General features: G+C 32.0%; 2 protein-coding genes across 7 annotated transcripts; both read left to right on the top strand.

The window, feature by feature from the left end:
- Window positions 1-25963: 25963 nt before the first annotated feature.
- LOC129976411 (uncharacterized) lies at window positions 25964-69411 on the top strand. 6 transcript variants are annotated; one of them, XR_008785141.1, is made up of 5 exons: window positions 25964-26117; window positions 27559-27658; window positions 42769-46960; window positions 59128-59557; window positions 60842-60943. XR_008785141.1 is itself a non-coding variant. In XM_056089961.1 (5 exons), exons 2-5 carry the CDS (start codon window positions 27639-27641, stop codon window positions 61861-61863), a joined length of 4374 nt encoding a protein of 1457 aa, XP_055945936.1. In that variant the 5' UTR covers window positions 25964-26117; window positions 27559-27638; the 3' UTR covers window positions 61864-62312. The 6 variants fall into 6 exon arrangements, 5 of the variants coding, with proteins under 5 accessions (XP_055945936.1, XP_055945940.1, XP_055945941.1 ...); XM_056089961.1 differs by lacking the exon at window positions 59128-59557 and adding an exon at window positions 61804-62312; XM_056089964.1 differs by lacking the exons at window positions 25964-26117; window positions 59128-59557 and adding exons at window positions 26133-26439; window positions 61804-62312.
- A 31770-nt stretch (window positions 69412-101181) lies between these two features.
- LOC129974852 (uncharacterized protein CG3556-like) lies at window positions 101182-141678 on the top strand. Its single transcript, XM_056087615.1, has 8 exons — window positions 101182-101341; window positions 127407-127617; window positions 131382-131641; window positions 133545-133705; window positions 134669-134840; window positions 136681-136852; window positions 137761-137915; window positions 141523-141678. The coding sequence occupies exons 1-8, from the start codon at window positions 101272-101274 to the stop codon at window positions 141597-141599; spliced, it is 1278 nt and encodes a 425-aa protein (XP_055943590.1). The 5' UTR covers window positions 101182-101271; the 3' UTR covers window positions 141600-141678.
- Window positions 141679-144179: the final 2501 nt, after the last annotated feature.

Genomic DNA, 144179 nt, shown 5'->3' with positions numbered 1-144179 from the left:
AAATAATAGCACATATTAAATTTCAGTAGCAGTATTATTATTTTTTATTATAATAAAACAGATTTTTTTCAGTGTGAGTTAATAAACTATTTGGACAGCTGAAAAAAATGATTGTTCGACAGCCGCACAATTCTATACTTGGATGTTATTGATCGATGCCGTAAAATATCTCGTCGCAGTTTCTTCAAAATTCGATAATGCTTTTTGATCATTAATTTTTTTTAATTGGAAAATGATATCTTCGCTTCTTAAACGCTTCAAAACAACGAAATTTCTAGTTTAAAATCTAATGAAAACTATGCCATGTTAAATATAATGTTATGCCATGTTAAATATAATTTATTTTCGAATCTTCTGGTTTTCTATTGATTTAAAACATTTGTGAAATTTAACAAAATTGATTGACATATTTTGCGATTTTTTTTCCATCTGCTTTTATCAAAGTAGTCATCCTCAAGAATACTCAGAGCAACTAGAATAAATAAACGACTCTCTTAAGATATAATACAGGAATATTTTATTCCTCAAAAATTTCATTTAGCTAAGTATTATTATTTAAATTTTAGTTTAAATATAAGTTTTTAAAATATACAGTCTTTTTTAAAAAATGAAATGCAAATTAATTAATTTTCTTCCGTTCTGAAAAAATACTACTTATTACTACATTTGTCAGTTTCATCAGAGGAGTTGTTTCAGTGACAGTTTGTCCTACTTTTTTTTAATTGAAAGGATTAACTACGAAAAACATTTTCTATCTTTTATTGACTGTTTAGAATGGAAAAAACAATGAACTGAAATCTTTTTTATAATACATAGTGAAGCTGGAGTCAATGAGCAACTTTTGAGGCTCTTTAAAAAGAACCACACTATTTGCTCATGATCATGTATTTGGCATAGGATGTCGACGCGCAATTTTAATATCAGTAAATATTTTAGGAAACGATAAAATAATGTGGCAATGAATATTTTAGATTTCAAACAAATAAAAAAATAGAATAAAGAGTTTGGAATCTTAGAATTGAGTATGAAACTAATTTTGAAAACTTTAAATGCTTACAAGAAAAGTTTTATTTATTTTCGTAGATTATTTCCTTAGCCATGGAAGAAGATACAAACAAATAGAGCTGGTGATATTTAAATTTCGGTGAAACTGAAATTTTACAAATGCTTGCCAGTCTACTTGAAAACCGGCGTAAGGAATTATTCCATATTTAGAAATATTTATCGACGTAGGCAATTCATTTCACTTACGGAGAAAATAAATCTTCTGCTGTATCCAGAAATACTGACATTCATCTTGAATCAGTTTTAAAATAATAAAAGACAAAGGGCAAAATAAATAAAGGCAAAGGGAATTTTTTTTTTTTACCTGAAATTCATAAAAATCTCTTTTTAATTTTCGTATAGGAGATAAACTCTTCTTATATTGATAAATCCATAACAGGCCATATTCTAAAATGGTTCTCAATTAATATGCTTGAAAGATAAGAAATAATTTTTATATTTCTTGATACTTCTTTTAAATAAATTAATTCTATAAGACTTTTGTACTGAAGTTTGCTTTATATGATTGTTTAAAACACACATTCATTTCAAAATAAATCTAAAGCATACGTTTAGCAAACCAAACTACTTAATAGTAGAAAATATAGCTTAAAAAGTTCATTTATACATACTGGTAAAACAAGAACGAAGCAATATTCTATTATAATTAAATAATAAATTTTCTGCGTGTGTGTTTCATTAGAGAAAAAAAAATAATTCACAGGTTCATAAATTTTTATACTTACTGCGGCCGAGATTCATCGTGGTTTCAACAAAAATTCAGTTTAGTTTTCAGTGATTTTTTTTTTTTTTTCTTATCGAAGCAATGATCGCGTTTAAACGATTACAATTATTAACTTAATTTCATAAATTTATCAGATTGTATACTGATAAAAAATTATTATTTTAGTTTCGAATTTGTAAGCTGATCCATTGATTTATGATGATTTTTCTTTAAATTTAACTATTTCGCACTTTTTGATGGGTCCCCCCCCCCTCCCATTTGCTTCACAATTTATAAACTACATTGAGATGTCTAGATAAAGTGAAATTATTATTCTCAGACCATTCAATAGCAGCTAAAACAAATTAAAGATTATCTTAAGAAATTACAAGTGATTATAAATGGAAACTTTATAAAGGAATATTTCATTCCATATAAATTTCAGCTAGCTTAGAACTTAATCACCGTAAAAAAAAAATTGAAATGAAATACATTTTATTGATTTTGAAATGTACGGATGTTTTGTTACTGTTGTTTAATTTATGCTATGGATTAAGAAAAAAGTTAATAATTTGATTTAAAAATAAATGAATTATAAAATGATGCACGCAGGATTTTGTTATAGTGTAGAGATTTAATATTTAATAATCGTTTATTTTTCTTCGATTCTAACAAAATATAATTTATTGCTACATTTGCAGCATGCTGAATTTGTATATGACAAAAGTTTGTCTTAAAATGACTTCTTTTTCTTGAAATAAATATTTAAAACTTGTTTTGTATACTCACATCTTATTTACCTCGATATTGGGAAAACAGTGCTTAAATAAGATCTTACCGAATAATTCACAGTACTGAACAATATCTAAAAATCATGAGCATTCACAATATACAGGGTGATCAAGAAATAACAGGAGGTGTTCGGAGCCCTGTAATGTGTTATGTACTGGACGAAATATAACAACATTTGGCTACCATACACATTAAAATATGCGGTTTCGATTTATCAAGAAAAATATTTAGTACCAAAGAACGCCGATAGGGGAAATCTTGGCACTGCAAGCGCACAATGGGTGTAAAAAGAATACATAACTGCCAAAGAAACAGTTAATAGCACCACACCAAAGAAAAACGTTTATTATAGCAACTTACAAATTTGGCTCAAGATGACCACCAACTTAATGTTCTAATAACTGCATGCGGTACACGAGGTTTTCGAAGGTGACTCTCAGCATATCGGCATTTATTCTTCTGACATGTAATGTTATTTGATCTTTATAAGTAGGAATGTCAGGAACATGTCATTGATACACAACGCTTTTCAAGTAGCTCCACAACCAGAAATTGCCAAGATTCGGATCAGTGTTATCAGTTAATGGGTGTTATTTTATACGGATAAAATTTCAGGATCTTATGAAACATCTTCTGCGCCGTCGAGAACGGGATATCTGTTTGCCGTGATGTTGAACGTGTACTGCTGGTATCCTGCTTATTAGCTGTGGCCTGACCCATAACGGCGGTTGCAACTTCATCAACTTGTCCCTGCTTGATACCTTTACGTCCTCGGCCTGGTTGCACCCCAATATTTCCTGTTGCTTCAAATCTTTCAACCATTCTTCGTAAATTAGTTATGGTCATTGGTCCTCTACGTAACTGTTTTAACCGTCGGTATTCACGAAGAGCAGCGCTGGCGTTTTTATCCCGCTAATTAAACAGCTTGACTAATAAGGCATGTTCACGTTGTGACAACGCAATTGAAGGGCGGATTCTCGCAGAATGACTTAAATTCCAGCAACCCTTACTTTTATCTTCGATGTCGTATCGCAAAGTACAAGTATAAGCAATTACATAATAAGGTTTTCGATCGCAGCGCCAGGATTTCCCCTATTGGCGGTTTTGGTACTTTTTTTTTTCTTGATAAAGCGAAACCGTATACTTTAATGTGCATGGTGGCCAAATTTTGTTATATTTCGTCCAGTACATAACATGTTACAGGGCACCGAACACCTCCTGTTATATTTCTTGATCACTGTATAATAATATTAAAAAAATTCACACTACATAAAAATCTCAAAAAATTCACACTAAATAATTATTGCAAAAAATTCATAATTTAAAATAAAGCATTAATTCCGGTTTTGTAATTGCACCTGTCGTGACATTTCATTTATTGTCCATGAAGCAACACGCAAAATGCTAATATGACGGTTCATATATATTGACTAACGAATATTATAGATGCTAAAACATCCTATTGTAAGAAAATCCCTCTCTTTCTTTTCACGTATGTACAGAAGTACATATGCAAATAAAGAAGTCATGTAACCAATCACCATAACATTAAGTGGTCGACAGCACTTGTACAAAACAATAGATTCCTGGCAAAGTCGTTAAGAAAATTCTTGCTGCTACAATGGCACCGTATCAAATATCTTTATATCTACTTAATATAATAGATGTAGACAATCAAGTACTTAAGTGGCACTTGTTTCCAAAGAAATAGTACTTAAGTAATTTGCTAAATTTTTGAAATGCAGTTTATGTAATTTTTAATAATATTTTATATTTCAAAACTTTATGGAATTACTCAAAAAGCACTTCTTTCTTAAAAAATGCAAATTTTTACTATACTTTTATAGCAATCGGTTGAAGCACTGAAATTTTCGGTTAATAAAATTTTAAAAAAATTTCAAAACACCTGCTTCTAAAAATAAGCATTTTTTATTTCAAAATAGGATAGTGACCTTATGGAAGTCCTTGTAAATTTGGTATAGCAAATGAAAGAACAAAACAGAAGATGTATAGTGAATTCAAGAAATACATAATGAAGTCAAGTCAAATTCTATTCATACATATTTTTTAATTCATAATTTCCATAGAAGCGAACTTTAGAAGATATCAAATAATCCAATCAGCAAGAGCAAATATTTTTAAAAAAATCAAGTTCGAATCAAACGCCATAATTTCTTTAATTTCTACTTTCATCTTTGAAGGAGCGCAAAGGCTAAGCGAATGAAATTTTCCATGTTGAGAATCAAGATGAAGCATTGATCAGAGGGAAAACTATCACAAGCGATGCTAAACTAAGGGATTATGTATCTCGATTTACAGTGAGGCATCAACCGTTGGAAGGGTAAGTCATCACCCATAAATCGATATTTTTTCAATAAATCGAGTGTTGGAATAGTCCTGGTATGGATTGGAAGGTTGGTTTTTCCATTCACGTACGTATCTTGTCAGTCCAATATTACAGCGCCATTTGATTCGGAAATTCGCTGAATATGAATGGGGAGCAGAGCTTCAGATTCAGGACTATAACGAGGGTTTCCGCTTGGCGGTTGGAGGGATTGCAAATAACAACCCAAAACGGAAGGGTGAAAAAAAAATTGAATGGCCGAAGTGATCGTGAATGACAGACTTTCAGTGAAATCCGGCAATCTGCTGCACCGAGGATGAAATATTTTTATCTGGAATTTCTTGTAGAAGAAAAAATTTGCATTTGTGATGAAGCGATTTGATGACTGAAACAATTATTTAAAATGCATTGCAGGAATAATCTCTTATATTCGCACAAGCGGCTTCGCATTATGTTGTAAATCAATTCATAAATATTTGTAAGATATTTCTTAATACGAAGGATTTTTGAACTCAGAAAAACACCATAAATTCATCGAAGACAAATTTACACTATGTGGATGAATGGCGTTTTGAATGATTGGTCCCGATTATGTCAGTTGTGTAAAACGCAAACTGCGTTAAAGTGACCGACCATACAGACGGTCGAAGCTTTCCTCAACAAAATGTAAGCTCGGCTCGAGCTCATTTCCTCTAAATTGGTTTTAAAAAAACCAGAAGTGGTTTTTCCTAAAACATTTTAGCATACTTTCTAATAAAGGTGTTCTCCCAAAAAACGTTTTAAATGGCAGAGGCGTACAATTATATTCCGGCGATTTCCATATTAAAAGTCAGGAAATATTATCATTTGCACGAATTTAGAATTTCTTCTGAATCTGCCCTGTCATCCTTGGCAAGTGTTTTGGTGATTAATCCCTGGCATACAGTTAACTGTATCCTATAATCGTTTTTTGGAGCTCAACTGTTAAATCAATCGAAGATTTGTGGTTTAGGCGCGTCATTTTTCAACCGATTGGAACAAAGATTTGAAGCAGAATTGCACTCGCAGTCACCGAATCTGATAGATTTAAGTCATTGCGTTCATTTGAGTCATCGCTGTCGCAAGCTCCTAGGCTAGGAAGCCGTCCACCCCGCGTTGGATTTGGCTCCAGATTATTTGATAAGTGTCTATATTACAGGTGTTAAATCTGTGTGTAGAGTTTTATTTATCTAGCTCTCTTTGGTTTGTAGTTTTCTTGTTGACGTATTTTTATATAGCCAGACGGACAGACTTCCTTTGAATAGCTTTTGCACGAAACTCGAGTCATTCGCGTTGAAGAATCGGACAAAATCAATGTGAACTAAAATAAGCGCAGAATAAATCTGTTCATGTGATATTGTAGTTTTAATATGGTCATTGTGGAAAATAGTAAAGCTTAAACGGCATGTAAATAAAGTAACGGTAGAAATTACTTTAAAATAACGGACACAGAAAAGCTTGAAAACATATGGTCTGAATAAGTAAATGTTTATGAGATTCGAGCTGAGATAGGCGCGCAGGCACTAAAACGTGAGAGTGGATTAATTATACAGATAAATGATAGAAATCCGAGAAAAACCAGCTAACTACCCTCAGTGCTGAATCAGGCAAACATTTTCCCTTTCTTTTTGGTGCCTTCTCCCCTCAAAAGTAATACTTTTAAGCAGATTCTTTAGAGGAAGATGATCGCAATGGTTCTCATGACACGGCTTCGGGACGATTTTAATGAATCTTCATTGATCATTAACGTAGCGGTTACTACAAACCCTGGAACCCCAAACGACCTTTCGTTCAAAAGTTTATGTATTATGCATATAACGTATGGAGTTTATGTACTTATGATTTCCATATTAAACGTAGGCTTGTCACTTCTTAAAATTTAGGAGGAATGAATAGAGAGGAATAAATCTGTTTTAGAAAATGGCACTCCATCGTCTTAACCTATAACAAAATATTTATTTTAATCAAAAGCCTGAGCGTGAAAAAATGCAAGCGGAGCTGGAGAAAGTAAAATATTCTGTATTGCAATCGCAGTTAGACTGATGTTTGAGTAGAAATACTAATAATGCAATCAACAATATAAATTTAGTAAAATAAAAATTATACAGGCAAGTAAGCACTTAATGAATTAAAAAGAGTTTTTGAATTTTCTTGTTGCCAATCCTCTGTAAACGCTTTGCCCGTGTCACCTTGTCAACACTTGAGTAATTTGATTGGATTTTAAGCCCCCCCCCCTCCACCTCGGATTATGACGTAAATAATGAAAAAATCTTCATCAATGGACCATCTAGGTGAAAGAAAGTGGTAATGGTTGGGAAGGGATTAAAATTTTGATTTCTCCATAATTTCTTTAAGATTGAAAATACAGAAATAAATGAAATTAGATTAAGTAGCATCTTAAGATGAACGACTTTTGTATTAAAGGTAATCTTAAAAGTGATTTTCAACCCTTAATTTCGGCTATTTTTAGTCTGGTCTGTATTGCTACATTTAAAGAAATAAAATAGTAATAAAAACACTTCTATGCTTAGTTCATTTTCTTAATTTGAAATTATTTAAATGACTAAAATTTAAGAGCTTGAAGACGCTGTGCGTGCTTTAGTTCTTTTGAATGCATTTGATTATAAATATTTATTTATTTAAATGTGGTAATACAGATTATGTTAAATGCGTATTTTGCAACAAATGTTGAATAATGCTGATATATTCAAATGCTAAAGGAATGACAACGTTTTGCATTTCAATTTATTCTAATTTTGTATAGGGAATGCCAATATAACATTCCGCTCAGTAAATACGTTGCTTTCAAGCAGTACATTTTAACAATATTAAATCGGTTCCTGTTTTTTATATCAGAACATTTTATTTGATTTTAACAGTAAAAATTTAACGAGCACGAAGCTCTTTACTGGATATGGGCAGATTTTGTGAAAAATGATGAAACGCCCCCTGACTTGAAAAGATCCAGATACATTGAAGCTACTTGCGTTGCAAGCAGCATAAGCCAGTAAAACTCAACTTCAACATTATAGTTTCAGATTGTACATTATATTAAAAATAAAGAAAAACTTTGAAGTGAAATGAAACTGATGTTATTAATAAGAAAACTTTGTGTTTTAAGATAATATAAAAACCATTTTTGTAAAATAAAATAGTGAGGAAAGATATGGTTATCAAATACCCTGTCAAAATAATGGCGATTACCCATCTGGCAACGATTAAGCCTATTTTCGAGCTGGATTAAACTTTTGTATGATACTTATTTCTTGATTTTTTTTAAATACCTTCAGATTGGACGGAGTTTTTTCTCAGACGGAGAGCTTTCTCCAGAGCATTTCTAAAGATATTTTATAGTTTCATTAATTAACTAAACGAAACGTTGAATTAAATACAGTTGCAAAAATGTTCAATGAAAGAATCTAGATACGCACGATAATTTGGTTATATTTCTGTTGCCATTCAACGATAAGTGATAAATGTCATTTCTGTGTCATGTACGTTATGTACACATGTGCGTTATATATATATATATATATACTAGCCGCCTTTGGCGACCAGCCGGTTCGCCAATCTTAATGTTCGTTTAAATTTTAATAATTAAATAGGTTTAACCGGAGTTTAACCCCCTTCTTCGCCAAGTTGCGATAACGCACCAAAGCTGGCAATCTTTATTATGCACTATAATTGAACATCTGCTTCTTTGCTTTTGAACATTTCGCAAGGCCATTGTTTGCGATTTTTAAAAATTTCGCCAAGCAGGGGATAAAACTCCGGTCGTACCATTAAACATTTTACGCAATTCCAACTTTAATAGATTCTTCAGCAAAATATTTTAAAACTTCAAATTTTGATAGTCATATAATTCACTCATAATATTATAAAGGCCTTCAGTTATAGCGTGATATATATCTCTCTAATTTTCTGTTCCCCTCGTAGAAATTATGCTTTAAATTACAGTGTAAATGATTAATCTGCAATTAATATAATATTTTTTACTGAAACAAAGCATTTTTTTAATAATATGATTACTGATAATAGAGTCACTGAGCGTTTAAACTTTATGGTCACTAAAGAATATCTTTCTTAATTTATGTAATATCTCAAGAATTTGTCAACAAAAATTTCTCAGATTCATCATGAACAGATCGATTCATTAACAATGTTTCATTTTAAATGCATCAAACACTAAGAAAATAAAATGAATCGTTTAAAATAATCGGTCGAAAACAGGTTTAAAAAAATCTACTTAAAAAACGATGTACTTAAAACTATAAGCATATACAAAAAATATATAACTAACATAAATACATTTTACTTACAAAAGCATGCAACTAACCTAAAAATAATTTAAATCGTCCGTTGGTTGTCATGCCAACAATCAGAACAATGCGCATGCGTGGATTTTCTTCGCCAGTTACGTCAACGCAAATGCGTAAATTTTTCTACGCCAGTTGGGGTAACGCTATGCAGATTAGACATTTTTAATTTCCTTTATTCTGTGTTATTTTAATTCAAAAGTACTTCAGAATGAATCTGAAACATGGATTAATTAACAATGTTTAATTTTAAATGCATAAAACATTAAGAAAATAAACAGAATCGTTTGAAATAATCCGTCGAAAAATGTTAACCCTAGCCTAATTACTGTTGGGAGAAAAAAACAACTGATGCCTTACTTATTTGGCGATGGGGAAAATGGAAGATTTTTTTGGCGGAAAAGTTGGCGTTGGGAAAAATGGAAGATTTTTTTGGCGGGAAAGTTAGTTTTTAATTAATAATTGACTACCCCTAACATTTAGGGGGATGAAAAATAGATGTTGGCCGATTCTCATAGATACCGGATATGCACAAAAAATTTCATCAAAATTGGTAAAGCCGTTTCGGAGGAGTATGGCAACGAAAACTGTGACACGAGAATTTTATATATTAGATATAGAGAGAGAGAGAGAGAGATTAGCAGGTAAAAAAATACTTCGTGTGGCGAAAACTTTTTTTTACAAACCACGTTGTCTTCCGTCTATTACGTTGCATTTATTTTGAAATATGTCATGAACTTACAGACAAACCATTGTAATATGGCAAAAAGAGCAGTTGGTCAATACGGTTGATGCAAATCTGATCCATTTAAATTTCAAAATTATTGCCAAATAAATAATTTAAATACAATTTTAAAATTTCAAATAATTTTAAATTTTAAGTTCCAGTTTTAACAGAAGAAAGACCAATAAGTAATAACTAATCAATCAGGTTATCTAAAATTGGTCAAAATATTTTTCTCTCATCGGCAAATGAAATATTAATTTTCAAATATTTCAAATTCTGATGCAAATTCTCATCTCTTCAGATTCGATAATTTTCAAGATGACGATTTTTAATATTTCGGAGTAAGTTTCGCAGTTTTGCCTAAATTTTATAACACTCAAAAAAGCAAAAAATTAGTTTTGATATTGACACTTTTTTCATGTTTTAGAAGGAGAAAAAAAAATATCTCAGCAAGCTGGAAAAAGCAAAGGTATATTCCTTTTCATTTAAGTTATAATTTTCGAATTCTTTTCAATCCTCAGATAAAATAAATAAATAAAAGGGATATTCTTCCCGAAACATTATCGCATACCCTCTCCCCGTATAAAAATTGGGGACCTTGGATAAGACCACGAATACCTTGCATTGCGTTCACCGAGCCCATGAGCCACAAGTTACAGATCTCCCGAGATTTGCCGAATGCAGATCTTTGGCATGAATCTGACATTTTCACTGAATCCACTTAGGCGCCTTTTCTGAAGATCCATTCCCGCCAGAATTTGACGCTGAACTGCAACTGTTGCAGTCAGAAGACATCGGAACGAATTCCACCGATTTAAGCCAATGCCTTTATATATTATCGCGTTTGCATGCGCGAGAGAGCACGGACGCGGAAACGGTCAAACGCAGAAGGATTTGGTTCAGAATGTGATGCGAATCTCTTATTTTTAGATGCTGAGCGTGTGTACCAAATTTTATTTACATAGCTCTTTGCGTTTTGTAATTATTGAGTCCATTTGTGCTCAGACAGCCGGACAGACTGACTTTCTCTGAACATTTGCTCAGCTTTTGGTTGAAATCAACACATTTGGTGAAAAGATTTACGGCAACAATGGTTGTTATCCGAGATGTAGAGGGCGAGAAATTTCATCTACAAACGCAAAAGCGCGCGCACACACATGTGCACAAATTGATGTTTCAGTCAGTTATCAGAAACAGAACAGCTTCGCTGTTGCGACTTGTTGTCCATATTCATATTTCTAAAGTTCACACGAAGAGGTAGAATAAAACGCAGAGTTAACAGTACGTGGAGTGATAATTATGTAAAAGAGACCACAACAGAATGTGATCACTGAAGTGAGTAGATATTGAAATGCTTCATTGCTTGAAAAGAAACTTGAAGATTACTTTTATTTGCAGTTATTTCTCCGAGAACATTTTTGAAGGTGATATTCTCTTGCTTTATTTTTATTTAATTAATTTTATTCATACTTTTAATCTTTACACCACGTGCATTTAAACAATTTCAAACTATGGAAATAAAAGAAAAGTGGAGCTTTATTTCATTATTTTTCAAAACTGGAAATATAAGTTGTTGGTGTTAGAAACAAAATGACGGTTGAAAATCACTTTTTAACCTAACTTCGAAGCAATTGCAGCTATCGAAAAACTTTAAATACAAAAATTGTTCGTCTTAATGAGGTATTGATTTCCCTAATTTTTTTTTCTATCCTCAATAATAAGAAAGTTATAGAAAATGAAAATTTCAGTCTTCCGCCATTTCCACCCCCTTTGAGCTAAATGCCCATCTACCAACTCATCCTAGGTTTTTAAATTTTTTACAGCATATCCCTAACCGGTTAAAATCTAAATAAAATTAGTCTAATCTTGTTCGCAAGATAACATCGGAAATACGCATATATAATTTCACACAATTTCTAGGTACTCTGTAGAATACCAAATGAGAAACCGGTAAAGTATGAAATACGAAATACATCTCCGATTCGGTTCGAATATCACTTGGTAAGGCAGTGTGACTTATAATGCGCACCAAATGCATCTCTGATTGCTGCTTGCAGGCAAAAAGTATCGTCGAAAATTTATATCTTCTGTGGTCATGCTAATAAACATGATGGGATTAATATGCTGTGCGTCCTTTGCTTAAAAATTGAAAACGCTATTGAAGGTAAAACCAATTCTAAAATCAATCTGTAAATACAAGTCCAAGAAACTGGCATCGACGCTCATAAAATGAACTCATTAAATAATGACTAATTTAGCGGACTCTAATTCATTTTTAATACACAATAATTAATTTGAGAGCCGATGATACACACATCTCTTCCCGGCAGTTCGCCGCTCTACACGTTGTTTTAACAACAAACGCTTTTTCTTTTACAGATAGCTCAACGGTATTATGCGCAGATACATACCGCCGAGCTTTGAAATGTTTTAACATTCAACAAAATTGCACTCTTTCACAAATCAACGTTAATATAAATTCACAACAATAAATACAATAAAATTTTTCAAATGACACAATGTGTTTAATAAAATAAAATATGATATATGCACTAGATTAATAAATAATATTTAAGGTTGAATTGGCAATATACAAAATTTAGAAATTGGACATTTGAAAACTCCTTTATTTGTTTTAATACTAACAACAGGAATCCTGCCATTCTTTTCCAGATAACTGCCACAATTCTACCTATTACCCGATTGCACACAGCCACGTTATCTTCCTTTATTACAACCATGTCATTATGTTTTGTTTATCAAAGCACCACTTCGATCTTTGATGCAAGTTGTTAGATAGTCATTGTTTTTACCATATCAATTTCCACAAATTTTGTGGAGTTTTTTTTTCCACAAACCCAGTCTATTTTCTAATATATTTATCAAATTTGGCTCTACAATTGCAGTAAACGGTCTTTCTATCAGGAAATGGCCTCAAATCATCGATATCGGAAGATAATTGAGTAAGTGGTGGAGAATTTAAAATGGATTCAATTTGATTAATTACTGGTAAAAAGCTCTCATAAGTTAATTTCTGACCACCCACTACACTTTTCAGATGGAACTTGAAGAATTTCACTCACTCCTGCTTCCCAGAGTCCTCCAAAGGTAGGGGCTCTAGGCGGCAAAAATTTCCATTCTACATTCTCATTACTCATGTAACCACTTAAACTCTTGTCAGGATTTTCGACCATTTCAAACAGTCGCTGCAGCTCGGTATTACTCTCTACGAAGTTTGTCCGAGTATGAAATACTGCATTTTCCTCTACGCGAAAGAGAGAGAGAGGAAAAAAAAAAACCTTTCAAGAGTAACTATAAATGCTTGAGAACTTAACTTTGTTACAAGCTCCCAATGCACAGCTTTTGTGATGAATCACACAAATATCGCCACATAAAGCTTTTGGTATGCACCTTTCCGCTGGAGCTTATATTTAATTGTGAATGGCTCACAAAAGTCAGCTCCGGAAATGACAGATGGAAAGTTATGACTCACACCTCAAGTAGGTCACCCATTAGCTGGTCGCACGTTACTGGTACAGAGTTAAAACACACCACACACTCGTGGACTTCTTTCTACAATCAGCCCTGCCATTAATCGACCAAAACTTTTGCCTTGTAGTAAACAATGATGTTTGAGGTCCTATATGCAAATGCTTGTTGTGATAACTAGTAATTATCAATCTCGTCGACCAATGATTATCTGGTAACAGTATCGGAAACTATTTTTCAAAATTCAAATCACCGTTGGACAATCGTCCCACCAACTCTTAATATACCTGCTTTGTCAATAAAAGGAGTCAACTTTTTAACTGACTTTGTCTTGAGACTTCACCTGAACACCTTAAATCTTTCATCTCTTTGGCAAACTCACTTTGTTGGACTAAACTTACCAGTGAAAGCTCGACTTCTTTCAGTTCACCAGAGGATTAAAAAAAATCTCTTGATTTGTCATCTTTCTTTCTACAATTTTTGATGAACCTATGTACATAACTCGACTTATGAATAATTTTACTATAACTATTATTAATTTTTAGAAAATTATCAAGAAAATAATTCTTATCACTTATAAAACAATTAAGAATCACTAGATGGTTTGAACTCTTTAGAAAACTCATCTGCAATAACTCTGATCAAGATGTTTCTATTTGGATATTCACTGCTTTGCAAAAATGATGGTATTTCAAACCACAATTTGCAGTAATGAAGTTTATCAGGATCGAGTCCTCTTGAGATGAGGTCAGCAGGATTCTCATTAGAAGGGACATATCTTCAATCGTCAATGCAAGTGAGGTCTTGAATTTGGGTTACCTAACTGGCAACAAATGTCTTAAGAAGAATGGTTCTTTGCGAATCCATGAAAGAACGATTGCTATCGCTCCATAGATAAGTGCGGGATATTGATAATTTGAGCGCACATATCACCTTTTTTCACTAACTTGGCTGGAAGCACTGAAGCGCAAAGCTCCAATCTTGAGATGGTAACTCTTTTTTAATGGAGATACTCTCGACTTAATGGCAATCAATTTAATTGATACGTGACCATTTTTAGTGCACTTACAGAAGATAACTGCACCATAAGTGGCTTCTGATGCATCAGCGAACCCATGGATTTCTATTAGAACGGGATAGCCTGGTTGATAGGGCGTTGGATTCGCATCCCTTGGGTTGTGAGTTCGAACCCGCCAGCCGAAGACTCTCTCTGTGTGTGTGGTGGTGGCTGGCGCACGTATAAATCTGTCGTAGTCACAAAATCCTCCGTGCCGAGAGTAATACCACTAGCGGTACTGGATCAGAGGTGATCGTTCTCTGGCTCAGGTCTAAATTGCGATCTGTGGCTTCATGAATGAAATCCGCCCCGTAAAAAGGGTTGTGACGCGTGAGTAGGTAACGCATCGTGCTCTTGGCCCTACATGGCGCCACCGAAAAACAAGAGACGCAAAATTTTCGGCTTAAATTCGCAAACTTTGTCAGCGGGCTTGTCTATGACAAGTGCCATCAGAAACAACAACAACACGGATTTCTATTATGGCAGCTCCCTCAGTAATTATATATCTTTCAGATTCCATGTCACTAACACTCTGTAATGATTCGACGAAATTTGACCACTCTTTAGTTTGTTTCTCAGGCAGTACCTTATGCCAGTCCAGATTCAAAGACCATAATTGCTGTAAAGATATTTTTGCCTTCGTCCTACAGGCCTAGTAATCCAAGAGGTTCGAAAAGTGTTGCTGGATAAAACGCAGCCTTTTGTGACTCGACAGTCTTTTTTTTGAGATGCCTTGAAGTCGACTTTAAAGTAAAGGCTGTCCTTGTTGGTACGCCAAGAAACTCCTGGAACTTGCGTTTCCTTGGAGTGTGATGTGTAAAATTATAGATTTCTTCGCTACTTGACACTAACTATTCACCATTACTATGCCGTTTATGCAGCTGCATGTCAGAATATTCTAAGATATCAATTAACTGCCTTTAAAGTTCTTTGGTGGTAACTAAATTATCAGAACCGGTTAACACGTCATCAGTAAAAAGTCATCTTCAATGACAGATGCAGCTAGGGGATAATTTTCTCTCTTCAGTCGCTATTTGTTTCAATGTACAAGTTGCTAAAAATGATGCACTCACTGTTCTATACGTCACGGTGTTAAGTGCGTAAGTTTTGACAGGCTTCTTCTCATGTTCTTTCTATAGAGTGTGCTGTGACTTCCTCTGGCTTAGGTGAATCAAGTTCATTCAGTACATTGTGTCCAATATGAAGGCATTGACATATATATTTATGAAACCTAACCATGATGGAAAATAAATCCTCTTTCACTATTCCTCCGTTATATTGTAAGGAATTTAGGGAATTTCCTTTTGAAGTCAGATAACTTGCGTTAAAAATAACTCTCAGAACTGTTGACTGCCTATCAGGTCGGTAAACTCCTAAATGAGGAATAAAATAAGGTGCTTCTTGCCCCTCATCATGAACTTCTGACTTGTGTCCCAACTCGAGATATTCACGTAAAAACTCTCTGTATAGGGACAAATAATTTGGTTCCTTAATTAGACGTTGCCATAACAAGTTTAATTTTTTTAGTGCAAACTCTTTAGAATTACCTAAACACTTAGAATCTTCTTTTAAGGCATTTTTACAAAGTATTGTCCTCCCGAATTTCTCGACAAGTTTTTTGCAAATTATTTTTTTTCTCTACTCTCGATTAATTCAGTTTCAACATTTTCAGTTTCCCAAAAACTTCTGAAAGTCTTTCCTAGATCAACACTTTCTTTAATTAACCAGAAATGTGTTTTATTCTCTTCCGTGTTAGAAATGCTTCCACCCACTAGATAACCAAAAACAGAATTTTGTAGGATTAGATTTGAATTTGGCAGACATATCTGCCTTGGTTTCAGAAGCTCAAAAAAAGGTTTCCGATCCAATCAATAAATCAATTCTTTGCCTAGTATAAAAGTACACATCAGCTAAATTAATATTATCTAACCCTCCTACGCATTTATCTACTCGCTTTAATGGAGTTAAGATCAGTAATTCTCGGAACAACTAATAAATTTAATTCAGTCTCAAAGGTTCAGGCCTTGTTAGTAAAAGTAGTAGATTGTAAATAAATTATCGTTACTTTTCTTGATTACACAATAATTTATTCGATAGTGAAGATTGTGTGCTGGATGAAATGACTTGAAGACACAAGTTGTCTTTTATGTGGTTTATTGGTAACATCAACAACAAAAGGCACATGACGCTATAGTGTAGTAGGCCTAAAGAACTAACTACACATAAAATTTCTCGGGAGAGAGAAATCCGAGATCACATTCCCCCTCGTACAGGAGTCAAGTTCGCTTCCACTGGAAAAAAATATACTAAACAACAGGGAGATCACGTGATACGTGATTGGCAGCTAGCTCCGCCCAGGAACTCTTCTATCCTTATAATAAAGCTCAGTGTGTGTGTGTGTGTGTGTGTGTGTGTGTGTGTGTGTGTGTGTGTGTGTGTGTGTGTGTGTGTGTGTGTGTGTGTTGGCGCTCTACAGGCCAGGTCATTTGACATGCAGCTATCAAATTTGGTACATGTATACCTTAGAGGTCGGGAATTTGCACCTGGGGTCCCTTTTTTTTGAAATTTTAATTAGAATTTTAATTATTAATTAAAAACTAACTTCCCCGCCAAAAAAATCTTCCATTTTCCCCACCGCCAACTTTTCCGCCAAAAAAATCTTTTATTTTTACCACCGCCAAATGAGTAAGTCTTCGGTTGTTTTTTTCTCCCAACAGTAATGAGGCTAGGGTTAATATTTTTCGGCGGATTATTTCAAACGATTCTGTTTATTTTCTTAATGTTTTATGCATTTATAATTAAACATTGTTAATTAATCCATGTTTCAGATTCATTCTGAAGTACTTTTGAATTAAAATAACACAGAATAAAGGAAATTAAAAATGTATAATCTGCATAGCGTTACCCCAACTGGCATAGAAAAATTCACGCATTTGCGTTAACGTAACTGGCGAAGAAAATTCACGCATGCGCATTATGTTCTGACTGTTGGCATGACAACCAACGAATGATTTAAATTATTTTTAGGTTAGTTGCATGCTTTTGTAAGTAAATTGTATTCATGTTAGTTATATATTTTTTGTATATGCTTATAGTTTTAAGTACTTTTTTTAAACCTGTGTTCGACCGATTATTTTAAACGAGTCGTTTTATTTTCTTAGTGTTTGATGCATTTAAAATGAAACACTGTTAATTAATCGGTCTGTTCATGATGGATTTCAGGAAATTTTGTTGACTAAGTCTTGAGATATTACATAAATTAAAAAAGATATTCTTTAGTGCCCATAAAGTTTAAACGCTCAGTGACTCTGTTATCAGTAATCATATTATAAAAAAATGCTTTGTTTCAGTAAAAAATATTATGATATTAATTGCAGATTCATTCCTTCCACTTTAATTTAAAGCATAAATTCTACGGCAGCTAACAGAAAATTAGAGAGATAATATTACGTTATGACTGAAGGCATTTATAATATTATGAGTGAATTATATGACTATCAAAATTAGAAGTTTTTAAATATTTTGATGAAGAATCTATTAAAGTAGCGTAAAATATTTAATTATTAAAATTTAAACGAACATTAAGATTGGCGAACCGGCTGGTCGCCAAAGGCGGCTAGTTTCTAATAAAGTGAGACATTCGGAGCCGGCTTTCACTATGAAGGGCCCGGGGGCAAAAAGCCATTTGGGGCCCTAATTTTTTGTGAAGTAAAAAAAAAAAAAAAATACAAACTCGAACATATATTATTAACGCATGTTTATTTAATGCGTGATTTTGTTTTTGCAAATACATAAATTACTTCAGAAAAATTACAATTTTTCGCAATTTCTTTTTCGATGCTTAATATAGCAAGTGCATTTAAGCTTCTGAACGCATGCTTGACCGAAGACAATTCTTTATTAATTTTAATTTTCTGAAAGAGTGTCCATCACTTGCTATAGTAACTGGCAACGTAAATAAAAGTTTTAACACAGTTAATACATTTAGAAATGACTCATTCTAATTATTATTTAAGATGTATTGCTATATGCTTTGTGCGTTATTTACATCTTTTTCATTCAAAATCAAATACCGTAGCAAACTAATTTTTCTGGATTAAGTTTTCATCTGCATCTTTGTTATAAAACTTTATAAAGCTTTTGGAGCATTTCTCTAATTCATGTTTTTCTAAAGTTTTTATATCAGTGATTCATTTGAAATCAGAAATAATATTTGGTGTACCTTTAAATCTATCTTCTATTTGTAGAATAACAGTATCAATTGCTGTGTTAAAAAGTAACACCCAATTCCTCTAAAGGGTTTTTCATAACTTCGTCTTCTGCTAATTCGGAATATAATCTTTACCTTTTTTTTTAATTCGTTTTGCAGGAAAATGTTCTGAAATGTTCAAATTACGTGTTAGCACTTTTGCTTCGTCGAAAAACGTGTTAAATTTTGTTCTTCAATTTTGGATTTCAGTTTTAATTTTATTGACTAAATTGAAAGCCGAGTCAAGAACAATTGTTCCTACTTGAAATACTTTATTCATAGTGTTAATTTTGAACAATATTGCAAACCATACTATTAAACATAAAATAAATGACATTTCTTGTACTGCATCTAATAAACTTCGGATACCGCTGTATTATCGTTACTTAATACAGCAATAAATTCCTCTAGAGCATTATAAATTTGCTATACATTATAAAACTGTGTATACACTGTTTTAACCGAAACGATTTTGGCGGCACAACGAGTGTCAAAAAAAAGGGCCAATTTTACCCATTGTCATTTTTATCTTTTATTTTTCATATAATTGTTAAATTTTACATTATATTGTCTTCTATATACCTTCAAATACTGTAAAAATAAATATGATTTAAAAAGTAAAAAGTAATATGCTTTTTCAAGAATATTATTTATTGTAACATGCAATTTGAGAAGAAAATATATGTTCCAACGCATTTACTTTTTTCAATGATAATATATTTTAGTAAATTTCTAAAACATATCTATATATCAAGAAAAATATCTGCAAAATATATTGGCAGTTTTTCATACTAATGCATTCATTAGAAATTTTAACATGTCTGAAGGGGATTTCCTCATTCATAAATGAACTGTTCCCCATTTTTATAGGTATCACTGCGATCATTGACTGATAACGGTGTCATATGAATGATACTCAGCCAGTCACGTGGAAACAAACTTGTATACTTTCAGTGACGATAAACGATGTTATTGTTCAGACACTATTTTAATTCTTAATCACGGTGGGGCACCTCTCAGTCGCGGGGCCCCGGTGCTTAGCAGGCGCCCACCCCCACTCCCCAGATGGCCGGCCCTGATCTTAGTAATTCGAGAATCGGAAATTGATAATGAATAAAAATTGTTTCACACTAATAATAATAAAACTGTTTCACTCCGAATGAGCTGCCGCCACATGCCGTCGACGCGCATACAAAAAAAAAAAAAAAATTCTAGATCATTAAATAAAGGCTAATTGAGCGATTGTTATTCACTATTAATACACAATGATTAATTTGATGAGAGCGGATGGCGCACACATCTCTTACCAGCTGCTCGCCGCTCTACACACTGTTTTAACAACAAACTTTTTCCCTACAGATGGCGTGACAGTATTATGCGCAGATACAGAAATGAAAATAAATTCAGAAGGGAAAAAAAAAAAAATCTCGCTGCTTTTTTAGGAACTACCGTGCGAGTTCCTATTTCTGGCGTTGATAAGGGGCGAGGCGATTCATGCAGTATATTGACAGTAGTAATGAATATGACAGAGGATGGTTTCTATCTATTTGGAACTTCGGAAGGAATTTTGAAACAAGTATATGCGAGATCACACTTTACTTTATACTCAAAGAACTTGCTTAGAATTGAAGATATTTCTGCCCACGAAATTTCTCTCCGGTGAGTTGCAATTGCTTAGTCAGTCCAGTGGAAGTTGCCGAAGATTCGTTAAATGTATGTGTAAAACAAAGTGCTAAAATATGAAATGTCTTTGTGTGAAAAATGTAATGAAATGTCATTCAAGTCTACCATGTTGCAAGAAATAGGTTGATTTTAATTAATTATTTTTATATGAAAACTTTGTTCCCCTTAATAAGAATTTTGAGGGGTTTATATAATAGCTTTTTCAAGAGCTTTCTCCATACTTTGCCTAAATAATATTTTATAGAATGTGTTGGGAAGTATATAATAATTCTCATATTTCATAATTTGCCTAAAAACATCCAACATTATATAAATACTTTTGAACGAAGTTTGGTTTGGGATTCTAGGGGCCATGATCGGTGTAACACTTCTCCTTTTCCCTCACATGGTTCACGGCATCCACAGCAGATGTAACCTTTCCCGTTTTCCCACACATAGTTAGGCGCTTACGGACCTCCAGATGTCGATCCTATTCGCTAGGAGAGTCATTGTGTCTGGTCAATTGTTACTATTTCCAGGTGTAGGAAAAAGATGTGTATCCCTTTGTTTCAAGTAGATCCATCATGTCTTCAACGCATAGGAACTTTTTTTTCCTTTATGAAGAGATACTTCAAGTCATCAAGAACCAACCAATTATCAGCAACCATTGTCATTAAGTGTCAAACCCAGGTACACTTCAGCCAGCGTTGGCTGCGTATCGATTGTAATTGACATATGCTGAAGAGGCGGTCGGCCACCAAGATGGTTCCTTAATAGATACTCCCTATGTCGAGTTTTAGACCATTGAGGAAGCGTTACTGAGCAGCTATTGGGTGATAGGGAACTCGATTTCACCAATGGGAAACCGAAAGTGGGTATCTGATGGATATAAATGCGGTTTTTTTTTTTTTTTCCAGAGAAGAGGAAGAGAAAGATTTTAAATTAGAATTCGGAGAGACTTCGGAGTGCGGAACAGTTGTTCCTGATTTTTTTTTTTTTTTTTTTTTTTTTTTTTGAGAAGTTCCGTGTGATTCGGGCTTCCTTGTTAGGGTCCACCCCATAAAGATCGGTGGATTTTTATAGCGGCCCTGGAGTAGCTGCTTAGAGCTAACAGCCTGTTAGCTGTTTTTTGGTAACCAGAGGTTGCGGTAGAAATTTGCCGACGAGGGGGCAAGACAAATCCGACAGGGGGGCAAGCACAATATCTCTAATTTGGCTTCAAAATAACTCATAATAATTAATTTTGCATTTAATTAAAGAAAATCAAGTACTGAATTCTTTTTTATTCAGATGCTGATCCTTTTTTTCATTGTTAAAACGTTATAAAGGTATTTGTAAAAAAACAGATTCCCAGTTTCTTTTACTAACCATCAAAAAATTGTCAATATTTGAGTCTATTTTTTTTATGAAACTTGAGATTTAATTTCTCTGCGATATAATTTTAGAAAAAATATAGTCATATTCCATTCTAGATTGTAGTATATAGATAGAAACACAGATTGTACCAGAATGACGTGTCATGCTAAATGGACAAATGCATACTCTTACTATTTTATATCAGAAGCTATATAAAATGAATGTTGAAAGTTTTATAAAAGTAACTGTTTTAGAAATCCAGAAAAATAAATAAAAAATATTCGATGTTTTCTCCAAAAACCGATTTTTCTGCTTAGTCCCCTACCTGAAATATTTGTTAAGTAAGGATTGCAACAACGAGCAAGAATTAAGATGTGTTTCGAATCCGAGGAAAATAAGTGCGCGTACTCAACAAAATTTTACAATGGTTCGGACGCGAGCAATATAGAATGCAGAAAAGATACAATATGTTTTTTTTTTAAGAAGGCCAGATAAAATATTTTGTAACTATATGTACAAACTTACAAATCTATATAAGATATGAAAAATGAAAAATGGACTGCTTAAACGTTAGATCCCCCTTGTATTTATTTTTCTATATATATTTAGGCTTAAAAAAACTAATGCATTTTATTTGAAAAAAAAATTAGATCTTGAACATGAATTCACTTATTTTCATTTTTATTTATGCACTTTCTGACTATTCTATGTACTATTAAGTACTTTTTTAATTCGAAGTTATTACAAGCTAATATTCCTACCAACAGGTGAGTTTTATCCCCTCAGTTGCATGCATAGGCTTTATTTAACCCCTTCATATATAATGGCGAGTCTAACTCGCATATGGAATTATGTAATTTTTAATTTTAAATCTGCAATTAAGTGAAAGTATTAAGTAATTTAAAACGCTAAAATTACTTGAAAACGCATCATTACCTCAAATGCACTTATATTATTCTAGGGATAAAAATAACAATAATTATCCCAAATAAGATCTGCTATCTAATTAGGAAGTTAAGTAAATTCGTATATGAAGGGGTTAATGTGTTATTTATGAATATTCTAAGAATAGCTATTTTAACCATCTTTTTATCAAAGCATCTTTATTCAAAGTCTATTAAAAATTTAGGAGCATCTGAAATTATATACTTTTTGCTGATAATAGTAATTGAAAGAAAAGTATATATAAATGATACGCTCTCTGATTACATAGTCATACTATTGAATGCAGAGTCTTAATCATTGAGGTAGTAATTTATTTAAAAAAAATTAGTGCATACTTGAATAAACTCTTTTAGTGTAACTAAAATGCTACCATACCAAATATATATATATATATATATTTTTTTTTTGTCGTCAACTACAGTCGCTAATATTTCTTTAGTGTAATAATTGTAGCCTGATAAATTAGATTGCAAAAGAGAACAGATATTTTATTGTTAAATGGATTTAATTTACAATTATACTATTTACTTACTCCAGTGATTTATAATGAATTCACATAATTTGGTTACAGCAAAATAACTCTTCTTAGCATGCATACTCACAAGAGTGTCAAAAAAAAGTTTTTTTTTTTTAAATTTAATTTAGTTTAACCATTAACTAGATTTTAGTCAGGCAGTTCTCATAATGAAATTAATAAAATATTTATCAATTCCTTACCGAGGAAGTAACAATTATATGAATAAGCTGATGATTCATTTTAGAAATTGGATTTGAATTATAGAAAACAACTCTATGGTTCTATTCATGAATAATATAAAAACTTCAATTTCTTTAATAATTTCACTGGCAGGTAATCGAAGTGCCCGATGAAAACAATTTTTTTTTCATAATATATGATAAAATCTTAGCCGATGAATAAAGATTAGTCGGAAAAAATTTGACATCGTATTCATTTGCCAGATTATTGACTATGCTGCTAAACATAGTATAAATTATATGCTGAATGAACATTATGATATTTAAATAAAAAGACTGAGAATTTGGACTAGTCGACATCCCTTCGCATTGAATTTTCAGTCAACCGATCAAAATTTTTTGACAAAATGCGACATGTCTTATGTTTTATACACATGTCGTCTTGTTGGTTATATTGTAAGTAGTGCAAATTAAAGGCTTGATGAACAACATTTGAATCAAATGTCTGAAAATCTGTGGATATATTCTTCGTCATTCATCATATTTAATTCACAGTCGGCCGCCCAAAAGTTATCGGCAGAATAACTTATGTACTTATTATCGGCAGATATCTTATTCATTTGTCGGATATATAACCAAATATAATGCAAATTATAAGCTAAGTGAACGACATTTCAATCAAAAGTCTGAAAATCTGCAGATTTAACGCCTTCGGCACTCACCGCATTGAGTTTAGTCGACCGACCAAAAATTGCTAGCAAAATGAGAATACCACCTTGTCATTATCTTATTCACGTGTTACCTTGTCAGTTATATTGCCAAAAGTAGTAAAAATTATAGCTTAATGAAAGACATTTAAATCAAATGTCTGAAAATCTGCGAACTTAACTTCTTCGACATCCATTGCATTCAGTTCTTAGTTTAGTCTATCAAAAATTGTCCGCAAAATACGGCATATTATTGACCTGATCTACTGCCCTATCGATTATTGACCTACCCCCAATCGATTTTGCCAAATATAGCCAAAATACTTGAACCATTGCTAGGATATTTCGATTGTTTACAATATATTAACTTTAAGGTGGATTTTAAATAATCATATTTGATAATGCTCAACTCTCTACAACCATTATGAAATGGTGAACACTTTTGCCGACGAAACTCTGAATTTCTCGCCGACGGGGGGAGGGGGCAAGAGGCTGCCGACAGGGGAGCAATTGCCCCCCTGCTACCGCCGCCTCTGTTGGTGACTTATTCTCCGATTTGATCGAGGTACTATTTCTTGATTGAGCTGTTATTTGATTTTTGTAAATAATATTAACCTGGATGAGAACAAGTTGTTCTTTGTTAATATATTAGGCTGTAAACAAAAGAATTTTGTTACGCTACTCTCTTATTTGAGCGATCTTGATTAAAATATTATTACATCGATGAAGAACTACAAAAAATTTCCTGAAATCTTGAAAACCATTGCAATAGTCTTTCTATAGGAATTTACTTAAAAATGAAATAGCTAAGTGAATGTCACATATTCTTTAAAAGACAACTATGATTTGGCAATTAATTAACAAATAAATAAGTGAAATAACAGAAGATTTCAATTTTAACATTTACATAAGGAGAACGTGCACAACCATAAAGGAGCAATAAGGAAGCAGTGATGTGCTGAAGGAATTTCCGATTAGATAACATAGAACTTGAAGAAATTCCAATGACCTTATTGACCTTCCAGATTAGTTTGCGCGCGCAATTGCAGGTAAGTTAATGGGCGTGCGCAAGTTGCCTATCGATTTTCAAGAGAAATTATTTGTAACTCCCATACCATACACTCCGAAGGAACGGATCAGAAGAGCAATTATTCCTAAAATACGTGAACATCACCTTTACAATAACTTAAATCCATATTTAAAACACAAAAATTACAGATGTTTAAAAGTAATATTTTATTCATTTTGAAAGAAATCAGGAAACTGAACACATTGTCTAAAATAGCTAGCAAATAACTCAATTTTCGAAGTATTTTAATTAATTTCTTTTAAGTGCATTCAGTACTTAAAAGAGTACAGAGAGGGAGAGTTAAGTACATTTTTACAAAAAGTAGCTTTAGGACTTTGAAAAAATGCTGAAATACTATTTCTTGCATTTCATTTTTCAATCTTGCACACAATAAAAAAAGAATATATAAAAAATGAATTTTTGTACAAGTTGAAAATTTTTTAGATGTATAGAGAAGTGTTTCAAACTAAGCGAGTAAACTCGCAATCTAGGTAGAACTAGAACGATGACTGTTAAGGGGAAAAAGAGAGCTCATATCCTGTTGACGTGAAGGCCACTTCTTAATTTATCACATCTAATAACGCAGTTGGCTCGGAGCCAAAAACCGGTTGTTATCTTGTTATTCCAGACTATTGAGGTCAAATACTAGACGGAAATACTGGCAAAATTTTGTCTCGACCAATAGTAGTTCAGTATCGATCCTTTTCGACTAGTCATGTCTAGTCACACATCCATTTGGAAATTTGTGCAGCTGTAAGTGGAATGACGTCACACATATAAAAACGAACTGGCGCCCGTTTGGAGAAAGAGTTCTTTGTTGGCTGCTGCGGATGATGGTTCTGTGCGGACTAACTTATAGAGAGATATTTAAAAAAAATTGTGAAAAGTGAATAAGAGGTTCATTAACTAAATGTACACCGAGGTATGTACCGACTTCTCATCAAGGGGAATACAATTTACCAATGAAAGTGACCCGTGTCATGCTCAGCAACATCATTGGTGTGAATCGAGGATGCTATTGTGTACATCCGTAACCGTTTCAAGCGCCAATGACCGGTTGAATTCATTGTGAATACCAGTGCTAAGTGCTGGTTTTGCTTTCAGTTTTTGATTGTGTGTGTCATTCCGTTGATCAGTGTCGAATACATGTAATCGTGATCGTAATAAAATATCTATGATATTTCATCGAAGGGAATTTTGGAATTTGCTTGTAGAGGATTCTTAAAGAATTGAATGGAGTATATGTGAGAAATATATCTGTTTAGATTTAGTTCTGCAATCAATTCATTCGAGAAAAGAGACAAATAAAATTCGCGAATACTAGTAAATGGAATAAAGTAATATTTTATTATGAATATTTTAATAAAATGTCTTCTATTTTTATATAAATATTTAACTAAAATGCTAAAAAATGTAGTTGAAAGTCTTGCTGTAATTTCAGTACTAAATTTTATTTTAATAAAACTCGGTGATAATATATTATTAAAATATAATTTTCTGCTAGTTTAGCTACATTTTTTATATGTAAATATAAAATGTCTATATATACAGAAAATAAAACGACATATTTGTAAAATTGTGTTCATTCATTCGTTAATTGTTATAGTATTCGATTGGTTTTTCAAAAGAATAACCTTTCAGTTATATTTTCTCTTCAGATTATTTTTAACTTTAAAAAAAATTAATGTAGTTAATGCTGTTATCTTGTAACTTAATATTATAATCTGATTTTAATTTATGAATTGATACTTATAATAATGTTTCATTTATTTATTAATATTTTATGCCAAGCATTAATTTTTTATTGCAAATTGGTTATTGATATGTTTATTTCATGCTTTGTTTGCTTTTTTTATTTTTGCACTTTGCTTATTTTCAAAGCCATGCATGCAAATCTATGTATATCCAACCATTGTAAAATATCTTTATTGCGATAATTTCCTGTGCAGAATTTAATTAAAAAAATCAAGTGTCACCCATACAGGTTCAAGATTTTTTTTTCCCTTCAAATGCTGATTAACTAAAATAAGTTGTTAGTTTCATAGTAAAACATACCCTGATGTATGTTGTTGCAAATTAATTTGCTACAGATTTTGTGTGTTACTTCTGTAACTTACATTTTTAAAATTGTATATAAAAAATGTATAATTAATCTGAGTTTTCTGTAACTTGGGGCATAATTTTAAGCATAAATTTTATTAGATAAAATCTTAAATCAGTTTAAAATTCCTTTTTTAAAAATCATATATATATGTTCGTCCTTATTTATAAATCCTTTTTATTATATGTTTTTGCATTTTTTGATTTTTATTTCATATGGCCGTTTTTTATACAATCATTATATGTGTATTCTTTTATAACAGAAAAATGTTCATCACATCTCAAGAATTCACTCACAAAATACAATCATTTGGATAAAAACCAAGCAAACAGGACTGTAAAGATGGGGGATTCAGCTGACCTGTAAGTTATTTTAAATTGCTTCAAGATTAGAAATATATTAATCAGGCATGTTAAATTTCTGTTTTTCCCATTCAATTATGTTTTCTTTCTAAAAATTTTTGTTCGTAAGATTTTCATCTTTTGTTTAAAAAATATATTTATAAATTCTCCCTGTTTAATTTTTTAATTTAGTAATATGGAAGATTGAGGTAAAAAACTCATTATTTTCTTTTTTTTTTTTTTTTTTTTTTTTAAATTTTTTTTCTTCAAATTTGTAGTGTTGGCTTCATTAAAATTTATATTCAGGCAGTATTTTCAAATAGTTAGATAAATACAGTTTTTAAATATGAATTTTAGTTTATTAATAATGCATTTCAAAATTGATGCTTTCTTTCTGGTTTGTGAGGGGAGACAAAATAAACATCAATTTTATGTAAAGTCAGCTTTTTGAAAAATGCCAATTTAAAACTTTTTAATGAACAGCAACATGATAATCTATATCGGCTGTCATTTATATTATAAAAGAAAATAATGTTAGATAATTATTTTCATTTCTAATATTCTTAAGTTTTTAAGCTCAATAAGTTCATAAAATTTGAAGGAAGTTTTTAACAAGGGCAGGTTTCTTAAAACTTCTTTTAAACATGGGCATTCAGTAAAAAAGAAATAAATGTCATTAATTAAATGTTTCATTAGATATTAATGATGGTCATCATGAATACTTACTACGTGTTATATAGGAGATAATGTAAGCATGTGAATTTCAAATCCTTTCTATAGTAATTATAATTATAGATCTTAAAATTAGTTAATGGGATCAAATTGAAGGCAAGATAATTTTGTTTTTAAAATTATTAATGAGAACAATTAAATTTCAGATGTTAATTGGTATAACATTTATAAATTATAGAATTATTTAATTTAATCTACTCGTAAAATGTTTGCAAAGATTATATAAAAAGGTAATATCTGTTGTAATTGCTGAGAATAAATGTATCTAGTTTTAAAGTAGTTTTATTTTTGCTTTGTTGTTGCTCCCCTTTCCCATTTTGTTTATTAACATGCCTAATTAATGGTGAAAGGTCAAGAAGTGGCAGTTTCGCCTTAGTATGTAAAACTTGACATATTTTTCTCTTATTCTTCTGCAATGAATGCTGTTGATTCACATTAAGTTTGAGCTGTTTAATTTCTTACTTTAATCAGTATAAATGCATTTAATAATTATGACACTGTACCATGTACATACATTTATTTATTTTTTTAAATCCTTTTTCTTGCTTTTTGCTTCAAATTTTTTTAAAGCAGCTAGTAATTTTTCTTGCATGAAATTGCTAATCTTAATTAAATTCAACTTCTAATTTAACCCTCTAAGGAGCTTAACAGTCTTTTTCTGTTATTTATATTCAATTTCAAAGTCATCTGTATTTGTTTTATTTTGTGAAGTATTTTTCATATTTAAAAAAAATTCATATGCGAATCTAAAGGTGATTATTAATTCGTATAAGTAGTTCAGTCATCAAACCTACTTTATTTCACCATTTCATTTCGATCCTCTGAACAGCAATAGATTGTTTAGAAGGTTGAAATGATAAGAAATGTTTTTGCAAACAAACTGCATGTATTTTATGAATTATACCTAGCGAAAATAAAGTCAGCAAACCTGTATTAGATCAACCAGGTTGTAAGACATACCTGTTGCAATAGAACTTGCCAAACTCGAAGGGTTTTTGAATTTTCTATTAAGATAAGGTTTGAAATATATATGTCATGTTCTTGCTCATTCAGAATCAAGTTTTAAAGAAATGTTTATCGGTTAAATAAGTTCTCATATCTTTGAAAGTTTTATTACACATTTATATTCAATATCCGATATACTATTTCTCAAATTTTTCAATTATTTGGAATCTTATTTGTTAAATTACTTATTTAGCCATACTGGAGAATCGGGTACATAAAAGCAAACGGTATCTCTCTAAATTTTTTAAGGCAATCAGTTGCCAAAGGTATTAATTTTCTTTAAAAAAATTTTTAATACATTAATTAGCTTGGCAAGTTTTAAGAGGTTTAGAATTTTTTGTCTTGCCAAGAAACCTGGTATATTGTTCTCCTATTTTATACTATATATATTTATTATATATGGCAAATTTTTAAATAATAAAAATAATGCTGTTTCTGGCAGAAAAATTGTAATTTTTTTTTTTTTTTTTTTAATACTTTAAATTTATAGACCTAATATCTCTTAAAAGTGGACTACAACGAAACTTCGCATTATTTTGAAAAATCTTTTTGTTTCCAAATGAATGATATGTGGTTTGAATGATATTCTTTGTTTTGACCTGTCGTGCAGTGGTGACTCTATTATGTTACATATCTAATTTAAAGAATTCATTATTATGGAAATGTTTCAATTTTTTTTTTTTTTATTGTGGAAGTTAATCTATGACTTATGAAAATTGTTAGTATTTTCCTGATTACTTATATTTTAGTGAAGAAGATAAAAATAAATAGTTATTTATTATCAATAGTCCAAACTTAAAGTGCACAATTTTTTTAATGTTTAGTTTTTTAAACCGAAATCTGTACGGCATTGAAAACTTTTTGAGAAAGAGTAGCATTACTGTATTATATTGTACAAGAGTGCTGTATTACAATGTAGAGGTCGAACCAGAAACTCAAAATTTCCATTTGTACTTACATTTTCTGTAGTTTGAGATTTCTCTGTAGTAATTTACTAATTTTTATAGTAGTTAAAAGGAATAGTTATATCAAAAGTTTAAAAAGTATTGCAATATGATTTCTTAATTTTCATTTTGTTTTAATTATATATATGCATGGCAATTTTTAGAGAAAAAAAATTAACAAATTATCTGCTTGAAAATCTGTTTTTCTTTTTGAGAAACCAGAAAAAAGAATGCAATTTTTTAAAGTCTTTTGCTATTATGTGAACAACATTTCCTTGAAAAGTTAAATCTTTATTTGATGCTACATGTAACTAATAAGATCATAATGAGAAATGACAGATATTTACTGAATAGTTTGATTAATTTTGTCAGTGAGATTCTCGACAGATTCATAGCTTATCTTCAAGTGTATATGTGTGCCTCAAAATTGTGACTGAATCTTAATTAAAATTTATTCTAATCAACTGACCATTTGTGCTGTCTAGCATAAGTACCATTTTTGGAACAAAATAATCAAAGCAATTTCTTTTGTTTATACTTGATTAGGCAATGTCCTTTGAGGCATATTTTTATGATTTAGATATATTCATCAAATTTATCTCTTACTAATAAATTTATATTTATTTCTATTAGTCAACTAAAAAAAAATTAAATTAAATTCACAAATGTATTTAAAAGCTGATATTTTTCTGTTTTAAATGCATTTCAGTCGGACCATCTGAAATGAAGAAGGGAGAAGAAAAAAAAGTGTCTTTTCCAAATATTTAATTTCTGCAATTTGAGAGGGAGAGTCTATATATAGACTCTCCCTCTCAAATTGCAGTAATTGAATATTATATATAGTTATATTTATTGCCTAGAATTAAGTTATGGATGTTACCTATTTCTTTTACAGAACATGAGGTGTAGAATTGTCTTACTTGATAAGTATGCTATTGTCATAATATTTTTGGGATCACATATATTGATAAAATCAGCTGCAATGATTGGTATAGTAAAAGTATGCAATAAGTAATACAAGTTAGTTAAAATAAAACTGTGAATATCGAAACTTTCTTACACTGAATTTTTCTTGATGCAAAAAGTTTCTTTAGAATGTATTGACTAATGCTTATAAATTCCTAATATCTTTTGGTTTAATAAAAACAAAAGCTGTATTTTTATGAAGTTTTTGTATAAAATTCTTATTTATATTCATGAATTTATTCTCCGATTTATTAAATGTAGCTTGATAATGAAAGTGGCAGCACAAGTACTGAAGTCTCATATTATCTCTGGCGGTAAATTCAGATTAATTATCTCTGAGTATAAATTTAATTTTTTTATTTTTTAGATAGAAAAGCTTTTAATGAGCATCAGAGTTGAATCTATATTATTAACAGTGTTTTTGTCAGTTCTTGGAAATTGCAAATTATTCAAATGTCTTGAAATTTGAATTACTTATTATATTTCCCTTTTTTAACTTCTTTCATGAGCATATAGAATTCAGATTTCCATATTCATGCAGTCTCGTTTTTAATTCCGGAATAGATTCTACCCTTTCCCTACAATAATGGATATTCATCTCATTGTGCTTCATATAAAAACATTCTCTGTATGTGTGTGTATATGAAATTTTAAACTCTAATTTAAATCCAAATTAATTCCCAAGGTTTTATCTTAATTTAGCCCATAGTAACTTCATTCTAAAATATTCTCTTATTTCCTGATTGCATTCCACTTTTTCTATTTAATTAATTCAAGAGAAGCTTTGTAAAATGCTTTATTCAGTGGTTCCCATGCTCTGAGTGAAAGGATAAAAATTGCTGATCTAAACAAATTCTGTTTTAAAAAATCCCTGTGTTTCCCTTACTTGTGATTGACATGTGTCAGAAATCCCTATCAGAACCTTAATAGTATTAGCACTGTGAAAAAATATTTTCTCTGTCAATATCTCATGTTATATAAGAAGAGAGATAATTAATTTCTCACTCTTCCCTCTTTTCTCTTGCCTAATCTGTTGCGGTGAGCAGATGTGCTTTGTCCACGCCTCTTGTAAATAAATTATGCCTTCCCAGGATGGATTAAAGCGAATTTAAAAATGCAAAGTCTCTTCACTGCTTGTCGCACCTGCACTCTGCTTCATATAAAATAATGCTTACATTATATATATAATGTGTGTGTGCACACACAATTTTTTTTTTTTCCCTTGCTGTATTAATTTTGAAAGCTTATTATGTTAATTCTTTTACCTCTCCCACCCACCCTTGGTTATTGATCCTGGAGCTAAGTATGACATATGATCTAAAATTATTTCAAGAATTAGAAATAATATTTTTAAAGAAAATTCAAATGCTTCATTTTATACTACCTAGCAATTCATGAGTTTCAGTTAATTTAATAAGCTATTATTTAAATTAACTCTGGTATTTCTATTTAATTTTTTGAATTTGATAGAAAAGTTTGTTTGGTTATTATATGATGTACTTACGATTATTCCTGTTCTAGTTAAGTTTTAAAAATTCATTCATTCATCAGTCCACATTCATGAATGTATGTGGACTGATAAATTTTATATTTTGAATCCCTTGGGTACCAATTTTTGTTGGATAGTGAATTGCATATGAAATTAATTTATTCAAATACTATGGGACGGGGATAAAAATAGCTATTGTTTCAGTTCAATTGCAATTTCATTTTTAAACTGAAGGAATGTGAAATGTCTGCAATCAGTGTGCTTAAGGGAACAATTATGCTGTGCATGAGTAAGTTAGAAAATATTTACATCATAGCATGCTGTGTCATTGATGTTTCAGTCTTATTTATGAACAGAAGTTCCATCTCATGAAATGTTTTAATTTATAAAACAAATTTATTGTTAAGCATGCATTAGCTGACTTGAGATTGTTTAAAGTTTTTTAAATATATTAAGGTTATGAATATTTTTTAAATGATATATTTTCTGTCCATCAAAATTTCCTACTTTTAACCGCATTAAGTAAGCAAGTTGATGTCTGAGGCTGGTCTTTTTATATCCTTGTGATATTAATTAAAACATTCATTTTTAAATATTGTTTCTCCTTGACGAACTATCATTTTAATCTGAATAACTAAATTGTAACTAGAGAATAAGAAATTTCTATATCAAGCATTTAATCTTGCAGTTGCATGAATATTGATCACTTAGCTGTGATGTGTATATTCACCCAATCAATTGCAAACTTTCATATTTTAGCTTTGGAAAAGTTATGATTAATTCAAATGTCTTCAAATAAGAAATTTAAGTGTTTAGTGCAGTTTTCATATGGCTATGTTTGAAAATTATTAACTGAAACCCGACATCATATTGTCATTCATATTGTAAAAAGAGGGGAGAAAAGAAAATTTCAATGTGATAAAAATTTATTTGAAACTTGCAATATAGTTACTATTATCAGAGTTGCCATTGCACCAGGAAAATGCAGGAAATTTAAAAATCACTTATAAAACAAAAAATTTCAAGTTCCTTAGGTGTTTTTTTTTTTATCTTAAAATTTTCAATTACTTTAATTTATCAGAATTGCAAGAAAAAAGACTGTCACTATTACTCCAAAAACTAAATACCATTCTTGGAATCTCATTCTTTTTCTACTCACTTCCCCTTTTTTCTGCATATGTCAGTTCAATTTTCAAGATTGAAAAAAATAATGATATTGGAATAGGAATTACATCTACTTGAATACCTAGTAGAGCTTTTAAAACAGAGCAAAGACCCTTTTTAGTAGTATTTTTTATATTTGTGATGTACAAAACAAAAAAAAAATAATAATAAATTAATCAGATTGTTTACTGTCATGAAAAGTGTTTAAATTTGAAAATCATTTTTAAACACCTCAAAAATGCTTAAATTTCTCAAAATGCAAAGATTCCCCCCCCCCCCCCCCCCCCGGAGACATTGATTGGAAAGGAAGAAAGAATTCAGTGAAAAAATCCAGGAGTTGTACACATGTTGAAGATAATGCTTAGTGTACTTTTTTCTGTATCTTGAAGTATTGGATTATTTATTCCAAAAGAGTGAATTACAAAATGTGCCATGTTTGCTGCAGGCTCGAAAATCGTTTGAACTACTTTTATTTTTAATGTGCTATAAAGAATTTATTTTAATCATACCTAGTAATTTTTTGTTTAACCCATCAGATTTTTAAAAATCGTGCAGATTGTGTCCAATCTAATGAAAAATAAAATTAAGTATGGTGCATAGAGAAATAGATACATCAGAAATGGGAGGAGTTGTTCTTAAAGTACACATGAAAGATAGTATGGTACTTAGCCACTATGTTAATTTTTATTTTAAAAAAATTGTTATGTCTGATAATGAAAATTTAAAAGAAATAAAAAAAAGTTTAAAGAAACCTATATTATTCAAATCATATTGATTTTTTAAGGCTTTTTTTTCTCTCCTCCTTTTGTAATTCTTTTCTACAATGCTTTTGTAAGGATTCCCCCCTCCCCTAGTTTTTCCAGCGAAATCTTTTTCTCAATATATATATTGATTTGTCTGACTGAGTAATATACAGCCTAAACTACTGAAGTTAGGAATGTGAAATTAAGTAGGAAGTTACTTTTTGAATGTTGGAATCTCACTAAGGACGAATTTTGCAAATTTTGAACTTATTAATTTTGGTTGCCTCGGAAAATCTGCATCAATTGTGATCATAATTAAAAGATTTTTGCCCATTCAACTTTCAACTCTAATGTTCTGCTATAGTATTTTGCTGGATATTCTCTTTGAAAAATACTGATCACTTGAAATCAATCTATAAAATCTTGCCCACTCTCCTGAGTTTTTAGAATGGATGAAACAAATTTGTTGTCTGCACATGTGTTGGTAATTATTCATTTACGATAAAGAAACCAGATGCAAAAATTTGTTAGTGGTTAAAAAGAGGGAAAGGGTTTTTAAAGTAGTTGTAAATTTTCCTCCATAGAAAATTAATATTATGGTCTTTATCTTAAATGTTTTCAGCAACCCATATATATATATGCTATAAAGTATTCCATATGAAATATGAAATAAGTTGCCAAAAGCAACAGGAAATGGTAAACTGAAAAGAATACTCGGACATTCCAAGAAAATGTTCATTTTGTTCTAAAAAGAAGAGAAAGAAATTAACAATTTGGTTTTGCATAAGCTGTGGATTTGCAATGTGTTTGTAAAATATATATAGCAATAATTCCATTCAAAATAAGGTGATGTGATATTTTTTACTAATATGTTACTTTTAAAGAATTATTTTTTTCTTGTGAAGTAATTTTACTTCTTGAATAAAATGTTTTGTACTTTTCTCCTTGAAATTAATTTAAAAAAAAAAAGATTGGAAAAGAAATTTCTGGCATTCGAGGAGAAGTTAAAGAATTATCATAAAAAGTTAATGAAACAAAAAAAATAAAAAAAATAATTCTTTGAGTGCAACAACATTAAAAAAGAAAAATAGAGAAAAATCAACTTTTACGAGATGAAGAATCTGAAATTTTCAGTGAGAAGTAATTTCACCTTTTTAAAAAATGAAATTAACTGTAATAATGGTGTTTTTCGTGTTTCTATGTTTATTATTTCTGTTCATATTAATATTTATATTAGCTCATTTTTTTCATAAAAATAAAAGCAAAAGCTGTATGTGTTAGTTCATTCAATTTAATTTATCAATACAAGATAATATTGTAAGATATTTGTCATTTTAACATTAAAATTCGAGTTGAGTATTTTAAAAATTGAGGGTGGGGGAATAGCAATTACTTTTTATGTGCAGAACTTTTAGTTATACTCATTAGGAAATAAAAATCATTAAGACATAGAAGTGGTCTAGTTACATTTTTTTTATTGAACTTAAGTTTAAAATTATTATGATAAAAGTGTATCAGCATTACATGATATTGATTAAATTGTCTTCTGAACGAATGCTTATTCGGTAACTGATTATACTTATTTTGCATAATTAACACAGATATTAGGAATTGGTAGAAGTCTCCCTCTTCAGTCTTCTCACCAGTGTCATTTCTAAATCTATTTTTGTCCAATTTACCAATTATTTGAATCTTTAATGTTTGCAACATATATTCGATTCAGTTTGCTCTAAACTCAAATTTTCATAATATCATTGTATTAATTATTGCCTAAAGATAATGTTGCCAATCTAAAAGTAAGAGATGAGACTAGAGTCATCCTGTAGAGTAAGTTGCAACCATTTGTTAGAATTCCCATATCGTATTAGAATATTTTTGATTAAAATCTGAAAATTATTTTTTTTTGTCAAAAATAAAATTTTTAAAAAAAATTTAAATTTAAAAAATATTTTAAAAAGTATATACATAAAAACTACAATTTATTATAAGAGAACTTTTGTAAAAATAATTAAGTTTATTTACCCATGTTTGCTTAATTTTTTCCCCCCAAGAGGCTTAAGCATTTTAATGCATGCCCATAAAATTTTATTATTTTAAAGGCTGTATCTTGCTGAAAAGAATGCAATATTATATGAAAAACAATCTGTTGATTTGCTTCTTTATTCCAAAGCACAAATCTTTACTGCATGTTCAAAACGTGCAAAGATCTGAATAATAGTTTTCTGAAAAAAAACTAAAAAATGAATGTAAAGAACAGTTTTGATTCATTTTAATGAAGAATATTTTCATGATTTTCATTCTAATGTTTTGAAGTTTCCGAGTTTTAAGGAGTCATTAAAATAATTATTTTATCACATGACAATGCAACTGTGAAAGTAGATTTAGTATCAATAAGGATATGTTTGTAGAAACTGATTTTTTTTTTTTTTTTTTTTTTTTTTTTTTTTCAATTGGTCTAAAAACTCCTTTTTAGACCAATTCTGCAAAAAATTCTTTAATTGGTCGCCTAAGAGTTTAAGTCAGCATAAACTTTTATGGAGAAATTGTAAATGTTTGAATATTAAAAAATTTGCTACAGCATACACAATTAGCATATATAGGTTATTATGAAGCTTTAGAAGAGCAGAGTTCAGGGAAATAAAAAGAGAAAGAATTCAACAAACACAAAACTAAAATTAAATTGTTGTCCAATTTTTAAAAAAAGAAACTGATGACTGAGAAATATGTAAAAGTTACAAAAATTGATGCTCAGATGTATGAATTGGTATAAAAAAAGTATTCTTAGTTAGTTTTTTTTTAGTAAGCTTTTTGTTAAGTAAACTTTAAAGGTTTTATATCAGAATCGTAAGAATGTTGCTTTGTGTTTCATTTTTGCCCAACCCTTTAATCTTGATTTACTTTAAATTAGAGAGCTTGATCAAGATCTTTTATTCCCTTATCATATGAATTTGTCTTGTACAATTTTAGGCAATAACTAGCATGCCAGTGCAATTAGTGTGTTTCCTGTTGTACTGGATGAGGATTTTTTCCCCCACAGATTTGAATGGTAACCCTGATTATTCAGCCCTCCCTATTTGAAATCTATTTCATTGGGATATATATTTATACAGAGAAAGAGAAGTAATCCCATGTTACTCGCATTACCATTTTACGTTCACATTTCAAAACTAATTACTCTATGTATGAAAAGAAATATATATTTTATCTTAAATTTCTTTATAGGTATTTGGGGTGTATTAAAAAATTAGGGATGTGTATAATTTAAATTTAATTTAAACAGATGTTATCCAGTCCCTTATTGGCCCTGAAATTGACATTACAAAAAAAAGAAAAAAAGAAATTGTTGATTAATGTAATCTTAGAATTTCCTCTCTTTCAGCACAAAAGAATTAAGAATTTTCTATTCAATGAATACTGCCAGGTCATGATATACACACATTTTTTTTACTAATTATCTATGTTAATTAACATTTTGAGTGTAACTCACATGTTTTGTAAATGTTATATATCCCACTTTAGTCTTTGAAATGAAACATTTTATTTTGTAGATTTAGTAAAATATTATTAAATTTAGAGAATAGATATGCTATCTGCTAATAAGTATTTGGACAGCTATACAAATGAGGATACCTGTGGTTCTGATTTACATCACGTCTTTTGTACTTAAATATTGTGTAAGTAACAGCTTTGGCATTTGTTGCAGGCAAGATACCACAAAATTCATACCTGTTTGACTTCAAGAAAGGCATAATTGCCAAATATCATAGAAATGGAAAATTCTTAAGGGACATGTCTGGTGAGTTAAACACTCTAAAATTGATAGTGGCTTTTGTGCTTAAGAAGTGGAAGGTGAGTAATGATTGTTGGAATGTGTTTCAATTTGACAGACCCATGAAACTAAGAGATAAAGGCCGGTGAGTGCTGTATGAAGAAAATCGAAAGAAACGTACCAAACCGATGGCCCACATACTCCAGAAGTTCCAACAAACATCCACGATTGTTGTTTTGATAAATACCATCCTGAAGGAAGCACATTTGCTTGATTTCCGTGGTTACGCTGTCATTCATAAGCCTTTGATTACAAAATCCAACCGTGCTGTTCGTTTGAGATTGTGCAAGGCATGTCAAAAATGGACCACAGATGAATGGAAATAGGTTTTCTGGAGTGGTGAATCAAGGTTCAATCTCTGCCAGTTAAATGGCAGAGCCTGGGTTTGACAATGTGTGGAGAACACCTTTTAGCAGAATGCATTATGCCTGCAGTAAAGTTTGGTGGAGGCGGAATTATGGTCTGGGTATGTTTCATGTGGTATGGGCAGGGATTCTTTAATCTGAATTCATGGTAAACTCAACACTGTCTCCAACTCCACTATTCTAGACAACATTGTGCTTCTTACGCTGTGGCAATTTTACAGGTTGAATCATCATTATTTTCATGATGACAATGCCACTTGTCATTTGGATTGGTCCACCAATGATTGGTATGATAATGGGATGAACCGACTGAACTGGCTTATCCAGAGTCGAGACTTGAATCTTATAGAAAACCTTTGGGATGATTTGTATCGCAGAATTAAGAGGTGCAGCAGCCATTCAAAATTGGTGAAAGAACTTGCATGTCTTCTCCAAGCCAAGTGGAAGAAAATTTCACTGTTCATCATCGAAACATTTGTGGAAAACATGCCCTCGAGGATTAAATCTGTAATCCTTCATGTAAGGTGGCGGCTCTACTATTGAATTTGAATAAACTGTGTTTATCTCTTTTATCATAGGTGTACAATTACTTGTTTTTAGACAGTTTATATACTAATTCTGTATTTTAACAAATTAATTAAATAAAATCAATAAAAAAAACTGGATAAAGCCAATGAGAATTACATTTTACATATATTTTAAAATGCAATGATTTTATGAACCAAATTCTGATACAAAAGTTAAAAAACTTAAGTTAATGAGAATTGGAGATTTTAATATTTGAATGAACATGATTCGAGGATGAAATATATTATTTTCCTTTTAAGGCCTTAACTAATGTTTACCTTTAAGTGCATTACTAGTGTTTAAATTACATCATAGTTATTTCAAATTCTCCATTGATGAATTTGATAATTTTTCCTGAATACAGTTACCATTATATTCAATTTCATGTCAATCATATCATTTAATGCATGCTGATGATTGAAGAGAGATTTTGCTATCAAGCATTATCTATAATTTATTGGATTTAAAAAAAAAAATTAAGTTCAATTCAGTGATTCTCCTTGATGGCTTGTAATAATTGTGCCAAACATGTTGTGTAATATGTGCTAAATTTCTTTCATGAATATTTGCTTCAGTGATTTCCTGGATATATTTTGGCAGCTTGAATAAATTATGCAACATTAACTACTAAATGTTTGTTTTTTCAGTTGATCAAATAATTGCCTGTTCAAACTTCCTATAATCCTATGAACTGAACCTTTTCTATAAAATAGTCTATTATGCTATTTATAGAATATTTTTCCTCCAGAATATTCAGTGTTCCAGTAACAGATCTGTTCTTAAAATTGGGATGACGGATTATTTAATCAGATTTCGAATGGTGTACTTATTTCTTGAGATATTATCTAATAAATGTGAAATATGGCATATTACTGCTTTTTTTTAATAGTTAAGGAAGTCGGACACTAATGCAACAGGATGATTGAATGCAGATAATATATTGCTTCAGTAAAAATATTTACCTTATTTTGTTGCCAATGTGTAACTTTGGATTTCATCTTGAAAGATGTATTGTTTTCAAAGAAATCTACTTGAATCATACTTAACTCTTTGAGGTATGTTTGATAATTGATACTTATTTTTATACAAATTGTTTTGCTGGCATTTAATGTAGCAAAATTGTGGCACTAAGTCTGCTAGATACAAGTGTAACTCGAAATAAAATTCAATTCTTTCACCTTAAATAGCTAATGACTTGGGTCTCTCTTCAGATTTTATCAATTTACATTTGTTTCATCTGTATTTGCCAAGGTATGCGTCTTCTGAAAACTTGCTATTATTGTATGTTTGACGTGAATACGTAGGAATGTTATCATAATATTGATGCAGTGCATTGACAGCATTAATAAAATTCTCATAATATGCATATGAGCAAATGTGAGGCAATTTGCTGCTTAACCCTTAAATATATAATGTTGTAAATAAGCATTGTTTGTGTAAAACTTATATCTCTTTATGTAGCAACCATTGCATGATGGTTTTTTCTTTCTTTTTTTAATTTTATACCTAAACTATTTTATCTTTTCTGAATGCAACTAGAATCTTTGACAGTTTATTTCTTTATCTGCTGACAATTTTCCTTGTTGGCACACCATCCGCGTACAATTTCATTCCAACAAGTGTTATGAATTATGATTATTTCTATTAAAAGTAATAAAAACACAAGGAAGATTGTTTTTAGATAGAAACAAGGTAGATTAGCTTTTTTTTAAAATTCCTATATTGATAAATTTATGCTTGAAGAATGTAGCTTTTTTTGTGATGTAAAAATACATCAGTATACAAAATCAGTTCTACATAAGTTTTCTTACTCTAGAGGGTCGTCTCATCCTTTGCCAATTTTGGATTTATGAAAAGACTTACGGCATTGGTTACGGCCTATATTTTCACAGAGTGAGGTGAAAATTCCACTGTATAAGAATACTTGCACAGTTATGTAACAGATGCAATGTTTCTTCATATTTAAATGCTAAAAATAGTTTTCATGAAAAGTTCTTATGTGTGTTTTTGAATTTTCCTATTAACTATATCCATTTCCTGGATGATTTCAATTTTTATTTGTTGAAAATAAAAATTCATGAATTTAAGGGTTAAGAGTACATATTGGTGAAAGAATGTGTTTATGGTACCAAGACTATTAAAATTTGTGAAATGAAAACCTTTGTTTCTTAAATAATTCTAGCAAAGAATATGAACAAAAGCTGTGAAGTGATTAAAACAGTTATTTAAGAATATTAATGAGAATTATTTATATAAATAGGGAGAGAGAGAAAAGGGGGGGGGCAAAAAACACTGCTTTATTATTATTTTTTTAAGTGCTGATTTCTGAATTATCTTATGATTGCCAGGAAAATGCCAATAAGTTGTTTATTTATGTCATACATACCATTACGCATAATGACAAATGTTTGGGGAAAATTTTGAATAAAATATTTAAGTACTTTTTAGAAACAAAAATTAAATTGTACATATATAAGCATTTTGTTATAATTTTGCAGTTTTTATATAATCAATCTGTGAATTTTAAAAACTAACTACTCTTGTATTCTTCTATAAAAAGGTACTTGGTTTTTCATAAATCTCTGTAATGTGCATATAATGTCAAGTGTCTATCTTATTTACTGATTACTTGTATTTTATAAATGGCAAAATGTTTTTTTTCCCCCTGTCTAAATTAGAATTACTGATATAATTAAAAAAAAATATTTTTACCTTTTTTTTTTTCTTTTCATCTTTATTAAGTTTCTAAATCTCAATAAGAAATCTGTACAAATATTATGAGACTGTATAAATACATTTTTGTAGTAGTTGAAGGGGACTGTTATAGCCTCAAGAGATAAGTGTCTACTTTATTTATAGTTATCTTTTTGCATTGGCACCTATTTTATGATCTGATGCTTCTATGGAATAGTTTTGAAGTAATTCATATTTCAATATTTTTATAAATGTGATTTAGCTACTAATTTGTGGAAAATAAACTTGATAACATTTTGTTAACTTTGTTTTTTAGCTTGAATTAAAAAGCATTAAACTCAGAGATAGCTTAAGAATTGTCAAAAAACTCACATAAGATTTTTAAAAAGTAAGGAAATATACCAACAAAAAAAAAAACATACTATCATACTTTTAATATGCTAAATATTTATAATTTGACTAAATTTTTAAAAGTTGCTAGAGAAATAATTTTCAGAAATTGAATTAGACATCCTAAGAATGTATTATCAAAAATAGAAAAGAAATATATTGTTAATGAATTATGTATTTATAGAATCTTGTTATCTGTATGTGAAAAAATTGTTTCCATTTTTTTTCTCTTCTGTATTTTAGGTCCACAAAATGTGGCAGGTCATGTTTCGTGCAACTCCAGAGACTTACTGAAGAAGAAATTGCAAAGTATACAACTGCAGGTGGTGTTGATACCACTGAAGGTAATCTAAACAGTCTGCAGTGCAGTATTCCGACAAAACACAATTTGCGTGATGTTTCGCGTGTTAAAAGTGAAATGTTTGATAGCTATAAAAAGTCTAGAGAGAAATTTCTCAACAGGAGATCACGTCAATCTTCAACAGAAATGACAGATTTCAGTGCCTTTTCTGGTGACGAATTTAGCGAACCTTCTGAAGAAGAATATAGAAGTTCACGAGTTCATAAGAGAAAGAGGTTAGCTTATGAAGATGATCTGGAATGGAGTCCAAACACAGATGGCAAGTACAATTTAACTGAAAAACGTCCTATAACAAGACCTCGGAAAATAGGCTTGAGAGTAAATACAAGAAGAAAGAGGATTGAAAGCAACTCGAGCAGTTCAAGTGATGATGACTCTTTCTATTATCAACAAGGTGAATATCAGACTAAATCAAGTACTGAAAAGACATTAACTTCTAATGGGGATATCCTTCTGAATAAGACTATTATCACTCCAATTTCATCCTTGAAAAAAAAAGCATCAGATTCATCTAATAGTAAAAAAAGTGCTTCTAAAATCTCCAGAGATTCTTCTCCTTTAATAGATACTGATTTACTTTCAAAAATAATGCATGAAATGTCCGATTACAACATGAAAAATAGCAAGCCAGGCAATAAATCTAATGAAAATGAAGGAATTGAAAAATCCAATATTGATAATTCTAACACAGAAATTAGCCATTACCCTCCAGTGAAAAAGAGGCAGTCTCATTTGTTTAAAATTACTGATGAGGATGTAACTCCTCGTCTCACTTCTGTGCAGCAAATTGTAAGGAAAATGGTTAATCATGTTTGCTCGAGTGAAAGGCGGCGATTACTTGCTGTCTCGGGTGGGAGTAGGAAAAAAATATGTAAATGGTGTGATGTACCGATTTCACCGATTATTATTAGTAATAATAATGTTGACAGTGATCTGTGTACAAAATGTAGAAGTGTGAGCAAAGATAGTAAAATATCAAATAAAAATCCCAATAAAACGAAAATTCTTGGTGGTGAAATCAATCCAAAAACGAAGAGTGGCAATAAAATAAAAAATAAATTGTTAAAAAAATTGCCTAAGTATGATCAACAACGATTGGCATACAGTGGCCAAGCAGATAAATCATCAGTTAGTAAAGGTTACAATCATTGTAAGAGCTTTGTCACTCCTAAAGACTTAGATTCATCTACAGTAGCTGAGAAAACTGCAGTTATTAAAAGTTCTGAAAAGGTAAAATTGAAAAAGAAAAAAGATTCTTTTAAAAAGAACACAAAAGATTCTGTGAATCCACCCCTTAAGTCCAAATTAAATAAAAAGAAGAAGAAACTTCTCACAACATCAGAAAAAAACCCTGATGAATCAAGATTAAAACTAAAAAACTTAGTCTCTTCAGCAATAAACAAAGCTGTTGGTGAAAAAAAGCAAAAGCAAGTATCTGTAACAAATGTTGAAAAGGGTTTATTTTTAATGACTTTCCCTGAACCACATCAGGAGCTTGAGATTCCTCCCAACGAGATTAATGCTCCTTCTGTTAGTGATAAAAATATTGAAAAAAATGCTTCTGGTGTAACCTCTCAGAATCAGGCAGATTTACTACAGAATAAACTGAAGCAGCCTGTGACTAATAATGTGCAGTATGGCAATTACCTCTTGCCTCCAGTTCCTACAGTAGTTGTTGCTAATTATGCTGCTACTGATGCCAAAAGCGGTGATTATTATTTATCTAGTGTGTACTACCAAAATGAAATGACACGATCTAAAAATGCTCCCCTGAAAAGTGAAAGTATCATGACTGTCACAACTGCAGGAAGTCTTCCAAGTATGCCATCACTTGATCAATTGTCTACTGTTTCTCCATCTCCTACATTTCGTTTCCCAGGAGCAAGCCATCTTCATTCTTTACCGGTTACAGATTTTAGCTTACCTCCTAATATAAACACCTCTAATATTTTCCCACCAGCATGCCATCTTAATTCTTTACCTAAAACAGATTTCAGCTTAGCTCCTAGTATAAACACTTCAAGCTGTGTTTTGCTTCAGCCACATGTTATTTCAACTACAACTATTCCTATTTATTCATCTCAAGATAATGTGAATGATTTTAGAATTACTTCTGAAGTTCCATCTACTTCATATCAAACTTCAATAGAATCAGAAATTTCATCGATACTTAACAACCCTGAGATACAAATTCAGAATTTGCAACCTAAAGATTCTGATAGTGATTTTAATTTATTTGACAACCAAGAACTAGACTTGGCTGATCCATATGAAGACAATTCTAACTTGACTACTGAAAATTGCACTGAGGATCTCGGTGCAATAATAAATGATTCTGTTAATGAAAATCTTAATACTGCAAGCTTTGATGATAATTCGCTTAATTCTGAAATGCCAGCTAAGCAGACTGATAGTAATGAGAGCATCGAAACAGATAACAAAGTGCCTGAACAGAATACAGATTTTAGTCAAAGTTCAGCTGTTGATGGAAATAGTTCAGAAGGAAGCTTCTTTTATCAGTCGGAATCTGAAAATCTTTCTTCAGAGGCCTCGTTAGAAGACTGCTTTGCTGAGTTGGATGCCTTATGTATTTTAGGTCTTATAGATATAGAGAAAAATCCAAAATGGACTTTAAAACGAAAAATTGATTTTAATAAAAGTAAATTGGAAAAGGTCAAAAGTGTAGAAACACAAGACAGTGCTACGCAAGCAAAATTGAGATATCTAGAATCACATGGACGTACTTTGCAGATTGCTAATTTACTTTTAAACAAGTTTGGAACATTTACCAAACTTTCAGACACCATACTAAGAAAACAAAAGCTTCTTCAAATAAAGAAAGAAAAAGGTTTAGAGCTTGAGGAAGCAAGGTCTTCTTGTCAATTTGCAAACAGTGCACCACCTCCCCCAATACTTCAAAACGAATCAATTCCGACAACAGAGAAGATGCCTTCGGCTATGGAATTGAAAATAGAAAATGCCCAGTCATGTGATTTTGCATCTCGATTAGCAGAGCCAATTAACCATATTGAGAAGATACAGACTCAGATTCAGTCTATACAAGGAAATTCCTCAGTGACAATTGACCCTGGTCAGTTAGGGCTTGTACATCATTTTCCAGCCCCTGATATGCCTGTTGCTTCCAATGCTACACTTTCTATTGCACCAAGAACTGAAATTATGAGTGAATTCCGAGAAACTCCATCACGTGGCAGTGGACCTAGAACACCTGCCCGACCAGAAAGTGCTATGTCTCAAAATGATGATGGTGTCATGACACCTCAACAGATAAAAAAAGAACAATTTGAAACCAATAGTTCTCCATTATCCCAGTGTGCCTTTTCTCAAAATGCTACTCCTTCACCTCAGATACCTACATCAACACCAAATACATCACAGATTGCTCCGGTTAGTAGTCTGGCTTTAGTTTCTGTAAGTAACCAGTTAGTAAATGCACTTGGGAATCAACGGCATCGTGCTATAGCACCTGCTCTATCTATAAATAACAACTCCCAGATTCAGAAGATGGTGCAGCAGCATACTGTAACATCTGCTGTATCTATTAGCAGTAATAACTTGCAGATTCAGAAGGTGATGCAGATGCACCAAGGACAAGTTGGACCACCTAATGTTACTGTTCCATTTCCTACTGGAAATCAAAATTTTGCTAAAGTTGTGGTGAATAAACCTCCAGCACCCTCCAGTATTATGCCTAACCTAAATACTAATCCTTCTACTGCAAATGTCATTGTAAGAGGTAATTATATGAATGTCCAACCAGTTAATGTACCAGGAACAACTGGTGGACAGCTATTTCAGAGGTTTGTCCAGTCTTCAGTTCCAGCCATAAACAGTAACATGAACTCATATACTTATAAACAAACTATGAATTCTGGTGGTACAATGCTAGTGAACAGTATTGGACAGAATTATGCCTTAGCCAATTCTCAAGTCTTGAATCAACAACAGGTGTCTCGTGTTTATAACACTGGCAATGTTCAGCAGCCTGTACAGGTTTCAAATTCAGTCAATCAAGCATCTCCAAATGCAACATATCTTATGCCAAATAGTAAGGTGAGTAAAATTTTGATTTTGAAAAGAATGGATTTTTAGTGTGTGCATGATAAATTCTGATTATTTAAAATTGCTGTTGAAAGTGCATGTTCAGTTGTTGCTTTGTTATCTTATTTCCCTTTACATGTATATATTTGTCTGTATATATGTGATCAAAAGCTTCAGGGCACTTTTGGATTTCACATTTTTTGAAATATGGTACTGTAAAAATTTGCTTATTTTGCATTTTACAGTGAAAATTTGTCATTAGGCCAATTAGAAAACTGACCAAAAATTAATGAAGTGAAAGAGATTTTGATTATTTCAAAGATAGTAATAATGATATGCTGCTTTTAAATGGTGATATTTGAGTGCAATACTCATTCTTATAAATGCAGCATACCTGTATAAATAAGGAAAACTGCAAAACCCTCTTCCACAATCTTCGTTTGATTCAATGCTGATGGTAGTGAAAGAATTTTTAGCATGATAAGAGAAAACTAACTGAATGGAGTCTCATTCCAGTGTAAATACAAAGACACTGGAGTCATTTCTCATAACAAATTGAATATGGGAGTTTGTTATTATTATGTTGAATTGAGCACTGATAACTTAAAAAACAAAAGTATGTGCTACTCAGTGAAAAGAAATTGCAAATGTCTAACAAATAGTGCTAATATGTTTGATCAAATTATATTGCAATTTTTTAAATAATATTATTTAACTTATATATTTAATCAATATTAAATGGCTATTAAATAATAGTAAATAATATTTAAAAACATATTTTTTATTAAAATTCTTCAGGAAATATCTGAATGAATGATGGAACCTAGTAATCAAAGATATCAATTAAAAGTTATGGAATTTTATCAATTTGGAAAAGTCAGGGATATTCATAAAAAATATCTTAAAAAAAAATCCAAGAGAAATTGCTGTGAGAGCATTTCATACCAAATATCAATATGATCAGCAATTATCTGCATCTGAAATCTAGTGTTGCCAAAACAATCTTAGCTACAGCAATCTAAGCCTGCTTTCTTTCTGCTGATTTTTCAAAGAAGGAAATGGTTAATAAATTTTATCTGACCTGCTCTTGCTACTTTGCAATAGTGCTATATCATTGTTAAAAATGATAAGAATACTCACATGGTAACAGTTATGTTGAGAAAAAATATTCGATCAATAAAGAAAGTCTGTTAGAATATGAAAGAAGAATCCTGTCAGAATATGAAAGAAGAATCCTGTCAGAATATGAAAGAAGAATCATTCATTGTAAAGAGAATAGCAGCATTTAAGCAAATGGTGGAATAAGTAATGATGAAGTGTCAAAACAATTGATTTTGGCTGCAAGGAATTCACAAACAGATATGAAGAATATATAGAAATAAAAGGAAAGAAAGAAATTAAGTAAAAATTTTGAAAGAAAAAGGGAAGTAGAGTATCAGTTCAAAGAATTAAAAGAGGGGGGGGGGAAACTTGGGTTGCTGATTGAATGTCCATTACTCATACATAGTTTGATAAATATAGTCAGGACACAGCTGCTTCCTAAAGTTTTTATTTATTAAAAATTATAATGTTTTAAAGTTATATTTATTAAAAATTTAGTCTAAATGAAGTAAATAATGATTTTTTATATTTGATGCAATAAATGCTCTGTTGAATTATGAATTTTAAATTTTTATACAGATCCTCTGACCTGAGTCATATTAAAATTTTCTTTAGATACTAATATTTTAAATAAATAAAAAAGTTTCATTGTTGTATTTTTAAAATGGATTGAGTTATGCAATTTTTTAATGTCTATTCTGTAAAAACACACAAAATAATTGAAAGTGTTATAAATAAGGATGGCAGTTAATATATATAACGTAAAGCTTTATTTAATGATATTCAAAGCTTTAAAACTTGATCAGATTCGATTGTAGAATCATAATCCTTCTTCGGATTTGATCGAATTGAAATGTTAGATGATGAAGATTACTTTACTGAATATGATTCATAGGATCAAAGGACTGTATAGAATTTAGTCTTCATAATTGTTACCAAAATACATTTTTTGACTGACATAAAATAAAATATTACTTAGAGCTCTTAAATTCTTTTAATGATAAAAATGAATTTTATGAGGAATAGAGAATTTTATATTAAATAAATCTTTGAGATATTTTAAAAATTGTAAAAAAAAAAAGAAAGAAAGAAAAATTGAAGTACACGTAAGACTTTAATGCTGAAAGGATTTTTTTCAAGGAAGATTTTCTGAGGCATATTTTAAAAAAAAAAACAGGATTGGTTTCTATTTTAAAAATATATATTTATTGAAATTTTTAATCACTTCCTCTTCAATTTCAAGTTCAAATTTTATGGGAGTTAATAGAAAATGCAAAGATATTTTGTACAATGAACATTATATTATAAAGCTTTTATAATAGTATGAGTTATATAACTATCCGAATTTTGAGTTTAAAACTATTTTGTTAAAGGTTTTTAAGAGACCCAAGTTACATAAAGTGTTTAATTAAAAATTTTAATGAGTACTAATCCTGGCAAAATAGCTTGTCGTCAAAGGCAGTTAGTGTGTAATATATTTGTAAGAAGTGTGCTACTAATGATTAGATAACCATTGTTGAGAGGTATGCAGACCATATACGCCAATTAATAATTACTAGTATTTCTTAAAGAAAAGAAGTATGTTTAATCGGAAAGGACATAAATAATTTATTCATAGTTTGCACCATAGATTGCTGTACAATTTGTCATTCTGTCCCTCAAATAGTGAATGTCCTCCTAGAAAAATTGTTCACACTTTGAGATAATTTAATGAACTAGCTATTTTCCGACAGTTTTGTAATAGTTGTGTATAGTCTGTAGAGTACAGCAGATGGGATAAAATTATCCAATTAAATAATCTGCCAGTGTTTAAGTAATCTGTCCTTTATATTTGTCTTAGAAGTTAAGAAAGAAAAATATGTTGATTCATGCATGCACTGTTAAATATTTTTTACAATGCTAATATTTCCTCAGAAAGTCAAAGTATTTTCTTCAACTTTTTTATATAGCACTTTACTTGCATATGCATACAATTTGATGGAGTACTCTCCACAATATAAATAAAACATATTGTGTAAAGCCGTAGATTTAAAAAAAGAATTTTTAATATCTTTCTAAATATGTTAATACCAAAATGCATATAAGTTATGTACAGTAAATATGATGAAAGTTGTAAATAATTTTTTCATGTGATTCATATAAGTCTTTATTGTAAAAAAGACGTCTCTAGATGGGCTGTTATTTTGTTAACAATATCTCGGATCTAATTGTCGCAGATTAACCTTATTAACCTAACCTAGATTTTCAATTATATGTAAACATGTAATAGCAAATCTCATATCTATTAGCAAAGTGCTTCAAAGAAGAAATTATATATATTATTTGCAATATTTACATTGAATATACTCTTAAGTGTCCAAATTATGTCTTCTTTACACTTATATGCTACTCGGCTATAACTTCTTGTCATTATTGCTAAAAAGCAAAATAGCTAAAAAAAAGGGGGGATGTAGGAAAAATCAATCGTGAAGAGATGGGCAAAAGAAACGTAATTTAACCGAGTTATTGAACTAGGTGCGCAAAGTGTCGGAAACAGTAACAGCAAAATAGCCGTGAAATATTCAATAGCTGCAGTTATCAATGTCAGGCTTGTGATCGTTATGAATACTCGGCTACTTAATGCTCTGTGTGAAAGAAGGTTTGTCAGAGTTTTTTAGTCCAATAGAACTATATCAAATTACAAAAAATCTTAATCAAGGAGAAATTGCACAAATCTCTGAATGGACTGTTCGATGCTGAATACACCATATAAGCTAAGGAAGCCATCAACTTAAACAAAAGTCTTATCTGCTTTGAAAAGAGCAAATGTCTTCAGTTCGCAAAGGAGAACAAAGAACCTCCGATAATTGGAAAAGGATCATGAATTCCATTCTTAACTATGCCATTCAGATGGCAGTGTACGAATATGGGGAAAACTACATGAAACATAGACCAAATTCCAATGCTACAACTCTTCACGATGATGGAGGCAATATTATGGTTAGGGAGATATTTTCTTAGCATTGTGTGTGGATTATGATGGATAGTGTCCGATTGTCTACAAGTATTTTAGTGTATTGCTAATCCTGTTATTTAGTGTATTCAGAACATCATTGGTAACCATATACCAACTCAAACAAGAAAAACATGTTTGCGTCAATTAATTCGAACAGCATAGTAATACCATCAGATCTAAAAGAATTGGAAAGAGCACTTCATTGGATTTATTCTGATTTATCATACCACTTACCAACATCGCATAGTGTCCATGTCAAGAAGAATCCATGAAGTATTAAGAGCAAAAGGTGGTCTAACTTTGTATTGAAGAATTGTTCATTTGTAATTTGACATAGTAACAGTAGAAACTTTGTTTCCTTACAATGGGATCTTATCTATCTTATATGTTTGTGAATCTCGAATCTGAACTAATCATATTTAATCAAATAGTGATTCACTGATAGAAAAGAATGTAATACCAAGTGTAATATTTTTTTGAAAGTGCTGAAACAAAATATTAACTTTCAGTTTGGTCTGTGAAAGGAGAATATAATGAATAATAAAAAAATTGTAGACTTCAGCTCATTGACTTTTGCTATTTATTCATGTTTAGGGTTATTTATTCATTAATAAATCACACAATTTAAACATTTAGAAAAAGCTTTCAATTCCTAGATTGGAATTTATCCGAATTGATTGTATTTACAAAGGATGATAGAAAATAAAAGAGTGGAATATTTTTATCTGTAACATTACAATTGGCATTGGGTAACGAGAGTTCAAGTGTATTTGATTGAACTGCACGAGAAGTTTGTCCAACTTTTTCTTGGAGAAATTTCTAAAAAATGTGGAAGTCTCAAAGTGTCCAGACAGTTTTAATCTTATAATATGTATATAAAATGGCTCTCAAAACTGAGAATGCACCATTGCCTTCATTGAAAGCATAAAAATGTTAAATTCACATTTAAGCAGAAAAACTGACTGTATAATAATAATAATTAAAAAAAGAACATGTTTAGGAACATTTATAAAAAGCTTATAAACAGGAGCAAATGATAATTAATATTTTTATTAACATTGGTAAGAATTCACAAATTTCTTGATGAAAAAATGTACCTAATCTAACTTGTTAACAAAAGGAAAAGTTATGTGAACTAATAGTTGGTTATATATGCTTTTGTTTTTTTAAAAATGATGTGGCATGGAGTTAATAACAATAAATGTTACCTGAAGGATTACTTATCTATTCTTATATTATCACAGTTTTTATATACTCGGCATTCTTAAACGTTTTGCTTCTGAATAAATTTTCAGTAACATTGAAGTCAGAGATTTGGAGTTGCCACCATTTGCAATTGCATTTTAGAGTTATAGTCAAAAATGTAAAAGTTATTATGTATGTTTGGAATCATTGTTTTGTTGAAAAATAAAACTTGAATTCAGTTTTATGTACTATCTTTCAAATTTTTCTGAATTATAACCAAATATTTCACTTATTCAAAATTCTATTAATAAAAAGTACCTGATATAAGTAAGGTCCAAGCATTCCATATGTTTGATTGTGGGAAATCTAGTTGTGAAAATTAGCTCATTATTAGACATCTACCATTTCTAGCTTGATTTTGATTTCTGAAATGGTTAAATTTATTGTCAAAATAAATTATAGCATTATTCCAAAAATATTCGAGTTCCAAAATATGCTTTTTAGCAAACAAAACTATTTTCATCTCTTTTTATTTTGGAAATAAAAGAGATCCCATCTTTTTTTCCTAGCTACTTTACATTTTAATTATTTTTCTTAAGCATCCTTTGCTACTGAAACATTTCTATTGCTGAAACGTTGTTTAGCAATTTCTACAGCACTCCTTTTAAATTTTTTGTCATTTGTCTAATTATTTTTCTCTTAGCCATTAAACTGAGAATTCCTTTTCTCTTTCTATCATGATAATTAGTCCAGATTTTTTTTTTTTAATGTTTATGGATTATTTTTTGAATGCATCAATGACTATATCAAACATTCTGAATGTCAATTCCTGTTTTAGATATAGAGCTAATTTTGAGAATTAAAAATAATAGTAACTTCCCATCAAATAATGGCACATTGCTTGATCAAATTAATTACAGTAATTTGTTTTGAAAAGATATAAGTGACCAAGTTGAAAATTTGTATGAAATGCATACTCGATTTTGTGATTCTAAGTATAAAAATGTTGTTAATATCTCAGCTTTGTGTAGAAAAGTATAAAATATAGCTAAAAAAAATATAAGAAATTAAATTATTATTGCTTTTTTTTCTCCTTTGTTTCTTTGCCTTATACATTCTTTTATTAATATTTTAACATTTCGATAAGAATTTTTAATGAGTGTTTTATGGTATTCTTTTAGATGATAAACAAACATGAGTGGTATCTCGTTGATTTTGGGAACCATTTATATATGCAACTATGAATATATAAATCTCTTATTTTATTTGTAAAAATTGCATGTTTTTTATTTTATTTTTAAAATGTTTTTTCTTCTCTGTTAAATCATGTGTGTATTTAATTAAAATCAATTTATATTATTTAAAACATTTCATTGTTAACACTTCATTTCTGGGAAAATTTTATTTTGTATTTTATATATCCTTTTTCTAATGACTCAATGTTTTTTTAATCTTGGTCCGATTTTTCCTTATTCTTCTGTAATTATTTCATATTATTATTTTTATACTATTTTATTAACATTACATTAGCTAAAAGTTATGTTATGCACAAAGAGTAATAAGGAAGTGAAAACTTTTTCCCTTTCAAAGCCAAAAATTATTGTATTTGTTACATCTACATGCATTTTGTTTGCTATCACAGAAGAGTGGCATTTTCTGTAAATGCATTTTATGTTGACAATAAAAAAATTTATGTTGATAATATCTAAAATCACTGATAGCTTATAGAAAATTATAGTTTATAATATTTTGAAAACCAAAACTGAGAAATCAGTGTCTGAAAAAATGTTTCTCCTTCTCTCCTTACTTTCAATATAATAATAATAGAAATTGAAATCTTTTAACATTTTTATAAAGCACTTTGAACCAGGATTACTCTAGATCGATTTTACTTCGTACTTTTCCCCCAGAATTTATTTTCCTTTGTTATGAATCTAAGCTTTAATTTTATTATATTTTAAAATAATGAATTGAGATGTATTAATCATTAAATATAATCTCAATCATGAAAAGCATCCTAATGTTTTATTTTTATTGGTCAAATGGTGGAATTTCTGTAGTATCAACTCTCCACTGTTATGGATAATGCACTCCATATTTATTTTTGGTTGATTATATATATATATATATATATATAATATAATTTTCCTTCTTGAAATCTCTTGCATTGAAGATTTATTTACTCAGAAAACTGGAGTTTAGGCTGAACCACTGTTACTTGTCCAATAAACTTAGAGATTTTCTTTATATCCATTTGATATATTAATATATATTCCCTTATTCTTTTATTTGCATGGAGTTTTTGAGTCTTTCCTTTAGATAGAATTCTTCATAAATAGGTAATAAGAAAGCCTGAACATGCTCTTCGTGCCATTTTTAATTATGGCAAACCTTGCATAATATGCTTAGGTATTTATTATAAGGGGTTATATTTGAAAACCATTTTTAAGCACATAAAATCATTTTTAAGCTTAATTTCTCCGAGAAGTGCAAAGATTTTTTTAAAATCATATGTGCAATACTATAATTTGAAAACGTGGTCATAAAAGTTTGTTTACTGGATGTATCAAGTAAGAAAACCATCCAAAGGGAAGAATTCGAGAAATGAATCCAATGTGAAATAGATCCTGAGGCTCCAACACATATTAAAATAATATTTTATTGATATACTGGAATAGTTATCTGAAATCCTTGTACAAAATAAATACTATGCCATGCTTGTTTCAGTTCGAAAAAAAATTTGAAAAATTTTTGGTGTTTTAAATGTTGAAAAATTTATTTAAATTATGCCCTGTGATTTTATGTTTAACATTTTATGTGTTGTTAAAAAATTTGCCGATTAATCGGATCACCAGAAAATAAGAATACGGCAGGATGAATTTGGTATGCCAAAGATATATATCAAACATGGAAGAAGATGTTCTAAAGGCATCTGCAGTGTTGTCTCTGTATAGTACATTACTCACATGATAATCATTATTAATATATTGTTTTGAAGTATTCCCTTGAATTACCTATTAAAGGGATTTTACTGTGTTATATTGATTTGTAATTAATTGTGGGATATAAATTATGTCAGTCATTTAAATCCAGTTTGATAAAATTTTAATTTTAATTTACAAATTTTCAATTGTGATTTCTTTTATGTTTTCTGAATGAAAATTATTGTTGGACCAGTCTCTTCAAGTTTCAGTTTTTACTGAATATATGAAAAAAAATATGCTGTTGAAGAACACAATGTTTTCAAAACTTTTACTTTTTATGTGTCAGATTCTGTCATTTATAATGACTTTTTCATGTATTCTTTTTATAATTCTTATAAAAATATTTTTCCCAGTTAAATTTCTCTTTATGTGCAAAGGTTTGCTCTGATAAAACAGCGATAAAACCCAATGAAATTAAGAGCATGAAATTTGGGGATTTATTTTTTGGTATTAGAGCCGTACTAAGAATGGGTTTCAAAGTTGAATTAGAAAATAAAAATGAGATTTTACACTCACTTCCAAAAGTTAAGCACAGAGTGATAAATGTTAATTTTGGGAATCCACTCTGAATTGGAGCTGCTACTTGCTGTAACTTGTTGCAGATGTAGATGGAAATATGCGGATATGTTAGGTAACAGCCAATCACGGTTTCATGTCAAGAAATATGCAAATCAAGCAATAGTATAAGAAGCTGGCTTTGTGAAGGTTTACAGGTGTTGCCTTTAAGTGTGGATAAAAAGTGTTTAGAACATCCTTTTATTTATTTATTTTTTTAGCTAAACTTGTTAAGATTCTGAGTGCTGCTACACAACTAACTCCAAAAGTTGAAATGAAGCTGGAGTTTCAGTGATTACTTTTAGAATGTAGATAATCAAAATTTGATCCTGACTGTTTTTGCTCTAAAACATTTTTTGTCTTTTGAAAATAATTTTATTGTAATAACATATGGGGGGGGCACCACTATCTTTATGAGACCATTTTTGACCCCATAATAGTTTTCAGAAACATGTTTTGCCATTGGAACATATTGTACTCAGTTTACAAGTATTTTCACTCTCTTAACCTTTTCTTTAATACCAGTCTTTTTTAATACCTTGAGTTAGCTTGAAAGTTGGAAATTCTTAAATTTGTGTCTTATTCAATCACTTTATCATTAATGTTCAAACCAAACACAGGTATAATGTCAGGTTTGTCATTTATATCCATTTCAATACTTTTTCATCAGTCTTGTCAGATTTTAAATTTATTTTCACTCTCCAACACTTTCAAAGCTTTCAATTTTTGAGTCACTAATTATCAAGATGATTGATACTATATTGTAATAATATTTACGATAATAATAATCTTTTATCCTTTTTCCATTTCATTTATTAAACTGAAATTATCCTTAACATTAATTTAGGAATCATACTCATTATAAGAAATCTAAAACTAAATTGAATTCAGAGTAAAAATTTCATTGCAAAATTATAAAGAGACTTATAGAAGAAAAGATAAAAACAGAAATGATTCACCAACTAGTGTAGCCACCACCATTTTTTTTTTTTTTTTTAATGAATTCTAATCTGCAAATTTCTATTGCAATAAGAAAAAGTGGAGCTAGTCTGCATAAGGAAATGAATACTTTTGACTATAATTGATAAGCATAAATTTTTGTAAAATTTTTTTCTTCATTATGTTGATTATTTTTAAAATTAATTGTAGATTTGAAAGGGTGGGGATTTCAATATATAGGGATTCAGGTTTCACTATATAATGCTTTGTTTTTGTTATTTTATGAGAATAATTAATTTTGATTTGATTTTAACCAGCAAGGAATATATTGTAGGTAGTATGAATGTCTCGAAAATTCATTAACTTCCAACAAGATGAAAATCGTGTGAAGTGTGAAATTTTTCATAATTTATGTACTTTTAAAATTTGAAAAATCATTCAAATTATGTGAATTGTTATCTCATCATAATGAATAATTTTTATACTGAAAGTTTAAATGTATCTGCTGCTGCTTAAACATTATTGGCAGAAAACTGATTTTTATTAATTTCATTTGCCTCTTGGCCAATACATATAACTCATTAATTACATTATTTTCTACTCATTTTCATATATATAATTGCAACCTTAATGAAGTTAGGGATGATAAAGAGAGGAAATTTTCTTCATATAATTCTTGAGAAGGGGGGGATCTGTCTTTGCTTTCTGACTTACCAACAGTAATTTATGTAAATAAATTATTGGTAGCATCAAACTATTGCCAACTGTTATAGTTTTTTATCAGCAAAAAAAATAAAAATAATGAATAAAGAAATAAAATAAAATAAATAAATAAATAAATAGTGATTTTCGTAAGAAATCTAAAGGCCACTAACCATACTGTGTTTCAAATGAATTGAATACAGAAATAGATGAAATTGGAATTGTTCTAATAAAACATGTTAATTGTGTGTTTGGTGAAGGATTTGTCCTACTGCTTGTTATTTGTGGAGCTTTAAAATTATTATCACTTCATGTCTGCTGTTGAAAATGATAAGTTATTTATAGAAGTAATTGATCTTTGTAAAAAAATTTAAGTTATGCTTAGTTTTTGCAATGAAGCTCTTTTCTTCCTTTTGCCTAAACTGTGTAAATTATTCTTGCATGATACTTCTTATTTTTCTTGCTTGTATGTCTTCTTAAAATTGCATGCTATTGCTCTTACTTAGGTTAACATGTATAAATGTATTAATGCTATGTGAATGATTGAAAAACTTTTATGTTGTTATTTATATTATATATACATACATATATAATCAGGGGTGCTCATGTTTTTCACATTAAAAATAACAACATAAAAGTTTGTTTTAATAGTCTAAGGCAATTTGAAGATATTTTTAACCTTCGTTTTGCAGAAAATACAAGAATAATTTTAAATTTTATTTTGCAGCTTGATTAGAAATTTATTAAATCTGATAATTCATAATCTTAGCCTTACCTCTTGCAATAAATTGTTAATAATTTAAAAGTAACATTCCTCACTATTTAATTGCTAGCATGGAACTAAAGCAAGAAGTGCTGAAGGGGGAGAAATCAGAATTTTATATGTATTACGGAATTGCTTTGGCATGATTTTAAAATGTTTGAATTTTAATGTACAAAATTGTAATATAGTTTAAGTTACTTAAGCACTTTACAAGTAAGATTTTTTATTTTAAAATATATCTTATAAGAGCATTGATTTTAGTAGCGAGAAGTTCAAAATTAGTCCCTTTTACTATAATTTTTAGTTCAAACATTTAAGGAGGTAATGTGAAAATCTAAGCTAAAAATAATATTTCTGTTTCTGAGTGCAAGTTTTCATTATAATTATCACAGAATTTTTTTTAATTGAAAATAATGTATAATATGAAATACAATTCAAAACAAAAATACAAAACATTTTTTTCATAATAAAGCTATATGGAAAGAAAATTAAAATAAATTTTCATCATGAAATCAGTTTCATAATTTACACCAAACATAATGAAGTTGTTAAATCTACTGTTCAAAATAAAATTCAGTGACAAAGGGAAGATTGTAATGTAAATTATAAATATTGCTCCTGGCTTTGATGTGCACAAAATTAAATGTATTAAGCGACATATATATTAATTAATATGCATGCTCAGTTCTTAGGTGAGGTCAGATAATTTTGAAAATTTTCACTTCTTTCGAATATAAATTCATGATTCAAAATGCTCTTCTTACTTTTAATGGGCACTCCTGATTAAAATTGCCAGTATTATTTCTATACTTCTTTAAACTTTCATGAAATATTGATCTATTTTATATCACATAATATTCAGTTCATGATATTTTTGTGCTCATTTTGCAAGAACTGAAAGCAAATTTTGAAAAATGAGTGACAAATTCTTGTCTTCTCAATTTCCTCTTTTAAGGTTCTCTTCTTTGAAATACAGAGGTCCTGATGAATGCATCATCTGATTGAGATAAGACGAACCTGTCATCAAAGAAACATATTATGTCTTAAAACCTTCCTTCTGGCTGCTGGAACAGTTTAAATGTCTTCAACTGTGATACTACAAATACTTTTTTTTCTTTACTAAGCAGTGCATGTGATTCTTTGTCTAATTGCCCTTCCATTCTGCTTCTTCCCGATTGCAGTGCAGTTCAAATAATATTGATTGAAAACTAATCAGTGTGTATTGAATACTGCTATTTTTTGGAGTGTGCCAAAGTAAGAATGTTGTGTATGTTAATTTGAGAATTCTTGAGAAAGGGAAATGTGAATTCTCTATTTTAATGAATGTCAAAGGAAGGCCAATTTTGACTCTTTGCCCCCCCCCCAAAAAAATCTTGAAAAATATTGTAAGTATCTTTATTTGCTGTATTTATTTGTACATCTGTGAAATATAATTTTTTTTCTTTTTTGAGATGCATCTTCTGTTATCATATCATACCATTCACAATTTTCTGTTAATGAGTAGCATTCAATGTATATATAAGTGTCAAATAACAAAAATATTTAAAATATCTAATCTGTGCCTTTGAGGCAAATATAATATTTATATTAATTTATGGAACTATATAAAATTGTTAAAATGTCCAATTTTATTAGTTGAAATAATACTGATTAGGATATTCTCAAAAATCATTATTAGCATAAAATATTTTAAGAGACATTGCTAAAATATTTTATTTCGTAACATTTTATGAGACATTGCAGATGCGAGATTCACATTTGCTGTATAATGCGATTCACATTGAAGATATGAGATAACATTCATGTATATATTCAAAACATTTTATATTGCTTGTCAAGCATGTTATTTACATCTGAGATAAAGCACTTAAAATTGCTATCTATTAAATTTTTTTATTGGTAAATTGTTTTAGTTTATACTATGTTAGTGATACCTCTTTAATTTTTGTGGAAGTGTATTTCTTTTAAAGTAGAAGAAAAAATTAGCATTAAATTTATGAAATTTAACTCTTGAAGAGCATTTTTAAGATAATTTTTAATCGAAGTTATCATTTTTAAGAATCAATGGTATCATTTTTTCAAGAATGATGACAAACATCCTTAATCAGTTTCTGCATATATATATATATATATATATATATAATATATTTGTGTGTGTGTGTGTGTTTATGTGTAATACAATATTATATTACAATGTTTGATGTGGGTGTATAAACTTTCTAATGATATATTATGGCAGGTATTTTTTGTTTTTAAATAGCAAAAAATTGATTCTTTTTTGGTTGCAACTTGAAATAAACCTCAGTTAATCTTGAAAGATTTTAAAGTATTACATCCATTCTAATTAAAAAAATAAAGAAGCAAAATAAAATGATTTTTTATTTTCCATACTTGACCTTTTTCTTCTTCTTTTTTTTTTTTTTTTTAATTATCTTACTCAAACAGCAGCTATTGAAGCATCTCACCTGAACAGATAATATCACAGCTTTCCATTAGATAATATTGCAGCTTTCCATTATTCAACTGTACATTGCTTTTTGATATATTAGAATGTTTAAAATTAGTTATTTTATACTGTTTGAAGCAATATGTTACATGCGAAAGGCGATGAGTATATTTCATCGAAAATAATTAAATTAATACAAGTTAATTTGCATCATAACTTATAGCGAGAAGAAACTACTCCAATGACTTGTGCAGTCTGTTATAAACCAGCTACACTTCGCTGCAAGCAGTGTGCCAAAGTTGCCTACTGCGGTACAATTTGTGCTGTAAGCAAACTATTTTTTTTTTCTTTTGATTTCTCTGTTTACTGATCAATCAATTTTATAATTTTATTTTAATTTATCAAAGATTATTTAATGGAAAAACATATAAATAACATAACTTGAAAATGCATCAGCTGCAAAACAAGCTTCTGTGGATTTTTTTTATAAAGTATTTTCTGCACAAGCTTGAGTCAGGTTGAGCAAAATCAGAGTAATGCAAACCATAGCAAAGATAATTACTAAGTAAAATTGCTAATAAAACATTGAGTCATAAAAAGTTGAGATCTTTATTAAAAATTTAGATACATTCCTCATTTGCAAATGAAACAATTTTTGGAAGTAAATTTAAATATCTGTTACTGTAGAGATGTCATTTCATTAATTAAAGAAAAAAAAAACTGTAGGGCTTTGAAGTTTTAACATTTATTTAAAAAATAGAAGTTGGAATTTGTATGAAAATTTTAAAGAATGTGTTTTGATTTTATTTAGTAACCTGTATGTCTTTTTCTACATTTTTGTTATGCAAAGCTAACAATAACATTAGAGCATCAAAACAACTTGTACTGAATTTATTATTTCTTAGAATATGAATGCATCCTATTAAAAGATAGTAATTCCATCCTAAATATGACATCAAAATAATCCTAGAAAAGACTTATTTATAATTTGATTATTGAAATTTTTATTAAAAGCTTCAAGAATTCAGATTAAAAGATATAATGTTATTTTAAATTTTCTGGTTTGCAATTTCTATGCGATATCAATTAACTGTGGTTTTACTGTTACTAAATGCGATAATTATATTGTATATATTCTCAGACTACATATTTATTATTTATCAAGTTTTTACATATTTTTTTCAGAAAAATTATTGGCATCAAAAGCATAAAATGGAATGCAAAATGATGTTAGCAAATATGTGAAGAAGGAATTTGATGTAATCTTATAAATAATTGTATTGTTTGTATTATTTCATTTTTTGCAATTCACAATTTCTTTTTTTATCCTTCTTGGTCAATTTTTTTCAAAGCTTTATTATTTATTAATATGATTTCTAAAAACTTTTCTTTGTATCTGTGTCCCATTTATCACTATAGTTTTTTTTATTGTATTTCAGAAAGTTCATTGATTAAGATATTTTGAATAATAAGGGACGAAAAATAATTTTTATATATTATGCTTTAGATAAATAAAAAGTGTACATGAATTTGAAATGTCAAACATATTTCTGTAAAAAGAACTATGAATTATCATTTTTACTTGCCACTCATATAGTATTTTTGTTGCTTCTATCAAAATAAATGCAGTTAATATGATTATATCCTTTCTGGATAATTCTAGAATTTCTCTCTCTATTCCAATAGATAGCTATGTATATCATGTATTTTATTTTCTGATTACATTTATTTATTATTATTATTATTATTATTATTATTATTTTTTATTTATTTATTTTTTTTTTTTTTTTTTGCTTCATTATATAGTTTTTCTGAATTTTTATATCTGCTATAAAGTGGTAGTGGAACATTTTCTAAATTATAAATATATTAATTTCGTTTATGCTTTCTAACTCCTGTGTAGTTACAAGTTTATTTATTTGTGTTATGAAGCAGCAGGAAACTGTTAATAGTGTAAATCAACAGCTTTTGTATGGCATCAGTCTTTTAAAACAAATTGAACAATCAATTTCTGAACATTTGATGAGTACTAGAAAAATTACTGAGAAAAGAATCAGAACATTAGTAGAATATTTTATATTTTAATATGTTTGAATGATTAAATTATTCCATCATTTAAATCGTATTTCCAAATGATTTGTAACTCATTGAATCAAGTGTTTAAAAGTTGATTATATCTATTTAATTGCTCTCTGAATTTTGATGATTTTATGTAAATACAATATTCTTTAATATTCATATTGATTTTAATTTTAAAAATAATAAATATGATGCTATAGTAGTTTTTTTCCTCTATCTATGCATCTTGTTTTTCTTTTACCTCTCTGTAATAAAGTTGTTATTCATTAAAATCTGTTATTACACTACAATATTATTTAGCACTTAATAAAATGTATCTAATAATCTTGAATAGAATCAGTTCATGGCCAGGATGTCCACCTCCCCCATTTTTTATTGCATTTGATTTAACATTTCTGCCCAAGTTCATGAATTGAGAACTCCTGATAAAGGGAAAACATAACATCTTCTGCCAGTTAAAATTGACCTTGCAGAACCTACAGAATATATAGCATTCTTTCCTGTGGGAAAATTCATGCAAAATTAACCTACATTTGTGATTTTATTTTGAAAAACTTCCAGAAATTAGCCCAATTTTCGTGAGCAGTTTGTTGAAAAATATCCGTTGGTGTAGTAGTTTTTGAATAATGTTGGTTAGGAGCTGGGCTACAGGATTGAACCCAAAGTCATTATTCCTTTTGATTCATATTCCTCAGCATTCCCCTTCCTTTTAACCCATTAGATCATTAAGAAAAGCATTGGAATTGTAGTTCTTTCTCATATTATGTGGGTCTTTGCTGTTGTACTTATAGGGGAATCGTATATCAGAAGTTATGGCAAAGCATTAAAAGGTTGATATAGTATTTTGTAGCATTGACTATCAAAGGAATGCAATTGGATGATTTATCCATTGAGGCACTAATGCAAAATTAGACATGAACAGAATTATGATTAGTTTACTAATAGTATCGTGGGTGTTGGTTTCTTTATTCAATTTTAACTGTAACAATTCAGATTCACCTCCACATGATTGCAATGCATGCTGACAGTATTATTTGAGTTCAGTTTCAAAGATGCCGAATATTTCTTAACTATCTTATTTCTTTTTTATGTTATTTCTTAATCTTCTATTCCATTCTGTTTCATAATTTTTCAACTTGCATCCTTAAGATTATTTCTGATCAGTTTGCTGGCCATCTCAATGGCTAGTGTCATGGCTAAAAATTCCATCGACTCTGTTTAACATGTTACTGTTGCTAGTTGCATTTTTTTTTTTTTAAACCTTTAAGCATCATTTATTTCTTGGATTTGTGCCTTCCAGTATCACTTGTGCTTATGCTATCTTGCCCAAAAGTTGTTAGAATATACTGGCATTGAAGATCTTATATTTCATGTTTTGCTCATGAGTTCTGAATTGATTTTGTAACATTTTAATTTTATGAAAATATTCTTTTATAATTAATCATGTTATATTGGCTAAGCAAAAGTATTAATTAAAGGTATTTCTCCATTAAATGTGTCAGTAAAAATGTAAATATTCTTTTTTAGTCTATTAAAAGGTGAAATATACTCCATTTCCTATGTTCCTTTTTCTAGTTATGGATTCAGAATTTTATTTAGTAATTCATAATATTTTAAATAATTCTTAGTATTTCATTTTTATAAAGTCATTTTTTATTTATGCCTTATTTCAGGATATTTTTTCTTTTTCATTGTAAGTCCATATATATATTATATAATGCATATTCTAACAGCGAGTTATTACCACATTAAATTATTTGTAAAATTTTCTGTTGAACTTTATGCGTTCTACTTCTACAGAAATTATCAATGTTTAGAAGATTATTTTAGGTAGTACATAATACATTAATTTCAACTATTTGAAATAAAAAAATCTTCATGAATTTCTGTTTGGCTACTCTGAAATTAACATAATAATTTTATTTGTTATCATTATAGTGTTAATTTTTATTCCTAATAATTATAGAGTGTTTTTTAAAATTTCTAATTAAAATCCAAATTTCCAAAATTTATTTTCTGTAATTAAGATTTTTAAAACTGAAAGTTTGGCCAATTTTTTTGTTATTATTGTAAAATTTATTTAGTAAATGCTTTACGAATTTTTTCATGTTGATGAATAATTGAACTGTTTTGGAAAGGGTGATTCCTTTTTATATTTTATTTCATATAAGACAATGTAAATAAAATTTATAATTGTTCAAATATCAAATAATTTAATTTTGAGTGTATTATCCTATGTTTTTATTGCGTTATTTTGTTCCAAGACAAAGTTAACTGTTTAGTTTTGTAATTAGGGTTATTCGATTTAAGATCAGTTTGATACCTCTTTTGTGAGAATATAAAAAAAATAAGATTAAAAAAGTGTATCGTCTTTTTTTAAAAGTTTAATTCCCAAAATGGGATTAAAAATAATTACTAAAATTATAAATAATAAATGCAGCTCTCTACAACCTATATAAAATAATTTGATTTGGAATTGAAGGATTTGATTAATTAATCAATATTTCAATTATTCAGGGTGAATTGGAACTAATTGGCAAAACTTAAAAAGCTTTTAGAATTCATTTTAATAAACATATTTTATGCAAGAAAATATAGATTACTATTTTGCATTATTGTTTACAAGTGTTTCTGCTCAAGATTACAGTAATTACTGGTACTGAGGACATGTAGTTTTAAACAGATTTCATTCACGATCTTGTAATTCAAATTTTGCTAAAGTTTTTTCAAGAAATGGCATTTGCAAAATGATGCATGATTATTCTGTTGGTGCTAACATACATGTTACTTTTGTTTTCATAATTGATTTTGTCATATCTTGTAAATACAGCTGACATTTGTATATTATTAAAGGACAACATAAAAAATAATGATGCAGTTGCATATTCTTATTGCAAGCCTTTCAAAATTATCTTCTTATCAATAGTATTATAGTATTCATATGGACCATAAGTCAATGCAATCACATCTTTTAATTGGCCTTATTTGAATCCAAAAACATATGTTTTCTGTTCTCTCATATAGGCATTTCTTAAATGTGCAGGATAAAAGTACTTTCTATGCACATTTGCTGTGGCAGTTCTCTGAACTGTCATGAATTATTTTTATATTTATCTTAGTAAAACTGGATGAATGTCATTTTATTTTTATTAGTGGATAAGTAGCATGGTTTTGGAACACTGTTTTGTTTTGTGTTGAATGACTTATCAACATTGTTACTTTTTAATAAAATTTGTAAATATATTTTTTTTCTATTGTCAGTATTTATAATCATTATTAAAAATTACATGTATGCTTTTATTGTTTGCAATGCTGGTTTCTATATTTTGGAAACATTTTCTTTAGTATTTATAACATTTCATGAATAATGATTTCCTGTTTTTATTATTTGTCCCACTGTTTAGAAAACAATTAATTCTTCTTAAACTATTATTCTAAACTGTAATACTCTGGTAAAGAGTTGGAGCAAAATATTAATAATATATATATCATGCTTTCAGTATTTAATCTATTAGCTCTGGAATTAAAATCTAAATACATGAGTTAGATCTGTTGCGTCTTTACTGATAAAAATTTAGAATTAAGTTTTATAATTGCCTTTTTATTATTATTATTTAATCTTTTCACACAAAATGTATGGTTCAGTTAGAAAATTTCAGTAAAGCTACTAAAAGCAACTAGGGTTTGAAAACGCCTCTGTAAATATTTTTCTTTCTATGCTCGGATTTTCATTTCTTTTATGTTAAAAGTTTTAATTTTCTAATCAGTAGATGTATTATGATACCAAATTTATTGATTTATGTATATTTATTGAAAATATTTTAAAACTTTTTAAAAATTTGCCATGTAATCTGTATAATAAGGAGTACATTTGAAACATGGTCTAAGAAATTTTTTCCTGGTCTTCTTAAATTTATTTTTTGTTAGCATTTTTATTTGTAACTTTTTTTTATGTAGCAGAATTTTTCATATGCATATATATTGGAAATAAATGATAAAAGCTTGACTATCGGCATATTTTTTGTGTTAAACGTCTGTAAAATAAAGTATTCCTCATTATTAAACTTCTTGCTCAAATAATTAATTGTTTTATATTTTGGTTTATTTATTATTACTTTAGCACTACTCTACAAACATATGTAGATATACTTGTTTCAAAAAAACAAACAACTTAATGTTTGACAACTTTGTTAAAATAGGAAAAAACAAATAATTATAGAAAGTATGTTAACTTATTTAAGAAGAGGTTGTTTTGCAAACAGACAATTTTTTTGCTTTTTTTTAAATGTGTATGTTTACAATGCATAAATAAAGTAGAGAAAACAGGCATATCTAATGCAATTATTTATAATATGTATTCAAAAAAAATATTTAACAAGATTGAATGTTTACTGTTCCTCCAGTATTTGTATGTAAATGTTATTTAACTATTATGTTATTAACTAACTGCAGCTATTCAATTTTATTTTATATTTTTATTCTGTATGATATGCTTATAAATTAATGTTTTTTTTTTATTATTATTATTAAGAGAAAGAAGTAAAAGGAACCTGTACAATGAAATTCATCCAATAAATAACTATTATATTTGGCTGAATATGTTAGTAGTGAACATGGAACCAAATAAATGTCACATATTTTGTATGTAAGCTTTATTGAGACTGTAAAAAAAATTTTGTATTCTGGTATGCATAATTTATGTTCCATGCACTTGCTCAGCTACATTTTATTGTACTTATCATTAAAAATGCTGAATGTTTGTGCTATATGTGGATAATATGTCTAACAGTTGAATGTATATATTTATATAGTCAGTGTTGAACTTGTGATACTTTTTTTAAAGCTGTAGAATAAAAATTCCTGTGAAGATTTTAGTGCTGTATTATTACACAATGGTTTGTACAGTTACACATACTAGTTTGGTAACCTGAGGTTGCTTGATATGAAAATATTTTCATGCCTAATGATATCAACGTAAAAAAAATAAATGTCAAATGTTTTTTTTTTTTTTTTTTTTCTTTTTTTCCCTACAGCCTATGCAGACTCCTTAAGTTGGCACCCACAAAATAGATATTTTTTACCAGTGCAGTGCAGAAAAAATCTCATTGTTACAGCATATCCATTGTATACACAAAAAAAGTAGAGCGTTAGATTCTGGTATTAATAGATTTAAAGTCAATAAAGCCATCTGAATCTGAAATTACTCATCCAATAATTTGTGTAGCCAAAAAGGTCTCTACGAAAAAGATGTGTATTGATTTTCGAGCATTAAATGTCGTTATGAAGGCGCCTGATTTTAAAGGACATGCAGGTATTGATTTTTATTGAGAGTAAAATGGGCTGAAATAGAAAACTCTTACCCGCATTTATTCCTCGTTATATACTGCACCAATGGAGAATGAAGTTTTAAGACTTGCAGGGGCGTCCAGTATTTTTCAGCGAGTACGCTCCTTTCAAATGAACCATGTACTCAAATCCCATTCTGAACATGCATAAGCTTACATGGATGACTGTAATTCTTTTTCGCCTAAAACCTTTGTAGAATATCTCGTCCATTTAAGGTTAATTTTGACAAACTGAGATTTGAGGCTTGATAAATGTACTTTTCCAACTAAGTAAAAATATTTGGGGCATGTAATAGGTGGGAGAAAACGTGAACCAAATGAAAAAAAGGTCTTGGCGAAATGAAGATAGCCAGACTCAATACAAACAAGGAGGTTAGAACAGTGCTAAATTTAATAGGTTTTTTATAGAACCTGTATACCAAATTATGCCGAGATTTCAGCTCTACTCTCCGATTTAACTAAAAAATGTACCCAATGCTATCTCTTGGGGACAATTGGAGCTAGTGTCTTTTGACAAACTCAACGAACTTTTATTTAAAACAACCGATTTAGCCACTCCTAATTCCAGTTATCTTTTCAAGCGCAGTCTCATGCATCAGATTATGGAGTAGGAAGTTGTAAAGGGAAAATGTTGATTGCTTTTTTTTTTTTTTTTTTTTTTTTAACTCCACTCGGAGCAATGTGTTTAATATTGAAAAAGAAGCATGTATTGTGTTTTTTGGGTTGAGAAATTTGATAAATAGATCAATGGCGAAATTATTTCAGATCATAATCCATTGAAATACTTATATTAAAATACACCAGGAAGTCCGAAATTAATTCGTTGAGTTCTGGCATTGCAATAATAGAATCATTCCATTACACATAAGCCAGAGGTGTCGATGCATTATCAAAATTAAATTAAAGAATTTGAATATTGTCGGAGAGTGTTTTTCTGGTGTGCTTATATGTAGCTGCTATATATGAACATTCAATTTTTTTTTTCTCAATAATGGATCATTGAATTTGCTTTGCCGTTTAATGAGCAATTTTTGAATGCTTTTTCCTTGAGGACAATACATTTCTTTATTCTGTTTTTCACTGTGTGCATAAATATCTCCTGTAATTAAGAAATTAAGCTTTTGTTTTATGTGTTTGATCTTGTTATATTATAATGTGAGGTAATTTATAATATTTTATTCTTAGGTGGAATATGTAAGGCACCGTTTTAATCTGTGATCCTTCTGTAAGTCCCCAAGCAAGCCGGAAAGAGGAGACTTCGGCAGGGAACCCCGAGGCATGGAAAGAAAGATGATCTGATATGTTTATATGTGGCTTTGTGTTGTGTCATATTAGCGAAACGCGCAAGTAAATAATCTTGGGACCAAAATGGTCTTTTCTTGCCTCTGAATTCACACAGTTACTGTTCGTCAACGGATTCCGAGACGACCACGTTTCGATGATTCCATCTCATTATGGAGTGAGACGCGGAACGATAAGCGCATTTCCGGTATTCACCTTTGACCTTGGATTTTCCCATTTAGATACATTTTAGTTCATTTTTTTTTCTCGGGTATATGTGTGTTGTGTTTTTTCTGACAGCATTTTATTTTGACTCAAAATTTCGTATTGATATGTGTAGCCAAAAGTGATAAAAAAGCTTTCAAGAATGGTAAAAAAAATTTTTTTTACATGGTATCATTAAATATTGTGACCAAGAAGCAGAAAACGGGGAATTAAAATATTCCTGAAAAAAATTTAATAACATATGAAAAGGAAACATTTTAATATAAAAAAAGATCATTATTATTTAAAAAAAATAGTTACCAAATTTTAAGAACAAATTTTTTATTTATTCTGCATAATTCAATGTTAATGTTCCTTATATTAAATAAAAATTGCTATGAAATACTTTACTGTGGATTAGTACCTTTTACCTTCTGTATCACTAATTATCTGTAATGTTTACATCTCATAAAACCGCGCGTCTTTATTGTTAAATGTAAACATCGCCGCCTTTCATCTTTCCTCTGACCCCTATTTTGTTGAATTAAACCCATCCTAACGCATGCGCAAAAGCGCGGAGGGTTTTACAATCCGTTGTCAAACAGTACAAGAATGTTATATGTAAAATAAATCTCCTTGCACCATTATAGTGCATATATAACGTAAAAAATCACAGTGCATTGAAGCTGTTTTTCGAATGTACATGTTGACTTGAGTAGAGTGCATGCAATTTTTATCACTAAATCATTTCGTAAAATGCATCACTAACTTGCGAAATGTAACGTTGCAATTATAATGTTTCCAATTTAGATGCATCTTGTTTCCTTGCAAAAACACGACACGTATTCTCTACTTCGGTTTTTAAATCTTGTGATTAATTGCAGAACAAATGCCCTAAAGCAAATCTGTCTTCAGAAATATTGGTGACCGGTATAAAGGCTAACATAACAGTATTCAGGACTCGGTAAATCTCGAAATATCTAGGGTGAAATAAAGAGATTGCCAATGAAAGTAAAAATCAGACAACCTTTGTTTTTTTTCAAAGCCCCCCACCAAAGAAAATATTTTTGCCCCGACGGGAGGATTTTCTAGTAATCAGACTTGATAGCCGCCTAGGGCTGCAAGCAGATTAAAAAATTTCATTTTCCTATTTACCAAATAAATAAATTTGTAAAAATTAAAAATTCTTTGAATGATAAAATGTTACCAAGTATAATTAGTCAAGTTCACTTATTCTTATAAGTGAACTAGAGTATCTGCTTCAGTATTGTGTGCACACATGGAAGTCAGATTGAAATCAAAGATTAATAAAAATAATTGCTTATTCACAAAGCTGGTAAAATAAAAATATTAATCTAAAGTAAATTAATAACATATTAAAAATATGAAAGTAAATTGACCTTCTGATTAAAAGAAGTGCCTCCTAATATGCCCAGGGCTACGAAATACCTAAATTTGTCTCGGAATGAATTCGAAAACCGTTTCGGTTTCGAAGTGTCAGCTACAAGTCGTTTGGCGACAAATTTCTTATGAATTTTTGAAACTAGAAAATCAAGATGGGGCTTGGAATAGCTGTGGAATATGAGATTGTCACGCCACAGGAAATTTAAAAAACGGAAAAATGCAAGGACATTCGAAAATTTTCATAAAAACCGGAAAAATACAGAGAATTTTAAGTTTAGTAGTTATTGTTTTTCCATCTAAAAAGTGCCGATTTCTAAAGAATGAAAGATCGTGGTCATAGCTTTCAGAAACGAAACAATAACCATTCGCGATTGTGTAATGCGGAAACTCGCCTCTTTTTTTACTTTCTCCCCCTTTTCTGTATCAGTCCAGTTTCGATTTGCGAGACAGTTACTCTCGCAAATCGAAACTTATCAATGAGATCCCGAATTGTAGTTAATGCGCGAGATTTTGTACCTGCATGAAAGAATACAATACATTTCTCTGGAGGGAAGGTTCAATCTACAAACCATTCAATAAAGCAAGTATGGTTAGTCTGTTATACTTGAGTGGTTTGTTTATTATTTGTGAAACTGTGAGCTTATTCAAAGCAGACTAGAGAATATTTTTTAAACTATGAGCTGTTCAAAATCCGTATCTAATACGAGCTGGACAGATTAAAAAAAATGGTTTCTGATTTTGCTTTGTTCGAGAAGTTCGGTAAATTCCATTTGTTGCATATTGCCCGCTTTGTAAAAAGATAATAAATCTGATATGGGAAAACAGGCACTAGTCATGGGAAAAGAGAAAAACATACAAGACTGCTTGCCAGTTCAAAAGAGTCATTATTGATATTGGGCTTAGTATCGAAAAGGAATACAGGAAAAGATGAGTTATCAAATCCGAAAACGTCAAGTTTAATGCTCGTCAACGTCAACAAGAAATCGATTTCGAACTTTTTAGTACAGGAACAGTCATTTAAAGCTGATTTTTTATGGGCATTAAAACTTGTTGCGTCACATTCGTCCTTCAATGCATTCAGTGATATATCGGAAATATTTTCACATACGTTCAATGAAAGTGAAAAAGCTAAAAAAAAATGTACGTTAGGCCATACAAATTTTTTTAAGGATTATCTCCATGAAATTGATGGCTGAAAAATGATGTCCGAATACAAGAACGGGCAGAAATGAATAAATAAATAAAAAGAAAGTCATCTTGCTTCGTAACGTTTTTTGTTCAGTAATCATTAAATGATTTGTGTCATGACAACAAAAATGTTTCATTTCATCTGAGTCCTTAATTTTAAGCGACCAACAATTGAAGAGCACGAGGGGTGAATACTTTAATGTAAATTTTGTCTTTCTAAATTTTAGGCAAAAAGCGAATTTTTTTTTTTTTTTTTTGAATATTAATATAAACTTTTTTTTAATATGCTATTATTTCGAATATGTTAAATTGTTGCTTCCTTTCCTTGCTTTTCCCACTCCCTAAAGCCATATTGCATTATGACTAGCACATAGGTGCTATTCACAAGTTTCCTCGTATCAATGAATATACATACAGGCATTTTTTTTTTTTTTTTTTTCTTTCCAGATTTGGTTTCAATCATGATAGAGACCGATATTTTGCCCATGATAACTAGGGGTTGCAATATCGGACCAAAATTTCAATACCGGTATTCGGTATTTTTTAGATTTTAATATCGGTATTAGAAATTTTAGAAAAAGAAAGGAAACAGAGGTGTTTCTTTGTTTTATTTGCCAGTTTTATTAGAGAGTGTAAATATCCCAAAAAATAATTTGTAACCTATAAATTATAACAATATATAAAGAATCGCAATAAAGTAAAGGAACATCTTATTTATTTAAATCACAAAAAAGTGTAAATATCACTATTCAGTCTATGGTACTATTACAAATTTTTGAAATGTGATCTTAAAAAACATAATGCATCCATTGTACTGTCATTAAGCCTGAAAAAGAATTTTGTGCAAAAATGACCAGCTGTTGAAAACACTCTTTCGGCATCTACGCTAGTTAGTGGTACTATTAGCAATGTGCGATATACTTTTTCCATTTACTTCTAAATCCCTCATCTTCAAATAAATCGATTTCTCGTCGGATGGTTTTGGATATAGCTGATTCCTGTATTGTATTTTGGTTTGTTGAAAGTTTTTTTTATTTATTTATCGCTAATTTCTAATTTTTGTTCAAGAGACAATTCCTTTTCACTATCGACATTAGTGTCATCATAATCTCATAACTGTACCTAATTCTTCTGAATGTGGATAGGTTTATGGGTAAAACATTTTACTATAAACTTGATCAGATTTGAATTGGTTAGTCTCCTTTCTTCGTTTTCATTTTCATTTTTAAAATCATTATAATTATGTAAATACCATAAGACATTTTCTATTTCGGTATGCCTTTCTTCTGTGCGATTTTTCGGTGTAATATATAATTTTTCAGATAGTGATGTGTGCTGTTCTTTCAGTGACTGCAACCTGAAATTTATTGTTGCATTAACTGTTAATTAATACTTCAATAGTTAGTTATATTGGAAGTAGAGCTGATATAGTTCTGGATATTAAGTCGAATTCACTATCTGAAAAATGAATTTACAGGTTTAAGTCGATTATTGCTTTTTAGATTGGATTTCTGTTTCAAAAATCGCTCCATCATTAGGAGTAAACTGTTCCAACGTATTTTAGAATCTAATATTACTATATATTCTGTTTTATTTTCAGTTAGTATATATTTTAGTAATATGTTCATTTTTTATAGGGAGACGTTTAAATATCTTAATAATTTTTCGAATTTTATAAATTATAGCACGCAATTCTTGATGGTTTAATATTTCATCCTCATTATCAATATCTTCTTCAATAATTACATTGTCATTATCTTCATTGTTAATATCACTCTCACTCTCTTGAAAGTTGGAATCCGAAGTTTCCATAACTGTTGCTCCATCAATCGTTATGGATAGAATATTTCTTCTTTCAAGGATAATCCATGTTTCGCTAATTTAGATTTAAACAATTAATTTAGCCATTCATTAGCTAATTGATTTCGCCCTTTAGGGAGACATAAAAACGAAAACTTATACTATTTTGCTATGTTGGCGATCCCTGAACGTATAGTGGAGACAATTTTAAAAATTTCTAGTAAATACCGAAAACACGGTATTTAAACTTGTGAATACCGGTATTGCAATTACTTATTACTCCCTAATAACGGAGATTGATTCTAAATGCAGCGATGCTGCTCCGCAGAAAGAAACTCGAAAGTTTAAACTTCCGAAAACAGAATTGAAAATTTTTTCTGATGATGTTAAGGCATTTATCAGGATTTTTGGAGCATTTGGATACAAATTTGCTTGCTGAAGACCAATTTCAGCATTTACTCTTAGCCATGGTTCCAAAATCGAAAACTGCCTGAGTAGCCGAGTGCTTACTGTTGACTGCCTTGTGTTTATCCGATCGCAGAGCAAATATTTTTAGTTCAGATATGGGTAAAAAAAAAAAAAAAAATTCCTCTTAAGACCATAAATAAAAGTTTATTTTATTACACTAATTCCCTCATGAAAAGAAGTAAAATTTAAAAAAATTAGTTCCACACAATTGCTGATATTACTTATTAATATTATACTAAGAAAATAAGAATATTGCGATAGTTCAGAGAAATAAAAAAGATCAGTACTGTAGTTTTACATAGTTAATAGAAGATCTTTCTTCTGCGACTCAGGCTAATATTTAACCCTATGCGCTCTGTCTCCCAATATCGCCCCGTTCGACGGAGGCCTAACTCGGGCGCTTTGGGGCGGTTAAATGAGTTTAAGGGTTGAAAGGGGCTTCTCGACTAGCGCTCATTTAACCGCCCCAAGGCGACTGAGTCAGGCCTCCGTCGAACGGGGCGATATCGAGCAGTCGGGACTCGTAGGACGGCACTTTTGGCCTTTATATCTTCTCTAAAATGCATTGGCACAAGTACACATAGAATGGACAAATTCTTGATCATCTCCTCAATACCATGCTGGATCTGCTTTTACCCTTAGTAATGCGTGGATTTCTCTTGACATGGACTCTATGAGATGTTGGTAAATGGTATGAGGAGAAAAAAAGATTGTATCAACGTACTGGTTTTCCAATTTCTTAAAATTTAATGGCGCAGCTGGTTTGGTATCGGTCGCACAAATTCACAGTTGTATTGGGATCTGTTGATTACGCGGGCGAACTAACAGACAGGCACAGTAAAGGTGTTCAAACAAGTTGTCGGCTTCCTTAGCCTGTTCGGTGTAATGAATGCTTCTTGATTAAGATTACCTGCAATTTTGACTCTTCTGTTGGACTGGCAAGTTTATGACGACCACAAGCCTGATGTTGAGATCCGGTTTTCTGCTTCGTAAACCACTCTCTGTAAGTATTAATAACTGCTGCTCTCGGACACTACAAATGTAGTCATTTGCTGATACAGCTTCCGATCCACTGAGTGCCCACAATTATTCCGCTTCAGATAAATGATTCAGAACTCGGATAAATTACTACATTCGTTTTTTAAAAAAAATTCACACTTGAATAAATTACTGCGTTTTTTTAAATTTTTATTTGTTTATTTATTTTGTCCATTTCATCTCACTTGTCTTGCATTCTCTTTTTTATATCTATAACGCCCTCTAGCGGCAACAGCGTGAAGTTATAGTCTGTGTATAAGCCCGTATCGTACTAATTTGACAACTCAATCTATTGTTCTTTCAGACGAAATATTACTCTAAATATCCTGAATGGCACATTTTAGTTCAACTTCGTTTGAATATCATATTTTTTAAGTTCAGTAATTTCATATTTTTTATCACTAATTTCTTTCCTCAAATCTTCGACAGGTTTTAAATTAGGAGGTCGAAACTTCTGTTTAACATGATGCAGCCAACGTTCTTGACAAATCTTTGAAGTGTTTTAAAATCGTTATTCTGTTGGGAAGTAAATGTACTTCCAACAGAAAAATTATGGCTGAAACGTTTTGCTTTAGAATGTCAAGTTAAATATATTTATATTTCCTTCAACAAAACATAAATTGCCGAGATCAGCAGTGCTCAGACACCTTCGCACACATGGTTTTCGCCGGCTACCATGCGGGACAATTTCATATAAAGTTTTAGTTAGCATCTACTGATTTATTCTTTTCTAAACCGTAATTTCACCATCTGATCCATTGATATTAAATTTAAACTCATCTAACAAAATATATATATATATATATATATATATCAGCTAGGCTTATTGACACGCTTCTTACAAAAGTGCCTTACTTACGTAATGCACTTTTTCAGTCGAAGACGTTTATAAAAGACTTCTTACTGGAAGCATGACTATTGCAAATTACTAATTTAATGGCATTTCTCACCATTTGAGGTATTATTTCTTAGCTGTAACCAGTCCCCAAGTTAACTACGGCTTGAATTGCAATTATTCGTGGATTATATTGAACTGTACTCATAATATTTATTACATGCAAATTACACTGACTTTCAAAAGTTAAAGTACAGCATGTTTTGTACACTTTACAAACAAGTCCAGATTCACACGGGAGAGTGATTTAGATAGTCAGATGACCTGGAATGAACAACGCACTAGATACAACTTTGTTGAAAGTCACAGTTACCCTGGGTGGTGGAAGAATAATTTGAATAAATATCTCTCTCTGTGGTCACACTGACCTGCATATATTCCATGGTGAAACTTTGAACGGTGTGAGATATCGAAACGAGTCGCCTGTCCATATGTCCTCCCTGGAAAATCAGCTGATATAGCAAATACGCCACAAGGGACATCATCTTCATTTAAATTGGTAGGCCTAGACAACATGTCTGCAAGGACATTGGACTTACCAAGCGTATACTCGATTTTGGGATAAAAAGATTGGATCTGTAGAACCCATCTTGCCAAACGACCTGATGGGGACTTGATGCTCATAAGCCATTTCAAAGGTTGGTTTGTCAGATGCTATTATAATTTCTTGAGTTTCGATATAACCTCGAAATTTCTCAAGAGCGCAAACTACTGCTAGTGCTTCTCTTATTGTAGTTGTGTAATTCTGTTCCTTGGGATAAGCAGACGACTGACATATTCAATAACATGCTCCTCTGGACCTTCTCCTTGGGTAAAGACGACTCCAAGAGCATAACTGCTTACATCTGTTCGGATACGAAATTGCATTGATCCATTTGGTTATTTTAACACTGGGGGTGTTATTAATCTTTTCTTCAAGGTTTCAAATGCTTCTTGTTATTCAGGACCCCAAATCCATTGTACATTCTTTATAGTAAGATTACTAAGAGGCCTTGCAATATTCGCTAAGTTTGGAACATATCTTCTAAACCATGAGCAAGTTTGCAAGAAGGACTTAACTTCTTTCACATTAGTTGGCACAGGAATTTTTTGAATAGCGGATACTTTCTCCTGATCAACTTCTATTCCATTTGAGGTTACCCAGTGACCTAAATATTTTACACAGTCACAAGCAAAATGGCATTTTTCTTTGTTAGCATGGAGTTTAAACAAAGAAAGTCTTTCAAAAACAGTTTGTAAATCACTTAGATGTTCATCAAAAGTCTCTGATAAAACAATAATGTCGTCTAAATAAGATAGAGCAAAAACATTCTTTAGGCCTGCTATAAATTTGTCAATCAGGCGTTGAAAATTTGTTGGTGCATTTCGTAGTCCAAACGGCATGCGCAAATATCTGTACGTTCCAGATGGGCAAATGAAAGCTGTTTTATCTTGGTCAGCTTCATGTTCTTTTATCTGAGGATATTCTGATTTGAGATCTATGGTTGACATATAGGCTGTTGACTTAGCTTCTGTGAGCAAATTGTCCATACAAGGTAGAGTATACGTGTCTGCAACAATAGTAACGTTAAGTTTGCGAAAGTCGACGCAAAGTCTCATGCTACCATTAGGTTTAGGCACCAATACAACAGGACTGGCATACGGGGATTCACATTCTTCAATTATGCCACTAGCCAAGAGGGTGTCCAATTCTTTTTTTAGCAATTCCTTTTTTGCAGGATTCATTCGGTAAGGTGGTTCTGCAACCGGTGGACTAATTCCAGTATTAATACGGTGTTCAATAAAGGATGTTGGTTCTCCCCGTGATTGTAGTAAGCTATTTAATTGATTACGTTGTTCTTTAATTAGATGCTTACCCTCTTCACTTCGAAGATTTATGATAGATGACGTTTTAGGGGCTTGAATAAAACTGGACGTTTCTGCAACCTTTTCTTTTGAGTCGGCAACTAAGCAATTTTCATTATTGGAAGGTACCTTGTAGAAAGAGTATTGAATCTGAGGTTTTTCACAGAAATGCCACCGGAACACCGAAAACAATTCCAGCAGACTGGAGAAAATCTTTACCTAAAAGAGTTCTGTTTCCCTTTGCTTCTGGTAAAACAATTAGTTCTGTTGGTATCACTTTGCCTTCGACCTCAAGGTTTACAATCGTAGTCAATGCAGCTACGTTACTCTGTGTTCCATCAGCGAGTGTCAAAGAAATGGTCTTGGGTTCAATTTTTTTCTTTTCTTTCTTTCTTTGTAGCAAATGGAATAACTTTTCTCCAGCAATAGAGTGAGATGCACCGGTATCAGCACATACAGCAGATTCCACACCACAAATTTTGAGGACAATTAAACTTTTAGGAGATGTCAGAGATTCAAATGTAAAGAAACTGATGTTGTTTACAGACGCTTTAACTTCTCCTTTAGATGCTGAGCAGGTAGGACATTTAGATTGTATATATCCTGGTGTTCCACATCCATAACATTGGATAGTTCTTCTTTCAGGGGTAGAGTTTGTCTTCTTTGAGAATACATTTCTTCCTGTCTTTTCTTACTTCTCTTCTCTTGATGTCGCAGTGGACTTAGATCTTCTCTCTGTTGTTGCGACATCACTTCTAAAATTTTGTTTGTTATTTGGAGTTGAGTGTTTTTTAGAACCTTGAGGGTTATTTTCATAGGAATCAAATTTCTCTGCTAATTCTAAAGGCTGATTCCATTCTGCCCATGAATCAATAAAATGTTCCTTAAGATCAGGTGGTGTTTTTTTCTTAATTTGGTCGCTAATAATTAGACTTTTAAACTGTTCGAAATCTTTAATGTTAAGCTCTGTGGTCCTGCCCTCAAAATATGATGCTAAGTACAAATCTCTCGAAGTTGTATCTGGGCTTTTCTTGTGAAAATAACTGTCTGAAACGATCCGCAGTTAATCTATATCGCTTAAGAAGTATTTCTTTAAATTTGCGGTAATCTTGCGAATCTTTCTCATCTTCTCTCGCAATAAGTTGTGCTATCTCAGTAGGCAATGAGTTTATCAAATAAGGAATCCATTCTGATTCTGGAATGCTTAAGAATTTTAGTTGACGTTCAAATATTATCAAATAGAATCCTATTTCATCTTCTTTTGGATTAAATCTCGGGACAACTTTTGTAATACCCATTCTAGGTTGGTTAGTTTCCTGAACTGCCTTCTTTTGAGAACTTTTTTGCATTTCAAGCTGAATCTTCAATTTTCCTAATTCAAAAACACGTTCCTTTTCGGCTTGTTTAACTTTGGCAGGTTTTTCCTCCTCTGGTTTCTTTTGTATAAAAGCAAGACGAGTTTTGCAGAAGTTAGCATCATATGATGCACTTTTAGTGATGAGGTCTTTGATATTTAAAAACGTCACATCGCTTGTCACTTCAATTCCGAGATCCATAGCTAGAACCTTTAGATCATGAATTGTGCTTTGAGCCAGGAAGGCCATGGTCTAAATGAATCAAAGTGGAACCAGAGAAGGAGTATAAATGAGTTCTTATCTTGAGGCACCAAATGTCTTTAAATTATTATAAGATTTCTTTTACGGGGCAGTCAATTGCAAAGTTATAATTGATAAGCAAAAATGTATATATTTACTCTATATTAACTCCTAATATAAAAATATATTTACATTTAACAACATTTTCATTTCATATTGCGAATCAATTGCAAGAAGGAAATGAGGCCAAACACTTTATAGAATCATGAATATGTATATATTACGGCCAAAGCCCGAAGTTCGGCCAGTTTGCGAATTGGCTGGCCAATTCGCGTTTTGCCAAAGTCCGAAGTACTTACAATTAATATTGTATATTCTACTTTGGCTGGCCATTTCGCGAAGTGGCTGGGAATCCTTGGCCAAAGCCTGATGTGATAATGATAGATGTAATTGCAATACCAAGAGCGGAGCAATTGTCTGTAAATGTAGGAAGAATCAACACTTATGCAATTCGAAATGCCATGAAAGTTGAACTTGTTGTATTAAATGATGCTTAACACTATCGTAATTGTTTTCATCATTTGAAATTAGTAAAATTCACTATTAAAACAAAATACTTAAAAATAAGTAAACTATACTCATTCTTGAGTACTTCATGTTGTTATAATAGCTCCGAATAAAATAGACTTAAATTTGAGAAATGCATATATTCACTTTTTTAATACGTACATGGATTCGAATATGAGTATATGTTTTTTTTCAAATCTGCTGAAATTATGCAAACCTAAATTTGCAAAAAGAAATCTCGACTGACATGGGTGGACCCAGATGGATTCGAACACAGACCGTTCGACCTGCAGCCCATTCAATATAACTCGATATAACTCAAGATATAACTCGAACAAGAACGGTGTATGCCAAGAAATGTTTTAAGGGTAATCGTAAGTCTTTTTCTGCCCCATAGACCTAATGCTAAATTTTCCAGATTATATTCTCTTTCGAAATATCGATTCATAAAATACGAACTTCTTTACAAGGAAAAAAAAAAACAATATTAAGAGTGAATTAAAATAAATATAAAGACATTTATGTAAAAAATATAAATAAGGACATGTTGTAAGTGAAATTCGACAGATGGCGCCAACAAAGAAATGTCTTTAAATAATATTAACAACAAAACTATTTTTCCTTCATATTTGCTATTTACCTTTGCGATATTCGATTACCGAATTATTCGATTGCGATATTCGATTACCGAATTATTCGATTGCGATATTCGATTACCGAATTATTCGATTACGATATTCGATAAGCGATATTTCGGGAGACAATGGGATCTAAGACATCTAGACATTCGGTAAGACATCTAGGATCTTTAACATTAGATCTTTGGAGCAGAAAAAGACCAAGGATCATCCTTAAAGGTAATTGACAAACTGAGTACTCAATTTGCCTTTGTATTCATATACGATACGCAGCGCATTTGCTCAAGATATAATTCGCATTTTGAAGGGCGCAAATCAAATCTTCACGCTATCACGTTGTTGCAGCATATACTTTCATTGAATAATTTCTATTATGGCTTTAATATGAGAACAGAATAACACGAGATTATATTTTTATATATTATAAGCTTATTTTTAACCCAGAGGTGTCACTTATATTTGAATTCGTTTCTAAAACAATTGTACTTAAAAAAAAAAAAAAACCAGTACACAGAAGTACTCATTTTTAAATACTTCATTTTTAACAGTGTGTAAAACAATCTGCTCTTGATTTCTTTCTTCCTACTTTGGCCGATCGTCCCAAGCCACTTCACGAATTGGCCGGCCAAAGCCGTGACCTCCGAGAGACGAGGTCTGCTGGCTCTACCAGTCGCTCCTGTATGAGTCATCACTGCTAGTCGATCGAGAATGCGATTAACAATCGTCACTCTGCACGCTTTCTGCGCGAAGTGAACGACGGCTGACGTTTATAAGTCTTCATTTTTTTTCTATTTTTCTATTTATTTCTTTATCAAAGATGGTGTTATATTGAAATGGATGATATGCAAAAGCACGTTTAGGATACAAATTATTGAAGGTAAGTGTATTTCTTTTATAATCCTCAATATAAACTTAAAGTGTTATTGAATCTGTTACTGTTAAGCCTATTTGTTTATCACTTCCGTTTTAACAACAAATTATAATTACGATTTAGTTTTTCAATATTATTTGTTCTCTCAATGATGTAGCGTTGATTAAGAATGAACTTAATGAAAAAAGAATAAATAGCTGTAATCTATTTATACAAATTCTCTATTTCTTTATGTCAAAAATCGAATCGATTTTTAGACTATCATTTGTTTATCTATGATAATCCTGTCAGGGTTCTTACTTATTCGATTCTTATTCATAATTTTGGTATAAAAATTCTGTTTAAATAAGCTCTTTATTAAATTTTCTCATCAATTAATCTCAAGCGCTTATCTTTTATTTACTATTTAATTATGCAGCGGCCAAACCGGCGATAAATGACTGTCTGTTTCGCCAACTGGCGATAAGCATCAATCATACCTACGGAGATGAACTTAGCTCTCCAACGAAAACCAATGACTCACTTCCTGCTTCGCCGGCTTGCTCCGAACTTCTGCCTCGTGCTGGTCGATGGAATTACGGCCAATGTATCATGTTCTATATTTGTTAATTTAATTTGTAATTAAAATTTATTTTTGTTATCTACATGGCTGGCAGTTTTCATTGAGTAAAAATGTTTTAATACTTTAATTTAAAGTAAATTTGGCAATGCGTGTTAATCCTCGCACCAAACTGGTGACCCGGTACTTTCGTTTTTACTCTTCTAAAATTTGCGAAGTCCAGCCTCAAAATTTCTAAAATACGCTCAAATCAAATTTTGGTGATTGAGCTCTTCAATTATTTTTCGTACATACCAACCATTATGGATAATTTTGGATTATTGAGCCGAGAAGTAATGCATCAAGGACCAGGTATGTGTTCGAATTTCTTTTCATTTCTCTGTGATTGGTCAATATTTCATTTCCCCATTATTTTGGCAAAGAAATCGTATTATTTATGTTCAGTATTATTTTTCGTGTTATTTTTTGTATTCGAAGTATTAATTTCTTATTACTTTCGTTTTGGCTACCATGTTTACTATTATGATTCTTAACTACTAAATTTTTTTAAAAACACGTGTATTTAAATAATCATAACTTTTTCTGATACTCGTAATTATTGTAAAAATTATCAGTTTTCTACATCGAGTAACCAAAAATGCTTAATACTGAAAACGAAACTGTCAATGCTGACGCTCCGACAGAGTCGCAGGTGTCCCATCTTTCGGTGAAAATACCGCCACTGTGGAGGAACAATATAAAATTGTGGTTCATCCAAGTGGAAAGCAGTTTCGCTCTAGCAAAAATAACTAATGACCTTACAAAATACAATCATTTGATTGCAACTATTGATCCGGAAACTTTATCAGCGGTTGCTGATATTTTACTCGCACCCCCCGACACCAACAAATATGATGCGTTAAAGACTCGACTTATAGCCGAATTTTCTGCTTCGGAAAATGAACAGATTCGTCGACTGCTTTCTGAACTACATTTAGGCGCCGATAAACCATCGCAGTTACTCCGAAAGATGCGCGAACTCGGTGGTGGCACAGGCATAAAAGACGATTTTCTCAAAACTTTATAGCTGCAAAGACTACCGTCAGAAATGCAGGCAATTTTATCAATAAGTTCTGAACCCCTGGACAATTTGGCCAACATGGCCGACAAAATTGCAGAGGTCCGTATTTCCTCAACAGATAGTGTCTTTGCCGTCAGCCGAGGCGTGGAAAGTAATGCCATGCGGAAAGCTTCCACTCTGGATGAGTTTACTGCACTCCGAAGCGAAATCGCCGCTTTAAGTAAGCAGGTACAACGGCTTTCCCGCGGCAGAAGCAGAGGCCCTTTCCATCGGAAAAACAAACAGCGCAGTTTTTCGCGTGGGCGTTCCGGTGATCGTGGGAGAAAATTCTGTTATTATCATGCGCGTTTCGGAGAAAAGGCACTGAAGTGTGTATCGTCGTGTTCGTACTCAACTAACGCGGATCCAGAAAACTCGCAATAGCGGCTGTCGATCAACCTACATCGGCGGCAGCCGCGCAATCGTATCGTTTGCATGTTTTTGATAAGAGATCACATTTCAAATTTTTGATCGATTCTGGCTCTGATGTTTCGTGCATACCGCTCAACAAAAACCAAAAAAATCTAAATCCTGATTCTCTGCAACTTTTTGCAGCTAACAACTCCAAAATTTATACTTATGGATCTAAATTATTAAATGTGGACTTAGGTCTCAGGCGGAATTTCCCATGGAAATTTTTAATTGCTAATGTGCCTGTTCCAATAATAGGGGCGGATTTTTTACAAACATTTGACCTATTAATAAATATCAAAGGGCGCAAACTTATTGATAATGTAACTAAATTTACCCAGTCCGGAATAATTTCAAAATCAACAAATTATGCATCTCTAAAACTTATTTCTGGTGAATCAATATACCATAAAATTTTGGAAGAATTCCCAGAATTAACAAAATTAACATTTGGTTTAAAACCTGTTAAACATAATACGGTGCATTTTATTGAAACAACCGGTCCGCCTTTCCATAGTAAACCTAGAAGGCTAAATCCAGAAATCTATGACGCCGTCAAAAAGGAGTTTCAGTTCATGATGGACCAAGGCATATGCCGACCATCAAAATCACCTTGGTCATTTCCCCTTCATGTCGTCACCAAAAGCTCAGGCAGTCCAAAGTCCTGTGGGTGACTATAGGAGATTGAATGCCTGTACTGTACCGGACCGTTATCCCATACCCCATATCCAGGATTTTTCCAATGCGCTCCACGGAAAGAATATTTTTTCGAAACTTGATATAGTCCGCGCTTATTTTCACATACCAGTGCATCCGGGTCATATACAAAAAACCGCAGTTTGTACACCATTTGGACTGTTTGAATTCCCATTCTTAAATTTTGGTCTATGTGGGGCAGCACAAACTTTTCAACGATTCATGAATGAAATTCTGGGGGATATTAAATTTTGCTATGTCTATTTGGATGATATTTTAATATTTAGTTCCAGTCAAGAAGAGCATAAAGCTCATTTACGAATCGTACTGGAGAGATTAAATACATATGGACTAAGCATAAATGTTTCAAAATGCATATTTGGCGTCTCAGAAATTCCTTTCTTAGGTCATTTAATTACTAGTTCGGGAACTAAACCTTTACCCCATAAAGTTGAACCGATTCTCAAATATCCACAACCAAAAGCGGTTAAAGATTTTCAAAGATTTTTAGGTTTTTTTAAATATCTTCCGTAGATTTTTACCGAACATAGCAAAACATTAGGTACATTTAACTTCATATTTAAAAGGCGCGAAAAAGAATGATAAAACGAAATTGGACTGGTCGGATAAAGCGGAAGAAGAATTCCAAAATTGTAAACAATTAATTGCAAATGCTGTTTTATTGGCACACCCAAAACCAGATGCCACATTAATTTTACAAGTCGACGCTTCAGACTTTGCAATCGGTGGGTCATTGTCTCAAAGTTGCATTCATTATCTCTTAAGTAGTGTTTTTAATCACGACAGTGAGTTTTATTTTTAAAGTTACAATGTAGATTAACATCACTACGAATATCTATAAACTTTTTTTTTATGAGAGAGAGAGAGAGAGAGATATTCTCTTTTTCTTTCAAGTATGTGAAAGACATTTTAGTGCTTTACACAACTACTTTCTATACTGGGGAAACATTATCTGCTCCTCCAAATCCAAAGTCCAAATCGAACGTTCCATAATTGAAAGCTTAAATTCCAAACAGAACTATAACAGCAAAACTGCATTTACTAATTTTAATTGATTAAAAAAATGTATTAAAGACCATACCTATTCTTCCTTTTGGACTATTATTGAAAAGAATGAAAATATGTTATTCATCCACCTATCTGTTAATGATGGCATTCCTACCATAACATTTGCTGTAAGTATTAACAATGATCTATTTTTAAATGCATCATTTATGGGAGAAAGGATTTTGAAGTACGAGCAATTCCTATTACCAATTAAAGTTAATAATATAAATCAAATATTTGATATTCTTGATTATTATGAAAAGGATTCCTGAGATAGATTATCAAGTTCATTGAATGTCAAAATTAATTTTATTGAATCTATTATCAAAAATTCAGAAGATGTATTTACTGACAAATGTAAATTTTTCTTTGAATTTTTTTCTTGAACAATTCATTTGCTGAAGTGTAAACCTGAACGCGTTTTTTATATAGTATCTATTTTATATAGTAATGAATATTTTTTATATAGTACATAAAAATAAGTGTTTATTAATCACATTTTAATAGTATTTCTATTTTGTATATGTATGAGTTCTGAATAATTGTATTTTTTTCCTTTGCTATTATGTTGGAATAAATAAATGTTTACTAATATGTGTCTTGAACTTATTCATATTTTATAATTTCTTAATTCATTCATATTTATTAACTAAAATGTGTTATTTCTTTATACAAGTACAGCTCATAGATTTGCTATATTTTTTTAAACAAACATTTCTAGCAAAAAATTTTAAATCCAATATTTATATAAAGCATAAAAAAAATGAAAGAATAATCTCAATATATTACTAATCAAATTTTTTGTTTACAGCAATTTTTATTTCCTACATGTAAATCTTTTACTATTAATTAGCTTATTTTTTTTAAAAAATAAAATTCCTGTGAGCTAAAATGTTTACATTTCAAAGAAAATTTAATGTAAACATCTATTTTACACAAACAGATAATAAATAATTCGTAAATTAGCAATTATTATGCACCTATTTAATAATTCGGTGAATGTGTTATTAATAACGAAAATTGTCAAGAAATTGTGATATTCAGTATCGGAAATTCTCAAACCGCGATTGTAATTATTTAAATGTCAATTTTTTTTAATACAAAGTAATATTTTTTAATTAGCATCTATGCAATTATTTGACAATTTAGAGAATTGACGAAAAATGTCGAGGAACCTTAATGCTATACATCGCAAGTTACGCGTTATGTTAATCTCCGTACTTCTCGGAGCGTTCGCCTAGTCGTGATGACTCATTACAACAGCCAGCAGGCCTTATCTCTCGGAGGTCACGTCAAAGCCCGAAATCAAGAAAAGATCGGACATTGGCCGGTAAGTTTACAGCAACGTTGGCCAAAACGCGAATTGGCCGGCCAAGTCGTGAACTGGCCGATTTCGGGCTTTGGCCGTAACATATATATGCATTCACTAGTTGACAAGAAACAATTTAAATACAAGCTTTCACTGAATATCAATAAAATAGTTGTAACTTCTACTTTTCTGCAATAAAATAAGAATGCAATCTCAAATTTTATTATAAGAAAGTAATGAAATTTCCCTTTATTTAAATAAGATTTCAATTAAATTTCACATTTCTTTGCACTAAAATTATAGATGTGATAATAATACCATGCAGAAATAGAAATGTTCAAAACGCTATATTTATGCAATAAAATACAACGGTAAAATATTTTTAATTACAAAGAAATAAAATTCTTCTTTTCAAAATTTTAGAAATCCATCTGAAAACACATATACAAGCAAAAATAAAATTTCACAATAACTGAATATGCATTCCTACTTTTTCTTCTAAAAAACAAAAACTCAGTAGCACTTCTTGAATATAAATGATTGATATACTCAAATGAAAAGAATCCTTTTTATTTCCGGTTAACACTTTCAGAAAATAGAAATAATTTCACCTGCCACTTCCGTTTGGAAATATTTAATGAAAACACTGGTTCTTTCTACTTTTATAAATGTTTATAAATACAAAATTACATAAAGCATCAATAATATTTATATTAATTCTTCAACAACAAATATTCATAATTTTATATATGTCAGGATTTACGTCGATACAGTACAGAATTTTATAATAATAAAATGAAAAGTTACTTGAATGAAAACAGTGTTTTTTTTTTTCTTTTATAAATGCTTATGAATACAAAATTACACAGAGCAATAATATTTATACTATTTCTTCAACAACAAATATTCATGTAAAATATCTTCAATAATTACTGCGGATGTGATATGAGAGAACACTTTAATTGCGAATATTTACATAGAAAAGTTTTGAAAGCATATTTACATCGAGAAAAACGAAATCTGAAAATTGCATTGAAGTGGAGTTGCAACTAGTATGATACTTACATAATCTCCCACCTTGCAATTTTATGGAGTACCTGAAATTGCAACAAAACTTATAAATTGAGTCTATTGGGAATTTTAATACGCCGGCCAGCTTTAGTGACAACAGCAGGAGCTACTTTGGTTATGTAATCATCATCTTCACTGGAATCTTGATCTGAAACAACTGGAGTTGCAGAAAGTTGAGTGTTTGTATCTTTATCCTTTTGCTGAGCAATGAATGGTAATTTTTCAGAACTACTGATTTCCAATGAATAAAGTCTCTGGAGTGGTCTTAATTTTTCCCCTTGAACTGTTCTTATTCTGGCGACTCTTGAATGTCCATCTGCTCCAGGGAGGTCTTCAGTTACAATTCCTAAGGGTCAGTGAAGGCGTTTTCCATCAGTTTCAAGGATAATTATATCTCCAACATTCAAAGATCCCTCTCCGTTGTGATGATCTTTATGCCCTAACATTGCTAAGTATTCGTTGCGAAATCTCGTTCTTAAATCATGTCGTAGTTTTTGAATAAAACGTAATCTCCTATTTAGGCTTTTGTAAAAACCCTTTCTTTGGCGAGGGGTTTCTTTTGTATGAGCGGTAGAGACAGTGATCACACCTTTTTAGTCCCAAAATTTTTATTCACATGTTCATAAGGGACACAGCACAGATTACGACACAAAATTATGAAAATATTACAAGAAACAACATCACGATCTAGCAGAGCGACCTTCCTCTGCTGCCTCCCAGCCAGTTCTCCCTCTGTCTCTCTTTCTCCTCCCCCACTTCCGTTAGGCAAGCGGGGTTACTCTCAGGGGTGAGAAGGGTTGCCAAAATTGGCATGTCTTACACGCCCCACCTAAGCATAAAATTAGCCCACAGTGGCTGATTTTATTACATTCATGAATAATATATAAATATACAAAAACACTATAACCTACTTACAAAATCAAAAACAAATAAATTCAAAATGATAAAAACTAATATAACATGTATACTGGTTTCGTACATATGCAAATATCAAAATACAGACATAACTTTTTTTTTTTGTACAAGTGATGAATTATTTCAGTCGTGATAGAGCGTCCGCACCTCGATGCTGTACACCAGGTCTATGTGTGATGGAATGATTCCACCTTTGTAGAGCTAGAGCCCAACGGGTTAGCTTTGGACTTTTAGGAGTGGTTTGGTTCAGATATTTAAGAGGATTGTGATCAGATATGATCTCCACCTTAGCACCATAAATCCACTTATCGAATTTATTCAGACCATATAGCACTGCCCAAGCCTCTTTCTCAATGCTTTCCCAGTTCTTTTGTGCAGCGTTGAATTTTTGGCTGGCAAAAGCTATTGGTTTGTAAGACCCGTCAGCATCTTGCTGAGTTAAACAGCATCCTACACCATGATCAGACGTATCACAGTGTATCTGGAATGGCAAGTTGGCATCAGGGGTAGCAAGACTAGTAACCTCACAGAGTAATTCTTTCAGTTTCTCAAACGAGTTTTGTTCTTCTTCCCCCCAACTTACCTTGTTTGGCTTATTCTTCTTGGTTAATTCCGTGAGTGGAGTGGATATTTCCGCAAATTTTGGTATATATGTGCGGTAAAATCCCATTAATCCTAATACGGACCTGACCTCTTTTTTAGTCGTAGGTCTAGTTAATTTCTGTATTGCTAGAATTTTGTCTTTATCTGGACCATGTCTACCTCCACCTATAATATGGCCTAAATATTTTATTTGTTTGGTGGCGAAAGTACATTTATCCAGTTGTACAGAAAATCCTAATTCATCTAATTCTGTCAGTATAAGTTTTAAATGAAACAGATGCTCTTTAAAAGATCTAGAATAAATGACTACATCATCCATGTACGCCTGCGCATACTCTGAATGAGATTTCAAGGCACGGTTCATTTCACGTTGAAAAGTACCAGATGCTCCCGCCAGACCGAAAGGCATGGTCTTCCACTGGTACACAGCATTATGCGTAGCAAACGCCGTCAACCGTTTACTTTCCTCGTCCATTTTTATTTGCCAATATCCCTTTAAAAGATCTAAGCTACTTAACCAATGGCCTGACCCTGCAGTGAATATCAGTTCTTGCAAATCTTTCATGGGAAAGACTGGAACTTTGGTGACTGCATTTAATGCTCTAAAATCAATGCACATTCTCATTGAAGAATCCTTTTTAGCAACGCAAACAATCGGATGAGCAATTTCGGATACCGAAGGTTCTATCAAGTCTAATTCTAAAAGTTCTTGAACTTGACGTTCAATTTCCTTTCTGTATGCAATAGGAACACTATAACAATGAGGCTTTTTCTGTACCGTATTGGGCAATAGTTCAATTTTATGAGTGCCAACCGCAGCTGGTTGCACGGGTTTAGTAAAGATGCGTTTAAATTTAACGATTAAATTTTTAAGAGTTTCTAACTGAGAATTGTCTACATGTTTAATTTCAAGATTATCAAGAATTTCGAAAAATTTAGATTCTTTGGTAGCGGTTGGTAAAGTTTCAACATGCCCGAATTCTTTTTCTTCCTCAAAAATGACATTTATAGAGTTAGAACTAGCTATGTAATGTTTTAACTTATTTTGATGAATGTGCTTGGTAGAACCATCCGACATTTTAACTGAAAAAGAATGGGGATTACGTTTCTCAACGATAGTTGCAGGACCTTGCCATCTGGCAAATAATTTATTAGTCGAATCAAGTATTAATACTATCACCTGATCTCCGACTTTGTACACTCGGTTAGACGATCTTAAATTGTGATAATACGCCGCATTTTCCTGTTGTACTGCTGAAACAAGCTTAGCCTGCTCTGCAGCCTTCTCTAGTTTTGATTTTAAATTTTCCAGGTATTTGGAAACGGAAGTAATATTTAATTGTACATTATTAAATTTTCCTGTCCAAGTAGATTTTAGGATAGACAAAGGACCTTGTGGTGGTCTACCATAGAGTAACTGAAATGGCGACACACCCGTAGTTGAATGAGGTATTTCTCTGTACGCCCACAGCACATAAGGAATTTGTAAATGCCATCCCCTACCTTCTTCCCTGACTACATTATGCAACATGTTTTTTAAAGTTCTATTAAATCTCTCCACCAACCCATTTGATTGTGGATATCCAGGGGTAGAGAATCTTGGACTGCTCCCTATTCGTTTTTCAAACTCTTTAGTCAGTTCTGCCGTGAAATTGGTCCCGTTATCAGACGCGATAACATTAGGAATACCTGTCCTTGAAAATATGCTTAACAAAGCTTCACATGTTGCCTTAGCATTCAGACTAGTCAACGGTATGGCTTCGTCCCACCTAGTATGTTGATCAACCAGACATAATATGTATTTATGTCCTTTCGCACTAGGAGGATCAATTGGACCTATCAGGTCTACATTCACTACCTGAAATGGTAATTCAGGCCTCACGACAGGCGTAATTGGCGTTCTGTCACTAGTTTTAACAGTCTGAGTGAGTTGACACTCTTTACATGAGTCGCAAAATTTTTTGACATCCGTCCGCATACCTTCCCAGAAGAAAGAGTACTTGATTCGTTCTAGAGTCTTTTTAGAACCCATATGACAACTAAACACTGAGGTATGAGCAAGTCTGAGTACCTCACCGCGTCTACACTTTGGAATTACCAGTTGCCCAATACTCTCCCCGAGTATTTTGTCTTTGTGAAACAGATAACCGTCTACCTCATAGTAGTTACTTTTGCCTTCTTTAGCATGCTTCCAAGCCGTTGCTAATTCGACACACTGTTCCTGCTCAGAGCGAAAAGTATCAGCGACCATGCTTCCCTTAACCGTCTCAGTGGTTACTTTCTCATCCTTATTATTAACCGTTCCCACTTCATTCCCACATGAAGTAATTTCACTTTGAGTTTTCTCAAAGATAATGCTATCCTGTGCTTTCTCCTGCAGATCACCCCTCAATTCCTGAGAGTTCTGAGCCAGTGAATTTCCTTCACTCCGGGCCCCTCCCAACATGTTTAGAATATCCGGTGGAAGCAACACATCCTCCACCAAAACATCTGCTAAAGCACATAAAACTTGCTGATGCACCACATTAACTTGGCCACCAGTAGCAAGACTTAACGGAACGTACACTAAAGGACATTTAACCGCCGGACCAAAAATACCCTTCAAATATATTGTAGAAGCACCTTCGACTGAAACTTCAGGAACTAAGTCCCTTTTGACAACTGTAATTTCCGTGCCAGAATCCACTAATGCTTCGGCTAGTTTCCCAGCTACACTGACAGATACCTTTGTCAATTTACAAAGTTTGTCTTCAATAGCATGCCTAGGAATTACCTTACCGAGTAAATCCACCCTAGCAGCTACTGTTTCCCCTTTTGATTCTGCTTCTGCACCCTCAGCGGAAACCTTGTTTACCTTAATCATTTTATAGTCTGCTCCCTTAATTTTCGGACAATCTCGTCTAAAATGTTTATCGGAGCCACAAGTGTAACAAGTTAGCTTTCTAACTTCTGTGATTTTTGATTTTTCAAAATTTTTCTTAGGGCAAAAATTACTATTATCGGTCTTCTTCTCATTGAACTGTTGTTTTCCCCAATTACCCTGAAAACCTCTTTCATCATAATCATTTCTTTTGGCTCTCACTGACCCGTCATAGGATTTACCCTTGGATGCATAGAATACATCACAACGTTTACCCATTTCCTTTGGCTTAAACCAACTTTCCCCCTGTAGCACCCCTATATGGGTTGCCGTTTCGGAATCCAATGTTTGGAACATTTTATCTGCTACAATGAGTTGATTTACAGTCTCAAAATCACTAGCACCCCTTGATTTGCAATAATACACCCACATGGATGTTAACCGAGATGCAAATTGAGAAAATGTTTCATCGTTGTTACGTTTAGCTTTGCAAAAATTTTCTAAACACAATTTCGGTGAAGGTTCGTATTCCTGTAATACTATTTTCTTCAAAGATTCATAATTTTTTAATTCGCCTTCTTCTATATTAACTAACAAATTAGACACTTTGTCTCCTAATAAACAAAGCAACACTTTTGGTTTAAATTCATCACTAACATTTTCATTTACAAATGCCTTTTCTAAGCTTGAAAAGAAATAGTCCCATCCGTCTGACTTACTAGGAACTTTAACTGTTAAGAGCCTAACCATCCTAACTATTTCATCTAATGATTTTGCACGCACGACTTGATCACTATTTTGAACCAAATTTTGATTGATCCTGGATAATTGATCCTGGACTTCTAGACGAAGTTTTTCGAGTGCGAACTTTTCCTTTTCCCTCTCTTGTTTTAGTTTATTTTCATTTTCAAGTTTTTGTTCCTGTTCTAACCTTCCAGCTACGATAACTTCTAAATATTCTTTTGCCTCTTCCTCGTTATAATGTTTACTAGCTAAAATTAATTCTTTCAGAATTACTTTAGACATGGTTTCGTCTGGCGACTCACCTAAATCTTCTGCTAGACAGATTAGGTCTGCCTTTTTACTTTTATTTAAGAAAGACATTTTTCAAGCTAAACCTAATGTCAAATTGCCTTACAATAATTCAAATCGAAAACTAACTAACTAAAAACTAACTAAACTAAACTAACTAAAAAACTAACTAAAAAAAATGAACTAAAATAAAAAAAAATCTTACAGAGAAATTTCTGGAAGATATGTTCTATAGATACTGTTATTAAGAGTTTAGATTTTAAATACTTGAAGAAATTATATGTTTGCAAATAGAAATAACAATATACATAATTTACATACATAAATATATATATCAAAACTAAAAAAAATACCCCTAAACTATGTATAAACAGGCTTAACAAAATTTCATTTACTTTATTTTTAACAAAATAAAAAGGTTTGCATCACACAATTTATCTTTAATACCAACTTAAGTATTTTTATACCTAAAAAGAGCAATTTATTACTTCTAACCGGAAATGATAGATCCTTAAAATAAAATATTACACTCTTAATCTCATAGAGAACAAGTACAAAGATTAAACGTATCACCGGAAACAAAATAGCACTATACTGATGTTTTCAAAATCACCTCGTACAAACATCTGCAAAGCAATAAACATATCAAGGGAAATAGAGTGCATCCGTTTCTCCCCTACACGAAATGAAATTTAAAAAAAAATGCATCCGCGCCAGCTCAGGGCAGACAGAAACAAGATGTTATTTGGGCGGGGTGGTCTTCTAACCCCCACAACAAAATGTCGCACTGGCCGTCAGCTCAAGACAGGAAGAATCCAAATTTGTCTGGCTTTGCTTTAGTTTTCATTAAAATACATGCATATTACAAATACCAAAATATTTCCAAACCATCAGTATACTATGAAAATTTATATTTCAATACAACGTTTAATTATTTTTTTAGCATTAAAAAAACATGCATATTACAAATACACAAAATATTTCCAAACTATCAGTATACTATGAAAATTTATATTTCAATACAACGTTTAATTATTTTTTTAGCATTAAAAAAACATGCATATTACAAATACACAAAATATTTCCAAACTATCAGTATACTATGAAAATTTATATTTCAATACAACGTTTAATTATTTTTTAGCATTAAAAAATCGAAGCAATAGGGTCTTCTTCAGCACTTGAGATATAATTGCACAAAGGTTTACAGTACTCACGGTTTGTTGTCATTAGAGGTAATAAAATTACTTCCCACACGGATGAACCCAAATAGAACCATTCAGTAGGCCTGATCTTTTTCTGGAGCCAGGTTCTGAACTCTTGAGCACTGAATCTCCTGAACACCAAAACTTGAAAACTCAACAACTCCGCACTGGTGCCGATGACCAAGATGAGAAAGAACTCCATTGCAGACCAAGAATTCCACTGGTTACGACGACCAGGAATTCCATTGATTATGATGGGTATTGAGGGTCACTGTACCGGTCACCTATTCTGTGATTTGTCTCTGCTCACATCCCATGTAGCTGCCACCAATGTAAAAACCCTTTCTTTGGCGAGGGGTTTCTTTTGTATGAGCGGTAGAGACAGTGATCACACCTTTTTAGTCCCAAAATTTTTATTCACATGTTCATAAGGGACACAGCACAGATTACGACACAAAATTATGAAAATATTACAAGAAACAACATCACGATCTAGCAGAGCGACCTTCCTCTGCTGCCTCCCAGCCAGTTCTCCCTCTCTCTCTCTTTCTCCTCCCCCACTTCCGTTAGGCAAGCGGGGTTACTCTCAGGGGTGAGAAGGGTTGCCAAAATTGGCATGTCTTACAGCTTTTACTGTCGATTTCATCTAAATCAGTTGTATCACTACTAGGAATGCCTTGCAAGAAACAAGCAGGAGTCAATGGCTTTAGACCTTCTGAATTATCTTCAATATATGTGAGAGGCCTGGAATTTATTGTAGCTTCACAGTCACATATAAGAGTTTCCAATTCTTCGTAATCAATACTCTTCCGGCCGAAAATTCTCCTTAGCATTTCTTCTAGCATGTGGATCATCCGCTCCCTCCATGCAGCGGTTGGAGGGTTGAAATTCCATTGTGGTGGAAAACGACATGATCTTCTCACAATCTAGATTTTTCACGGCATTACTTGAACCAAGGCAATAGTTTGTTATGAAACGTAGTATTCACTCCAGCATTCTTAAAATCTTCGTATATTTCAAGAAATAAAGTAGATTGTCAGTAAAGTTAACTGATTCATGCTCCATATTACTGACTATTGTTTTCCTTTTCTCCGATTCAACTAAATTTTCATCAATAATTTGTTCTTCATTCAGCCAGAATTCTTCTGACTTTAATAACCATTCTGGACTTTCCCACCACTTGCTCTTCAATAAAATCTTTGCATCACAACCTCTTGAAGAAAGCTCTGCCGGATTCATATGACCTGGTATGAAATGCCAATTATCAGAATTGGTATATTTTCTTCTTTAAGTTATCCTATTTCTTACAATTGTATTCCAAGAACTATCCCGTTTAATCCAAGTTAAGACAACAGTCGAGTCAGTCCAAAAGTATACTTCATTAAATTTTACCTCAAGTCCATCTATCACCTGGCAATATAATCGGGATAATAGAAGAGCTCCCGGTAGTTCTAATCGAGGAATTGTAATTTCCTTTGTTGGTGACACTCTTCACTTACTTGCTACTAATTGAACTGAAAATTACCCGTTATATTCAGCACGTAAAAAAATAATAATACTTCACTGGCGTTACTGAAACAGTGAAGACTTATCTGACAATCTTTAAAAGGATTTGAAATGAATCTTCTTGGAATTTTACAATCTTTTAGCAGATTTACATGTTTGTACCAGGCTAAAAATTCCTTACATATATCTGGTGGAAGCACATAATCCCAATTAATTTTCCTTTTCTATGTTTTTTGTAGAATGATCTTTGGAATTAGAGTAGTTGGATTCGTAAATCCTGTTGGGTCGTAAATTCGTTGAGCAACAGATAATAATGTTCGTTTTGTTATATTTTCTTCTGAAATTTTAATAGCACTGTTACAAGAACGTTGATCGTTTTCAGTATCCCAGGAAAGTCCTAGTATTGGAATATATCTCTTTTTGGTTTCTTCTACAATTTTTTCAGAAGTAACCCAACCTCGTAAATCAAATTTGGCTGCAGACATCAATTCTTTAGCTTCAGAAATAAATTTGGCCTCCTCTTCCCTAGTTTCTAAACTAGTTATGCAGTTATCTACATAAAAGGGTTTTTGAAGTTGACGAGCTGTTTCCTTCCTTCCATCTGGAACATTCTGTAGATGATGAGCTATTGTTGCCGCAAGTAAAAATGAACTAGGAGAAGCACCAAATACCATTCGGCAATGTCTCAGGGTGATCAATTTCTCTCGTCTTAAAAAATCTTTCCACCATAAAAACTTAAAATAATCTCTATCCTTTGGGTTCAGGCTGATTTGCAAGAAGGCCTTTTCAATATCAGATGTTGTTCCAATAATATTTTTACGAAATTGCATTTTTAATTTTGGCACTAATTTTAATAAATTTGGACCCTTTTCTAAACAATTATTCAAACAATTTCCTTTAGAGTCTTTTGCTGAGGCATCGAAAACTGGGTGAATCTTCGTAGTTGAATCTCCAGTCTTTATTACAGGATGATGAGGTAAATAGAGTCCTTTATTCTTATCTTCATCTACAACTTCGATAGTTCCCTCTCGTAGCCACTCATAAAACATTTCATCATATTCGCTTAAATGTCCTGATCGAATAAGAATTTTTTGTAGTTGGCATCAAACGCTTAGTGGCTAATTCTTTGTTACTTTCTCTGGACTCTATCCACTTTTCCACGGCAAACATACCTCATATCACTTCTCTTCATTTCTTTTAATAGTTTTACGAAAAAATTCAACTGTTTCTTCATCGGCTACCTGCCTTCATCTAGGTTAGGTTCCTTCGATGGCATCTAGGCTCCATAATTCCGTCAAATCTAAATTGGCAGCATAAATAATATTCTCCAAAGATTTTGACTGTTTCGTTTGTTTACCTTCAAGTGTCCATATGAGTTTTATTTTTATGGTTACTAAATTTTTATCAATGCTTTCAATTGATCCCGTCAGCAATGCACCAAGAAATCTGCTCCAATTAATAAATCTATTTCAGAAGTGTCTTCCCCTGTATCACTTAATTCTATATTTTTTCTCTTCAAAATGGGGAAAATTTCAGGATTATTTGCACGAGGAATAGCACCACATATTTTCTTTTCATCTAAAACGGAAATATTTTGCCTGAAATTTGAACACAAGCTTTAAAATGTAATGTTATACACATTATGGGATTTTTGTTTAGTTTCAGTGCCTCCAAAAAGTCCATGACTTAACATATCTTGATCTACTGGTTCCAATTCCAGTTTATCCACAATATCCTTTTTTTATGAAAGATCTCTGAGCACCGGTATCGAATAATCCTCGAATAATTAAAGATCTGTCTTTATTGATTATTTTCACCAATACAGTTAACAATAATGTAGATGAATTCCTTGATGACAAGAAAATCTTGGCATCTAATTCAGGTGATGGATTTTGTTTTGCTTGATTTATATTTGAACACATAATACTATGATGTTTTTTCTCGCATACAATGCACTTCAAATAGGCCCTACAAATCTTCGAATTATGACCTGGTTTCAAACAAATAAAGCACACACCTTTCTTCTTTAATTTTTCTCTTTTCTCTTCCAGTGACATATCAGGAGCTTTAAAGCTTTCTGTTGTATTATGAAATGACTTATTACAAAATATGCATTGCTTGTCATTTTTATCAGCTCTTTTCTTTTCACTAGATACAATACAAGCTGCCGTAAGAATTTTATCTTTCAGTTTAATTCTTTGGAACTCTTGATCCTTCGTAAAATTATTGGAGAAAAATGAAGTTGAGTTGCAACTAGTATGATGCTTACAATAATGAAAAGTTACTTACGTTCTTCGGTTGAAGATTTATTTCCAAACAAAACAGCTTCGGGATGAAGGCTTATATGCATGAACTCCAGGACGGAAATTGCATAAAATTCAGGATTTCAGGATGAATTTGCAATAATAACCTAAAAAGGGAAACGAGTCCCTTCTCTAGAGTCTAAACATGGATGTTTTCAGTGGGGAAAATCATTCGGGCCACACGTTGGGAAGCCATTTTTGTAACCTTTAACAAAACTAGTTACCGTTGGGTGCCAAAAACTATTCCTGCTAGGGAAAAACAAAACTCTTAAAGAAAGAATTTTAGATGATTTAAATATTTTTAATGAAACATTAAAGGACATAACAGACGAAAAATAATAATAGGACAAACAATTAATACAAACATTTAAGGAAAAGTACAATTCTCGGAGGTAGACATCATGCTTAAATCTATGACTCCAGAGCAGAAACTGAAGTTTTATTGAGCGGCCGCTAGGTGGCAAGCTGGAAAAGTTGTCCGATTACAGTACTTATAAATTATCTATTCTAGACAGAGACTCTGTATCAAATTTGCTGGTTCGAGTAACAGAAATTTTTCATATTTCAGGTAGCAATCTTCCGAATATTTAAAAAATGCACATGTTAACTTTGCATTATATTTTAAAATAGTAATAAGGCTTTCAGGGATGGATCTAGGTTTGTAGTCAGAAAGGTCGTCAGCAACATTTTGCATGACGGGTCGCGAAAAAGGTTATATGCTAAGTGTTACTACTCATTCAAAAAATGACGCTGATATATCATTTATTAAAAAAGATGCAATTTTCAGTGATACTTGCTTTCGCCATGACAATCCATTGCATAAATAAGGTCAGACTTTTGACACAATTGTTCTGATTATGGATGATCGACTGATCAACGTACAGAATTTTCACATGGTCAGTTATATGTAGCATTGTCTAGAGCGAATTCTAGAGCTGGAATTAGAATCCAGGCTGAAGTAGGCAGTATTAAAAATATTATTTTTAAAGATGCCCTTAGACAGTAAAAAGTGAGCGATCTGAAATATTATATTAGTAAAATATGAAATATTGTAACTCTATTTTACAATTTTAAGAAAGTTTCTATTTCATTTTTTTTAAAATTTCATGTTTAAATTTTACATTCTTGTCGAAAAAGAAATGATGATAAGATTTCTTCTGAATTTTAACTAAACATTTTTTTTAAATTTGGAATTGAACTTTTTTGTTCAAGACATTTTTAAAATAATTTGTTTCTATTTACTTCTGTTGTCTGGAGGAAGGGTTATCAATCCCTCAGTAAACCCCACTAGACTGAGGACATGTATGATTCGAGAACAATATCGGGGTTGGCGAACGATAACGAGCAGGGGGCGAAACTCTCTAATTCATGATAAAAATATTTTCATGCATGCTTTTTTTTCAAAAATAAATGATCAAATTTTGAGCAAAATCCAATTTGGGAGTTGACCGCATGTCGGTCCGTGCTTTCAGAAGCATGCGAACGTGATAACTCGAATAGATGCATTGACTCTAATACATCGAATTCGGTATGCGATTTCGTGACTGCGAGTGTAGTTCTGTGACAATATTTTGTTACAATCGGTCTGTTAAAACGCGCCTAAAGCACGAATTCAATTTTTCGGTCGCTGTTCACCGCATGCCAGGGATTCATTTACAAAACCCTCTCCAAGAATGGCACGATGGATTCAGAAAAAATGCTGAATTCACCCTGTAGGTGAATATTTCGTAACCATTGTACGCATGTAAAAGATATCCTCAGGGATTATGACAAAGTGTGCGAGAAAGTTATCGGGAGACCACTCCCTCTGCTATAAAGAATAATATAAAATCTTGCTAAATAAAACGAGCAGACAAGTAAAATATTTTGAAATTGTATCTTATCTTTTTATTTGGTAAGATTTTAATGATTATTTTATATTTTGATTATAGCACAGAATATAAAATAATCATTTCTACAAATGAGAACATAATTTTTAAATATGAAATAGTTTATTGATTGTGAAGAAGCTTTGTGGGCAAATTTTGCAGTTGAGACTAATCGAGTAGTTTAAAATTCTAATAATGAGGAATCTATTCATGCATTTTCACTTCCATATACAGAGAGATCATTATCTGTTAGATGCGAAAGGAATTCTTTTTACTTGCATGTTCTGGTAACTACTTTGGGATATTTAAAAGAAAGTGCAGTCTTTTTTTTTTTTTTACATACATGTTGAGTATTTGATTCTAAATAAAATCATATGATCTTAGCAATTTTGTTTTTATGATTCTATTTTGATCATTCTTTCTGAAATACATTTTTTATCCATTGGTTCATTTTTTTATATATTAAAAAAATACAAGGTATTCCAGATTTTTTTTTTGCAACAACTGCGAAATATTTAAAAATTTATTTTTGAATATAATAAATTCTAGATTTGAACGCTTTTGATAAATTATTCGTCTATCAAATGACATCGCATTAAAAAAGATTACACGATGAGTTAAGATAAGTATCATAAGTATTACGAATGGATTTTGAGGCGAAATTCCTTGTAAGTTAAATCCATAAATAACATTGCGGATTCGAATGATTCATACATGGGATGAAACCATAAATTACTTTCAAGTATCAAGCAAATGAAGAAATGTTCTCCCACTTCGCCAGCACAAACAATAATTCACAATTGCTGACTCTTGTTTTGGCGCATGCTCACTGAACTTACAAGCAAGATGGTATAACTGGCGCGTCTACGCGGAATTCTCGTTCAAGTGGCAGACATTATCACACTTGGAAAGTGATTTTCGACTAAGAACATGGCATCGTTCGTGTGTGGTTTTCTTTTCATCATTCTTGGGACATTGGTATTAGGAGAAGAAAGTGAAGGTGCGTAGCAATTTTCATAACGTTACAGTTTTGAATCCAATCCTTGATTTTATGACTTAATTCAATATACGACATTCTGATTCGCGAATGTAAGCCTATTGTTAAGTGGTTTTCTTTCGATTTAAAAGCAGGTCATCAGTTTTCCTTAAATTTGCCTAGAGGTTCGGCTGTTCATAAGTTCTTGTGAATAACAATGAAAATCGGAGTTTGAATGTTGTAAGCTAAACGAAATTTCTGTTTCGTTCTTTACAAAAATTTTGCTCTATCTTGTATTTAATCAAAATATTAAATTTTGATTTGAAAACTTCATGTAGTATAAAAATTACATTATCAGCTTTCTACACAACTTTCTTTTCTAAATTCTTTCCTTTTTGCGTCAATAACTTGCTGCAGAACTAATTTCGTTCCTCACTGTTCTATTTCGTTTCTCTATTTTTTTTAACTCTTAAATAATTGCTACCTGTAAATTAATTTTTTTATAAATATTATTATAGATTTAACGTCATATAACAAAATGTTTGTTGAATTCTTTTGAACTAGATTCAAATCTGTGAATGGGATTTCGAACCCGTCTTTTGGTGTTTATGAAAGACCATTTGGCTTCTTAAGGGTTAATTTTATATTTCTGTATTCATTTCATGTTAATTACCTCAAAAATGTCGGAAACGCGTTCTCTTTGTACATTGTCCAGAATATGCAAATTTCTATTAACTGCCAATTTTTTTTTCGAAAATTTTGGCTGGATAAGTTGTATATATGCATACAGATTTGTGGAATAATATATTTATTTATATTCGAACTATGTTTTGTTTTGAAAAAATATATTTTTTGAAAAAAGTATAGTTACAAAATTATCTATATCAATTCAATAAAAAATAAGACTGAGTAACAGCTCGTTCCTATAACCTCAATACTGTACATATTTATGCGCGGTATTTCATTATAATATACAGGGCTGCCGCGTGGGTATTAAGCGCCCTTGTTCAAATTGAAATTTGGCGCCCCTTTATGGGATTCTGTTGCACTCTTATAAAGTGCTGCAAATTATATGTGAAATACTCTTTTATAGTATTCAAAATTTGACTTTCGAACTGAAAAGCTTTAAAATTATAATATTAAAACACATTTGTCTTATTGTTTATTGTTTTTATTATTACTTAAATTATCTTATTGTTTTTTATTATTTCATAAATTTTAAAAACAAGACAAGGATAAAACATTTTTTAAGTAAAATATAAGAATTAGAAAATATATTTAAATATGGATTCTCCTAGCTTTAGCAGCTACAAGCGCTCGTATCAATTCCTTTATATTTAATTTATCCAAAATTTCGCTGTCTATGGATATAATTGACAAGTCCGGTAAGCTCTCCTGCGCCATGGTAGATCACATGTAGTTTTTTATAATTTTAAGTTTTGAAAAACTTTGTTCTCCAGTAGCCACCGAAGCTGGAAGGGTTAAAGAAATCCGTAAAGCTATTCTAATATTTGAAAATGTATCGGTAAGATTGTTTTCATTTAAAATATCAATAGGTGGCATGTCCTCTTTGGTAAAACATCGCAAAGATAAGGGTATTATTCCCTGTTAATTCAATGGCACACTCACACGGTGGTGCCGCCACCCATCATTACGAACAAAAAGCAAACTAAACAACTACGTTCAGCCGCAACAGCTTCACAGCACATAAAGAATAAATATATTCCGATACAAAACATTCCCAATTCCTGTTGTTACGTGTTACAAATTCTTATATTTTTAACACGTTCCGTGTGGTAGCACGAACTCTAAACGGAACGTGTTTTTATTGTTCGTATCGGCAATCAAATTTTATTTTACAAAAACGAAAGCAACCCGCAGGAGCGAAAATAAAAGTAAAACTAAATTAAAATAAAAACTAAATCTCATTTTGTTGCTTAGAAAATACAAAACATGCAAAATTGGTAGCGTATAATTAACAACTTTTATTTAAGTAACATTAAATTTTAAAAAAAAAGCTATAAGTACTATAAATTTTGGTGCCCCCGTGGCCCAGGCGCCCTTGTGCGGTGAACAATTTCTCCACCCCTACGCGGCGGCCCTGATAATATAAAAACCAAATAAAAAAAATATATAACTTTTCGTATATGATAATTCTGTTCCGTTCAACTTGTAGACGAATTTCGAGTTTGTTCGTTTGCCGTAAAGAAACTTTATGCTGTACACAATATTGAGATGCATGTAGAGTGAAATTAAAGTGTCGGAATATATTTTTGACGCCAAGTGTTGCATGTAAAATTCCATAATCCTCAAATGGGGTTTGTGGCAGTTAATGCGCTTCAAAACATTAATTACTGTTGCATTTGTGCATCAAACTTTCATTATTTGCAATTCGTTGGTTATCAAACTTAACGAAAGATTGTAGAAGTGATGAGTTTTAACTTGCGTAATGAATTGTATTTAGATTGTAACTCTCTTATAGTGTAATTTCAAACTTACGCGGGGGTAGTGTAACCTTTTTGTTTCATTGCCAGTTTAGAGTAATAAAATCAGAGTACTTTTTGAACCACAAATTTTTAAATATATGATTGATATAAATGAATGGATGGAACAAAGTTCTTTCGAAATTTAAATGGCCAACTCGGGAAATGGACATGATTGGGGGAAAAAAATGAATGGATTGATTGAAAAGATAGGTACATTTTTGCCAAGTTTATTAAAAATTAGCTGGTATCCGGCTTGTTGCTGCCGCAAAAGAAGTGATTGTGGAAAAATTGTTTAAAATTTGAAATGGTTATCTTGTTTAATTAGGAATGATAGAAAGAAAATTTATTTTCTTGCCGACAATGAGTGCATAATATGAATCTTTTAATGGAATTATAAGATATATAAAAAAGTACATAATTTAATCTTTTTTTTACTTTTATTATTCGAGTATAATATTAAGGGTCGACAATATATTTTTTTCCGTCTTCAACAAAAACATTTCCTGTCTGACTGGTGAGCATCCAATATACGACTGGTCGTGTGAAAAACAGGGTTTTCTAGGTTCAAAAAGATGCATTTTTATATATTGGGTATAATAATTGTAGTGTGTTTATAATCCTTGCGCAAGTACAAGCAGTAAGTTAGCGAAGCTTTATCGCAATTGGATGAATGGTGCGGCAACTCATAAAATACGAACAAATTCATTTTTATGTATTAGATGAATAATTCGCAGTTTTGTTTCTCTTGATTGTTAACTTGCTGTGTTCAGTGTCTTCGCAGTTTGAAAAAAAAATTAAAATCGTGTATGATATTAAGATTTGCAGAAAATTCTGAAATTGAAACGAAACAACCTAGATTTGTTCACACCGGAAGTATGGGTTACGCAAATATTTTAGAGATGTCAGATATGAGAAAATAAGTAACGTTTTATCTGCAGATTTCCATTTCGTATACGTCCGTGCATGCGTTTCTTGTACAGAGGCAGCCTGCTAGTATTGGGGGGGGGTCAATTTAAAGGAGGAGCATAATTTTCGTTCCCCCCATATTAAGAGAGTTCTATAATCGTCATAAAAAAAATAATCCAAAGAGATTTTAACAAAACTCCATGTTTCATACCTCTCCTAGTTCAGAGAATGTAAGAATGTGTTTATTAACTGCAACGCCATTAGCTAGACGGATTAAAATGTAAGCTCTTAACGCCTTCTTTCAAGATTTGATGGAAATCCATTCACGGAAAGCTTCCCTGGCTGTACGAATACAAGTGAACGGAATAACTATAAGATGAAAGAATTGAATGGATGAAATTTGGGGCAGAATTACCATTTTTAAATGTATAAATGGTAAGCTTCTCCATTTATAATCATGTGTTATAATGTGTTAACACAACCATGTGTTGCAATCATGCATGCTTGTAAACGCGCTATTTTAATTTATTTACTTTAATCGTTGCGTATGCTGTCTTGTTAGTAAAATTGCAATTCTGTTAAGTTTTGCTTTCAGTCGGTAGGAAAAAAGGCGTCCATACACATACTTGGGGGAAAAAAACTATTACCTAATTATATTTTTAAAAACTATATTACGAAATACAAGGTACGCATGTGCGGAACTTTGTAAATAAAACGTCTGGGATATTGTGGCGATCACTGTTTAGCCCAAGATGTACAACTTTGTATGAGTAGAGGGAAGGGAGAAGAGAGGCGACCCTCTCCCCCTCTTTTTTTTAATTCAGTCTCGGATTCGAGTATTTTGCTTCCCTAATGAATGCACGTTATGAGGTTTGTCTGTAATAAGATCGTCGATTTAGCTTCACATTTCCATTCATTTTTAGTATGTTAATAATTTATTTTAAGTGAACATATTTGTATTTATGCTGTTTTTATTTAACTTTTCTGATTAGACTGCCTAGTAGCCACGTTTGTACACAAATTATTGAAGCAAATATTTGGTTCTCTGAATATCCGGTCAGCTGCTTAGTTTGCATAGTTGGAAATTCGCCCCGTCTTCATTAGAGAATAAATGAGAACGTTCATTCTTTTGGGGTAAAATTTGCAATCTAAGATTGATTTCTGACTGCTCAGTTTCTTCCAATATTCTTGTAATTGTTCCATCTTAAAGACACGTTTCTCCCTTTCCAGCTGTGGTTGCCACGGAACCCGCACATGCGCAGTTTTTCTAAAACTTCGAAACTTCTATTCAGATTTGTTATGTCTCATTTGAGATGTAATGGTGAATATTGTTTGACAACGGATTCTAAAACTCTCCTCCGCGCTCTTGCGCAGCGTTAGAATGGTCTTAATTTGTCAAACTAGGGATGAGACGAAAGATGAAAGGAGGGGGATGTTGTTTGCATTTAACAATATACTCGGATGACTCGCAGACTGAATTAAAATAATATTGTCAGAAACGACACGATACTCGCATACAAGCGGAAAAAAAAATGTTTACAAAGTATCCAATGGGGCGAAAATCAAGGTCAAAGAGTGACGAAGAATTTCAGAACTGCGCTCATCCTTGCGCGTCTCTCCCCTCACCGAGATAAAATCGTCTCAGAATATTGAGACGAACAGTATTTTCATGTTCGTCAATAAATATCATTCAGTGTTTAATGATATCTTTAATTCTTGAGAGTTAGAAAATAAATTTTAAATGTTAGTTCATAGATAATTAAAAATCTGTAAACCACATAATCGATTTTGAATGGCACTACTGCATTTAGAATTATTTAGTGATAGCTCAGGCGCCATAGACGACAACAGTCATTTTGAACCACAATTTGACGAAAATCGCTTGCCAATAGATAACGAAGTGTTGTTTTTGCAGTGCCGTAACCTGGGTTAGGCAGGTAGGGCGTGTGTCTTGGGTGCCATTGCCAGGAGCCACGAAATCGAGGAATCAATTTGTTGCAATGAGGAGAAAGGATTTTTATAACTTAAAGCTATAGATATTTTCAACTGTGCATTTCATATAAGAAAAACAGTCGGTTCTCATTTTAAAAATATAACTATTAATTTGATCGGAAATGCGAGATGACTAAACGTATAATTTTTAATCGCCTAAGAAGTATGATTGTAAGGCTCATTTGAATCGTGTTTCACTTCAGTGACTAAATTTTTTTTGTACATAAATTAAATATCTTAGTTAAAAATGAACGTTTTTAGACATTCTACTACTTAAAGGTTAGTATTCTTTGCTGTATTTATTATTAAGAGCATATGATCATTAATATTTCAGAATCGTATGTAACATGTAATGTGTTTTTTATAGAGATGTATGGTTTAGATGGTCCCCATGTTTTTATTTTTTAGGTATCCTCATTTGTGCATTTCGTAGATATTTTTTTGTTTAAAGATGAAAGCTGTTTGTTATTCAGGTTTAATGTATCAGAAATATGCATTTTATAATTAACTCTGTAATGTGAAATTATTGTCATTTTAACCTTGTTCAAATGAAAAAGTAATCTTTCCTATTTTTACAAAATCGTTCTTAGTTTTTAACAGGGCTTCAATCATTAATGTAATTAGCTGCAAATTATGGGGGGGAGGACATCTTCAGTTTGTTCTGGCATCAAAATTGAGCTCTAATATTAATACATCATTTTTTTACGAACTGGTTCTTTTTTTCTACTTATTGCTTTAATTCCTGATTGTTTGTAGCAATTGATGCTTTCAGGAAATTGAAAAAAAAATTAAATTAGTAATTAATTTAAAGTTGTGTAACATTAAAAAATATTAATGCTTATCGGGAGAATATAAATCTGAAAAATCAAATTTCAGGAAAAGGGCAGGTGGAGGGTAGGGTCATTGGTTTGGTATTTGTCCAGGGCGCTATTTTATGCAATTGCTTCTCGGGGTCTTGGTAAAAGAAATTTCTACTACTGGAGCTGTATTGACACTTTGAAAATGATCGGAAAAGATGAATCCAGTTTATAATAGTTAAGATGCCATTTCATCTTTTAAGTGAAATGATGGCTTCATTGTGGCATTATGAATACTTAGCTCAAAATATTAAATTGCAAAATGATTCATTTCTACACTAAGTTTCGAAAAATTTTATTAGTTGAAAACACATGAATACGGGTCTCAGTTTGATAAAGAAATAATAATCAAGAAATTCATTTTTAAAAATGAATCATAAATTGAACTTTTAAATTTTCATCGTTATTTTTTTTGCAGTCCCTAACTTAGATAAATCCGGTTGATCAACTTTCATATTTATTTACTAGAGAATCTTTAGGAAAATATTTAATTTTTTTTAACATTGTTTATTTTGGTCTTGTCACCAAAATTTTGAGCTTGGAAATTTTTTTTTTCTCTCCGGACGAAAAATTTTGCTTCTTCTCTCTCTCGTATATGAAGTTTTGAGGAAATATCATAATCTTAAAAATATATAATTAAACGAAAAGAAATGGATGAATAAAACGCAACATCCGAAGTGTAGACATGCCGCGGGTCATTGCGAAAGATGGGTTCATTAAAAATGCTCCATTGCGCCCAAGTTTAATATTTTGTAACTATTGTTCGCCAGCAAGGCGTTCTCTGGCATAGCACCTTTATTGGAGAGACCACTTTCCCTGGTTATTATTTACTATTATTTTTAAGTATTCTAAATGCCTTTGAACCATGTAGTGTGGTTTAATACAACGAAAGGAAATCGGTTCGTGGCTAAAGTACAGTTCTTCAAGATTTTCTTTCTCCAAAGAAAATATCGCCTCTTTCTCTGCATTTACTTTTGGGTACATGAAACCTCTAAATGAATTACTTAACGAGATTGATTGGGAATTTTAAAAATTATTGCAAATTTAAATAAATTATTAATAAAATCTAATACAAGACAGTCGCGGCTTCCATAGTGCCTGTTGGAGTTGTTCGACTTATTTGTAATTACGTAATAAAAAAAATGCAATTTAGAAGTTCAGTTATTTTGACAAATGTAAATTGGTTGAAAATTGTTTGTTCGATAATTTTTCGTTGCTTAGTCATAATTTTAATAAATGGTATTGTTTGAAAGTGCAAACTGGCTTTTAATAATCGGCATATGAATTAGAAGCAACGAAATACTAATTTGAAAGTATTCTTGAATGTATACGATAATTTTGATTTTTGGTAAGTCTTGGGTCGTCGTTTGCTCAATATCTCGTTATATTTTTCCACATGTTAATCCATATCCGCAATCCTCATTCATGTCGTATAACTGAGACTATTATTGCGTGGCGCAAGACTTAATGAAAGTTAATAACGATTAAATATATTTAAATAAAATTCGTCAAGGAGAAATTGCAAAAATACTTGGTTTCTAGATGCCTTTATTAGGTAACATTGTCTTTAAATATAGAAAGAGGTGGGACATTTTTTGCAAGTTATTGATAAATAGTTTATAAAAACTGTGGAGGTTCTTTTTTTTAAAAATAAACTTTATCAGTAAATGGTTTATATTAAAAGATGAATGAGAGAATCTTCGGCATTTGATTATGAACTGAAAAAGTTTGTAAGATTCCGGCGGCTGTGATAGCACAATTGGGTCCAAATCTTTCCAAATGGCCATCATTTAAGCACTTGCGCGCGCATCTGTTTTCTCGAGAGCAGCTAATTACTGCATTTGAAAGAGGAATTTCGGTTCCGTATCCTGCACATGGAGCTAACTTCCGCTTTTAGCATTTGTTTATACTTCTCGTTGTTGAATGACGTATTAGTTGTTTGGCATTTGAATTCACGAGCCATTCGGAAGTTATTACTGATGAAACTGGAAACGGAATTTTGTATCCTTCTTTTATGCAGAGACAGTGAAACATTCTGCTTATTTTTCTACTCTTCGCTTTTAAAAGGTATTGAAATTCTCAAAAATTCGAAGTCAGATTTTTATCAACTTTAAGGGTTATCTGTGTATATTTCGTAAGTTTTCAAATGCATGATTGAAAGGATGGTGGTGGTGGGGGAACAACAGTGAGATTTTCTAGTATGTATTTGTGTAATATGTCACTAGCGAAGGGTCATTAGGAAATAGCCTGTTGGTATGCAATCAATGACTAATTATTTTGGCTATTTATCGCTTGTAAACAAGGATGAAATACAGCATCCCCGTTCCGTTGCGAAGCACATCTGTTCAGCATTGAAAGAGTACAAATTATACATTAAGTATCGGATGGTGTCGAGACGAGGACAAAAACTTCAGGAAACTGGGATTAAATATGGAATTGTAATTTGAGTGTAAAAAAATTTACTTTTTGCAAAACGGAAACAAAAGGGAGAAGGAAGGGGCCCTCTTTAGGTGGTTGAAGAGGGAGACTATTTAGATAAAAATATTTGTTTTTAAAATTTGAAAAAAGTTCCGAAGAAAGGCGGAGAGGTTATTTGGATGTTTGATGGTATTTTTAAAGAATTTTCTGGAGTGACTTGTTTTGAATTTGTCAACGACGCCAGGTTCTCGTGGATGAAGTCATTTCTTGTGTACCAATGGACTTATGATAGTTATAATTATTTTCTGCTTTGCAAAATTTGATTTTTTTAAAAAATTTGTGGAGCTGCCTTACACCAGACCGGGGCATAGATTAAAATGGGCCTGAATATCGGGGAATTTAAATGGAATAAGCGTGAAAATGCGTCCATTTTACCAGACTTTGTCGAAGGCTTTCTAGACGTCAAGAGACCTCCCGTTATCATTTTATGATTGTGTCCTGTAGAGATGGCGTTGATCAGTTTGAGGAGTTGATGCACTTTCAAGTGCTCCGCTCGAATTGGTTTTCACCAGATATCGCCATATATATTGATTACCAGAAAACCAAATGTGATTTTTGGAGGCCTATTTTTTCGACTTGCCGAAATCAAAATTAGCACAGATTATTATTTGGCACAAATAATCATAATAGATTTTCAGATACCTAAACTATTCCCTCTTAAAATATATCTAGCCATTTGAATAGAAAATGATAAATGGAATAGTTCTGTTATATAAGGATGTAAATTTCAAACCTTAGGCCATTTCAATAGGTTAATAACATGGTATTCTGATGTATTGAGTCGTAAATATTAGTTATAATTGAACACTCTGTTGAAATGGGTGTTAAACAATATTTCAAAACTAGTGTACGGTGCTTCGAAAAAAAGATTTGCATCTGCTTTACAAACTAACTATAAATAAAATGAGATAAATGTTTCATCTGGATTTTTCTCTAGCATTGGCACGTCTAAAATTATTATTCGATTGTTTTAGTTCCGCATCCAGTAGAGCCATGCTGTTTCATTTATCTGCTAACTTTGAATTTATTCAATTTTTTTTTTTTTTTTTTTTTTTTTGATGAGCTTATTCTGGGGTGAATCAAATTCTTTAAAATTATTTCAGCCATAGAAAACGTTGATAACATTTTCGAGGCTTTATATATTTCAATTATGTTACTAAATTTTTCTCTACTACTCTTGTAAACAATAAGAACTGATCTAGTTCATCGTCAAATCTACATCACTGCGATAGGTTTTAGCTTACAAAGAAAGTTATTTTTTTCTTCTAAATGTTTTAAAATAAAGAAAAATACATTGAATATTTATAAATTATGCATATAATTATTCTAAAAGTTCTGCTATTAAATTGCCAGATTAAAAGGGTTTGTTTATAAATGAATTTTCTGGGCAGGAAGACGAACTTTCATTGGACACTTTTCCGTGCACATCTTGAATGAGTTTGACTCTCGAAAATTCATGTTGTTCTGGAATTGGTTTCTTCTACATTTGAAAAGGGCCACGGTGTCCTTGTCTGGGCTTCGAAACTGGAGGTTTTCAATGTCGAGACCCGATTCCACCGAAGAACCGTCATGTAAGCGGGTCTGGTGCACATTAAATCGGTCGGGGTTAAACGCCCCCCGCTGGTGTTGTGTGGAAGTTGGGGGGGGGGTCAGCTTTGGGTGTCGTCCTCGTCATCTGACCGCGGCTCAAAATGACAAGGTCATTCCAAAATAACCCTAGTGTTTTCTTGAAAAACAGGAAGTTAATTAAACTGAACTTATTTACATTTGAAAACTCATTTGGAAACTGTCTAATTATGAAGTTTTTCTAATTTTAATGAGGATTAATTCTCTGAAAAAGGTATTCCAAATGACTGTCGTGTCATTCTTGAATGTTATCTTAAGTAAATCTATAGATTCAGGTTGTCGTAGTTTTTTTTTCTGATTTTGTTTTGGATAAAAGTTCTATCACTGTTGAAACCAATTTTACTCAAGGCATCGGCGTTCGCCGCCGATCTCGCCAATTTCAACAACTCTCCAGATTTTAATTTTGCTATTCGTTAGCGATGAGTTAATGCAGAATTTTTTTTTTTTTGTACAAATATAAAATGTTGAATTGCAACTTTCTGCAGCAAAGTAGCCTATTGAATTTATAAAAGAACATGTAGAAGGAATAAAACTCGCATTTGGATTATTCTCTAATTCGTGCTTGAACTCCCGCGTGCCCCCTGCTGTGTTTGATGCATTGTTATAACTATGTCATCTACACTATTTAATGCCTAGACTATTTTTGTAAATTGCAATATTTTTTTCTTTCAAATGTGATGTTTTAATGTTCTTGAATAGGGATGGCATGAAATATACTTCATGGATTTAGTGCTTTATTTTCATTGAAAATTTTAAATTATTCCTGTTAAATCTTAAAACTTTTTTCCGTAATCTGATATTACAGCAGGGTTGTCGCACCCCTCGGGAAAGAGGGGGAAAAAAAAACCTTAGGATATTATGGAATTTAAAAATTGTTTAAAAAAAAAAACTGGAAAACCATGACAATTTTCAAAAGAAAAGTTAGATTACAGGAATGTTAAGATTTTTAGGCATTTTTTAGATGAGAAAAATAATTTTCTAAAGATTGCAAGCATAAGGGATTTTAATCATACCTCTCAAAAACGAAACGATACCATTCGTGATTGTGTAATGCGGAAACTCGCCTCTTTTCTATTTTTTTCCCCCCTCTGTATAGATCAGTCGCAATTTCGATTTGAGGGACAGTTCATTTTCCATGCGATTCCCCGATTGCAGCTAATGAGCATGCGCGAGGCTGCTGTAACTACCTGAAAGAATAAAATACATTTCTCTGGCGGAAACATTCAGTCTTCGGCAGCAGCATGGTAGTGTTTAGTCTACAATATTTGAGTTTATTGTATGGTTTGTTTATTATTTGAGAAACTGTGAGCATATTTAAAGTGGATTAGAGAATTTTTTAAAGCAATGAGCCGCTGCTCAAAAGCCGTATTTAATACGAACTGGACGGATAAAAAAAAAAATCATTTCTGATTTTGCTGAATGGTTTGGGGAAGTGCCACAAAATTACGTACTGTTCGCTTTGTTAGAAGATAATAAGCCTAAGTAATATGGAAAAACAGACATTTGCTAGTCATGCCAAAAGAGAAAAACATTGGCTGTTTGCCACTGCAAACGAGTCATCATTGATGTGCTTTTCTAACAACAAGATGCAACAAGTATTCTAAACGGAATACAGGAAAAGATGTCAGATCCGAAAACGTCAAATATAATGTTCCATAAACAAACGATTTCGAACTAGTCCAAGAACAATACTTTAAAGCTCGATTTTTATGGGCATTAAAACTTGTTGCGTCCTATTCGTCTTTTATTGCATTCATTGATATATCAAATATTATCACATATGTTCACAGAAAGTGAAATAGCTAAAAAATGTATGTTAGGCCATACAAAAATGTCTTATTTCTTAAGGATTAGCTCCATGAAATGGATGATTGAAAATTCTGCCGAAGTTGATGCCCAAATACATGAATTGGCAAAAATAAATAAAAGTAATCTTGCGTTGTACTGTTTTTTAAATAATTATTAAATGACTTTGTTTTCCTTCATTTTGGGCGGATTGCATTCAAGAGCATGAGAGGCAATATAATACGCCCCCTCCCCCCTTAATATGTAAATTGTATTGCTAAATTCTAGATAATGAGAAATTTATCTAGAATTTGAACTGTCTTTTTTCGTATGTAAATATAAACAGTCTTTTAATATTCTATTATTTTGAATAATGTTAAATTGTTTCTTTTCCTTCCTTTTCCCCGGCTTGCTTTCATTATAATTTCACTAATTTCATCATTGCACTTTTCCTCGTATCTTGAATATGCGTTCAGGGAAAACCAGGAATTTTTCAGATTTGAGCGGCAACCTTGTCGCAGTCATTGCTAAGAAGAAAAAGTCGCATTTTGCGATTCAAGCAATTTTCTCTTTATTTTGAATGTTTTTCAAAAATTGAAAATTTTTCTTTGATTTTAAGTGAAGACAGCGAAATTATTGTATTTAATAAAATAGTGAATATGGTTCTAAATTTGTATATATGAATGTATTAGCTTTTAGGAAATTTTTTCATTTTTATTCCTTTTTTGAAACTCGGTGGGCATTGCGCAAATACTGAAAAGTAATTCCTTGAAGTATTTTCGGTCGAATATTATCAAAATATGCATAGATGCATTAAAAATATTTACTTTATTGCTTCTATTTCGCTGTGGAAGAATGTTTTCAAATGACTCACTTATGAATTCTACACTTATGGATTGGAATGAATGAGACTTATTCAATGTAAATGAACAGCGCCATACCGAAGGCAAATATTCTGCGAAACATTTAGAAGGGAAGGAAAAAAAAGAATCGTCAATAAATTTCGTAAGCAGAGAAATTCTGGAAGTTTATTAAATATAAAGATATTAAACAATATTATTAAATTAACAATATATCTTTTAAACCTGAAGAAATGAAAGCTTAAAAAAATGACTGTAGAAAAGATTACATTTTGAAAAAATCTTCTACATCAGTCATCGATTTGTGATGTTTGTAACGCAAATTTTCATTTTCGCTAGAATCGGCGTTGCAATTATTGATGGAATTGGTTTAGCAGATGTATTAATAAGCACTTGGATACGAAAAAAAGCCCTGTCATACTGTAAAAAAATGCCTCTATTCCTTGCTGTTTCTATAAAAATGTTTAGCTTTTAATCTGCGTCCGGCCAGTGGCTCCTTGCATTTTCCAGTTTCGTGTGCAATCACGAGTCTAAAAATGTGACTGATTTAAGAACAGAGCCGGCCTTCTCCGTAAAGGGGCCTAAATGTTAGAAACCATTTGGGCCTCAAATTTTTTTTCTAAAGTAAAAAAAATAATAATAAAAACAAACATAATATATGCTATTGCGTGTTTATTTATTACGTGATTTTCGTTTTTCTATTAATTCAGAAAAAATACAAACGTTTCTTTGATGCTTCGTTATAGCAGTATAACTAAGCCGCTATATATTTAAGCGGCCTGCACACATCCCTGACCGAAGATTATTAATTTTAATTTCTTGAGAGTGCTCAACATTTGCTATAGCGACTGGCAACGCCAAAAGTTTTTTAACTTTTAATATATTTAGAAATAACTTATATTGCGATACATACTAAATAATAATTGTCTTGTGCATTATTTATATCTTTCGTTCAAAATGAAATGCAGCAAATAAATTTCCTCGATTAGATTTTCACCTACAACCTGTTATAAAACTCTACTTTTTTCCAATTCAATTTTTTCTAAAGTTCTTATATCAACGATTAATTGGCATATTTTTAAATCTACCTTCTATCTGTACAATAACAGTATCGGTTACTGTGTTAAAAATAGTCCTTTATCTTGTTTTCTATAACTTCATCTTCTGTTATTTCAAGAATAGAATCTTTTTCTTTGTCGAATTCGTTTTTTAGGAAAATGTTCCGAGTTATTCAAATTGCGTCCTTTCACTTTTATTTCGTCTAAAAATGTGATAAATTTTGGATTTCATTTATAATTTCACTGATTAAATTAAAAGCCGAATCATGAACTGTTTTTGCTTGAAATAATTTATTGGTAGTGTTAATTTTGGGCAATATTTCAAACCATACTGTTAAATATAAAATGCCTCTTCTTGTATTGCATCTAATAAACTTGTTGCTTCGAATGGCGGTGTATTTTCATTATTTGCGTCAATAAATTCTCCTAAGGCATTACAAACGTTTTTAAATTGTGTATACACTGCTTTAACTTAATTTATTTTGGCATCCCAAAGAGTATCGCATAATGGTTTAAGAGTAACATTTAAATGCTTTTGGAGAATTTCCCAGATTTTTCATTATTTTTTGCATCTTTCCATCCCAGATGCAGAAAATAAGCAATATAAAAGTTGCAATATCCACTTATTTTACAATATATACTGCTGGAGATGGTATCGCAAATTAATATTATGTCTTGCCTATCACACACTCTAATAAATTAAGAGTTTTGATGAGCAAGACATATAAATTGCGTGTGGATTTATTCTGGATTGCACAACTTGATATTTCCCTGTCTTGTTGCTGCTCTTTTCTTCTACAACTCATAATATCTGAATCCAGCTCACTTAATCTCTTCAGAGTCCTTCTCCAGTCATATTAATTACTTTAATAACCCTCATTTATATTTAATATTTTTCCTTCAAAATTTACATTCCTAATAATAGATGAAGTTTGTTCCTTATGGCAAATATCAAAAGCATAACTCAGGGATGGCGAACGATGGCACGCGACACAATGTTTTGGGCACGCCACTGATCAAACCGGTTTGAGTTTTGGTTCTAAATAACAAAACGAACAAACGCGAGTGGTCGGTGGCGGTGCGCATATTCCCATTCCCTACCCTATTTCATGCATGGAAAAAATCGGGCAATATATTGGTTCGCACCGCCGCGCTCTCTGCAAAGAGACAATGACACCATGATGTGCGAACTTCAAAGTAGTTTCAGTTCGTATTGCTAGGATTGTACTTCGTGATTTCCGAAGGACGAATCTGGAATCATCTCTATGAGCACCCTCGTTTGTTAAAGTCTTGTCTTAGTTTTTCTACGCAGAGCATAGTCAATTTCTTTGACACAACTGTTTTTTAAAGTTTATTTATCTACGATTTTTAACTGTTATTTAACATGGCTAGTTCAGCAAAAAAAAAAAAAAAAAAAAAAAAAAGGAAGATAGCAAGTGTAACAGAGAATTTCAAACTTGGTGGACCGAGAATATATGGCATAAGTAAAGGCGACAAGGCTGTGTTTTTGATGTTCTGGAACAGTGGTACGTAGAACATCGTCTATAAAACGGCGTTTTGAAACAAATCTCAAATGCTTTTGCCAAAAAAGGCGAACCAGAGCAAAAACAACTTATTGCAAGTGCAGTAAAAGTCGGAAATGAACAGTCGACGCCTGTGATTAAATGTATTTGTTGGATACCAGGCCTTAACTGTAACCAGTTTTAACTGTAAAGAACTTTCCCTTCTCACCACCAGGGGTTTGTTGACCTCCTCTCGTTTTGGCGGCAACCAACGAACGCGTTTTATTCTCTTCTAATTTTGTAAATATATTCTTAATCATGTAACATATAATCAAGTAACAATTAAATAATATTCTTAAAGAGAAGTTCCCCGTGTTAATGAGTCATAGTCACTGAACCTGCCACTAATTAGAAATTTGAGATTTTCAGCTGCAGATGGAGACAACAACACCAGTATGTTATCAAAAGAGATTCCAACCAACAAAACAAAGGTAAGCGCTTTTACTTGCCTTTAATTTAGAGATTGTTCGTGTTGGAATATTATTTGGCATCCCTGTCGGCATAATTGGTGTGGTTTATTCCAATTTAGAGCTGAAAAATATATATTAGAATTTTGAACTGATTTATTATTATTGAATTTATATATTATTGAATCTTACTGAATATAAATTTCAAACTGTTCAATTCTAAAAATGGATGATAAAAGTGGCAGGTTAAGAAAGAAACGGGGAGTATTGAGAACATCTGTTACTAAAATTTGTGAAACTATTGAAACAGAACTAACGAAAACAGATGTAAATGTCGATATATTAGAAGAAATGTTAGAGCAGCTTGCTGTTGAGTCAAGTGAATTAAAGAATCTAGATTCACAAATTGAATTCTTTTCCGAGGACAAATTAGAAAAAGAAGTAAAAGAAGTATCGGAATACACCCAAAAAATTACAACTTGGAAATTTAGAGCGACCAAAAAAATACGCGAACGAACAAAAAATGTTGATTCTTTGAATGTTCCAAGTTCCTGTTATAAAGAATCATCGAACATTAAATTGCCAAAACTTGCGATATCTAAATTCTACGGGCAATCAAGTTTATGGCTTTCATTTTGGAACTCCTTTGAATCAGCCATACATGAAAATGATTCATTAAGTGAAGTCGGTAAATTTAATTGCTTAAAAGCACACCTAGGTGGTTCTGCCCTTAGTACCATAACGCAAATCCTTTTAACACCAGAAAATTACGAAATCGCCATAAAATTACTTAAAGAACGCTTTGGAAGATCAGATGTTCTCATTAATACCCATTTGAATAATTTACTGCGTATCTGCCCATTAAAGAACTCGGATGATATTGTATCATTCAGAAAAATGTTGAATATACAGACGGAAATCCGATCTCTTGAATCTCTTAATGTTTTGAAAGAAACCTATGAAAACTTGCTTTGCCCAATCCTGTTAAAATGCCTTCCCCCCGATCTCGTTTTAGAATATAATAAAAACATGAAATCGGATAAATATGAAATAGATGAATTGCTCGACTTCCTGTCTCTTCAGCTGAAAGCAAAAGAACGAACGTTAATGTATGCTTCTCCCATGAGTTCGAAAAAAGAAAAGTATTCATTTCACCCGTTGCGTTATGACTCATCGAGTGGAAAAATAAATAATTCTAGATGTTCCACTGCAAAGAGATTTAGCAGTTCAGAATTGATTAGTTCTGAAGTAAAAATAAAAACACCGGAATGCTTATTCTGCAATAAATTTCATGATGTTGTTGATTGTGAATACGTACGTACTTTAAGTTTGGAAGAACGGAAACGTATACTGTCTAAAAAAGCAGCGTGTTTTATTTGTGCAAAGCAATTTCATGTTGCTAAATTTTGTAGGTCAAAAATAGTTTGTACTCTCTGCGGTAAAAAACATTTATCCATATTATGCAATCAAGATAATTCTGTTCCGATAAATAATACTCATTTGAATGAAAGTAAGGATGAGAATAATCTTGTAAATGAAAATTTCGCGTTGGCGAATAATTTATGTTCCAGGGAGGTTTATCTGCAGACTTTAATTGTTAGCATCGAAAATAATGATTTAAAACACTATGTTAGATCGATCATTGACCTCGGGAGCCAGAGGTCGTATGTTAGCAAATACGTAGCGGATGTAATGAAATTGAAGTGTCTTGGGGAACAAACGGTGACTCATGGACTTTTCGGAGGACTGAAAAGGCGGGAAAACCACAAGATGTATTCCATTAAATTGCGTAATACAGAAAATAATTTCTGTTGTAATGTAGAAGTAATGGATCAGTATAAAATTTGCACTTCTCTTCCCAAATTAGATTCTAAAAACATCGAAGTAAAACAGTTGGGTATATTTGTTAGTGATATTTGCTTAGATGAAAATCTTTGTTTGTATGAAAACGATCCCAAGGAGATTCACATATTATTAGGGGCAGATACGGCAGCCAGATTATTTACAGGAGAAATTAAAAAACTTTCGCCTGATCTAATTGCGATGAACACCAAGTTAGGGTGGACAGTTATTGGAAGATCAGGAATTAATAAAAATGATAGTTCCAGCACGCTAATGTCGCTACTTGTCAACGACGTAAATATATCCGATCTTTGGAGGCTTGATACATTGAATATCAATGACCCTGCGGAAACTCAAAGTAGAAAAGAACTAGAAGAAGCGGCTAAGGAACATTTTGAACGCAATGTAACACGAGATAACGAGGGGCGCTACATTGTCAGTCTACCGTGGATACATGATCATCCACCTCTTCCTGATGGCAGAAAGATAGCTGAACGAAGACTTAACAGTTGTATTAAAGCCTTAGAACGTGCCGAAAAGCTGGCCGATTATGATCATGTTTTTCAGGATTGGCAGAATGAGGGTATTATTGAAGAAGTTGATCCTATGCAAGAAATCAAAGAAGGACAGCATTTCTTACCTCACCATCCTGTCTTCAAGGAGAATTCGACGACCAAAGTTCGACCCGTTTTTGATGGTTCAGCTAAAGAAAAGAATACACCTTCTATTAATGACTGCCTCGAAAAGGAACCAAATCTTGTAGAACTCATTCCATCTCTCATAAATCGCTTTCGTGTTGAAAAATATGGGGTGATATCTGACATCGAGAAGGCCTTTCTGCAAATTGGATTACAAGAACGAGATAGACCATATCTCAGTTTTTTTATGGAAGGATAGAAGAAAAGACGGAAATATCAAGATCCTGCAGCACAAAAGAGTTGTGTTCGGAATCTCCTCCAGTCCTTTCCTTCTAGGAGCTACATTAGAACTTCATTTAAAAAACGCCCCAGATCATCTCAAGGAAACAGCCCAGCAACTTATGAGGTCCTTCTACGTTGATAATTGTGTTTTCAGCGTCAACAGAAAAGAACTCGCTAGATTTATTTCGGAATCACAAGCACTATTATCTACTGCCAAGTTTGAACTTCGAGGGTGGGAGCATTCTCCTACTGAAGACAAAACTGAAGAAAGGCAAGAAGACCGAAAGGTTCCAGTTCTTGGGCTTCTGTGGAATTTACCAAAGGACACTATATCTCTAGATTTGAAAAGTTTGATGAAAGAAGATAAAGGACCTATTACAAATATAAAAATCCTGTCAACCGTTCATCGAATCTTTGATCCGATAGGATTTTCTTGTCCAGTGACTCTAGAGCCCAAATCTTTGTTGCTGGAAATTGGGGCTGTCCTGGGATGCTGAACTCCCTCTGCTGATAACTGAAAGATTCGAACGCTGGAAGATGAAGTTACCGAAATTGAATGATCTTGAAATACCAAGATGTGTACGTGAGGACTTTGCAGAAGATTCCAAATTTTCCATCCATGTTTTTTGTGACGCAAGTCAGAGTGCCTACGCTACATGTATCTTCTTGAGAGCTGAATCTGCTGATAGCACGTCGTGCCAGTTAATACAAGCCAGGAATAGAGTTGCTCCTTTGAAAAAGATCTCTATTCCACGCCTAGAACTTTTGTCCTGCACTATTGGAGCTAGATTGGCAAAAGCAACCATATCCGGACTTGGAATTGAGAACATACCAATCTTCTACTGGTCTGACTCTATGAATGCTTTGTATTGGATCAAAAGAAATGAGAATTGGGCCACGTTCGTTTACAACAGGGTACTGGAAATCCGTAAACTCACTAATCCTGAAGACTGGAGGCATATAAGTGGAACATTAAACCCAGCTGACCTTCCATCACGAGGTTCCAATGCAGAGGAACTTGTGAAATCTCTTTGGAGGAAGGGTCCAAATTGGCTGAGAATGCCTATAGAAGATTTGCCTGTTTCGGAAACTATGCCAGATTCCGACGTTGTAAACTCCGAAAAAAGAAAATCTATTGTGTCTGTCACTAACACCACGACAGAGCAATTAGAGTACTTTTCTAAGGTATCTTCTTTCCGAAAAATGACCAGAATCACGGCTTGGATTTTTCGTTTTTATAAAAATGCTAAAACCCAGAAAAAAGAAAATTCGGTACCCTAGATTTTGAAGAAGTAGAGGCTGCAGAAAAGTACATTTTAAAACAAGTTCAAAGTCGATGTTTTTTGGGGAACGAAAAACTGAACTTACAGACATTCCTGGATTCAGATGGTTTATTAAGAGTAAAGACCAAAATTTCTCAAAGAAGTGATCTACCGACATTTAGATTTCCAATTTTGCTGCCTTCAAAGCATGATGTTATTGAAAAACTTATTTTTGAATAGCATGTTGAACTTAGTCATGCTGGGATACAGATTTTGATGTCGAGTTTAAGAGAGAATTATTGGATCTTAAAAAGCAGAAAGGCAATACGTCAAGTAATAAGGACTTGTGTAATATGCCAACGTTTTTCATCTCGGCCATTAGAAGTAGCAAGTGCTCCACTACCCGAAGATCGCGTCAGAGATGCTTATGTTTTTGAAGTAGTAGGAGTTGACTTGTGCGGACCACTATATTTGAAAAACAAAAGCAAATGTTGGGCTGTACTTTTTACATGCGCAGTTTATCGCGCAGTCCACATCGAGCTGGTAACTAGTTTATCAACAGATAGTTTTATTCTAGCTTTACGAAGGTTTATTTCTAGAAGAGGAAGACCAGCTACAATTTATTCAGATAATGGAACCAACTTAGTGGGTACATCTAATGAGCTGAAATCTGTTGATTGGGAGAAAATACAAGAATATTCCTCAGTAAAGAAAATCCTATTGAAATTCAGCCCCATGGTGGGGCGGATTTTGGGAAAGGCTTATAGGTATGTTGAAATCTATCTTAAGAAAAATTCTTGGAAAGGCCTCCTTACAATTTGAAGAATTGTACACTGTACTATGTGATGCTGAGGGCATTATAAATTCAAGACCTTTGACATACTTAAGTGAAGACAATGAGGACCTTATAGCATTAACACCTGCTATGTTTTTGCAAGATGTAAAAGAAATAGGAGTTCAAGATATAGATCAAATAGATGCTAAGAGAATGAATAAAAGATTTTTCTACAGTCAAAGTGTGTCAAGATCTCAAAAAACGTTTCAGAATCGAATATCTTGGACATCTTAGAGAATTTTCAAAGATTCGTAATGAATCTAAAATTAAAGGAAACATTGTTCTCATCGGTGATAGTAACGTCAAGCGAATAAATTGGCCTTTGGGAAGAGTCATCAAATTATATCTTGGAAAAGACAAGAAAGTTCGTCTCGTGGAAGTCCAGACCAAATCTGGGTCTTTCCTACGTCCAATCCAGAGACTTTTTCCTCTTGAGATCAGCCAAAGTGAAAAATCTGCTATCCCATGTCTCCCAAAGAGTGATTCTCCATCCACAATGATGATTCCTGATGGTACACCTACCTCTAGTGACTCTCATGCTGTTTCAGATGTGAGACAACCAAGAAGATCCCGTTATGGCCGGCTTTTAAAGCCCAATGCTCTCCTAGACTCATTTGTTTGAGTTTCTAAAGTCCTTTACGAAACTCAAAGGTGGGAGAGTGTTGGATACCAGGCCTTAACTGTAACCAGTTTTAACTGTAAAGAACTTTCCCTTCTCACCACCAGGGGTTTGTTGACTTTCTCTCGTTTTGGCGGCAACCAACGAACGCGTTTTATTCTCTTCTAATTTTGTAAATATATTCTTAATCATGTAACATATAATCAAGTAACAATTAAATAATATTCTTAAAGAGAAGTTCCCCGTGTTAATGAGTCAGTCACTGAAGCTGCCACTAATTAGAAATTTGAGATTTTCAGCTGCAGAGGGAGACAACACCACCAGTATGTTATCAAAAGAGATTCTAACCAACAAAACAAAGGTAAGCGCTTTTACTTGCCTTTAATTTAGAGATTGTTCGTGTTGGAATATTATTAGCAAAAAGTGTCATACAAGTTACTCGGCTGCAAATGTCATTGCTCGGCATAGTAAACCTTTTCAAGAGGGAGAGTTTTTGAAAGAAGCCTAGTTAGCATATGCGTTCTCACTTTTTGATTTTGATAATAAAGATAATTCAGCGCATCAAAGATATTCCCCTGTCTAGAAACGCAATGAAGAATCTTAAAACTGGCCAGAAATGTATCAGACCAACAGCAACAAAAAAAAAAAAAAAAAAAACTCTGTTCGTTTATATCGCTATGTCTTGACGAAAGTATTGATGCCACTAAATCTGCACGTTTAGCTTTTTGCTCGATATTGTGTAGGAAACATTAAGGAAGAATGAATTGCGATAACGTCATTGCTAACAAATACAAAGAGCACAGATGTTTGTTCGGCTGTTAAAAATTCGCTTGCTGAGAAAGAAATTATTTGAGAAAAAAAAAGTTTCAGTAATTAATGGTGCTCCTACTAGGGTAGGCAAAAATAAATAATTTATTTCAAATAATTATTATTATTGAATTCCACTGCATTATTCACCAACAAGCCTTGTGTTCGAAGAGTGGTTAAACATCTCTTGTTAATGTAATGGCGTTAGTGAAAAAAGTCAACCTCGTATCGTCGCAAGCTTTAAATAAGCGAAAGGTTTGATGCTTTGTTGGATGAAGTCAACTCAGTGTACTTATAATGTATTATAATGTTCGCTGGTTGAGCCGCGTGAACGTACTTCAAAGGTTTGTTGACCGTTTGGAAGAAATCAGACTCTGCAAAATGAGGGGGAAATGGAACAGTTGTTGGAAGTTATGTGGATTTCAAAACGGTTGTTTTTTACGGACATGTGCCAACATTTCAATGAACCGAACGCAAATCTTCAAGGCACAAATAAAACAATTATCGTCATGACGGATCTCATTCCCGCTTTTTTGCTAAACTGCATGTTTTCAGAAACGATATTATTACAAAAAAACTACAAGTACTTCCCAAACTTAGAAGAGAAAAAAAAAAAAAATCAAAGATTTAGATGGACATGAGAAACCAGACGAAGAAAAAGTTACTGAAGAATTTATTTCTGTAGTTGATTCTTCAATCAAGGGAATTTATTTCAACGAGATGTCAGTTCAAAGAATTATTGGAATCGTTCAAGTTTATCATGTACCCTGATGTGACTTCATTTGATAAACTGACCTTTTCCTAATTCGATTGGTTGAAAAATTGAAGAATTTGAAATGCAACCGATTCATTTCCAGTCTAGTTCAATATGGATTCAAAATTTATTGAAACAAGGAAAAAGTGAACGGATTGAAACAGAAAGATTAACAAGCAATACAAGTAAAAATGCCAGTAAGGGAATTTTGGAAACATTGAATTCGATTCCAGACACATTTAACTGTTTGAAGAAGCTGGCTCATGCTATTTTAACCCTATTTTCATCTACCTGCACCCGCGATTGATTGTCAGAGGTGAGTGACATTGAAGACTCGCTTAGAAACCGTATGGCAGGCGACTCCAATTCTGCGTGCATTTTGCTAAAAGTGGTATCTTACAACCCTAATATAATTCATTTGTCTTCTACTCTGGAACAACAGAAGTCACACTAATGCTACTTTAGTTTGAATGACGCGTATAACTAAAACATTTGCTGCTGTATAATGCAAAATGTATTTTTTCGTAGTAATAATAATTAGTGTTAGTACTTAGTTTTATTATTTTCCTGATAATCACAATTATTTGACAGAACTTCTATACCTCATTAAACATTTCTCTAGAAAAAATGGAACGTTGATCTATAAAGGTTCGCCATCCCTAGTATAACCCATTTGGATATTGCTGTACGTGGTTAATTTTATACCATTAATTTTGTTAAGGACTTCATTTCATAAGGCAGGAATAATTTTTTAAAAATCTCTGTGCTAAATGATGCGCAATTTCAATTTTCAAATTTTTTATTCTGTTTATATGATTTATGAGCACAAAGTCGTATTTATTAAATAATTCAATTAAATTTCCATAATTAGGAGTTCTTATTTTCAGGGTTTCCATGAAGTGAAAGATTATTAATTAGGAGTTCCTATTTTTGGGGTTTCCATGAAGTGAAAGATTATTACATGATAAAAGTAGAATCATATCTACAATTCTTTAAAATAATAATTTAAGTCGCTCCAATCTTTTATTTATATTAACTTGATTTGTTTTTATCACTAGAGAAACATAACTCGAGTCGTTTTAGTAATTCTTTCCAACCAATAAAGAAATGAAAGTGACAAATAAAACGCTCATGATTTTGAATTGCAGTAGACACTTTCCCAAACTATTACAGTCGCCTATAAATTGCGTAGCTTGTTCATTTTTTTTTTTTTTTTTTTTTGAAAAATAGTACACAAAAAAAAATCGAGCCTTGCGTTTTTAAATAAATTAACAAGCTGCGAAACTGGGTTTCACCATTTGACATTTTTAAAAATTAGTAAGTTGTGGAAAATGATCTGCCTTCAACATTTTAAGTAAAAACTCCTTTGTGTTGTATACAGGTCTGCATTTAACAGAAAACATTTAACTTATCAGTTATAATACTTGGCCATAGACCTGGATCACTTACATTCATTTGATCATACTTGTTATTGTCACTTTTGTCGTTATTTTCTGATTCGATCTTATTTTTATAAGCACACAGTTCTTCAAAGAGTTAAGATTTCCACATTTTCATTTCAAGATTTTGCAGCTTAAATCGTAACTTCTGAAATCGAAGCCATTTCTTTGCAAGAATTACTTCGTAGCCAAGAAAACAGCTCTACGTGCGACTTCTTGAAGTTTAGCTTTTCTTTTTTCTTTTCTGGTAATTTTCTTTTTTGACACCGAGAGGGATATTTCTTTGTTATGGGCATGATTAAATCTATCGATATTAAACATTTTATGTTAGCAAAATAATATATGCAGTCTAACCTAGAAGATGATGACCGTAAATCTACTTCATGTTTATAATATGTTGCACCAAACTGGAATGCATCTGTGAACTGCGTATGGATCGTCGATTGTTCCAGTTAAGTTTCTTACTCTCTTCTTTCCATATCGCTATTGTTATTTATATCATTATTTTATTTCATCATGTTGGGACCCCCGTGCATTGCATCCGCTGCACCTCCCCCCCCCCACAGATGGCTGTCCCTGTTTAAGAATGCATAAAATGTGGGGAACTATCAAAATCTAGACGTTTGATATTTTTTTTTTTTTTTTCGAAGATCGCAATCCATCGTACGAAAGGAGTTTTTAACTTCCCATCCAATTTTAATGAGTTGTTGGGCACTGTACTAAGAAAGTACATTTTTATTTGTGAAGTGCTCGAGTTTCGATTTGTGTCCGCTCGGAATCGATGTGCGGCACACGCCACTGTTGTTTACCATAGCGCCGCGATTCCGAAAACGAATTGGAAAGTAAAAGTGGAAATTTTCTGGTCACTGGCAAGAATGTTACTCAAAGAAGGTTTTTATTATTATTCTTTTAACTTTCAAAAACTCCGAACTTAATAGACTGCACTTTCATTCTTTAATTTGAAACTTGGATGAAACAATTTCTTCTGTCATTGAACTTCAGATATTTTTTCTTTGACAAATCGGATGTAAAGACATTGAGCGGTACTTTTCTATGTCCCATTTCGGTTAAGTAATGTATGTATAGATGTAATGGTTGCGATTCTTGAGTACATACATTCTTCAAATGATTTAGATGAGATTTCAGTGACATTTTTCTTTATTGCAATACTTCTTAATGCGAGATTTGCCATCGCATCGAGTTCGGGATTGAGTGCTGAATAATGCATTTTTGAAAATCTGTTTATTTAAGATGACTCGGGCGCCTGGATTTTTTTTCTTGGTTAGGAATAAACTTTTGTAATAAAGTGTGCTTAAGATTTGTCTTTTTAAAATTCACGTTTTTACTTTTATACTGAAATGCATGTTTAATGTACTTAAAGCTTATATATTCCAATGACAGTATAAACTTGACTATTTAATGATTATTTAAATATCTCGACTTGAATTATTAACTAATCGATTAAATTTTAATTTCAAATAACAACTGACTTTTATTTATCAGAATGAAAAATAAATTGGACTGTTAAGTAGAAAGTAATTGAAGTTAGAAATTACTTATACTTTTTATGGTGTTTTAATGAAAGTTTTTGCAGTGACTTCTTTAGATGAAAACATCCGGGGCGCTGTGACCAGGGCTGTGCACTGGATGAAAGCTCAGCGTCGGGAAGACTACAGCTGGGGCGGTTTCACCCCACGCGCCGTGGTGGCGCTCTCTCTGTCCCAGGAGGTGGTGCCCATCTTGAAGGACGAGATGACCGTTATGACTAAGCAGCTCAATATTTTACTATCTCTGGAACTTGGAAGGTAAGTTGTATAATTTTGCAACTAACAAAAAACGCAATATCCAGAAATGCAGTGAAGTAATAAGTTCTTGGAGAAAATTATGGAATTTTTTCAAGAAGGATTCTGTACTTGTTGGAGCATCGGGCATTATTTCAGCTGATATTTGCATTGTCGGGTTAAAAAAAATATATGCAAAACTAGTTAAATGGATATGTAATCAAAGTTATATTCATTTATAACTTATTCATTTTATATAACGAAGTATAAAGTATTGTAATCGCCAACAAAATCTCGAATTCGAAATATCCCCGGTTTAAACCTTCCCGATTTCGAAAAACACATTTGTGGAAAATGTCTGCTCGTCTCTGATAAAGATAATTCAAAAATGTTTTGAGCGAGGAAGATGGAACTTGATAAACTGTCATTACACCAAATTTATAGATTTCTGTCAAATTTTGAGCAAAATCTGTTGAAGGGAAGTCTGCCTGTCCGACCGTTAGAATACAAGTTAACATAGTAAGATGGATAAAATTCGGTACATAGATTTAACATCTGTGGTGTAAACACTTGTCCAGTTTTGAGCCAATCCAAAAAGGGTCGTCTTCTTTCACTTTCAGAAACATATAAACGCGATAGCTCAAAAGCGCAGTGGTTTAAATATATCAAATTTCCTATGCGATTTTGTGACTGCAGTTGTAGTTTTGTGTTAGTCAGTTGGGTAAAAAACGCGTCTACAACACACATTCACCTTTTTATGAGAGAGTATGCAAGACAATTTTGTGGAGACCGCTTCCGTCATTTACTTATTATTTTGCGTAACAAAGTTTCATCAAAATGGCTGTGAATATATTGGTAGTGATCCGTTTTGGTAGCAATGAAAAAGTTTACCTTCATGAATTCGCCAGTTTTCATTAAATAAATATCTTTTTCATTTTACCTGAAATCGACTAATGAATGTTCATTTCAAACGTGCTTGAATGAGGGCAATTGAATTCGGTCTCGATTCCGAATCTTTGAGATATGCCCGTACTTCCATGCGCCGCTCTGTACGTGGAGCATCTTCGATGGAGCAAGAGACGGATGCCCTGTGCTTGATTTAAAAGTTTTTTAAATTTTATCCCTTGACAAATTTATCTATTTAAATGCTGCTGCTTTGTCTCGGTCTAGCTTAGAAAACTGTTGAGTAATGGAAATCTTTCAATGATCGGCTGGTGTTTAATTTCCTTTTACCAAGCATCAACTGAACTCTGAATAGCCTACCAAATTTAAATTCTTGCGTGTCAAACCAAAAAGGAGTGCGCCTTTCATTATTTTACTGTTTAAAATAATTACAAGCTTGTAATAAATAGAATTTGTGGCAATCTTGATATATGCAACATTAAATATCCTTATATAACTTTAATTCTGAAAAATAGAAATGTTGGCTGCTGGATTTCTAAGAAATAAAATGAATTTTCTTTGGTTTCATTAATTTTTTTTTATTCACTTGAACATTGCATTCTTTCGGGGGGGGGGGTATATCGTATTCTGGGTTCTAAATTATTTTTTTTTTCAATCGCGGGCAGATTTTACTTTAGCCAATCAAAAAACGCAGTGTATTTTCTCGTAGCGAAATCGTAGATCATCAGCGATTCTAAAATTTTTTAATTTCAAATAAATTTGAGATTCTTTTAAATTAGTTGGGCTTTTATCAAGCTCCCGAATCTCTTTTGTCGCCTCTTCTTATGGACCCTTTGCACTCGGGAAAAGTGATTCGATAAATAATTTACCTAATATATGGACTTGTTTTAAGTTGAATTTCAACGAAAAATGATCTACTTCTTCTTACCACTCTGAAAGTAATTATTTTGAATGATAAAAAAAAAAAAAAAAAATGAAACATCAAAATGACGCACCGCCTGGAATGGAGCCCGAGAGCAGACATCCGGATGCAGAGGCTTAAGTTGGAATTATTCCATCATGCATGCGAATTTTATGACCACCCCATTTGATTCTAGAAAAATTTGATTAGGATTACCCAATCCAAATGTAGTTCTTGCATTGGTATGGAACCAACGCGAGCAAAAATGCCATTGAGTCGATGCGCTTTATTTTATTAATTTAAATAAAGTTTCTGATTATGTCTGTTCGTAACAAAGATAACTCAAAAGTGTTTTGAGCTACACTGATGGAATGAAGTATACGAATGTGTCGATTTTATCAAATCTTGAGCAAAATCTGTGCTGAGGAAGGCTTTTGTCCGGCTGTTCGAATATAAGTTAACACAATTGCAAAACGAAGAGAGAGAGAAATGGATAAAATTCGGTATAGGGAATGAAATTTTAAATCAACTCCAATGAAGGGTAGAACGTCTATTGGTCTATACTTTCAAAAGTACGTAAAAGATGACGTAAATATATCCAAATGTATCCGTGACTGGAAGTGTGGCTCTGTATTTGGTTTCATTCTGTTCTCCCAAGAACTCTCATAAATTCGCCTCTATGAGAGTTCTTGGGAGACGATTCTGGTTTTTAAATCTTGCGATGGTCATTTGCGGGTTTTTCATCTGGACAGGTACACGTTTGATTTATTGGATGTTCTATCTTTAGATCCTTTTCATCAATGCTACGCAGTTCAGCATTTTCATAAAGAAGTATCGGTTATTAACGATTGCGTTTAAAAACGATGAACGTGTGTTGGACGCCTTATTCAATATTCACTTTTGATCGAGTGTTCCAAACTTGCAGAGAATGTATAGCGTAATGGCTGTTTAATATTTTTGAAATATAACGAACTTCTTATTTGATTTTTGAAATTAAAAAGCTAAGAATAAAAGCTTTCTATTAAAGTAACTCTTGATGGATACCTTTTTTATGTCCTTTTCCTTTTCCTCGCTTGTATCTGCATGCCATTTTAAGACCGGTTGTAAAAGAAACGATGCGAGGATAACACCATTTATTTCAAGTAATGACTGCACACTCGCTGATGTTGGCATTAGGAACATCGATTTAAAAAACTGCGCTCTATTCAAGTTAAAAATGACTTGTGTTATGAGTGAAGTGATGTGTCGCTTCTAGGAGTGGTCTTCTAAAGTCGTTGTCATTGAGAAGTGGGAAATGCAACCCCTTAACAGGAATGGCCTCCCCACAATCATCTCGCACATTCTCTAATAAACAGTTGTAAAAATGGTGATTTAAATGGCATGGCGTTGGTACATAATAGTTGCAGAATGTTAACCTTAGGTGTGAGTTTAGTATTTTTACTTAATCTGTCGTGTGATCCTTCGCGATTCATTCCCGACATCCAGTTAACAATAACCGAAAATAGAATTTTAGACGCGTTGTTTCCCAAATGACTAAAACAAAAATGTGACACAAAGCTACACTTGTAGTCACAAAATGACATATCAAATTGGATCTATTTAAATCTTTGCGTTTTTGAGCTATAGCTTTCATATATACTTCTAAAAGTATATACTTCTTTCATATATACTTCTAAAGGTCAATTTTCTTGTTACAAAAAAGCTTGCTTTATAAATAATTAATTTTATAATAAATTTGTTTTGAGTATTTTTATTTCCCTTCGGGAATGGGAAGAATGGCCTTTATTTTAGTAAAAGACTATGAAGGGAAAAACGTCTGTTAACGAGTGTTTCACATTACGAGGAAGATTCAGCTTCGTAAAATGAGGTTCTACTGTATTTTGACGGAACCAAGATTACAAAGAGCCCTCCAGCTGTTTATGTGACTTTTGCATCGAATTTTCTCAGCTATAAACAATTTCGGTTTTTAATTTTTTATTTTCAGGAACTTTTCAATGAAGAGCATGCGTTTGAGTCGCTTGGCATTGTACGTGAACGCTTTATATGCTACTTGCCAAGATCCTCGGAACTTCCATGGCCAGGACCTAGTCCGAATCTTGCGATCTCGGACGAATTCTGCCCTGGTCAATGCATCGGACTTCACTCTGCCTGTGGTTTTCATTCCCCTCTGTCTCGCTCAAGACATCGGATATCAAGATGTGCATCATATCATCAAAATGTACCGGAGCCTTAGAAACAAAACAGGTATGGTTCGAATCAGAAACCCAATCTCGTCTCTTTTGAACGATTTTATTGTGCAAAGAGGTGATAAACAATGAGTAATAACAATACTTTTTTAGATTTCATTATTTTAAGACGGAATGAACTCGCGTAATCAGTCACGTGACAGATATAACTGAAGATGACACCTAACTGCACTTTACTAAATGCTTCATTTTTTTTTTCTTTCTGCTAGATGCACTATGGATTTTGGAGTTAAAATTGGCTCGTTGCACTTGACATGAGATTGAATGAGACATTTGTTCTATTTCGCTTGTAATCCATTTCGTGATTCGGATTAAACATAACACTTATAGAACGTGGTCAAAAGAAGTGATTTGACATTGAAATGTGTAATTAAATACATAATTCACCAAAAACTAAAGTTCAAAGTTCATTTTATTGCTTAAAGATTTAAATGTTTTTCGGAAAGAATCTATTTGGACTCGATTGAAGTTCTTATAATTTTCGAAACAGAGAAATATCAATGATGCAGTTCAAAATGATCCTTGCTGAGAGTCCCTCTATTGAAGAAATAAAATTAAATACTGCTAGCCTTCCTTGGCGATCAGTTTGTCCCTCTTGATTACTGATTTTTTTTAATCTTTTAAATTATTAAAATATAACGCATTTTCGTAAAAAAAAAAAAAAAAAAAAAAAAAAAAATTGCTATTTTATATGAGTGAAAAATATGAAATCAATTTAATTTACTGCAAATTAAAAAGTTTATGTATTTTTACGAATCTTCGATATTGCTTCCCAGCGCAGTTTCATTGTAAGAAATGCTGTTCTGTGGCAACTCTGGTAAATGCTGATTGGATGCCAGATCTGAGTCTTGGGCTTGGCGATCATTTGGCGACAAAATGGAAGATTCTAGAATCTCCAGGAATTTTGGCGATAGAATCAATAGGATGCGAATAATACTGATCCTTCGAGAGCTTTCTGTACCCTGTCTCGGAAGCTACAAAAAGTCGGGAGGCGAAAGCTGAAGACGATTGTATCGGCGATTGTTTGACGACCCTGCGAAATATTAACAGCATGTATAATATATTGCGCCTCCACTTAACGAAGTTTTGAATTGCAACTATAAAAACTTTTAATGAAGTCTGAAATTCGTATGATGATTTTTTTTTACATCTCTGGTTGTTGCCATTCTACAATAAGAGCGATTTCATTAAACTTCATTGCCATGCACTTTAGCAATTTAATATATGTGTATATGTAATGGTTTCTCTAAATCTAAATTAAATCCTAATTTATTTTCTAATTTTTATTTTAATTTAGCTTGTATTAATTTCATTCTAAAATGTTCTTTTATTTCCTGATCCAATTCAATCTTTTTCATTTAATTAATGCTACAGAAGCTCTGTAAAAATGTTTAAATCAGCCGTTCTCACGATGCGAGTGAAAGGATAAAAAAAATTGTCAAGCCAAACGAATTCTTTTAAAAGATGCCTGTACCTTTTAAAGAGATGCCTTACCTAAATATACACCTGTAAAGAAATCCGTATTAGAATCTCATAATATTTAATTGCATGGAAAAATATTTCATTCTCTTTTCGTTCTTCTGCTCTTGTATTGCTTGTGAACGGACATCAGTTTCGTCTTTGCTTCTTGTACATAAATTATGCCTCCCAGGAAGGAATAAAAGCAGTTTTTTAAAAATTCAAAGGATCTCTCTCTCGCTTCGGCCACGAAACTGTTATGTTATGTGTGCATAGTGATTTTCATTGTATTCAAAATTCTCAATAGGGTTGTATGGAATTGTCTTAACAAATATATTGTTTAAATCGTAAACGTCTTGTTGATCGGATTAGATAAATGTTAGAATTTTAATTCCCAATTATTTCTTCGTTTAGCACTTTAAGTTTGATGTATTCTTTCCCAGATTTGCAAGCGCTGACCCTTCTGGGGTTAACCTGCATTGCTCAGCTGAATCGTTCCGCCATCAACAAGCAATATGTGGATTCGTTTGCAGCCGACTTCATGCAGAATTTCCGCAGCATCGCACCTTCAAGTGATGTCTACACGTTGGCACTCGCTCTGCAGGTTGGATTTTGTTTCGTTTCTTTCTATTCGGATTGTTAAGTTTGGTTTCTATTGAAGTGCCGGATCGCCTTTTATCACCATCATGGTTAGCAAAGAGGAGGATTTGTCTAGATTGAAAACTCTTGGCTGAAGAGCCTGGCTAAATCTTGGGCCCGCTTAGTCACTTCCTCGTACACGAAGTACAGAGGAAGTACTGTAATCGTGAAAACATTCGATATTTTAACGAATTTCCACGTTTCAGACCTCTTGAATTTGAAAAATGCATTTTGGCATGATGCCTTATATCTGTATCTGTGTCAAAGAGTTCAAAAATGTATTGAGCTAGACGGATGAAATTTGGTGTAGTTTTTACATGAATTTTATAGATTTTTATTAAAGTTGGAACAAATTCCGTTCACAGGAAATCTGTTCAATTCTTCGAATACAAATCAACACGGAAACTACAGAGCAAAGAGCTAGATGGATAAAATTCGGCACACAGATTTAACATTTATAGTGTAGACGGCTGTCAAATTTTGAACCAAATCCAACAAGGAGTGGATCATCTGTCGGTTTGTACTTTCAGAAGCGCGTAAAAACGACGACTAAAAAACGCAATAACTTAAACATATCAAATTTGACATGCGGTTTTTGTAACTGCATTTGTAGTTTTGTGTCATTCAGTTTGGGAAATAACACAAATTCTACTTCCTCTAATACTCCCTCTAGTTTGAAAAATTAAGCATTTGTGTTCAACTCTAAATGATATCATTAAATGACCTTTTTGCGAATAATGCCTGAAAATTTTCTTATTTATTCTGTTGTTTATTATCCCAGGCAAAAGTGATGGAGCACAATAAGAATTTTCCGCGTTTCATTTTGCAACGTTATATATTCACTGGGTATAGAACTTATCACACATATAAGGCTGTATTCACTTCTGCCAGTTTCGGGTAATGTTTAGCGATGCCCTTTTTATTGCAGGTCTTGCGTGCTGTTTCCGGTGGCCCCGTAGACGTGAACCCGCTGATCGAGAAGCAATCCCCTGATGGCTCCTTTGGAAGCTTGCTAGGCACTTATTATGCCCTGCCAGCTTTGCTTGGCAAGAATGTATTTGCCATCAAAGACAAACATTGTAGCAAGGATGACCCTCTAGGTAATTATTTGTATTTCTCGCAACTATTGCTATTGATCCGAGCATGATGAAATCTTCCACAATCATTTATTATTTGTTCAATTGTACTGTGGACGAAACCTTAAACGTATTAAAAAGAACCCAATGTCTCTTTAAACCCAGTTAAATGTATTCCATATGAAGTTTTTCTTCAGTTTTAGTAATTAACCTCTTGCACTGGCAAAAGATTCGCAGATGCGCTTGCCAAAGCAGATAACTGTAAATCACAGCTAGTATCCAATATCTTTATAAATAGATTTCTATCTTCTAAATGAATTAATTTTCGACCCAAGATTGTGCTCCGACACACAATTGACGTGTCAAGAATCTTTTTACTTCTATGTTTGCCGGGATTAGTTCCACTTCTAAACCATAAATTAAATGACAGTGTATTCCCGCTGTCTTGAAAGTAATGCAGAAAAGATTTCTTGTTTGCTTGGCAGTCGAGAAAAGTAGACGTTCACGTGGTGTCTGAGCGATCAGTAGCTCGAGAGGAAAAACAGAGCAAATTTATTTTAACGATCACACGGAAACTCGGCGAATATCTCGTGTAATTAGTAGTTTATGAAGAAAATTTTTATTGTCGTGAAATATTCGTAACCTTGATTTGGAATTGCTTATCGGAAATTGTTTAAAAAATAACAAGTGGCTCAATGTGAATAAGTGGATGACTAGTCAAGAAAACTGTTTCCTGATTTTTCTATGCGTAGAATCTTTTTTTTTTTTTTGCATATTGGAGCACAGAGTATCTGCTTGTTCATGAATAGTGCAGAAATACTTCGTTAGGGAAATGTCCACAATATTCGACAATGTTAATTGCCTGCGATGTAAACAATATATCATTAGGGATTTTGTGACAAAAGCATATCCATGTGCATGGCATGCATTTCCTGCACAGGTGGTTGAACATATGATGAGAATAATAAAAGTAATTCGTAAGGAATCCTATATTTGTCATCTTTGATTTTATATGCAGCGTAATCTGGTAATTTAAATGAAGATTTCCTGTTTTTTTAAATCTTAAATTAACCCATATTTATTCTAAAATTTTCTTATTTCCTCATCCAAATGACACTTTTTAAATTTCATTATATCTAACACTTGCTCTCAAAAAAATTGGCCCTGCAATTCCCACGCTGCAAGCGAAGGGACAAAAATCTCCAGCACTCGTGGCTTAATTTCCAGATACTCAAGATTTTCTTCCCTAAATCGACACGTGCCAAAGAAATCTCTACAAGAATATTAATAAAATATCTGAAGGGAAAAAAATCTTGGGCCATAACAAGAGAGAAGGGGTTAAAATCTACACGTTCCTTTTTTTGTCCTTAAGGCACGATGTACACATACCGTGGAAAATAAATGTAAGTTAAATTTCCAATTTGCCTTCTTACGTCTATTCATCTGCAAAACTGTTTATAATGTTTTAATATTTCTTCGACTTCAGGCAAATTGTTTCTTGCTTTCAATTGTTTCTCTTAATCAATGACTAGGAAACTGACGAGAAATAAATTTATAAATTAATATTTCCGGGAAGCGGTATTTTTTTTATTTGCAGCCTAAATTTTTTTGTTTTTTCCACTCGTAGTGAAAAGAGGTTTGTTTAAAAGGTCCCGTGCCTTTTTGTTCATTCTGATCATTTAACCTTCGTCCAAGTAGATTTCTAAATGTCTTTTCTCTTTCGGTTGTATCCTGATTAAACAGTATCTATCGTTATAGTTATTGGTTCAGTTTTCATTTGAGATTTATCGAAATCAGCGGAATTGACTTCCTGAGCTTCCATTATGACTTTGTGACTAAACGTTTTTCTTTTTGATACTTTTAGACAACTCTTTGGCATACCCCCTATTCGAACCCAGCTCCCCCAAGGTGCATTACTCTGTGTGGAAGGGGGAAGGAGACGATCGAGATTCCCACACTGTGACTGTCACTCTGCCGTCCAACGGAACCTTCTTCGACGTCATGCAGATGGCACAGGCCAGGAATCTGAATTTCAGGTTAGCGATTTTTCGTTCATTACAGCGATTTTGAAAAATATTTTCATATATTCTGGATGTGTTGCGAGTTTTCGTTTTCTTTTCGTTTTTTTTTTTTCTGTAGCGAATGAAAAATTTATTTCGCCCTATAAAGTTTTCACTTCCGAGCTTCTGAAGAGTTCTTAAAATACAGAATTGTTCATCATTCGTGACACAGTATTGGACAATATTTGTTTTTAAAAGAGAAAAAAATTTCTAGTTATTGCTTAATAATTCATTTAATTTGAAATTTTATCCTAAAACAAAGTTTTTGTGCAGACTTAATTTATCAATGCTTTTGAAAATCTCAATGTCTTTCATTTAATACGTTTAATAATATTATTTAATATTGCTTATGTGCTATTTCTCGTATTCACAATGTTTAATATTTCCCAAATATTATGTCATTTTGTGGTGCTACTGGGGACTTAAAGCCCTCTAGCGTCATGTAAAATCCATTTCCGCTTGCTGTAGTTTTCCCTAAAAAGGAATCTCGATGAAATACTTAATCTGAAGATCCATTTTATTTGACTATATCTACAAATGTTCGCTTGAAATGGTTATAAATTTGACATTATTCTCTTTTTACGTTATGTCTTCCCTGAATGATTTTATTTTTAAAGTTTTAAAAATGGGCAATAATTTCTAATATTTTTAACATTGGTAGGTGGATTGGGAAGGGAGGAGGCTAAGGTTTGCCATCCATTTTTATTGATGGGATTCTCTCAGAGTACTTGAACGTTCCATTCCTGTCAGAATGAATATCAGAAATTTTCTTGAAAAATAAGCAAGGTTCTATTGTTTGTGCTTGCGGAATCTAGTTTTGTGGAACGCCTGTTTCAATTCAGAGTTTTTCGAATAACTCGCTTATTTGATTTTAACTGTCGTAGGTTCAGTTACGAAGAGAGAGATCGCAGCAAACATGTGTACAGTGTCGGTGGCGCACCGAATGATGTGCAAAGAGAATTGTACTGGATCCTGTACAAGACGGTGGGGCAGCCCAACGGCTTTCATCCGCAAACATCCATGCAGAAAGTAATTGGAGGTAAGAATGTCATTTAAATTGTGAAATTTTGGCGGTTTTTTACTCTCTCTCGTACGGATTATAGAAAAAAATGATTGTCTTCGTCCAAATAGACTCGAAACTTTGACGAATTTCCTCGTTTTAGACTTCTCGAGTTCGAAAAACACATTTTTGGCATTATATCTGTCTGTAGGGGTGAAAGGAAATCCAACGGTTTTGAGCTAGACAATTACTGTTAATACGTGTATACTGTTGCGTTACGTTAATACTATGCGATACTGTTAAAGACATGCCAGGGATTCATTGCCAGGAGAATTCGCCGAGGTCGAGTGAAAATGTTACATTTACGACAAAGGTTAATATTTTTGTACGTCGGTGCCTTTCCGAAGATCCACAATTTTTTTTTTGCGGGTGATGAGGAATAATGCTTTAATTAGTGCCGGAAAATTATAGGGAGACCGCAGCTGCAAATACCTGCAGAAACAGTGCGTTTTCTGCTCGTATAGAAAATCGCATGATTTACACTTCATTTATTTGAACACGGGTAATCTGAAATTGCTTACAGATCTTCGGATTCTTAATATATTAAATTACTTGTGACATTCTCAACTTTTCGTGTTAACTTATCTGCTGAAAGGCAGACCGGCTGTTATCCGACACACATCTACAAGTCTAGTCCCAAAATTTGACTCGCGATTTCTTTTATCCAGTTTGCTACGATTTAGTTGCATGCATGTGGCTGGGCAAACTTCTCGCTGTCGGATTTCTTCTTCTAAAATTTGATAGAAATAAATCTTAAGATATTGGACGATGAATATCTTCATCCCTCAAACGCCATGCGATTTTTTGTCAACCCAAGGCTTTCTCGCATATTTCCTAATGATTCCCAAAACTTTTAAAACTTTATCCCCCAGAACCCCTTGCATGCCACTAGCGTACATAATTACGAAATATTAACCTTTGGCGTCAATTTTTCATTTTTACTGAATCGATCATGCCATCCCTGATGAATTTTTTTTGGCGTTTAATCCCCTGACATCCTGTTACTAGTATCCAAAAATCGAATTTATGTTTTAGGCACGTTTTTTCTGACCAAGCTGAAACCAAAACTTGGCACAAAACTACACTTATTGTTTCGAAAAACGCATACCCAATTTGATGCGTTTAAGGCAATACCGTTCCGTGTTTACATGCTTCTGTAGATACAGACCCGAGACGCATTGCGTTTGACTCAAATTTGAACGGAAATCTGTAAATATGATTTGAAAATGTATACGAAATGTCGCTCGCCTAACTCGGCGTTTTTCAGTTATCACTCTCGCAGACGGAAACCAAAAAATGTGTGTTTCGGACTTTGGGAGGTCTGAAAGATGGAAATTCGTCAAAATCTAAATTTCGAATTTTTGGCGATTAGTCATTTTTCTCTACTTCATGCACCAGAAGGGCAAGAATATTCGAATTGTGGGAGATCTGATATCTGCAGACTCGTTAAAACTTCCGAGAACGCCAGAAATGAATAGTTTCAGTCTACTGAGGGAAATAAACATGGGCTTCTACATAATGTTTATGAATCAGTGGCGCATCCCCCCCCCCTTCCTCCGCGTCCAGCATGTAGCTCCAATAACTTATTTTTAAATATAAAAAAAATTGAGTCTATCGTTTATTTTATATTCCGTGCTTAAAGTCGTTCTGTTCTGGCGATTGCGATTTGCTCTGAAACGTTATTTCAAGAATGATTATAATTTAGTTTCATTTCAGTTATTGTGCACAGATAAAATGACAAGAAAAGGAAATCGGATCGTTTCCATTTCATAGGAAATTATTTTATTCTTCGGAAATCGTATGACACATCGAAGGATATAGTGCACTACAACTAAGAAGATAAGTTACAAGACCCATAAAATAATCCTCGTTTTAAAAGAAAATGTTTCCTATTTTTGTTATTTTAATCAGGCTAATAAAAAAATTAATTTTTGTTTTCCGTATCCACTCTATTTTGTTTTTGAAAAGCACCGTTAGTGTTATACCAGTTAGTATATATTTATTCCCTTGACTTACAGATTTAGATGACATTCTATTTGGGTCATTTATTTTGGTTCCTGTATATCGAGGCATTTAAGTTTTTGGAGCTTCATCCTACATTTTTAATCCTGATTACCTCACTCCATACCTTTTTTTTAATGCTTCGTTTAGCCAACATTTGTTCTATTAACGTTCCGCTTAGGAACAACACCAGTTATATTTTGGGGCGGATCTCTTCATTTTTAACCTTGGTGAGATGCGAGGGGGACAAATGAGCTATGAAAACCCCCTCTCCACTTCCGCACCATACTAACAAACAATGAATACGGGAGAATACCATCTTAATCTTTATAAAAAAGCTATTTTCGAATGAACTTTCGAACAGCTTCGTGGACAAATGGATAGTATAATGAACCCCTTGACATATGAATTTACTTAACTTTCTAATGAGACTTCCTAATTTACCTAAATTTCTAACTTTCTAATTTACTTGCTTTCTAATAAACTAATTTCTATTTGGGACACTTATTTTAATTCCTGTACTATAAAGGCATTTGAGGTTGCGAAGCATTTCTAATATATTTTTGTATTTTAAATAAACGCTTTCACTTAGTTTCCATAACTAAGTGAAAGCGTGAAACCAGATCAGTCGCTTCTTGCGCGGGTCAGGCTCATCATTGTGCGTGAAGGTCCGAATGGGCGCTCATGTTTTAATGCACCAGCCATGACGAGGGCGGGTGGATGCAACCAGAGGTGAGGGTTGACGGGACGGAAGCTTTTTTTTTTTTTTTTTTTTCCTAACGAGGTGATAACTATGGCAATGAAGAAAGAATTCATGACCCTTCGAAAAACTTTCCGTCTACGGAATGAATGTTCAAAATTTAGATTGAGTTTCATAATTCGGAGAATTCATTGAGGCTCTGGTTGGCTGTCCCATGGCCTTAACGAAAAGATTTCTACGATACTCGACCTTTTTTGTTAAACTGGAAGACGTCAACGTGTGCATCCATTATTTCTCGCAATGGATGCAATGGTGTGTTGGAGGCCGCCTTATTCGTCAACAAAGGAATTCCGATCCTGTTACAACAAAAAAGAACGGCCAACAGAGCAATGTTTATTGAGTAAGCCGTCCCTCGAGTTTAAATGTGAATAGTAGGAAACCAAGAATGACGGCTTGCATCGTAATATACAAGCTGTCATTGAGCTAAAGCCAAGCTGTTTGAGTCTAGACTCGATAGTTTTAGACTCTGGCTTTAAAGCCATATAAATTTTTTATCTATTAAACCTTACGCATTCCATGACGAGTCTGCCCCGCGCATCGAATGACTGAATTTTTGATTTAGATCTGCAACTAAGTGAAAGTATTGAGTCATTTTTGCATTTTAAATGACTTAATTTTTAAAATGCCTTTCTATTTGGGATATTTATTATTTTAATTTCTATAATGATATTATTTGTCATATAATTAGGAAGTTAAATGTGTAAATCAGAAGATGAAGGTTTGAAATCCAAACTAAAAATACTAGTTTAGATTTTATTTTGAAGCCTTAAAACAGTTTTCCACCTGATCTATGTTGCATTCCTAAACGCCGTTTCTTTCTTTCAGGTGTCGATCAGATCCATCCAGCACCGGACGATCACTACATTTTCTGGTTTAGACGGCACTCGCCTTATGGAGTATAAAAATTTATCAAACTGAACTGTCAGTATTTTGTCATTTCATCATTAAAAAATAAAACGATACTGACTTAAACAAATGCATTTTTTTTCTCGTATAAATCTATTTTTATAAATTTAATTCGTATTTAATAAAGAACAAGAAACGGCATCCTGCGGCTCTTTTGCAGTTAAAATAAGATTTGCATATAATAAATCTAAAAATGAATCAAGCAAACTGAAAATTCCCAACAATCTATCGTGAAAATTGTGTCCATGCTTGTTTTTATTCGCGCTATCAGGGATCAGCTACCATCAAAAGCAAGCTAAAATAGAAATCGAAATAGGAATTCTATAGGGAGAAAACAAAGATTATAATTTTGTGAAGTCATTCGTACGAATTAAATAGCTGAAATCCGAACATACTTTATGGCTAAAAATTCGTAAGAATTTTTAAAATGGCTTTTTTTCTAGAGATTATAATTAAGATTCTTTTAACACTTATACTAATTGAATTGCTGTATATTACTTATTAAAACAATAAGTGAAACATTTTTGGTACAACTTTTTAATGTTTTTTTCTTAATTCATGTTCAAAATAAATCAACTTTGACCATAATCATAAAATGGAACAGTGAGTAGTCAATATAATGCGTGAAGACCAATATTTTTATGAATAATTTTAATTTGTTAACATATAAATATTATATAAAATCCCCAGAAAACCTGTTAAGCTTTCAGCAAAATAATAGCGCCAAATTTTTAAAAGTTCCTAAAAAAAATCTTATTAAGAAATGTATCGCTCCCCGAGTTGAATTAAATGGATTACCCTCGCCAAATAATTCTTAATGCATTATATTTTCATTCAAAAGTATTGGGGCATTAATGATTAAGTTTCCACAAAAACTTAAATTATCAATTGAAAGTTGATTTTATTAATATTCGAATCATTCGCAAACAGCATTAAAATTTTTTTTCTTGTGCTTAACAATGCTACCAAATTTTGAGTCATTTTATTCATCAAGTTAAATTTAAAAAAAAAAACTTTATCTATTTATTGACGATTCACTTTCATTATTCATTCGCAGTATTTATAGATAAAAATAATATCGTGTATAGTTTCATCACCAGATTCCATTCATCTATGAAACTTCGACATTTACATAGTGAAGTTCTTAAGTAGAATAATATTCGAAATGCATTTTTCGTTTCATTGTGTTTATGGTTCATCTGGCTCTTTTTAAAGAAATGAAAGCAACAACAAATGATACGAGTAGGTTGACAGGCATCACGTCTCTTTTATTTACAATACACATTTCCACAGAACAACGTTGAGTCACCAGAACATAAATAATTGACAGAAAATGGAAGTCTGCAACACTTACAGGCGGGGAATCGCTACTTCATGCGAGATGTCTGAGAAGCTTTTGAAAGCAATTTTTAAATGAGACATGAATGGGTGCAGCCAGCACGATTCTTCACATAATGTATCGCTACATTTTTAAGAATGTCTTCACTTTACAATAAACAGGACACATTCCTGTTTGCTACAGGAAATGCATTGTGTAATCGGCTCTCGTGTACCGGTCGACTTCTCATTTTGTCAGTGACCTCCGAATTGAATCTACTGTATTATTGAAACTCATTGGAAGACCCTTCCCCAGTGGTTACCGGCATTTTCAGCATTTAAACACACAAAAAACAGGTTTTTATTTGAATAATTTCGGATTTCCTTATCGGTTTTAACGACAACATAGAAAGAAGAAAAAAAGATAATTTTCATAAAGGAGGAGTGGCATTAAATAAAATTTGAATTGTTGTAAAATTGAATGCCATCTGACTAATGGATTATAGAAATTATTAAGCGAAACGAACTTTAACAAACTTCGTTGTAAAATACTGGGTTTTTTTATACTAAAAGGCAGGATATTTAGTTTTCATTTTTAACCGTATGATTTGTCGTAAACGGATTTCATAATGATCTCATTCATTACTAGATGGCGCCATAATAGACTGAAATCAAATTTTGATGAAGGAGGGCATTTAACAGTGAACAGATTTGTTAAAAAAATATTTTTAAAAATGGTTATCAAAAATAACCACATATGCCAAATTCAATTCTCATGCACAAATTCCAAACATGAACCGGGCCGAGTGAAATAAACCATCGATTTCGTTCTCCATATAAAATTGTGTAAGTAAACGAGGTTTCCATTTCGAATTGAAACTTAGTGAAATGCCAAATAATTCTGGATATCGGAAGGTCACTGTGCTCAATGCCCGGAAGTCGTGGATTCGTCCATATAAACATCGAATAATGACAATAAACACATATTGCTGGAACAACAAACTCTCGATGGGCTGAAGGCTTCAAGAGTAGTTGGGTGAGGACGGTTTGCGAAACAGGTTTCTACCGCTTAGGAAATTGCGTTCAAGTGATAAGTTGTCTTCTTTCTCCGGTTTTCCACTGCAGATTTTTTTTTCTTACTTTCATGTTAGTTATCTGTATTTACTTTTCTGTATTCGCATATCCAGCGCTTTAGCTGGTGCAGTGGAACTTGACTCATTCGGAGCAGATGGGATCACTATAATAATTAAAAAAAAAAA

The sequence above is a fragment of the Argiope bruennichi genome, chromosome 7 (genome assembly GCF_947563725.1).
Source record: "Argiope bruennichi chromosome 7, qqArgBrue1.1, whole genome shotgun sequence".
NCBI classification, from domain to species: domain Eukaryota; kingdom Metazoa; phylum Arthropoda; class Arachnida; order Araneae; family Araneidae; genus Argiope; species Argiope bruennichi.
Note: the sequence above shows the minus strand (reverse complement) of the source record. Positions and strands in the feature narration are given on the sequence as shown.

Bases quoted from the DNA above. Each gene is read 5' to 3' on its own strand.
- LOC129976411 (XM_056089961.1), top strand. From the start codon at position 27,639: ATGGGGGATTCAGCTGACCT. The intron at 27,659-42,768 runs GTAAGTTATTTT...TCTGTATTTTAG, and splicing joins ATGGGGGATTCAGCTGACCT to GTCCACAAAATGTGGCAGGT. The intron at 46,961-60,841 runs GTGAGTAAAATT...CATAACTTATAG, and splicing joins ATCTTATGCCAAATAGTAAG to CGAGAAGAAACTACTCCAAT.
- LOC129974852 (XM_056087615.1), top strand. From the start codon at position 101,272: ATGGCATCGTTCGTGTGTGGTTTTCTTTTCATCATTCTTGGGACATTG. The intron at 127,618-131,381 runs GTAAGTTGTATA...TTTTATTTTCAG, and splicing joins CTATCTCTGGAACTTGGAAG to GAACTTTTCAATGAAGAGCA. The intron at 136,853-137,760 runs GTTAGCGATTTT...TAACTGTCGTAG, and splicing joins GCCAGGAATCTGAATTTCAG to GTTCAGTTACGAAGAGAGAG.